Source organism: Aquarana catesbeiana, linkage group LG02 (genome assembly GCF_042186555.1).
Source record: "Aquarana catesbeiana isolate 2022-GZ linkage group LG02, ASM4218655v1, whole genome shotgun sequence".
Classification (NCBI taxonomy): domain Eukaryota; kingdom Metazoa; phylum Chordata; class Amphibia; order Anura; family Ranidae; genus Aquarana; species Aquarana catesbeiana.
The window spans coordinates 625,295,475-625,425,997 of NC_133325.1; the positions used below are offsets into that span (position 1 = coordinate 625,295,475).

Consider the following 130,523-nt stretch of genomic DNA (forward strand, 5'->3'; position numbering starts at 1 on the left):
CCTGCAGTAGATTGGATACATCACACAGATGCACCACTTAGACCCCTTTCACACTGGGGTGCTTTGCAGGCACTGCAGCGCTAAAAATAGCGCCTGCAAAGCGCCCTGAAAGAGCTGCTCCTCACACTCCAATGTGAAAGCCCCAAGGGCTTTCACACTGGAGCGGTTCGCTGGCAGGACAGTAAAAAAAGTCCTGCTAGTAGCATCTTTGGAGCAGTGAAGGAGCGGTGTATACACCGCTCCTTCACTGCTCCTGCCTATTGAAATGAATAGGACAGCGCAGCTATACCACCGGCATAGCACTGCTGCAGCGCTTTGCGGTGGTTTTAACCCTTTCTCGGCCGCTAGCAGGGGGGTAAAATCGCCCCGCTAGCGGCCGAATACCGCCGCTAAAACAACGGTAAAGTGGTGCTAAAAATATCGCCGTTTTACCGCTGGTGCCGCACCACCCGAGTGTGAAAGGAGCCTTACAGGCAAGGTCAGGGCATCTTCCAGGCATATTATTTAATGGAATTTTGCATTTTTGGATAAATTCACTGCTCCTCACCAAACTAAATTCTTTTAAACAAATTTTTGCTTTGGTACATGTTCCCCAGGGCAGTGCCTGGCCTCGTGTGCCATTTGTTTGACAACCCCCTTGCCTCTTAGCCTAGAAATGGCCATTACTTTTTGTTACACTCAGCTCCCATTGACTTCAATGGGGTTCGGATTCAGCATCCAAACATTAGTCAGGTTTGCTAAGCCCTGCTTGAACCAAACCCAGGTATGTTCAGCTTATCACGAGTCCTCTTCTGGGTTGAATGATGGTCAAAACTTATGCCTCGTACACATGGTCGGATTTTCCGACGGAAAATGTTTGATAGGAGCCTTTTGTTGGAAATTACGACCGTGTGTAGGCTCCATCGGACATTTTCCATCGGAATTTCCGTCACACAAAATTTGAGATCTGGATCTCAAATTTTCCGACAACAAAATCCGTTGTTGGAAATTCAGATCGTGTGTACACAATTTCGATGTACAAAGTTCCACGCATGTTTGAAATCAAGCAGAAGAGCCGCACTGGCTATTGAACTTCATTTTTCTCGGCTCGTCGTACGTCAATGCGTTCTTGCCGTTTGCAATTGCCGACCAACTTTGTGTGACCATGTCTATACAAGACAAGTTTGAGCCAACATCTGTCGGAAAAAAAACATGGATTTTGTTGTCGGAATGTCCAATCGTGTGTACGAGGCATAAGACTTCCACTTTAACTATAACACTTGCAATTTGTATTCTTTTTCAGGAATGTCATGGACACTTTGCCATTTCTACTTTACTTTCTCCTTATTTGTTCATATCCTACAAATGGTCACAAGCCCAACATTTTATTGATCATGGCCGATGATCTTGGAATTGGCGACATAGGATGCTTTGGGAATAACACAATAAGGTAACAGTTAATTGACCATTTATTAGGATCGTGATGTTGTTTTGTCTTACATGAAAGGAAATACAGTTTTTCTGTCTCTTCTACCACATTTCAATTCTTTTGCCTGAAAATTCTTTGGTACATTTTTAAATTTATGAGGTTATAGGCACAGTTTTAAAGTGGTCCTAAAGGCATGGTTTTCTCTGTGTTAAGGTAATAAAAAACTTCTATAATCATATGATTAGCTCCCTAACCCCTTAAATACTTACCTGGCTCCTCTTTTGATCCAGCGTTGTGCCTGTCTGCAACAGCGCTGCTCTCTCTCCCTGTATTCACGGGGCACAGAGGCAGCTGAGGGAGCACTGCTGTCAATCAAATCCTGTAAAGTTTGAGCAGGGGACTGGGCCGAGCTGTGCTGTGTGTGTCTATAGACGCACACAGCCCAGGTTGGACGCGCGACTGCACAAGTTCCCCCATAGCACCCAGCTTGCTGTGGGGGCACTCAGAGAAGAGGAGGAGCAGACAGCGCTGGCCAGAAGGGGAGGTAGGAGGCCGCTCTGTGAAATACTATTACATAGAGCAGGTAAGTTGAACATGATTGTTATTATTTAAATGAAATAAAAAATATGCCTTTACAACCAAATTAACCTTCAGAAAATGAATTGTGCAGTAAATATAGAATCCTGATCTGTACACCTGTAGCGGTACCCCCGTAAGTGCTGCTGACTGACTCTATATCCCACTGGCTACCCCGACTCCTCAGATCCTCTCTTACCTCTGACACCTCGGGTTCCATGTTGTTATTCAATGCTACCAATAAAGATCATACACAAACTGTAAATTAACCACATAAACAGTTTACTAGGAGAACTTGGTTAAATACGTTAATCACAGCGGTAATTCTAATATAAGAAAATGGCACTGATAACAATCAGGGTGTATGTGAAATCCCAACGTCAATGGTCACTCCAAAGCGTATGCAGACAGGCTAAAAGTGGAATCTGTACTCAACATGGTAGATTCTTTATACTGAACACACTCCACTTCCTCCTCAGAGCATACACACATTAAACCTGCAGTGTACTATGAAACACTTTGCAGTAATATAATACAGTACATATACTCAAGGGCTCCCCCTGGGTGGTAATGCAGTCCTCAGAGTGTGTATAAAGAAAAGTAAAAGCACTTTATAGTGAGTAGTAAAGTCTTTGGTCTTCTTTCTTCAGCTAGCTTATTATACTGCAGTATTTGTGATCCAGGAACTGAGTAAATAATAATTACGGCAACAATGTATTGGTATCTGTGTGCTTTGTTATATAGAATCCTTGGGAAACCTCTTTCTTCTGAAGGATGCAACACTGCACTCACTTGTAGTAAAAGAAGGACAACTCTTAGGCCTCACTGTGCTACAGGTTTCACAAGCCTTCTGGGACCTATTTGCACAGTAACAAAGTATTAAATCAAAGTGGGCAATTGCCCGCTCACCACACAGGGCCCAGATGCTTGTACTGTTCTGCTTCTGATATTTCGGTCCCGCTCCAAGCTGGCGCCGTCACTCCATACCACTCCGTCTGATGACCGGCAAACTGTAATGCAGGAACCCTCGGGTTATCTCGAATCCTCCAATCCGTCCACAAGCTGAACCAGCTCACAGTGTTCCGGAGCTCCTTGGAGACCGCATGATTCTGTTCCGCGCCACACAAGCAGCAGTCACCCGATCACACACCCACAGCTCAATGCAGGCAGGTCTTTAATGGCGTCGAAGGAAGAAGAGAGCGAAGCATGGCCGCACTGTCCCTTTTATTTCCCTACCCAGCAGGCCATGCTGTTCCCTGGCATTGTGGGTAGGCAAACAGGCATTGTGGGTAGGTAGTTCCCAGCCTGGGTTAAACATATGAGTCACTTCCTCATTAAACTACACAGTCTAATGCATAATTGTAGCGGCCACTAGAGGGAGTCATTCCCTTACTTAAGGAATAACATATCACCCAGTACAATTACTTGATAAACCCCTGCGTTACATACATACAGAATTTAGTACAGCATGGCTACACACCCATCTCAGTGTTATGGTCTGCCCATCTCTGGTCAGTGTTAAAGTGGATGTAAACCCAATGTCATCCTTTCTAAACTACTGCCATAGGGGTTATCTATAAGGATATACATGCCTCCTGCATGTATCTTTACCTGTCAAATGTCTCCCCTCTGTCTGTTATGAGACCCGAAAAACTGCATATTCTGTGGGTGGGTCTGTTGTCTGGAGCTCGGTGGGTGGAGTCGTGATGTCAGTAGACTCCCCGCCCACCACTACACTCCCCTTGTCAATATGCATTTTCTCTGTGTATTTCTAACACTGAACTTCTGCTGAACTTCTGCTATGATGTCTAACATCCAGTGAAAAGACAGGAAAGTAACCACATGACTTCAGCATGCCAAATCATGGTGAGGTGTGGAACAGCCAATCCTTGCAGAGCTGCTGAAGAAAGGAGTGGGAGGGAATTTAAAAATACTGCATGTCTTAGGCTAGTGCACGAGATGTAAATCACCTGTCACTCACAGCAAGGGGGAGTATTTGACAAAGTTTTTCTCAGTTTGTCAAGAATTGTCTCACTGAACAATAAAAGAGGATTGCTCAGAGATGGATTAACTCTGTGTGGCAAGACTGGGCTCAAATGATAGCAAATCTTATACTCTACAGTATGATATAAAAAAAAAAAAAAAAAATTTCGGGTTTACATCCACTTTAAGCTTGCAACTCTGTGCTTCTGCTTTCAGATGCTGCATATTTGAATGGGGCAAGCACTGGTTTATTTTACATTTCTTATTTTATTTGTTCCTATTTCAGGTATGAGTTACTAACTTAGGCATTGTAATTTTCAGGACTCCTAACATTGACAGATTAGCAAAGGAAGGTGTGAAACTTACACATCATATTGCTGCAGCCTCTGTATGCACCCCAAGTAGATCAGCCTTTCTGACTGGTCGATATCCTATAAGAACAGGTAATATACTGTATTGGTAAATGTAACAGAATATTTGGCATTTGAAACATTTGCATATATATATAAAATAAACCATGCATTTTTCTTATTCTAACAAGAATACGTATTAGGGCAAATGATCAGACAGAGGGTAACTTTAAAATGAACTTTACTAAGTAGCAATACAAGCAGGGTCAGAAAGGCAAAAGGAGTATGCATTCAGTATAGAACCATGTTACACAGCCCATGTAGCAAATAGGAGCTCCTAAGCAATTCCTCTCTTAGACCCCTTTCACACTGATAGTGGGCCGCATTGGCGGTAAAGCGCTGCTAGTTTTAGAGCAAATGTTTTAGCGGCGCTTTACCGGCGTTTTAACGGCGCTTTTCGGCCGCCAAAGAAAGGGTAAATGCGCCCGAAAAACGCTACAGCCGAAGCACTTTGCAGGAGCTTCGGCAGCGGTGCCCATTCATTTCAGTTGTCAGGGGCCGTGGAGGAGTGGTGTATACACTGCTCCTAAATCGCTCCAAAGATGCTGGTTGCAGGACTTTTTCTGATGTCCCGCAAGCTCACCACTCCAGTGTGCAAGCACTCCGGCTCTCACACTGGGGCTGCAGGGGATGTGTTTTTCTGGCGCTTTACAGGCGCTACTTTTAGCCCTTTAGCGCCTGAAAAACGCCACCAGTGTGAAAGGGGTCTAACTGAATAAGGACACTAGGTAGCAGTCCCTGTGAAACTCTATATCACAGTCTTTGTGAAACTCTACAAGGACAGAATATAGAGAGGAGCTGCTACAGAAATGAACTGTACAGTAAAGTGCAAAAACATCTACTTGCATATATTTTCACAGGGCTACTGCCTGGCTGGGACTGGCTACACTAGGACAACCAATGTAGCACTGCACACCTGGCTGCAATTTACATGTCCAGCCACCTCTGCCTCATCAGGTGTGGTCTCTCTGAGCTGCTTATGGCAGAAAACAGGGACACTTAAGCCTAGTACACGCCACTAGTTTTTTTTTGCATTCAACCCAGCGGTTTGAACGAAAAAAAACTGACAGCTCCGGGGCGGAGCCGCTGTACTAACATGGGATTGTTAGTGAGTTCTCCCCTGCTGTTCTATTGTGTTTTGACAGGAGGTCAGCCTCCCCACCAGAACATTTCGGTCAGCGCTCTCAGCCATTGGCTATGAGCGCTAATTGAGAGCTGGTCGCCTGCTGTTTTTTCAGCATGCTCATCCGACAGAAGCTGGCCAACAGCTGGCTTCTTTTCGGACTGGTAGCCATACGCACAGGCCAAATGTTGGCCGTTTTTTATTGAACCGGCTGAATAATCCACCAGTGTAATGGTGGTCAACTTGCTAAATATAGGGTGCCTTAAGTGCAGCTCCCGACATGTCCAGAGCGTTTAGTTTTTAAGTTTGCTATTATTATTTATTAGGATGGTATCTAGCTTACTAGATATTAAAATTAAAATCATTTTACACTTATTTTGGGAAAACTGGTGCTCTTTTAGAATACTTTTTGAAACCTTCTGTCCCCAAATCCTTCTCTGGTGAAAAAGTGATAAAGCAGAAGTTTTTTAATTCAGGGGATTTTTTCCCCCTATGGATGTCGCATTGTGATGCACACAGGAAAGAAATGTGCTAAAGTCATTACATCTCTCAGTTTTGTCTTCTAATTGTTTAAAGTGGCGTTCCACCCAAAATAAAAAAAATTTCATTTATATGCATAAAAAATAAAAAAAAAAACATTTGGAGAAATTTTTTTTTCACTCACCTCTAAATGCCTGTTGCTAGGGGGTGCCTCATAGTCTGCCTCCTTCAGCACCTGGGCTCTTCACGTCACTTCCCTCGGCGCAGGAAGGGAGATCAGCTCTGCCCCCTCCCTCTTTGCAATCATCTGGGACACATCACAGGTCCCACATTGCACGGCAAATCACGGCGCGCGGCGCAGCTCACGCATTCGCACAGCCAGGCCCACAGTTACAATGGCGGCGCCACCGAGCGGAGGGGGAGATGAGCGGGGCTTCGTTCCCCCGCATCGCTGGACCCTGGGACAGGTAAGTGTCTGATTTATTAAAAGTCAGCAGCTGCAGTATTTGTAGCTTCTGACTTTTATTTATTTCTTTTTTTTAAGCAGAACTCAGCTTTAATTACCAACATTCTTTTCCTATTATTACTTCCCTTCCTTGTTCCATTTGTCCTGTCTGTAGGCATGTCAGGTCACAGTGGTTCTAAGGTTTTGTTGTGGATTGCTGCATCTGGTGGTCTTCCCAGTAATGAAACAACATTTGCAAAGATATTAAAGCAACAAGGTTATTCTACAGGAATTATTGGTGAGTATGCTGAGAAGTATCCATATTTTATGTATTTAATATTTCAGAGTGTCCAGCTTACTTAATCCAACCTCTGTGGAAATTCACTGTCTGCCTTTTTAAAGTATTATGCCCTGTACACACGGTCGGACTTTGTTCGGACATTCGGACAACAAAATCCTAGGATTTTTTCCGATGGATGTTGGCTCAAACTTGTCTTGCATACACATGGTCACACAAAGTTGTCGGAAAATCCGATCGTTTTAAACGCGGTGACGTAAAACACGTACGTCGGGACTATAAACGGGGCAGTGGCCAATAGCTTTCATCTCTTTATTTATTCTGAGCATGCGTGGCACTTTGTCCGTCGGATTTGTGTACACACGATCGGAATTTCCGACAACGGATTTTGTTGTCGGAAAATTTTATCTCCTGCTCTCAAACTTTGTGTGTCGGAAAATCCGATGGAAAATGTCCGATGGAGCCTACACACGGTCGGAATATCCGACAACACGCTCCGATCGGACATTTTCCATCGGAAAATCCGACCGTGTGTACGGGGCATTAGTCTACACAAAAATATTATTTTAGTTTTGAATATATGCTAGCAGGCTGAATTGTATACTAGCTTTTTTATATTTCTCTTGGTTTTTGCATAGGCCTAAATTATCCCTTCCAACCAGCAATCCAAAAATAATATTGCAATAATAACAAACAGTAATCAACACATTGTGGGAAAGTACATTGGTAGAGGGTTATCTAAGCTAATCTAAGTTTAGGATTTTGGTAGACTCGGGCAGCCTAATTAATTCTGTCAAGTTTTTATTGCTTATAAACTGAATTCACCAAAAGAAAATTATGGATGAAATAGTGGCACTAATCCCCAGGTGGGGAGATGCCAGACACTCTTATCCAGCCAGTGAGCTGAATACAGACGTGAAAAAAAAAAAAAAACATATATTGCTAAATATCCCAAAAAGTAAAAATTAATATTAAATAAAATAAATTATTCAATAAATTCAATATGAGCTAATATAAATTATAACACTCAGTGAAAGTGATATACAAATATATAAATCCAAGACAAAATATAAGATACAAATTGAACACAGTGAATGTCTATAAAGTCCAGAAACCAATCAATCGTGAAAAATAATTGTGAAAATATTTGAAGAAAGTCCAAAAAAAGAGTGAGGGTGACTCCAAAACTGCTCAGCTGTGTTTTCAAACATCCACCACACCTCTGTGACGTAAATCCACTCCCTGCTGAAATTCAAACTCACCAGCTGTAAAGGCCTCCCACTCTCGTGTTTGGCCTGACAGAGCCTCTAACCCACTTACATGGGGGTTAACATGCAAGCATACACCTCCACTGCTCCATAGGAACACCGCTTTTCTCAGGTTGGTAGTATGACATAAAAATAAAAGAAGCTCCAATAGTATGACATAAAAATAAAAGAAGCTCCAACCGACCTAAGGGTCGGTTCACACTGGGACGACTTGGGATCCGACTTGTACGCCCTCAAGTCGCCCCAGAAAGAGATTCACATTTAAGTGAATGGGAGCGTCTTAATAGACACTACTGAAGTCGCTCCGACTTCAGAGCGTACTCCCTGTACTACTTTGATCCGACTTTGATCCGACTTCAGCCTATTGACTATCATTGAAGTCGGATCGCCGTCTCGCATGATCCGACTTCGGCATGCGACTTGTGCTCAGATGATCTTGAGGGGGAACTCCGCGCCAAATTTTAAATAAAAATCCGGCATGGGTTCCCCCTCCAAGAGCATACCAGGCCCTTGGGTCTGGTATGGACCTTGAGGAGAACCCCCTATGCCGAAAAGGCGGCGTGGGGGGTCCCCCAATCCATACCAGACCCTTATCCGAGCACGCAGCCCGGCCGGACAGGAATGGGGGTGGGGGACGAGCCAGCGCCCCCCCCCATCCTGAACCGTACCAGGCCGCATGCCCTCAACATGGGGGGGTTGGTGCCTTGGGGAAGGGGGGCGCGCTGCGGCCCCCCCACCCCAAAGCACCTTGTCCCCATGTTGATGAGGACAAGGGCCTCTTCCCGACAACCCTGGCCGTTGGTTGTCGGGGTCTGTGGGCTTATCGGAATCCGGGAGCCCCCTTTAATAAGAGGGCCCCCAGATCCCGGCCCCCCACCCTATGTGAATGAGTATGGGGTACATCGAACCCCTACCCATTCACCTAGGGAAAGTGTCAATTAAAAAAAAAACACTACACAGATTTTTAAAGTAATTTATTAGACAGCTCCGGGGGTCTTCTTCCGACTTCGGGGTCTCTCCGGTTCTTCTCCGCGCTCTCCGGGTCTTCTGCCGGGCTCCTCCGCTATTTTCTGCTCTTTTGCCGCTCTTTTGCTATAGCGGAGGAGCCCGGTCTTCAATCTTCTGCCTTCTGCCCTCTTCTCCTGATGTTGACACGACGCTCTCTGGGGCTGGAATGCACTCTGAGCGCTCCGCTCTGACTTATATAGGTGGTGACCACGCCCCCTTATGCCGTCACAGTCCCTGGGCATGCTGGGACTGTGACGTTTTAGGGGGCGTGGCCAACACCCAATGACCACGCCCCCTTATGCAGTCATAGTCCCAGCATGCCCAGGGACTGTGACGGCATAAGGGGGCGGGGTCACCGCCTATATAAGTCAGAGCAGAGCGCACAGAGAGCATTCTAGCCGGAGAGAGCGTCGTGTCAACATCAGAAGAAGAGGAGAGGGCAGAAGACGGAAGACCGGGCTCCTCCGCTTTAGCAAAAGAGCGGCAGAAGAGAGCGGAGGAGCCCGGAGGAAGATCCGGAGAGCGTGGAGAAGAACCGGAGAGACCCCCGAAGTCGGAAGAAGACCCCCGGAGCTGTCTAATAAAATACTTTAAAAATCTATGTAGTGTTTTTTTTTAAATTGACACTTTTTCCCTAGGTGAATGGGTAGGGGTACGATGTACCCCATACTCATTCACATAGGGTGGGGGGCCGGGATCTGGGGGCCCCCTTATTAAAGGGGGCTCCCGGATTCTGATAAGCCCTCCGCCCGCAGACCCCGACAACCAACGGCCAGGGTTGTCGGGAAGAGGCCCTTGTCCTCATCAACATGGGGACTAGGTGCTTTGGGGGGGGGCCCGCAACGCGCCCCCTCCCCCAAGGCACCAACCCCCCATGTTGAGGGCATGCGGCCTGGTACGGTTCAGGAGGGGGGGGGCGCTCGCTCATCCCCACTCCCATTCCTGTCCGGCCGGGCTGCGTGCCCGGATAAGGGTCTGGTATGGATTGGGGGGACCCCCCACGCCGTTTTTTTCGGCGTAGGGGGTTCCCCTCAAGGTCCATACCAGACCCAAGGGCCTGGTATGCTACTGGAGGGGGAACCCATGCCGGTTTTTTATTTAAAATTTGGCGCAGAGTTCCCCCTAAAGATTCATACCAAACACAGTGGCGGGGATCCAAGTCGGATCCCCGTTCATTGAAAGTCGGACACATGTCGCAGGGCAAAGTCGGATCCACAAGTCGCGTTGAAGTCGCGTTGAAGTCGTGTTGCAAAGTCGCGTTGAAGTCGTGTTGCCCCTGTGTGAATCGAGCCTAAATCTTTTCTGACACTTGTTGCTTACAAGTAAAAATCCTGTATTTTCTGCTAGAAAATCACTTAGAACCCCCAAACATTATAAATATTTTTTTTAGCAGAGACCCTAGGGAATAAAATAGCGGTTGTTGCAATATTTTATGTCACACGGCATTTGCGCAGCGGTCTTTCAAACGCAATTTTTTTTTTACAAATACACTAATGAAATAAAAAAAAAAAAAAAGCAGTAAAGTTAGCCCATTTTTTTTCGTCCAAAAGTTTTGATTACCTGTTTTTGTGTATTTAATATTTAAGATATAGTTTTTTTTTTTAGCTAAATTCTACATACAAGTGAACTGATTGGAGGTTTGTTTTGTTTAATAAATGTTTAAATATAAAAAATTTTCTGTATCACTTATTACTTAAGGCTGCTTTCACACTGGAGCGGGCATGCGTTGACGGTAAACCGCTGTTAATTTTAGCGGCGCTATTCGGCTGCTAGCGGGGCGCTTATAACCCAGCTAGCGGCCGAAGAAGGGGTTAAATGCACCCCTGAAGCGCTGCTGCCGAAACGCTTTGCAGGCGCTTCGGCAGTGGTGCGCATTCATTTCAATGGGCAGGAGTGGTGGAGGAGCGGTATACACCGCTCCAAAGATGCTGCTTGCAGGATTTTTTTTAACATCCTGCCAGCGCATCGCCTCAGTGTGAAAGCACTCGAGCTTTCACACAGACTGCAGGGGAGCTGTTTTACAGGCGCTATTTTTAGCACAAAAGCGCCTGAAAAACGCCCCAGTGTGAAAGGGGTCTAACTGTTAGATTTTATGAGATGAAGGGAAAAAAAAAAAAATCGGCCTAATATATCGGCCCAAAAAAATCGGCATCATATATCGGCCATCGGCCACCGCGATTTCTAAATATCGGCTTTGGCATCGGCCAGAGAAAAACCCATATCGGTCGACCTCCACCTGGGGATTAGCACCACTATTTCATCCATAATTTTCTTTTGGTGAATTCGGTTTATATACATTTTGTTTTTAAGTGGCAGCTTTGGTAGGGTTTTGACATTTATTAACATAGCGCGGAGGTGGTAATACAGGTCAGGGGTGGCGTAATTTGCACCTGGTTATCTCCGGTTTTCAACAAGTTTTTATTGCTGTCTGTGACCTCTATAGCCCTTTCACACCGAGCCGCCTATAGCGTCGGCGGTAAAACGCCGCCACTTTTAGCTGCGTTTTACCGTCGGATTATCGGCGTTAAAACCGCCCGCAATTCGCCACAATAGCGGCGTTTTGTCGGCGGTATCCCAGCGCTGCCCCATTGATTTCAATGGGGAGCAGCGGTGGAGGAGCGGTAAACACACTGCTCCTTCACCGCTCCAAAGAATCTCCTGACGTCCTGCCAGTGCAGCGCTCCGGTGTGAAAGCCCGAGACAATGCTGCAGCTGTTTGAGGGCGGATTACAGGCGCTATTTTTAACGCTATAGCGCCTGCAAAATGCCCTCGGTGTGAAAGGGGTCTTAGGCTCCATGCACACTAGCTTCACCACTTCAGCCCCGGAAGAATTTACCCCCTTCCTGACCAGAGCACTTTTTGCGATTTGGCACTGCGTCGCTTTAACTGACAATTGCGCGGTCGTGCGACATGGCTCCCAAACAAAATTTACGTCCTTTTTTTTACCACAAATAGAGCTTTCTTTTGGTGGTATTTGATCACCTCTGCGGTTTTTATTTTTTGCACTATAAACAAAAAAATAGTGACAATTTTGAAAAAAAAACACATTTTTTACTTTTTGCTATAATAAATATCCCCAACAAATATTTAAAAAAAAAATGTTTTCCTCAGTTTAGGCCGATACATATTCTTCTACATATTTTTGGTAAAAAAAAAAATCGCAATAAGCGTTTATTGATTGGTTTGCGCAAAAGGTATAGAGTTTACAAAATAGGGGATAGTTTTATGGCATTTTTATTAATAATTTTTTTTTTACTAGTAATAGCGGTGATCATTTTTGGGACCATTGTCATTTATACAGCAATCAGTGCTATACAAATGCACTGATTCCTGTGTAAATGACACTGGCAGTTAACCACTAGGGGGCAGTGTAGGGGTTAGGTATGTCCTGGGGAGTGTTTCTAACTGTGGGGGGAGCGTGGCTACGTGTGACACATCACTGATCTCTGCTCCCGATCACAGGGAGCAGAGATCAGTGACACTGTCACTAGGCACAACGGGGAGATGCTTGTTTACATTAGCATCTCCCCTTTCTTCCTCTCCATGAGGCGATCGCGGTTATCCCCGTGGCGATCATGTCCACGGGACCCGCGACCCAACTCGCAGGGCTCCCAGCCGGCGCACGCTGCCGGTGTCGCATACACAATGGCACGGCGGCAAATTTACAGGGACGTACGGGTACGCCCATTTGCCCAGCCGTGCCATTCTGCCGACGTACATCGGCGTGCGCCGGTCAGGAACTGGTTAAAAAACGTTGCTTCTACAGTAGTTTTTTGTTCTGCCTGTAGAAGCAGCTCAATGTTATCCTATGTGTCCATGCACATTAGGACGTTAAGAGGCATATTTTGAGTTTAACATTTAGAGGCAGAAAAAAAAACCCTTCTGGTTTGTGTTTCTGATTGGAGCTTGGAGGCAGAAAAAATGTAAAACTCTCCTAAACTCGTCTAAACTTTGTACAAATAATGCTCTATATGAGCATTTTTTACTCCCGAGAGAACAGACTTTTTTTTAAGTCCAGTGTGCATGGGGCCTTAGCAGGATGACAAATGAGAAAAGCAGTGGTGTTTGGGATAGGAAGATGTGACAGACCTAGCCGGGAGAGAGACTTTTGGAGGGGACTATATGCTAGCCTCTTGCCGATCGATCGGGGGCCCTTGCATTTGGGGGAACGGTGCTCTTTGTGAGCTGTATGCCTGGGGACCCTTGAGGTGGTATTACTGTGGATTCGGGTCCTGGTCCCCCAGGACACACAGACTCTGGGGACCCTGGATTTGCCATATTGGAATAGTGGCTGATTCATAATGCTGGGACAGATACTGTTAGGAGATGCTGATGTAAATTCCAACACCTGTCTGTCTATTGTCTGCTAAAATGTGTATTGTAAATAAGTCTACTATGGGATCTAAGAGTCATTAGATCCCCATTGTTATTTGTGTTAATTAACTCTGCTATTGTGTGAAGAAGAGTCTATGTTGATTGTGATAATGTTGAATGGATTTTCTGAACTACAAGACGGCCAGTCTGGCCTAACGGTCATGTCTGAGTCATCTAGGCTGTCTAAAGGGATTAGTTAATTAGCTCATGTTAATTAGGTTAATTAGGTTACAGCTGTATTGTTAGAGTAATATGAGCAGGAGGTCTGCACCTCCACTTTGAGTGTATAAAAGCTGGTATTTTGCAATAAAAGAGATTCCTGTTTGAACTTACATACAGCCTGCCTGGTGTTTGTTCTGAGCTATCACAACTGGACTAGAACGGCACAGAGCTGTAGTTCTAGTCCCGGAGCATCGGATGATCGAACCGTCAGACGTTACAATCTGATTCAATAGCTTCAGAGGAGTGTCGGGAGAGTGGAACCGAGCGAGCAATAGGCTCGTTACAGAAGAATCAGCCAATTATAATACCCTGACAGAGGTTCTTCTAATGCTTTAATATTTTACTGAAAATAAATGTTTTGGTGCAGTCTGTGTCCCTACAGACACAGACTGATTTCTCATCACTTCCTGTCCCTAAAAAAGTTTAAAAAAAATTTCCCCCACCCGTTGAATAAATAGATATAATATGTAATTGAGGGGGAAGGTCCTTCACGCTACCAAGTGAACTGATACTAAAAACTTGAATAAATTAACAAAACTGTGATAATCCGAAACTCAAAACTGGCTGCAAAACTTATTTGTGTTCACAATACACAGATAAAAAATGAATAAACAAGTGATCTTGCACAGTAATAAAAAATATCACAAACATTAATGTAATATAAATGTGCAAAAATGGTGTATTAAATCAAGTCCCAAAAGCATCTAATCCATATGGTTCTTCATGCTAGGGATATCTCTAACATGTTTTCTTTTTGTGCCTTCACACACCTGTTATGTGCTCACAGAACTCTCACCTTAAAACCGTGAATATCCATTTTGATGACTCTTGCATCAAAATAAGCATTAAAATTGCATTAGAGTAAAAACACAGCATTTGAGCGCCTTCTCACTTCACTTCCGGTCGCCCTACGAAATACGTCACAACGTGTGACTTCATCAGGGAAACTGAATCAGCTGTTAAGAGATTATATTTATATGCTCCAGACAGGAAGTGATGCCGTGGCCATTTTCTTGTAGTTCATTTCTAAAACAAGCATCATGGCCATTTTCTTAGTGCTATGTCTGTATAATCAATGCATCTAGCAACCATTTTCTTGTGGTCAATCTCAAAATGTATTATGGTCAGTCTCAAAGTATACTTTCCCGACCTGCTTATAAAAAATGCAAAGATAATGCACGAACTTCAAATACAAAACTAAAATATGTAAATAAAAAATAGAGAAAAAAGTTCTGCAATGATTAGGCCAATCTAAGTGAGGTCATCATATAATCGCAGTACGTTCTCCATATGTCAGCCATATTCTTGTAGTATTATGATAAAGAAAAACCTTATTAGAACCAGATTTAAGAACAAGAGGTATGATCAATCATCCATACAGAAACAAATAGATTACGTTAATGGAATGGATTAAACATCAATGTTACAAACTCATAGTAAAAGATCATACCATCCAGAAGCACCATGTCTGATATTGGACTATAACATTCAACATAAAGAGGTGGAAAGACTAGTGAAACGACACTGGCACATCCTGAGAAATGATAAACATCTGAAAAGTATGCTCCCAGATAAACCCAATATCATTTACAAAAGAACACCAATATTTAGGGATATGATTGTAAAAACAGTAGTCGAGCCACCCCCAAAGTGGGCTATACATTTTTTGCAGGGAAGGGATTCTATCCCTGTAAAAATTGTTATACTTTTCGTCATTCACAGAAACCACGGAAGAAAAGAATGGAGTTTGTAGCCATTACAACAGGGCAAACCTACCCATTTAAGGACTTTATTTGTTGCCACACTGAGGGAGTTGTCTATGTTCTCCAGTGTAGTTGTAATCTACAATATGTTGGAAGAACGAAAAAAGCATTAAAAGTAAAGATACAGGAACACATCCAAAACATAGTAAATGGTTTCCCCAAAAACAATATATCGAGGCACTTTGCAGCAGTTCATAATAAAGACCCTACACAATTACAATTTTTTCATATAAAAATATAATAAATCATGGAGAGGGAGTCATAAGGTGAGAACAATCAGCCAGAAAGAGTCTAAATGGATACACACAGTGTGGACTTTCACCCCTGAAGGTTTGAATGTAGAGTTCGACCTTAACTGTTTTTTAAGTAACTTTTAAGATACTTTGTTGTTCATTTGATTTCATGTTACGATTCGCACTTCGTTTCCCGTTGTGCAACATTTTAGTAATTTTTTCTACAAAATTTCTGTGCAATAGTAGCTCCACAATAGGAATAGGATTTTTATTTTTATTTTTATTTATTTTTATTTTCATTTTATTTATTTATTTTTATTTTATTTTTCTTTATCAAAATACTACAATATTATGGCCGACGTATGGAGAACGTGCTGTGATTATAAGATGACCTCATTTAAATTGGCCTAATCATTGCAGCCACAATCTGAACTTTTTTCTCTATTTTTTATTTACATATTTTTTTATATATTTTATTTATTTTAACTCTGTTTTGTATTTGAAGTTCGTGCATCATCTTCGTATTTTTTAGAAGCTGGTCGGGAAATTATACTTTGAGACTGACCATAATACATTTTGAGATTGACCACAAGAAAATGGTCGCTGGACATTGATTATACAGACATATCACTAAGAAAATGTCCGGGATGCCTTGTTTTAGAAATGGACGACAAGAAAATGGCCGCGGCATCAGCCCTCTCAACTGTTACTATTACCCTTGTTAAGGGATTGCATGGATGACCTATCTGTGATGCCGCGGCCATTTTCTTGTAGTCCATTTCTATCTGTTAGTTCAGAGGTCTATTCATTAAGGTGAGTGGCCTGTACCTTTGGTGGTGGACAACACTGAAGTGGATGCACAGTGGTTAATACTGTTTTCTGGTACAATGTTTTTATTGGAAAAAAAAAGAAGGGAAAAACCCCAGATAACGAATTCCCACGCAGGGGATATGTACAAAAACATAAGAAAGAGGTTTACATAAAAGTACATAATGAAACATATTTTAAGAGTGTATTATATCAACTGACATTGACCTACCAGTTAGGGCCGTAGGTCAGTGCGCTATGTCCAGGCCATGGGGCTCAGGGGCTGAGGCAGACAAAGGTGAGCAGAGTTGTCCGCAAAACAGGGAAGAGGGTGACAGACAAACACGAGGAGAGAAAAAAGAAAAAAGAGAAGGGGGGAAATAAATAAGTATGTAGCTAGTTTCTGTTGATGAGAGAAAAGGCCCGGGAGCGGGCAATGAAGTAATGCAAATTTGGGGTCTTTGCGGAAGTGAACATGAAATAGGGAGGAAAGTAGGCCAAAGACCCTTGACCAGAAGCCTACAAGACGGGGGCAAGACCACCATGTGTGCAGTTCATCTCCTCTTTGACCACAACTTCGGAAGCATCTATCATTGCATGATGGGTTTGATTTGGCGATGCGGGCTGGAACCCAGTACCAGCGCAGGAGGACCTTATAGGCCGCTTCCAACGTGGCTGTGTTAAAGGAGCATTTTGCTATGCTGGACCAGGCTTTACTCCAATCCGCTAGATCTATGGGGGATAGGTCGCGTTCCCATTTAAGCACATAGGAAAGGGTAGTGGAAGTGTTGCCAGCAGTTAGTAAGGAGTATATCATGGAAATGGTGCCGCGAGCACCCGGGCATTGTTGGCAGAAGTGCTCAAAGGCAGTCATTTGATACGGGAAGGAGCCTAGGCGCCGGAGGGAAGTTATCCAGTGTCGCAGTTGAATGTAGCGGAAAAGTTCAACAGGTGGAGCATCATGGGTCTCTTGAAACGAGGACCACGCAGGGAAGGCGCGGGTACGAAGAAAGTGACGAACCAGGGAGAACCCATGGGCGGGCCACCACGAAAAAATATGGGGTTGTTCCAGGCCCGGTGGGAACATAGGGTTATTCAAGAGGGGAAGCAGCGGTAAGAATGGGGACATAAGTTTGCCTGAGTATCGAATCGAGTCCCACAATTTCAGACTGTGCGTCATGAGGGGGCTAGCAGAAGGCGGTCGCATTTTAGGGGGTAGCCACAATAAGGCCGAGATAGGGACAGGCGCGCAATTGGGTATCTCCAGGAGAACCCATAGGGGGGTATCAGAGGTCGCGTGGAGCATGGTGAGTTGGGAAATTTGGGCTGCTTGGTAGTACTTTGCAACGTCCGGAACGCCTAGTCCACCCCGTAACCTATGGGCATAGAGAGTGGAGCGGGAAACTCTGGGGCGTTTATGTGCCCAGATAAAGGAGAGAAGTCTGTTCTGGAGTAGCCGCAGATAGAAGGCAGGGACCCGGACAGGAAGGGTTCGAAAGAAGTAAAGAATCTTTGGGAGAATGGTCATCTTGACCGCATGGATACGACCGATCCAGGATAAAGTGGGAAATCGCCAAGAAGTCATGAGGGCCGTGATTGTGCGTAAGAGTGGGTAATAGTTGGCGGAGAAAAGGGAGGCGTAAGAAGGGGTCAACTTAACGCCCAAGTAGTCCAGAGAGGGACTTGCCCATCGGTAAGGGAAGGAAGATTGGAGATGTAAGACTAGGGGGCCTGGGAGAGTGACATTCAGGGCGGTAGTTTTGTGTGGGTTGATACGGAGGCCAGAGATAGATGAAAATCGGGTTAGAAGGGCCTGGAGATTTGGTAGGGTGACGATGGGGTTGGTGAGGGTTAGGAGGGCATCGTCAGCGAATATATTCAGTTTATAGTTGTCACCTGCGTAAGGGATGCCCGTGATATTAGGGTCTGCCCTGAGGGCAGTAGCTAGCGGCTCAAGGGCAAGAACAAAAAGGACCGGAGATAGAGGGCAGCCTTGCCTCGTTCCTCTAGAGATAGGAAAAGAGGACGAAAGGCAACCAGCATAGCGGACCGAGGCAGAGGGGGTTGAGTAAAGGGCCGTCAGCCACGATAGAATCGAGTCGCCAAAGCCCCAACGTTGTAGCACGTAACGAAGATAGTCCCATGAGAGGGTATCGAAAGCTTTATAAACGTCAAGAGAGAGGAGAAAGCCTGGGATTTTGCGTTGCTGCAGTAGGGTGATCAAGTGAACAACTTTCCGGACATTGTCCCCCGCCTGACGGCCAGGTACAAAGCCCACCTGGTCTCTATGAACCAAGGAGCGCAAGTATTTGTTAATGCGAAAGCATAGGATTTTCCCCAAGAGTTTCACATCCTCATTTAATAGAGAGATTGGGCGAAACGCCTGGGGTTCGTGAGCCTCCTCTGTGGTCTTAGGAATCATGGAAATGTGAGCTCGTAATGAGTCCGGGGAGGGCAGCGCACCTTGTTTCATGCAGTTGAAATAGGCCGTCAGATGGGGGAGCAAGAGGGGAGAAAGCTTACGGTAGTATAGTCCGGTGAAGCCATCTGGGCCCGGGGCCTTCGAAACACGAATACCCTTGATGGCCTGAGTCACCTCCAGTTCGGTAATGTCAGCATTAAGAGTCGCACAGGCTTCTGAGGAGAGAGGCGGAAGATGAAGATCACGGAAGAAATCGTCCGCGAGATTAAGAGGGAAGGGGGAGGGTTTGCTATAAAGTGAGGCTAGGAAATCTGCCAGGGCTGCAGTGACTTTGCTCGGATCTGAAGTGAGGTCTCCATTAGCAGTACGGAGGCGGATAGGTTTATGGCTGCGAGATGTAGCATTGAGTTTCTTAGCCAGCATTGCGCCCGGTTTATTCGCGCAAGAATAAAATTTATGTTTAGCCCACCACAGGGCCCTCTCGGTTTGGTCGGAGGCCAACAAGTCTAATTCGGCTGCAAGGGTGTCCCTAGCTTTCTTATTTGCTAGCGTGGGGTGGGATTTCCACTCTGCATCAGCGGAGGCCAAAAGAACTGTGGTTAATACTGTTTTCAAGCACCCTGTTCACTATCAAGGAGTCTTCTTTCTTTCTGCTGGTTTATCAGTTGATGACACCTTTCTGCTTCAAGAAACTTCACACTCTGAGACTTTCTGTGGTTCTGTGTTTTAGTAGTAGTTTCATCTGAGCACTGCACTGCTTTTTTATCTATGTTTGACTGAAGTATTGTTTTATATTGACTTTCAGTGTTCAGCTGCATACTGTTAGTATTGGTTTTGCGCTGTCTGATTTTTTTTTTTTTTTTTTTTTAATGTAATTGAGCAAAAATGTTAAAATGTTTGAAGACATCTTTTAAAAAGTAAATCATAGATTATCCATAATATAGTTTGTTATTTGACATGGTTACTTAATTAGTTAGCTAGTTAGAATTTGTGTGAAATTATATATATATATATATATATATTTATATATATATATATATATATATATATATATATATATATATATATATATATATATATATATATATATATATACATACATACATACATACATACATACACACAGTGGGGACGGAAAGTATTCAGACCCCCTTAAATTTTTCACTCTTTGTTATATTGCAGCCATTTGCTAAAATCATTTAAGTAAATTTTTTTCCTCATTAATGTACACACAGCACCCTATATTGACAGAAAAACACAGAATTGTTGACATTTTTGCAGATTTATTAAAAAAGAAAAACTGAAATATCACATGGTCCTAAGTATTCAGACCCTTTGCTGTGACACTCATATATTTAACTCAGGTGCTGTCCATTTCTTCTGATCATCCTTGAGATGGTTCTACACCTTCATTTGAGTCCAGCTGTGTTTGATTATACTGATTGGACTTGATTAGGAAAGCCACACACCTGTCTATATAAGACCTTACAACTCACAGTGCATGTCAGAGCAAATGAGAATCATGAGGTCAAAGGAACTGCCTGAAGAGCTCAGAGATATAATTGTGGCAAGGCACAGATCTGGCCAAGGTTACAAAAAATTTCTGCTGCACTTAAGGTTCCTAAGAGCACAGTGGCCTCCATATTCCTTAAATGGAAGACGTTTGGGACGACCAGAACCCTTCCTAGAGCTAAACTGAGCTATCGGGGGAGAAGAGCCTTGATGAGAGAGGTAAAGAAGAACCCAAAGATCACTGTGGCTGAGCTCCAGAGATGCAGTCGGGAGATGGGAGAAAGTTGTAGAAAGTGAACCATCACTGCAGCCCTCCACCAGTTGGGGCTTTATGGCAGAGTGGCCCGACAGAAGCCTCTCTTCAGTGCAAGACACATGAAAGCCCGCATGGAGTTTGCTAAAAAAACACCTGAAGGACTCCAAGATGGTGAGAAATAAGATTCTCTGGTCTGGTGAGACCAAGATAAAACTTTTTGGCCTTAATTCTAAGCAGTATGTGTGGAGAAAACCAGGCACTGCTCATCACCTGTCCAATACAGTCCCAACAGTGAAGCATGGTGGTGGCAGCATCATGCTGCGGGGGTGTTTTTCAGCTGCAGGGACAGGACGACTGGTTGCAATCGAGGGAAAGATGAATGCGGCCAAGTACAGGGATATCCTGGACGAAAACCTTCTCCAGAGTGCTCAGGACCTCAGACTGGGCCGAAGGTTTACCTTCCAACAAGACAATGACCCTAAGCACACAGCTAGAATAACGAAGGAGTGGCTTCACAACAACTCCATGACTGTTCTTGAATGGCCCAGCCAGAGCTCTGACTTAAACCCAATTGAGCATCTCTGGAGAGACCTAAAAATGGCTGTCCACCAACATTTACCATCCAACCTGACAGAACTGGAGAGGATCTGCAAGGAGGAATGGCAGAGGATCCCCAAATCCAGGTGTGAAAAACTTGTTGCATCTTTCCCAAAAAGACTCATGGCTGTATTAGATCAAAAGGGTGCTTCTACTAAATACTGAGCAAAGGGTCTGAATACTTAGGACCATGTGATATTTCAGTTTTTCTTTTTTAATAAATCTGCAAAAATGTCATCAATTCTGTGTTTTTCTGTCAATACTTAAATGATTTTAGCAAATGGCTGCAATATAACAAAGAGTGAAAAATGTAAGGGTGTCTGAATACTTTCTGTCCCCACTATATATATATCAAAGAAGTTTAAAAGACTTGCCAGCTATTAGCAAAGTGAACATTTAGCACCACTAATACAATCACTTCACCTCTAGCTCAAGCTATATATAGTTATAGCTACAGTTTGCTGATTTGTAGATTTGAAATAGTATAAAAACAGTAGTACACAAGGCTTGAGGACTCTTCCACACTCACACTTCTACTCACACACTTCAAGACACTCCACCTTCACGCACACACAGAAGGAGACACTTCTTCACACACACAGAAGGAGACGCTTACATTTTACACTGAAGAAGACATCTTGCTTACTTTAGGCCTATATACAGCCTAACTCCTAACAGCTGTTCTAACAAGAAACCTCTCTGACAATAGAGAAAGCAAGAACCTAATTATCTTCCTGTATTGTCTACTACAGTTTTTGTTCATAATATCCTTTGCTTTTCTTCAACAAGCTGTATAAAGTTTTAACTCTGTATTTATTTTCAAGTTGATGCCAAGTGTGATCAAATAAACTTACACTTTGTTTTAAGACAGCCTGGCTATTGAACTATTGAACAAAACGCCTACAAAGACACTGTTGACATTACACGTGTCTGTGAGAAGTTTTATCCTACATTTTACACCTTGTAAAAAGCACTCCATAGCTAATCATTATTCAGTGATTTTTTTTTCCCAGGGATATTTTGCCCAAGCTACTTAAAAAATATTTTTTTTCTACAAAATAATACCAATAGCAAGATTGGTTTGACCAGTTTGGCCAAAATCACTCCGCTCATCCCAAATAGCAACATATTGTTCTTAGTTTGGTGCTTTTAACCCTGACATGAAAATACTGTATCTTGTTTTTAAATGTTACACTCCAGCGGTATTTTAAGGTATTGTACATTGGGTGTCTGGGATCTATCATTTTCCTTTTTAATAATTCTTTTTATTTTGTCTTGTTCTAACAAATCTGAAATGTTTTTTTCAAATGTTTTTTTTATTTGTTTTAAAACAGGAAAGTGGCACTTGGGTGTAAATTGTGAATCAAGGAATGACTTTTGTCACCACCCATTAAATCATGGCTTTGATTATTTTTTTGGTACACCTTTTACTCTTATAAATGACTGTGAAGCCTCAAGACCAAGTGAAATGCTTTTGAATAAGAAAAAAATGACGTTTTATGCACAGATTTTCACCATCACTGTGCTTACATTACTAGTTATCAAACTTTTACATCTAATCATTATTCCATGGAAGCTTTTTATTTTTGCATTTTTTGGTTCAATTTTTTTCCTATATTGGTATGTAGCCCTTGCATTTCTACCACACTGGAACTGCATATTAATGAGAAACTTTGACATTGTGGAACAACCAATGGATCTGGAGTTAAAAGTTAGCCAGATAGTTGAGGAGGCCAAAGCATTTATTACCAGGTAAGAATAAACTTATTATTGTTACAATAAAGCACCAGTATAGGTTTATAGATTTTAGAGTTTTAAATTTAAAGTGGACTGGTGCTTTGTCTATGAAGTGCAAAGCAACAGGTTCACTTTAATGATGATGCCTTAAGCTATGAATCCTTCCTTTGTTTTTTCTTTTCCTCTCCTGCTCCATTCAGCTGTCATGAGTGAGGAAGCATTTGCCCTGTATAAGCTCTATTCTGGAGCTTGCACAAGCCAGAGAAGTCTCCCTCCTCCTATGTGACAGCCCTAGCCTATCGTTCGTCACATGCTTCCCAATACCTGGAAATGATGGGTAGATTTCATCACCGTCAATCAAGAGAGGTTGAGTATATACTGCTAGTGTGGCTGTCCTCCATGGACAAAACAGTGTCTTTTAAGTCCACCTAAAATATTTGTCTCCGGCAGAATGGCCTGAAGAAAATTATAGAAGGTAAGAAAGGTACCAAATGAGTTTCTCGCTTTCAGACTTAAACACCTGAATTCGGCCTGTATTCAACAATTTAAAGGGCTCTTAATTACATTGAAATCTCACCCTCAAAAGTAAACCTGTGCTTCTCCATGCAAAGAAAAGCAACTGTTTCATTTAAATGGCAGCCTCCCCAACTTACTGTCCTTTTTTCTCTGCCACTGCTCAGTTTACCTGCAGGAGTGAAGAGAAGTCATGTGCAAGTTCCAAGTCGCTCTGGTCAGAGCTTAGACCAGACTAAGGTTTCTGTTCACACTCATTTGACTGTACTAGGGCCTGGAAATTGCCACGTACGCAACCTATCTTGGGAGGAAAGGGAGAGAGTCACATTCCCTAAACATAGCAAATAAAAATATGTGTACAAATTATATACATGCCTTTCAAGGTGCTTTGTCAGGAAGTACTATGACAGTAGATGATATCCTACCAAAAGGACACTGGCTCGTTACCCAGTGTTGACCAGTAGAAATAGGCTTGACGCATTTCGTGGACTTCTATCCACTCATCAAGAGCCAGGTGCATCCATGTTCTATAGAGAAATGTGGGTAACCCATATGGTCTGGTTAGTATACCCTTATGTGGAAACATGGAAAAGAGTGGTCATGCCAAATTGTACTCACATAAAACCACAGCTGGAAATGTGCAAAACCACATGCCGGGGGTCCATCATTGAGCCTGGCCCGGGAGCTGTGACAATGTAAGTCAGTAAGATAGTCTTAAACTAAACAGGGCCATGACCCTTTATTCCGCACCAATTGGGTGCAGGGGTTTGGGTGGGCGTCCCCACCGTGCATCAGCGCCACGCCCCTGACGCTGTGCGTATGATGCCCTATTGGGCAGCTGGTCACGCACGCGTCTGTTATATCACCGGGTTTTACATGTGGGGAGTCACTCCGGCATCCTGCCGTGGTGCCTCTCCTTCTGTGCCGTACCAGCGTGACGCTGGGGGGAACCATCTGGCATGATGCGTTCGCATTCCATCCCCCTTTCTACCATCTCTCCATTGTTGACCCAGTACAGAGCCTGTACTTTTAGATCCCTGTCCCTTCTCCACCTGGCTTTCCATCCTATTTGGACTCCTCAAGGTAAACCCATGGTACTTACCCCACTATCAGGGTCATGGTCCTGTTTAGTTTAAGACTATCTTACTCACTTACATTGTCACAAATATACATTATTTCTACTTTGTACACCCTAGAAGTCCTATTTATACATGGGGAATGGCGTGCGTTTCCCTATTTCCGGGTGTTTTCCCTCCTTGTTTACTATATACTTCGATTGATAAATTTTCAAAATTTATGTATGCTATACTGTTCTTTATGCTGTGTCGATCATTGGTCTCAATAAACATACATATGTTTGGGCTTAAAGAGAAAAAGATTCACCCATGGGACTTTGAATGAGGTGTCTATGATGATCACAAGTAATTGAATAGAATAGTATAAAAAATATATCAGATTTATTAGAATCATTGTCATACAATACAGGTCATGCATCTGGATGGCAATTCATAAGAACGGCAACATAACATAATGGTCCTAAAAACATAACCAAAATAACATTGATCAGAGTAAAATGAATACAGATATACATAATACATCTCTAACCCGACGCGTTTATGATTCTAATAAATATGATATATTTTTTATACTATTCTATTCAATTACTTGTGATCATCATAGACACCTCATTCAAAGTCCCAAGGGCGAATCTTTTTCTCTTTATGTGCAAATTAGGGATGGAGGTGCCTCATGTTAGGGAGCAGTCTTCAGCCTCTTCTCTTTTTCTATGTTTGGACTTATGTGAATTTGATTGGTCCCATCATGCACACCTCATTCAAGGTCCCAACCTCCCCCCTCTTATATACGCAATAGGGATGGGGACGTGAGCTTTTCCTCAAGTTCCATTTAAAATCCCAGGTTCGACCTTTCCCCCATTTTTTCTACCAGTAGAAATAGTAGCATGGATACAGTTACAGTGCATCTGGAAAGTATTCACAGCGCTTTACTTTTTCCACATTTTGTTATGTTACAGCCTTATTCCAAAAGTGGAATTTCCACTCATTTGTTTCCTCCCCCCCCTCCGGTGCCACAACTGGCACCTTTCGGGGGGGGGGGGACAGGATCTTCCGGGTGCCGCGGATATTTACGTCTAGGCTTCCTCCTCTTCCCCCTGTCACCTGGTCAGTGGGAGCGAGGAGCGGAGCCTCGCGCATGCGCAGTAGGGTTCCCAACGTGAAGCCGTAAGGCTACACTGCTAGGTTCCCTTACCTGCAATGGCAGGAGTAGCACCCGACAACCAATGGAAAAGTCAGCTGCGGTGCCGACATCGCTGGACTCCAGGACAGGTAAGTGTCCTATTATTAACAGCCAGCAGCTGCAGTATGTGTAGCTGCTGGGTTTTTAGTTTTTGCAGTGGTGGGCGGAACACCGCTGTGAATTCATTATTTTCCTAAAAATTCTACAAACAATACTCCATAGACCCCTTTAAGGCGCTTTACAGGCATTTTAGCGCTAAAGATAGTGCCTGTAAAGTGCGTGTAAACCGCCTCCCCTGTCTCCCCAGTGTGAAAGCCTGAGTGCTTTAACACTGGGGTGGTGCACTTGCAGGACGGGAAAAAAAAGTCCTGCAAGCAACATCTTTGGGGCGGTGCAGGAGCGGCGTATACACTGCTCCTAAACTGCCCCTGCCATTGAAATCAATGGGCAGTGCTGTCGAAGCGCCTGCAAAGCACTTCAGCAGCGGCGCTTTTCAGGTGCTATTAACCCCTACTTTGGGGTTAAAAGTGCCCTGCTCCCGCCCGCACAGTGCCGCTAACGCAGCCTGTGCCCCAGTGTGAAAGGGCTCATAATGACAACATGAAAAAAGTTTGAAATCTTTCCAAATTTATTAAGAAAAGAAAACGAAAAAATCCCATGTACATAAGTATTCACACCCTTTGCCATGCCACTCAAAATTTAGTTCAGGTGCATCCTTTTTCCACTGATCATCCTTGAGATGTTTCTACAACTTGATTGGAGTCCACCTGTGGTAAATTCAGTTGATTGGACATGATTTGGAACATGTCTATGTCTATTTAAGGTCTCACAGTTAACAGTGCATGTCAGAACACAAACGAAGCCATGAAGTCCAAGGAATTGTCTGTAGACCTCAGAGACAGGATTGTACCGGGCACAGATCTGGGGAAGGGTATAGAAACATTTCTGCAGCATTGAAGATCCCAATGAGTACAGTGGCCTCCATCATCTGTAAATGGAAGAAGTTTGGAACCACCAGGACTCTTCCTAGAGCAGGCTGCCTGGCAAAACGGAGCGATCGGGGGAGAAGGGCCTTAGTCAAAGAGTTGACCAAGAACCCGATGAACAGAGCTCCAGCGTTTTTCTGTGGAGAGAGGAGAACCTTCCAGAAGAACAACCATCTCTGCAGCACTCCACCAATCAGTCCTGTATGGTAGAATGGCCAGAGGGAAGCCACTCCTCAGTAAAAAAGGAAAATAACAGCCCACCTGGAGTTTGCCAAAAGGAACCCGAAGGACTCTCAGACCATGAGAAACAAAATTCTCTGGCCTGATGAAACAAAGATTGAACTCTTTGGCCTGAATAGCAAGTGTCAGATCTGGAGGCAACCAGGCATCGCTCAACATCTGGCCAATATCATACAGTGATAAAAAGTGATTAATGCGCTACCTTCAACTGATTCAGGAAAAGAGCTGCTACAAACAATGTGACAAACATAAATAAATGGAATAGATAAATTGTAGCGCTTAAAGCAGAACAACATAAACACTGTATGTGATATAAAGTAAATGTCTCTACAAACATATGTAAATACCCCACTGGAGGGGTGTAATCAAGAATGAAGAAAAGTCAGTGACAAAAAGATAATTAAGTGAAGTCAGGACTGGGGTTCCATCAACATTCCAGGTATCCAATCAGAAGTCATCAAAACAGTAAGTAGATGTAAATACGCTTACCAGAACTGTTGGACTCTACTGCCATCAACATAGAGTCAATCGAGCAGTGTACCACCACGGGCGGATGCACGGATAGCCAAGGACCGATGGAACACCTGCAGGCCGGGATGTCACCGCTGAATCACCAGGATAGAAGCAAGGACCAGTTCCAAGGTTCAAACATTTTCTCATATCCAGGAAGTATGTGGAAAAAAAGGGGAATGCCTCCACATAGTGCAAATCAGGGTTGTTTATTGCTAAAAAAACGTTGTACATAAAAGTGATCACAAGTATAAAAACAGAGTGGCAATGTAGAAAGTTAAAGCCGCCCTACGCGTTTCGATCAATAGACCTTCAACAGGGGCATAAAAAACTTCTACTACACTGCCTAAATATATAGAATATCCTTGAAATTACAATAATACTACTAGACCAATCAGCTGTGAGAAAACTAAGAAAATGAATATCATTGGATGAATGATGGTCATGTGATTAGACGTGGCCAACCTCGTCTCAAGATCCAATCACTAAATGGATGGTTGGATACATATACATGAATTTCCCAATGAAAAGGGCATGCGTCACCAAGGCCAGGTGGTCAGCTGACAAGTCCCAAGTCAATGTCTCGTGCAAAAGCCCGCGAAAAGGCAGGGCAAAGCATGTGACACTGTCGTCTCCCAGAAGTACACACACTGCACAATGGGACAGCCAGACAACAGTGAACGCCGTGTCAAAAAGCCCACGAATATGTGGGTGTGTCCGTACGGCGGTCACCTGACACGTGACCGATCCTCATGTGACGCCGACGTCAGCCGGGGGCGTATACCAGGTCACTGAACGATCGGCAGCGTGCGTCACGCTGAAAGGCCCACGTGAACGTGGAACTGCTCATGTGACCCTCACGTGATAAAGTAAATACATGACAAATATCAAATGACGTCACATGAATCAATGTAAATAAGACAAATAAATGTAAAAAACGGAAAATGGGACGGGCAAGGCAGGCCACCCCGCTTGAAATAAACTTCCCGTGGGGTCCCTATTGTGGTGTAATAGGTAATGACGGGGTACCGTGTGTTTGCTTTTGCCACTCTTTATGCCCGCAATATGTTCGTTCACACGTACAGTGAACTTTCTGATGGTCCGACCCACATATTGCTTCTTGCATGGGCAAGTAAGCAAATATACCACATATTGGGTGGCACAAGTGGCAAATTGTCTCATACAGTAGGTACGTAAGGTCATAGTGGAACTAAAGGTATCGATTTTGCGTCTCTCTGCAACATTGTGCACACACACATTACACCTTCGACACGGGTAGAAGCCTTTACATTGTTGAAAAAAATTAGACTTTTTTTGGGGGGTCTATAATATTAGGAGCAATTTGTCCTTGTATAGAGCGGTCACCTCTAAAAATAACACCAGTGTGCTCTGGGAGCACAGGGCCCAGGAATCTATCGCTCCTAAGTACCTTCCAATGTTTCCTAAAAATCTTTTATTTGTCTGGACTGCGTGGAATACGTGGTGAAAAAAAGACCATCTAAATTTGGAATCAGAAGAAACGGTAGGACGTTCAACCAAGGTAGAGTTCCTATCAATCAATGAAACTCTATTGATTTCTACATCCAATTCTTTCGGATCATACCCCTTAGCAACAAATCTATCTCGAAGTACTTGAGACTGTGTAAAGTAATCTGAAATCCTTGAACAGTTACGGCGCAGTCGTAAGAACTGGCTGCGTGGAACCGACTTTAGCCATTGGGCATGGTGACAACTATTCGACGGGATATATCCATTTCAGTCGGTAGGTTTAAAATAAGTTCTAAACTCTAAATGTTGATCTACCATCATAATTTCGAAATCCAAAAAATGGATCGAACTCGAACTGGCTTCATAGCTCAAGGAGATACCGCGGTCGTTAAGATTGAGAGTGGCCATAAAACAATCCAAGGACTCGCGGTTCCCATGCCATAGGAGGAGGATGTCGTCAATGTACCTAACCCAGAGGACCAATTCTGGTCTCCGGGAGGCATAGACGACATCCTCCTCCCATTGTGCCATGAAAAGGTTGGCCAAACTGTGGGCAAATTTAGCCCCCATGGCCACCCCCTTCTGCTGTACATAGAACTGATTTTGGAACCAAAAATAATTGTGGCACGTGGCGAACCCCAATCCTGGCCAATATCATCCCTACAGTGAAGCATGGTGGTGGCAGCATCATGCTGTGGGGATGTGGATGTTATTCAGCAGCAAGAACTTGGAGACTAGTCAGGATCAAAGGAAAGATAAATGCATCAATGTACAGTGACATCCCTGATGAAAACCTACTTCAGAGCGCTCTGGGCCTCAGACTGGGGTGAAGGTTCATCTTTCAACAGGACAACGACCCTAAGCACCCAGCCAAGATATCAAGGGAGTGGCTACAGGACAACTTTGTGAATGTCCTTGAGTGGTCCAGCCAGAGCCCAGACTTGAACCCGATTAAACATCTCTGGAGAGATCTGAAAATGGCTGTGCACCGACACTCCCCATCCAACCTGATGAAGCTGTAGAAGTCCTGCAAAGAAGAGTGGGAGAAACTGGCCAAAAATAGGAGTGCCAAGCTTCATACTCAAAAATACTTGAGGCCAGTGGCGGCTGGTGACGTTTTAGGATGGGGGACAGACCCCTCCCTTCCTTTTTGACCCCTCGCACTTGGTGAAAATGGGCGTGGTTTCAGCGAAATAGTGGACGTGGCTCTAAGGTGCTGTAGTTAGCGTCTGAGATGAACGAGGGATGGAGGGAGAGGGAGAGAGAGATGGAGGGACAGCAGGCCCAGATCCTACACAACAATAGAAATATGTGTATTCTAGAAAGTTTAACAATCAGCAGATAAAGATATTCCAAACACCTGGTGTTAGCACTTCAATCATCCCGGCACCATGGTTGTTATGGTGTCAGGATGATTGAAGCGCATTATTTCTATTATTACATTGCAATATAAAATTATATCATTCAACTCAACATAATGCAGAGTCAGTGGGAGCCCTGAGCGTGTCACTAGCCACGTCGCCTGCCACCAGATGCCATCAGGTGTCCCCAGCGGAGTCCGTCCTTACATGGAGCCTGTGTCACACCAAATGCAGACTGTGTCCCCCAAATGCAGCCTGCTGTGTCCCCCAAATGCAGCCTGCTGTGTCCCCCAAATGCAGCCTGCTGTGTCCTCCCAAATGCAGCCTCCTGTGTCCCCCCAAATGCAGCCTCCTGTGTCTCCCAAATGCAGCCTCCTGTGTCCCCCAAATGCAGCATTGCCTGTACTACTTACCTTGCTGTGTGTTGTCCTCTCCTGTCCTGCGGTGTCCTCTTCCACAACGGCGATGGAGGGGTCCGTCCGTTCCTCTCATACTTCCTGTTTCCTTTCTCCCGGGCGCAATGGGAGAAAGAAAACAGGAAGTGACATCAAACTGAGATGTCAATCAAACCGCCCAGCCGTAGTAATATATACTACAAGCGCCGGGCGGAAGCTACTCGGCACTTTGGAAAGCGCCGCGAGGCGGGCTAAACGCCCGCAAATGAAGCGCCACGTCTGCAATCTTGTGATTGCATAGATGTGGTGCTTCCCATAAGTGCACTGTGTCCAGCATCTGAACACAGGGCACTTGTTTTTGTTTTTTGTTTTTAATTAAAGGGCCAGTGTTTTTTTTTGTGACTGCCTGGATGGGGGGCAGCGCCCATGCGCCCCCTACGGACGGTCCACCACAGCTTGAGGCTGTAATTGGTGCCAAAGGTGCTTCAACAAAGTATTGAGCAAAGGCTGTGAATACTTATGTACATGTGATTTGGGTTTTTTTTGTTTTTTTTTGTAAATTTGCAAATATTTCAAACAAACTTTTTTTCATATTGACAACAGTGTGAAAGATCCTGCGAGCCACACAAAACTTAACAAAGCACTACTCAGCTGCGTGCGTTAAACACGTCTCATACGTGTGCAAATGACAAATATAAAAAGGATTACGCTGCGCTAGCATGATAGAACAACTGCTTCTAAATAAACGCATGTGGATGTGGGAAACACAATAACTCTACAAGGTAAGTGGACCTAATAATAGATAAATACTCTGAATACAAATGTAAAAATTGACAAATGCATATAAACGCATCAAAGTATAAATGCAGATTCAAATGTGAAATATGACAGATTAATGCATCACTGTGCACTTTGATGCGTTAATCTGTCATATTTCACATTTGAATTTGCATTTATACTTTGATGCATTTATATGCATTTGTCAATTTTCACATTTGTATTCAGCGTATTTATCTATTGTTAGGTCCGCTTACCTTGTAGAGGTATTGTGTTTCCCACATCCACATGCGTTTTATTTAGATGCAGTTGTTCTATCATGCTATAATTTTAGTAGCATGTCTAACACACTCTAGCGCAGCGTAATCCTTTTTATAAACTTCTTTCAAGTTGTCATTATGGGGTTTTGTTTGTAGAATTTTGAGGAAAATTATTAATTGAATCTGTTTTGGAATACGGCTGTAACATAAGGAGGGGCGTGACCGGATGTGAAAGAAGCAGGACGTGTTCCCGGTGAGCTCCACATCTCTCCTGCAAATACATCCGTTTCTCTGGAGTAATATAGCCTGATTTTCGGTACATAAGTACCGGATAGTGTGGACTGCATCCTGGTCATAAAAAAAGGAGCTGCAAGGGCTGGGACGCAGGCTCAGAAGTGCCAACTCAGGACCCGTGCTGCACGAGGCTCTCATACGAGTCCCGCCGCCGCCATCTTGCCTCCTCCCTGCTGTACTAAGCAGGAGTATACACAAGCCGTGAGAATGGCGTCTCCAGCCGCTGCGGCTAAAGAATCGGGATCTGATGATTCTCCCTCGGTCTCCCTGGTCCCAGGGACAACACAGGATGCTATTACCAGACCTATTTTAGAAGCAATAGCAGCAAGAAAGGCGGCGGTCATGGTGAGCATAGACCATCTTACTACAGAGTGCACTTTGATCAGACATGACCTGGACAAGATAAGGGGCAGACCTACAGTTGCTGAAGACAGAATATCTGAGGTGGAGGATTTATCTCATTCTCAGGGGAATCAACTGACAGAATTGCACACCATGGTGAAGTCACTGCAAAGCAGACCCGACGACGCAGAAGACAGGCAGAGGAGGAATAATGTACAGGTGGTAGGCCTGCCAGAAGGGGCTGAGGGTTCCCAAACTACTTTATTTGCAGAACAGTTTTTCAAGCAATTGCTAGATCTTGGGGAGCTCCCCCCAACATATGTGGTAAAACGAGAGTATCGTGTGCCCACAGGCAGACGCCCGCCAGGGGAATACCCCCGACCATTTCTGTTACGGTTCTTGAATTAGAGACCGCGACAGGATTCCGGCTGCTTCAAGAAAACACCCTGAGTTAAAGTTTGAGAACGCCAAGGTGATGCTGTTTCCCGACTTTTCAGCAGAGACTCAGAGGAAAAGGCGCTCTTTCAATGATGTAAGGAAGAGGTTGAGAGAGAAAAATATTCAGTACAGTATGCTCTACCTCAGCAAGCTGCGGATTCAACATAATGGCGCAGTCAAGTTCTTTGATAATCCGAGTGAGGCCTGCGAATGGATGGATCGGAACCTGTGAGGACTGCTGCAGTCTGGCGAAGTACTGAATATACACTATACACCTGATGCACCGTAAAATGTTCACGATTTAATACGGGCAAAATGGGAGGTAAAGAGCAACTCCGGATTAAAGAACCTCTCTCCCCAGGTTTTATTTTTTCTTTTTCCTCAGGGTTTTTTTTTTCTTCCTCATTCTTGTGTTGGTACTGTCTAACATTTGAGTTAAATTGCATATTACAGAATGCTGGTGTCTCTGCTCTAATCTTTGATACATTAATCCTGAGGATTGTATATACAGTGCCATACAGAACTGGATGCTCCTACGTATACATTCATATGTGCTTAAATTTTTGTGTCTTTATTGTGTATTTTTTATCTTTTATTATTTTAATTTGTCTTTATCTGCTTCATGCTCCTTCTATTGTTTTATGATGCAGAGTTTGCAGAAACCATTGGAATTTATTACTAGTTCTGCTGGACACTCGCACAGACGGTTGACCTTCTAAACTGTTTTTCTTCCCTTTTTTTGGGAATTTTTTCAATTTGGGATTTAAAGCTACATACCGGACATAGTTTTTTTGTTTTAAGTTTTTGTGTTTTTTTTTTTTTCTGGTATAATGGCAGGGGGGGTATGGTATAGTCTAAGTTTTTATAAGGGGATTAATATTTGCTCAGTTCTCTGCTCTCGGTTCGTAATAATGGGGCTGCTAGCTTCACAGTTCACATATACTGGTTACTGCTGGGGATTGGTAGGCCTATATAATGCAAAAATATTGACAAGGTACTATGGCTAATCCAATTAAATCCTTATAAGTACATCTGTTCCCTGCACAGTTAATCAAGTGGTGTCAGATCCAGGGGGAAGATATGTGGCCTTGGTATTAGATATCTGCTCCAGTAAAGTGTTGCTGGTGAACGTATATTTGCCACCTCTATTCAATGTGCAATGTTTATATGATATGTTAGTCAAACTAGCGCCTCATGCTCATCTCCCGCTGTTAATCATGGGGAACTTCAACGCCATCTTGGGGGCGTTGGACTCCTCTAATATGGGATGGTTGTCTTCGGTGGATCTTACATCCTGGGTAAACATGGCAGGTTGGCTACGGAATGATCGGATAACTACTCTCTTTGGGGACTCGATTACAAATTATTGGAAATCAAATGAGGAATCCGCTGACCCTTCAATGGTTTGGGATGCATTTAAGGCGGTAACCAGGGGAGATTGTATTTCAGCCATAAAAAAGGAAAGGGTGGAACAAAATGCTGAGGTTAAATTGTTGCAAGACAGAGAAAGGGAATGCGCGGAGAGCAATGCCAGCTGTCCCTTCGGATTCCTCCTATGTGGCCCTGTTGGAGGCTCAGAGGTTGTTCAACCTGCACTTCAACAATCTGGCACATACAGAATCAAAGCATAGGACAGAATCACTGTTTGTGGAGGGAGACAAAAATGAGAAGCTCCTGGCCAGGCTGGTGGCAGATTCCCACCAACTAGCAAACATCCCAGTTGTCAAACATAGGGGCGGGAACTGGTTAGCAATCCAATAAACATAATGTCTGAGTTTCGGGACTATTTTTCGACCCTGTATGCACCCATTCCCCACTATATCCACTCGGCCCTGGAGGACTTGTTGGGAGGTCTCCCTCTTCCCAGACTATCTGACATGGACAGGGGGGCCTTAGAGGTGGACATCACTAACAAGGAGGTGATGTCAGCGATCTTTGCATTTCCTCCTAATAAAGCGCTGGGCCCAGATGGGTTTCCAGCGGACTTTTACAAGATCTATGCTGATCAGATAGCACCCAGACTCACAGCATTATTAGCTAATTGAAAGTAATGTCAGCAATTACCTGCGTATATGCTAGATGCTTATATGATTCTACTTCCCAAGCCTGGCAAGGACCCACTAGACTGTTCATCATATAGACTGATCGCCCTATTAAACATGGATTTGAAAATCCTAACGAAGGTTTTAGCAAAGAGACTGGCGGGAATCATTTCTTCCTTCGTGGATATTGACCAGATGGGGTTTATGCCCGGCAAGTCAACAGACACCAACCTAAGAAGGCTGTTCACTCACTTGCAGCTCCACAATTTCGACTCGCCCACTAGAGTTGTGGTGTCCATCGATATTGAAAAAGCTTTCGACTCTATCACCTGGCACTATATGTTGACGTGCTGGAGAAAATGGGTTTTGGTCCAACATTTAGAGGATCTCGATGCTCTATAGCAATCCCAGAACAGTAGTCTGCATGGGAGCACACGCTTCCCCATTTTTCCAAATTGGCAGGGGCACTAGGCAGGGATGTCCCCTGTCGCCTTTTTTGTTTGCTCTCATGATGGAACCTATCGCAGTAACATTGAGGGCTGCCGGGGAAGTTAAGGCGATTAGGGTGAGCAACATAGATGAAAGCCTGGCACTTTATGCGGACGATATGTTGCTGTTTCTGAGAGACCCAGGGGGGTCACTGATAGCTGCACTACACATTAAGAATGAGTTTTCTCAGTATTCTGGGTTAAAAGTCAACTGGTCTAAATCATCTATTCTACCGATTGATATGGGTGCGAAGGACATTGCAGACCCGGCTTTGCCTTTGAAGTGGGTATCACAGATCACTTATTTTGGGGTCAAAATTACAGCAGATGTGGCGGATTATATATCGCTTAATCTGACACCTCTTCTGATATTTCTTAAACAGAAAGCTCAAGCCTGGCAAAAACTCCCCTTGCCTCTTTTATAGGACGGATTAACCCTTTGAAAATGAAAATTCTCCCTGTCATACTATATTTTTTGTGAAACGCTCCCATTTGGATTCCCAAGTCCTTTTTTAAAAAATTAGATAGCCTCACTAGCTCCTTTCTTTGGGCTCCTAAACAGCCAAGAATAGGTCTGAAAGCATTACAAGAACCATGGGGTGGGGGTGGACTGGCCCTCCCGGACTGGCGAAAATATTATATAGCCGGACAAATGGTGGTGGTGGTACATAGATGGCTGACATCGGACGATGGGGACTCAGCAACGATCTTGGAAGCTGCACACCTGGGCTCCTATGAGTCCCTGCGGATGGCCATACATAGAGGAACCATAATGGATCTTCCTCTTACTGCTTCAATGAAGGCCATGATTAAGGCATGGGGGGAAGCAGTTGGAATGGCATGTCCTAGTTACCAAGGTCTCTCTCCATCCACTCCCCTGTGGATGAATCCCAGACTGTCACATTTCTATTAATTTCATGATCCCATGGGATGGGCAACAAGGGGAATCAAAACTCTTAAGGACATTACTATGGACAGGAAATTGCTGACGTTTGACCAGCTTAAAGCCAGACACGACTTACCTAACACTCAATACTTCTGGTATATCCAGCTGCGCCATGCGTTTCACTCGCAATTTAAAAATAAGACGATAGAATCATTTCCCTCAGACCTAGAAAACCTGTTATCCACAGAGGACCTTCCCAAGACGCTTTCAGTTTCCTATAAGGAGTTGTTTAAGACCAAGCCGAAGGCAGTAAACAAGTGTAGGGAGCATTGGGAAGCTGAGGTCCCAGATATTCAAGGAGAGGACTGGGATGATATGTGGACACACCCGTTTCAACATTTAATTGCTGCTAGAGATAGACTGATTCATTTTAAATTCTTACACAGGATTTATTATACGCCAGCTAGACTGGCTTCCATTTACCCAACAGTGCAGGCGGAGTGCTGGAGATGCTCTTTTGCTCCAGCGGCGGCTGAACGCATATTTTGGAGCTGCCCAGATCAAACAGTATTGGTCTGGGGTCACCTCCTGTATCTCGGAGGTTCTGATGACTCCGATCCCAATGACGGTCAAGGTGTGTCTCCTGGGATTGGTTGAGGAGGTGGTACCTTCGCGGGCCCATAGAACTCTCCTCGCCATCCTCTTGTTCTATGGAAGGAAGGCTATTCTGTTGCGGTGGTGTAGGCCGGGGGCTCCTGACCTGCGCTTGTGGAAGGGACTGGTTAATGTTATGATGCCCTATTACAAAGCAATGTATTTATCTAGAGATTGTGGAAAGAAATTCGATAGAGTTTGGCAGTCATGGTACAACTCTGAGCTAACGGTAGGCTAACACGAGTACATGGGGGTAGGCTGATATGAAGCCCTTTAAGATTACTAATCCTGTTAACAAGGTCCAAGGCCCCGCTCTGGAGTTCTGGTCATGGACTATGGTGGGGCACGGCTGCTGCAATCTGGTTGTTTCATGGGGAACGGAGGGAGAGAGAACTGAGCAACGGGGGTTGGTTAAGGGATGGGGGTGAAGCTTTTGTAACTACTAATAGGTAGTTAGAATACTGTTGTCAGTTAGACAGTCATGTAATTGAATATAAATGTACATGTTGGCCATGTTAGCCTATACTAACTCAGTAACGATGAGTTGGTTACACTTTTGTTTCGTTGTTGTGTTGTTGAAAAGAAAATAATAAAAATTAAAAAAAAAAAAAAAAGGCTGTAACATAACAAATTGTGGAAAAATTGAAGCGCAGTGAATACTTTCCGGATGCACTGTAAGTGGATCCATCCATAAAATGAGAAAACTAGGTAACCCTGATATTTTCTGTGTCAATTTCTCTAGAATATGTGCATTCAGCTTGCCGAATTGAAGACATTCATGTGGATTATAAATCCAGGTTATCAGGATTCATGAAACACATTACTCTGTTGATTGCGTAAATCAGTATATACATATTCAGAAGAATCAGAAAAAAGGCATCAGTTTTCCTATGAGGTTCATGTTTTTGAAGATTTGACAACACATACACACAAACATACAAAAATACCCTTGTGCCTTGTGTAATTTCAAAGGTTGACATAACTGTCTCGCTTCTAATGCCGCGTACACACAAGCGGACTTCTCATCGGACTGAACTCCGAAGGACTTTTCGGCGGAGTTCCGACGAAACAGACTTGCCTACACATGATCACTAGGGATGAGCTTCGTGTTCGAGTCGAACCCATGTTCGACTCGAACATCGGCTGTTCGATCGTTCATCGAATTGCGAACGATATAGGCCGTTCGCGCCAAATTCGTGTGGCGCGTCACGGCCCATAATTCACTGCGGCATCGCAGTGCATTGCTGGCTGATGATTGGCCAAGCATGCACTTGGCCAATCACAGCGCCGCCTGAACAGAGATCCATAATTGGCCAAAGCCAAGGAGGCTTTGGCCAATTATGGCTCAGGGGATTTAGTACACGCCCCACACTATATAAGGCCGCCTGCACAGCGGCCCTGTGTAGTGTGTGTTCCAGCGTTCATTGAGAGAGAGAGAGAGACAGACAGTGACATTTGATTTGAGTTAGATAGATTAGGCAGAACAGTCAGTCAGTTAGCTGCACTTACAGTGTATTGTGTATATATATGCATCCCAGGTGTTGCATATATATATATATATATATATATATATATATATATATATACACTGTATTCAGTTTAGCTAGATCCGTTCTTGTTATCTTCCTACTGACAGGCAGGCTTGTCTTGTTACAGTATTTACAGCTACCTGAAGAAAATTACTGGTGTTCCTTTGATCCTATTAGTACCACAGTCAGGCAGCTAGACTATTTACAGTTAGTGCAGTGCGTCCTGCTCACAGTGTTCAGCTAGATCTGTTCCTGTTATCTTCTTACTGACAGGCAGGCTTGTCTTGTTACAGTATGTACAGCTACCTGAAGAAAATTACTGGTGTTCTTTTGATCCTATTAGTACCACAGTCAGGCAGCTAGACTATTTACAGTTAGTGCAGTGCGTCCTGCTCACAGTGTTCAGCTAAACCTACAAGTTAGTGTGGTGCGTCCACCTCACAGTGTTCAGCTAGATCCGTTCCTGTTATCTTCTTACTGACAGGCAGGCTTGTCTTGTTACAGTATATACAGCTACCTGAAGAAAATTACTGGTGTTCTTTTGATCCTATTAGTACCACAGTCAGGCAGCTAGACTATTTACAGTTAGTGCAGTGCGTCCTGCTCACAGTGTTCAGCTAAACCTACAAAAGTTAGTGGGGTGCGTCCTGCTCAGTGTTCAGCTAAACCTTCAAGTTAGTGCGGTGCGTCCTGCTCACAGTGTTCAGCTAAACCTACAAGTTAGTGTGGTGCATCCATCTCACAGTGTTCAGCTAGATCCGTTCCTGTTATCTTCTTACTGACAGGCAGGCTTGTCTTGTTACAGTATATACAGCTACCTGAAGAAAATTACTGGTGTTCTTTTGATCCTATTAGTACCACAGTCAGGCAGCTAGACTATTTACAGTTAGTGCAGTGCGTCCTGCTCACAGTGTTCAGCTAAACCTACAAGTTAGTGGGGTGCGTCCTGCTCACAGTGTTCAGCTAAACCTACAAGTTAGTGTGGTGTGTCCACCTCACAGTGTTCAGCTAAACCTACAAGTTAGTGCAGTGCGTCCTGCTCACAGTGTTCAGCTAGATCCGTTCCTGTTATCTTCCTACTGACAGGCAGGCTTGTCTTGTTACAGTATATACAGCTACCTGAAGAAAATGAATGGTGTTCTTTTGATCCTATTAGTACCACAGTCAGGCAGCTAGACTATTTACAGTTAGTGCAGTGCGTCCTGCTCACAGTGTTCAGCTAAACCTACAAGTTAGTGGGGTACGTCCTGCTCACAGTGTTCAGCTAAACCTACAAGTTAGTGTGGTGCGTCCACCTCACAGTGTTCAGCTAAACCTACAAGTTAGTGCAGTGCGTCCTGCTCACAGTGTTCAGCTAGATCCGTTCCTGTTATCTTCTTACTGACAGGCAGGCTTGTCTTGTTACAGTATATACAGCTACCTGAAGAAAATGAATGGTGTTCTTTTGATCCTATTAGTACCACAGTCAGGCAGCTAGACTATTTACAGTTAGTGCAGTGCGTCCTGCTCACAGTGTTCAGCTAAACCTACAAGTTAGTGGGGTGCGTCCTGCTCACAGTGTTCAGCTAAACCTACAAGTTAGTGGGGTGCATCCTGCTCACAGTGTTCAGCTAAACCTACAAGTTAGTGTGGTGCGTCCACCTCACAGTGTTCAGCTAAACACACAAGTTAGTGGGGTGCATCCTGCTCACAATGTTCAGCTAAACCTACAAGTTAGTGTGGTGCGTCCACCTCACAGTGTTCAGCTAAACCTACAAGTTAGTGTGGTGCGTCCACCTCACAGTGTTCAGCTAAACCTACAAGTTAGTGGGGTGCGTCCTGCTCACAGTGTTCAGCTAAACCTACAAGTTAGTGGGGTGCGTCCACCTCACAGTGTTCAGCTAAAGCTACCTGTAGAAGGTTGGTGGTGTTCTCATACTACAGGCAGGCAGTTGATTTTGCTAGCTGCAGTATCAGTACATATATATATATATATATATATATATACACATCCCAGCTTAGTGCAGCTACAGGCCATTAGTATGTCTGGAAGGCCAAGAAGGAGAGGCAGACAGTCACAAGCCAATAAGAGAGGGCAAGCAGGCTCTGTGTCTAGTGCTGGTCATGGAGACGGTGCATCCTCATTAGCATGTGGCCGTGGGACACGCTTGGGCTTTTTTTCGGCAGCTGGCCGTGTTGAGCCACAACATGCGGAAGACTTGGTCGAGTGGATGACCAAGCCGTCCTCATCCTCCTCATCCTCTCTCACCCATGCCCAGGGTACTTTGTCTGGCAAAGCAGCGGCCTCTTCCCTCGGCTCAATGTCATCAGTGACTCCTTCCCTAGCCCCACCATGTCCTCCTGAGGAGTCCCTCGAACTGTTTGACCACAGTGTTGGGCACATGCTCCAGGAGGATGCCCAGCGTTTGGAAGGCTCTGATGATGATACTGAGCTCGATGAAGGCAGTAACATGAGTGCAGACAGAGGGGGTGCCCAAGAAGGACAGCAATCTGGCAGTCATGCTCCCCCTGCTGCAGCATACTGCCAGGTTTGCTCCAGTGATGAGGAGGGAGGGGATGATGAGGTCACTGACTCAACGTGAGTGCCTGATAGGAGAGAGGAGGAGGAGGAGGAGGAGGCGGCACATCACCAACGAGGCAGGATGCCCTCCAGGGGCCAGGCTAAGGGCAGCACATTGACTGCATCACACTCCAAAGCTCCACATGTGCAGGGCGCTGCAGTCTCTGCGCGTTATTCAAAAAGTTCTTTGGTGTGGGCCTTTTTTGAGACGAGTGCATCAGATCGCACCGCTGCTATTTGCAACATATGTCTCAAGCGTATCTCGCGTGGCCAAAACATCTCCCGCTTGGGTACCACATGCTTGACCAGACATATGTTGACCTGCCATGCAGTTCCTTGGCAAGCGTATCTAAAAGACCCACACCAAAGAACAAAGAGGACCTCTCCTTGCTCCTCATCAGCTGAGATCTCCAACCCCACTATACCTTCAGTCCTCTCTGAGACCTGCACTGAGAGGAATGAAGGTGTAGAATTAGGTGTGTCACAGCCAAGTACTTGTGGGCAATCTGCTTTTGGTACACCGACGTCAGATTGTACCAGGCAAATTTCCCTGCCCCAGCTGCTGCACCGCCGAAAGAAGTTTGCTCCCAGCCATCCACATGCGCAGCGGTTGAATGCTAGCTTGGCAAAATTGCTAGCACTTCAACTGCTGCCTTTTCAGTTGGTAGACTCTGCCCCCTTCCGTGAGTTTGTGGAATGTGCGGTTCCTCAGTGGCATGTACCTAAACGCCACTTTTTCTCACGGAAGGCGATTCCGGCTCTCTACCCGCATGTGGAAGGCAATGTCCATGCCTCGCTGGACAGGGCGGTCAGCGGTAAGGTGCATATTACCGCTGACTCATGGTCCAGCAGGCATGGACAGGGACGTTACTTAAGTTTCACGGTGCATTGGGTGACTCTGCTGGCAGCTGGGAAGGATGCAGGACAAGGTGCAGTAGTGTTGGAGGTTGTTCCGCCACCACACCTCCAAAATGCTAATGATTGTGACACACCTCTCTCCTCCACCCCCTCCTCTTCTTCTTCCTCCATGGCCTCTTCCTGTGCTTTGTCCTCGGAACCAGCGGTGCTCCGTAGCCATTCAAGGGGCTACGCAAGTACGCAGGTCAAAAGATGCCATGCGGTGCTTGAGCTGGTGTGCTTGGGGGACAGGAGCCACACTGGGGCAGAGGTTCTGTCAGCTCTGCAGGGGCAGGTTCAGAGGTGGTTGACGCCACGCCAACTTAAGGCAGGAATGGTGGTTTGCGACAATGGCACCAACCTCCTCTCTGCCCTCCGACAGGGACAAATGACCCAAGTGCCCTGTTTGGCTCACGTCCTTAACTTGGTGGTGCAGCGGTTCTTGGGCAGGTACCCGGGCTTACAGGATGTCCTGAGGCAGGCCAGGAAAGTCTGTGTGCATTTCCGCCGGTCATATAATGCCAGTGCTCGGCTGACGGACCTCCAAAAGGAGTTTAACCTGCCCAAGAACCGCCTAATCTGTGACATGCCCACCAGGTGGAACTCAACGTTGGCCATGCTGCAGCGGCTGCACGTGCAGCAGAGGGCCGTCAATGAGTACCTGTGCGACTATGGCACCAGGACAGGGTCAGGGGAGCTTGTTTTTTTTTCCCCACGCCAGTGGGCCATGATCAGGGATGCATGCACTGTCCTGTCACCATTTGAGGAGGCCACGAGGATGGTGAGTAGTGACAGTGCGTGCATCAGTGACACTGTCCCCCTTGTCACCTGTTGGAGCACACGCTGCGTGGAATAATGGACAGGGCACTTGAGGCAGAACAGAGGCAGGAAGAGGAGGACTTCCTTAGCTCTCAAGGCCCCCTTTATCCAGACAGTGTTTCTGCATGCCCGCCAATCACACAGGAAGAGGACGAGGAGGAGGAGGAGGAGGAGGAAGATTGTGTCAGTATGGAGGTGGAGCCTGGCACTCAGCATCAGCAGCAGTCTTTAAGGGATCAGTCCCAAGAAACACATGGACTTGTACGTGGCTGGGAGGAGGTGGCTGCGGACCATATCGTCCTTAGTGACCCAGAGGACTCCGGACCGAATGCCTCAGCAAACCTACGCTGCATGGCCTCCCTGATCCTGCAAAGCCTGCGTAACGATCCTCGTATTCGTGGTATCAAGGAGAAGGACCAATACTGGCTGGCAACCCTCCTTGATCCACGTTACAAGGGTAAGGTTGCGGACCTTATCTTGCCATAGCAGAGGGAGCAGAGGATGAAACATCTTCGGGAGGCCTTGCAGAAAGGTCTGTGCAACGCGTTCCCAGAGACTGGGAGGTTACAAACTCCTGTTTCTGGACAACGTGTTGCTGAGGCTTCGGTCAGTCGAAGAAGGAGTGGTGGAGAAGGTGGCCGTCTGACCGATGCGTTCAGACAATTTTTTGGTCCGCAGCCCCAAGGTATGATCGGTTCCAGAAACCATCGCCAGCGTCTGTTTTACATGGTGCAGGAATACCTAGGGGCAAGATCAGACTTGGACACCTTTCCCACCGAAAATCCTCTGGGTTACTGGGTCTTGAGGATGGATCACTGGCCAGAGCTTGCACAGTATGCAATTGAGCTACTGGCCTGTCCTGCATCCAGCGTTCTTTCGGAACGCACATTCAGTGCTGCTGGAGGCTTTGTAACCCATCACAGGGTGCGTCTGTCCACCGACTCGGTTGATCGACTGACCTTCATAAAAATGAATCAGTCTTGGATTACCACCAGCTACCAAGCACCTGATGCTGATGTAACCGAATAATTTTTTTTTAAATCTCAGATCCCTTCAAAGACTGCCTATGCTGATGCTGAGTGACTATCCCTGAGTAATTATCCTCTTCCTCCTCAATCATCACGCTGATAGCTTGAAAGAACATTTTTGGTTCTGGGCGCCACCACCAATGCCTAAGGTACAATTTTTCAGCCCCTGTTTAACAGGGGCGTGTGATTACAATTTTTGATGCAATACTTTGCAGCAGGGCTCGTTCCTGCGTTCCAACTAGAGTGTCTGGGAGGGGTTGCAGTGTTGTGGCACCAGCACCAGTGCCTAAGGCCCAATTTTTCTGCCCCTGTTTAACAGGGGCGTGTAATTAAAATTTTTGATGCAATACTTTGCAGCAGGGCTCGTTCCTGCATTCCAACTAGCGTGTCTGTGAGGGGTTGCAGTGTTGTAGCACCAGCACCAGTGCCTAAGGCCCAATTTTTCAGCCCCTGTTTAACAGGGGCGTGTAATTACAATTTTTGATGCAATACTTTGCAGCAGGGCTCGTTCCTGCATTCCAACTAGAGTGTCTGTGAGGGGTTGCAGTGTTGTGGCACCAGCACCAGTGCCTAAGGCCCAATTTTTCTGCCCCTGTTTAACAGGGGCGTGTAATTACAATTTTCGATGCAATACTTTGCAGCAGGGCTCGTTCCTGCGTTCCAACTAGAGTGTCTGTGAGGGGTTGCAGTGTTGTAGCACCAGCACCAGTGCCTAAGGCCCAATTTTTCTGCCCCTGTTTAACAGGGGCGTGTAATTACAATTTTTGATGCAATACTTTGCAGCAGGGCTCGTTCCTGCGTTCCAACTAGAGTGTCTGTGAGGGGTTGCAGTGTTGTGGCACCAGCACCACCACCACCACCACCAAAGGCCCAATTTTTCTGCCCCTGTTCAACAGGGGCATGTAATTACAATTCTTGATCTAATATTTCACAGCAGGGCCCATTTCTGCACCCACCAAGAGCGAGTGAGGACTTACAGTGTTGTGGCACCAGCACCACCACCACCACCACCAAAGGCCCAGTTTTTCTGCCCCTGTTCAACGGATGGACCACTGGCCAGAACTTGCCCAATATGCATTTGAGCTTACTGGCCTGTCCTGCATCCAGCATGCTTTCTGAATGCACATTCAGTGCTGCTGGAGGGTTTGTAATGGATCAAAGAGTGCGCCTGTCCACAGACTCCGTTGATAGGCTCACATTCATAAAAATGAATCAGTCTTGGATCAGCAGCTATTAAGCACCTAATGCTGATGTAACTGATTTGAATTTGCTATGGATGTGGGATCCCTTGAAGACCGCCTATGCTGACTATACTATTCCTCCTCAATCTTGATGATGCTAGCTTCCAACAATATTTTTGGTTTAGGTCACCACCAAGGCCCAATGTTTCTGCACCTTATTAACAGGGGCATGTAATTACAATTCTTGATCTAATATTTCACAGCAGGGCCCTGTGAGGGTTTACGTTGTTGTGGCCACAACAACACCTAAGGGCCAAATTTATGCTGAGTATATAGGGCAGGCCCCTACTTTCAAACATCTAACTTACAAACGACTCCTACTTGCAAACGGAAGGAGACAACAGGAAGTGAGATGAAATCTACCCCTAGGAAGGGAAATTCTCTCCTGTAAGAGTTAATATGGGAAAAACATTTCTCCTTTCCACTGATGCTTTCCAATCCTTGTTCCACAAAAAAACCCAAATTTTCAAAAAACATTTGTCATTGGGACAAAAAGTGAGGTGAAATCTTCTAAAGAGGAGGAAAGACAGCAAAACAAATGTCACAGGGGTGATAACCCTTCCCTATGTTTTCCAAAAAGCTTAAAAAAGATTTTTTGGCTGGAGCTAAACACGTTATGTACCCGTTCAAAATGACAAACAGATTCTACTTAACAACAAACCTACAGTCCCTGTCTTGTTTGCACCGCCTGTATACTGCTGTTCAGAGTATATAGAGCCTTGTGGCCCCACACCTTTCCTTATTTTAATTTGGGTGCGGGGTTCCCCTTAATATCCATACAAGACCCAAAGGGCCTGGTAATGGACTGGGGGGTACCCATGCCGTTTGTCTCACTGATTTTCATCCATATTGCCAGGACCCGACATTACATTAAACCCGCAAGCAGTTTTAAATGAGATTTTTTCCTTTAAAAATGACATTTGGTGCAGGGACTGTTCTAAACACGGGAAACACGCGCCACTTTACAGGCATACTATAGACACCCCCCAGGTACGATATTTAAAGGAATATTTCACTTTTTTTTTTTACTTTAACCATCATTAAAATCACTGCTCCCGAAAAAACGGCCGTTTTTAAAAGTTTTTTTTGCATTGATACATGTCCCCTGGGGTAGGACCCGGGTCCCCAAATCCTTTTTTAGGACAATACCATGCAAATTAGCCTTTAAAATGAGCACTTTTGATTTCGAACGTTCGAGTCCCATAGACGTCAATGGGGTTCTAACGTTCGTGCAAATTTTCGGTCCGTTCGCAGGTTCTGGTGCGAACCGAACCGGGGGGTGTTCGGCTCATCCCTAATGATCACACCAAAATCTGATCCTTTCGAACGTGATGACGTATGACCGGACTAGAAAAGGAAGTTCAATAGCCAGTAGCCAATAGCTGGCCTTGCGTAGTTTTCGGTCCGTCGGACTAGCATACAGACGAACTTTTTTTTTTTAATGGGAATCGAGTCCGTCGGAAAGATTTGAAACATGTTCTATTTCTAGGTCCGTCAGAATTTTCGACAGAAAAGGTCCGATGAAGGTCCGATAAAGCCCACACACGATGGGAATGTCTGACGGATTCGTTCCGTCTGACCTTTTCTGCCGGAAAGTCCGGTCGTGTGTACGCGGCATAAGAGTACATGCATGTGGCTGTAAAAAAAATGACTGATCATCTACGTAGGGTCTTTCTGGGAGAAAGATCCTGTTTAAAAAAAAAGCATAAAATGATATGTAGATGTGGAAAGTACTATTTTCATTACATTCGCCAAACACCTGAATTTGCAGAGTGTTCATCCCAACGAACACCCTGCAATGCACTGAGCGCCGCACAGTGCATTTTGCACCCTGATTGGGCAAAGCTTTACCCAATCAGGGCGCAATGTAAACTGGTTGTTAAAGTGGATGTAAAGCCGAATTTTTTTTTTTTATATCATACTGTAGAGTATAAGATTTCCTATCATTTGAGCCCAGTCTTGCCACACAGAGTTAATCCATCTCTGAGCAATCCTCTTTTATTGTTCAGTGAGAAAAATCTTGACAAACTGAGAAAAAGTTTGTCAAATACTCCCCCTTGCTGTGAGTGACAGCCTAAGACATGCATTATTTTTTAATTCCCTCCCCCACTCCTTTCTTCAGCAGCTCTGCAAGGATTGGCTGTTCCACACCTCAGCATGATTTGGCATGCTGAAGTCATGTGGTTACTTTCCTGTCTTTTCACTGGATGTTAGAGATCATAGCAGAAGTTCAGTGTAAGAAATACACAGGAGAAAATGCATATTGACAAGGGGAGTGTAGAGGTGGGCGAGGAGTCTACTGACATCACGACCCACCGAGCTCCAGACAACAGACCCACCCACAGAATATGCAGTTTTTCGGGTCTAATAACAGACAGAGGGGAGACATTTGACAGGTAAAGATACATGCAGGAGGCATGTATATCCTTATAGATAACCCTTATGGCAGTAGTTTAGAAAGGATGACATTGGATTTACATCTAATTTAAGGAGCGGGGCCGGGAAACCAGCTGCACCATCCTTAACAACCTATGAGTCATCAGCTATCGGTGGGTTTCCACGCTGACATCTGAATGATAAAAAAAACTTTAAAAAATAAAGAAGAAAGCAGCGCCCCCCCCCCCCCCAGTCCATACCAGGCTAAGGGTTTAGTATTGATTTGGTGGGGAACCCCAGCCAAAATATAAAAAAAAGGTGTGGTGTCCCCCTCAGAATCCATACCAGACCCTTATCTGGGCATGCAGCCTGGCTGGTCAGGAAAGGGGGGACGAGCAAGTGCCCCCCTCTCCTAAACCATACCAGGCCACATACCCTCAACATGGGGGGGGTGAGCCTTGGGGCAGAGGGCCCCCAGATCCTGGCCCCCTCTACGTCAATGAGCATGGGGTACATAGTATCACATTCACCAAAAAAGTGTACAAAAGTAATCAAACAAGGGACAAGTTTTTGACGAATCCTTAAAAAATTGAAAAATAGTGTCCCTCGATGTAAATGACCTGGGACGGCCTCCCGCTGAATGCCTCCTCTGACAGTTCTTATACAGGTAAGGGGCAGGGCCACCTGGCAACATCACCTGGTGGCCCTGTCCCCTTGTGACATCACATGCCCAGCATGCACCAGTCTGTGATGTCAGAAGGGCCACAGGGTGCAGGTGCCGTAGCCAGGTGGTCCCGCCCCTTACCTATATAAGAGAAGTCAAAGCACAGAGCAGGCATTCGGTGGGAGGACATCCCAGGAGGTGGAGAATTCTTGTTTTTCCGGTCAGCGATGGATTTACTTCGAGAGACACTATTTTTTTTTTATTTTTTAGTAAAGGAATTGTCAAAAAACTTGTCTCTTGTTTTTATTACTTTTTGACATTTTTTGGTGAATGGGTAGGGGTACGATGTACCGATATTCATTCACATGGAGGGGGCATCTGGGAACCCCCTTGTTCTAGATACTGATAGGGATAAGCTTGATGTTCTGGTCGAACATAAGTTCGACTCGAACATAAAGTGTTTGGCGTTCGTGGCAAATTCGAGTGCCACAGAACGCCCCATAATGCACTGCGAGATCGCAGTGCATTGCTGTATGATGATTGGCCAAACCATGCAGGGTGCCTTTGGCCAATCATGGCTCAGGGGGACTAAGTCCACGCCCCACACTATATAAGGCTGTTTGCATGGCGGCCATGTGTAGTGTTGTTGGTGTGGACAGAGAGAGAGCTTGATTTGGATTAAGCAGGCAGATTATTCAGTTAGTGGCAGTGTATTTGATATATACAGTATCTCACAAAAGTGAGTACACGCCTCCCATTTTTGTAAATATTTTATTATATCTTTTCATGTGACAACACTGAAGAAATGACACTTTGCTACAATGTAAAGTAGTGAGTAGTAGTAAATTTGCTGTCCCCTCAAAATAACTCAACACACAGCCATTAATGTCTAAACCGCTGGCAACAAAAGTGAGTACACCCTAAGTGAAAATGTCCAAATTGGGCCCAATTAGCCATTTTCCCTCTCAGGCGTCATGTGACCCGTTAGTGTCTTAGGTGTGAATGGGGAGCAGGTGTGATAAATTTGGTGTTATCGCTCTCACTCCCTCATACCTGTCACTGGAAGTTCAACATGGTACCTCATGGCAAAGAACTCTCCGAGGATCTGAAAAAAAGAATTGTTACTCTACATAAAGATGGCATAGGCCATAAGAAGATTGCCAAGACCCTGAAACTGATCTGCAGCATGGTGGCCAAGATCATACAGTGATTTAACAGGACAGGTTCCACTCAGAACAGGCCTTGCCTTGGTCGACCAAAGAAGTTGAGTGCACGTGCTCAGCATCATATCCTGAGGTTGTCTTTGGGAAATAGATGAGTGCTGCCAGCATTGCTGCAGAGGTTGAAGGGGTGGGGGTCAGCCTACCAGTGCTCAGACCATACTCCGCACATTGCATCAAATTGGTCTGCATGGCTGTCATCCCAGAAGGAAGCCTCTTCTAAAGATGATGCACAAGAAAGCCCGCAAACAGTTTGCTGAAGACAAGCAGACTAAGGACATGGATTACAGGAACCATGTCCTGTGGTCTGATGAGACCAAGATAAACTTTTTCGGTTCAGATGGTGTCAAGCGTGTGTGGCGGCAACCAGGTGAGAAGTACAAAGACAAGTGGGCCCTGGCTACAGTCAAGCATGGTGGTGGGAGTGTCATAGTGTGGGGCTGCATGAGTGCTGCCGACACTGGGGAGCTACAGTTCATTGAGGGAACCATGAATGCAAACGTGTACTGTGACATACTGAAGCAGAGCATGATCCCCTCCCTTCGGAGAGAGGGTCGCAGGGCAGTATTCCAACATAATGACCCCAAACCCACCTCCAAGACGACCACTGCCTTGCTAAAAAAGCCGAGGGTAAAGGTGATCGACTGGCCAAGCATGTCTCCAGACCTAAACCCTATTGAGCATCTGTGGGGCATCCTCAAATGGAAGGTGGAGGAGCACAAGATCTCTAACATCCACCAGCTCCATGATGTCATCATGGAGGAGTGGAAAAGGACTCCAGTGGCAACCTGTAAAGCTCTGGCAAACTCCATGGGCAGGAGGGTTAAGGCAGTGCTGGAAAATAATGGTGGCCACAAAAATATTGACACTTTGGGCCCAATTTGAACATTTTCACTTACTGGTATACTTACTTTTGTTGCCAGCGGTTTAGACATTAATGGCTGTGTGTTGAGTTATTTTGAGGAGAGAGACAATTTACACTGTTATACAAGCTGTACACTCACTACATTGTAGCAAAGTGTCATTTCTTCAGTTTTGTCACATGAAAAGATATAATAAAATATTTACAAAAATGTGAGATACTGTATATATACAGTCAGTCTAGTGTGTGTGTATATATATATATATATATATGTGTGTGTGTGTATACAGTATATATATATATATATATATATATATATATATATATATATATATATATATATATATATAAAAATATACTCCTGCATTTAGCATAGACTATATATTCAGTGTTTACTCTATATTCAGTCAGTGCAGGCAGTGTTTTATATATATATATATATAGATATATATATATCTATATAGATATATAGATATATATCTATATATCTATATAGATATATATCTATATCTATATAGATATAGATATATAGATATATCTATATCTATATAGATATAGATATATATATACTCTGCGTCCAGTGTAGCCTATATCTACAGTGCATTCCGTGGTGTACTGTTTCTCTTTCAAAATATTTTATTTTCATATGATAGAACAAAGTAACTTTTACAACATAAAACTAGCAAGGTATTGCAATGGTACAAAAAGTTAGGCATGTTACAGACTTAGTTGGTATAAATCATTGATCTGATATGGAGAAATGAATACAAGCCAAACCACGTATTATTTTTCTTTTAAAGTCTCTTGCTGGTGGAGATGGTCTAAACAGGTAACCTCCTCCCAGCCTAACGTTTTTCTCCTATGTTTGAGATCCAGAGCTCATCAAGAAGGCCCCCTCAACCCGTATGGGGAAGGGTGAAGAGAGCTCCACTGCCCCGGTACCCCTGATGGGAGCATACTGTGCCACCCCGGGGGGAAACCTCTGATTAAGACTTTCAGTGACTAGAGCAATGCCCTGGTGAGGTACCATTCGTATTGGTCAGGAACCCTGAGATAGAAAAGGGACAGACCCCTAGAAGAAGGAAGTAGAAGAGGACAGAGGGTGAAAGAGGGGAGGGGAGTATGGTTCATGCATCTCAATTTTGGTCCTCCTGGCTTTGGTTGGGGAGAATTCCTGGGGTGATTGCTATACCCATGAATTGAGCCCAAGGTTCCCAGATCATCTCGAATTTATGTTTTGCATCGTTGAGGATGCTCGCCAGTTTTTCCTGGGCCATTATCCAGGACATTTTCCTGATGACTGACCTTGTTGAGACTGTGGGCTGCTTCCAGGCCTTAGCCAGTGTTATTTTAGCTCCTAAAAATATGAAGTGGATCAGTTTGCGATTGTATTTGGAGATGCTTGGGAAATGTGCATTCAGTAGAGCGATTTCTGGCGACCCGGGAACCTCGCATACTGTAACTCTTTTGATGAGGTTAAATATTTTTTTCCAGAAAGGCCTGATTCTGGGGCATTCCCACCACACATGAGTGATTGTGCCTATAAGTTGTCATTCCCTCAAACATAGGGGTTCGGCTGATGGAAAAATTTTTGCCAGTCTAGCTGGTGTCATGTACCACCTGGTCATAATTTTTATATTAGCTTCTATAAGGGAGGTGTTGATAATTCCTTTGTATGCAGATAGGGGGTCTATTTTAGGGTCCAGAGTAGAAAATCTAGGGTGTATTGAGGTACAGCTTGGCATTCTATCTGTATCCAGTCTGGTTTTTCCCTGTTAGAGTAAATCACAGAGAATTGGGCTAGTCTGGAGGCAAGATAGTATCTATGCAGATGTGGGAGGCTTAGCCCGCCTTGTTTTAGTGAAAGGTAGAGGGTCTGTTGTTTTATCCTATAACCTGAGCCCCCCCAGAGTAGCCTGGGCATCAGAGTCATCTTAACTGCATTTACCCTTCCTAGCCATGATAGATTTTGTTTGGACCAGGATTTTATGTCTTGTTCTAGTTTATGGTATATGGGAGGGAAATTTTTAGTGTAAAGAGATTCAAATTTGGGAGTCACGGAGATGCCTAGGTATTTGATAGCTGAGTCATTCCAGTCGAATTGAAAGTTTAGTTTAAGCAGGGAGACCGTCTCAGGGGTGAGAGATATGTTGAGGGCTTGGGACTTGGGAGTAGTTTACTTGAAGGCCAGAGATGTTCACGAAGGAGGATAATGTCTTGCACAGGTTGGGGAGGGATGTAAGGGGAGAGGTGATAGAGTATTAGGTCGTCAGCAAACGGACAACATTTGTGCTCCTGGGCTCCACAGGATACCCCCTTAATGTCGGGATTCTCTCGGATCGCTACCGCTAGCGTCTCTATGGCTATGGTGAATATTAGGGGGGATAAAGGGCAACCCTGCCTCGTGCCTCTAGCAATGTGGATCGGGGAGGAGTGGTATCCTTGTAATCTGATAAGTGCTGTTGGTGTAGAGTAGAGAGATTTTATGATTCCTACAAAGCGATTACCAAACCCCCAGCATTCGAAGAGGAAGAATATATACTGCCAGGATACTGAGTCAAACGCTTTTTGTATATCTAGGGAAAGCAGCATTCCCTGTTTAGTGCCCCCTGGCCAGTTAGACTGTAAGATCAATGGTTCGTCTGGTTTGGTCAGGTCCCTGTCTGCCTGGAATAAATCCCACCTGATCTTTGTGGCTATAGGTGCAGATAAAGTAGTTTAGCCTGTTTGCAAGGCTTTTAGTGAGGATTTTGAAGTCATTGTTTATTAATGAAATTGGTCTGTAATTCCCTACCTCTGCTGGATTTTTATCTGGTTTTGGGATAACGGTGATGAAAGCCGTGTTTAGGTCAGAATTGAGGGGAGTGCCATTCACTTTTTCGTTGAAGAATTTAGTCAGATAGGGGGCTAGGGTCTCTGAAAATGATTTATAGTAGGGTACTGATAACCCATCGGGTCCTGGAGCCGATCCCTTCTTTAGATTTTTAATAACCTCTAGACTTTCCTCTACTGAATTTTGGTCCTCCATGATAGTTTTGTGTTTTTCAGAGTGTGGGGATGGGGAGGGTGTCAAGGAATTGTGAGATGGAGCTACTAGTGCCCTGCTGGTTGTCACTATAGAGTTTATTGTAGAAGTTCCAAAATGCTGAGAGGATTTTGGTGGGGTCGGAGGTTGTATTCTGGTTATGAATCCGGATCTTAGGGATTGCTCTAAACCTCATCCTGGGGGATAGTTTGTTGGCTAGCATTGTGCCTAATTTATCCTTTTGAGAATAAAATTTTGCGCCGCTCCATCGTAACAGTTTCTCCGCCCGTGCTGTGAGAGCTAGATTCAGTTCTAGTCTGGCGGTATCCAGTTGTGACGTAGTGACTCCGTATGGGTCCTGGTGTACTGTTTCTAATGCACTTCAGGCGGTGTATATGTGTATGTATGTATATATGTATATGTGTGTGTGTGTGTGTGTGTGTGTGTGTGTGTATATATAGTCTTGTGTATGTTTGTGTATGTGAGTGTACGTATGTGTGTGTATATATATATATATATATATATATATATATATATTCTGCATCCAGTGTAGCCTATATCTACAGTGCATTCCGTGATGTACTGTTTCTAATACACTTCAGGCTGTGTACACAGTATCTAATACAGTGTGTACAGTGTCTACTACACTTCTGGTGGTGTACACAGCATAAAATACAGTGAAGCCCTTGTACAGTTTCTAATACAGTGCAGATGGTGTACACAGTATCTAATACCATGTGTACAGTTTCTACTACACTTCTGGTGGTGTACACAATACAGTGCAGCTGTAGTACAGTTACTAATACAGTGCAGGCAGTGTACACAGTATCTAATACAGTGTGTACAGTTTCCACTACACTTTTGGTGGTGTACACAATTCAGTGCAGCCATAGTACAGTTGCTAATACAGTGCAGGCTGTGTACACAGTATTTAATACAGTGTGTACAGTTTCTACTACACTTCTGGTGGTGTACACAGCAGTGGCATAGCGTGGGTTGTCAGCACCCGGGGCAAGGCAAGTCATTTGCGCCCCCCCCCCCCCCCAACCTGCAGACTTTTATCACTCCCCGAGTCCCTTCAAATACAATAGTACTGACCTACCTGATTCCTATACTGACCATTACACACTACACTGACCACTATAATATACTGTCCACTACACTAAGAACTACACTGACCACTACACTACACTGACCACTATACTGTCCACTACACTGACCACTACACTATACTGTTCACTACACTAAGAACTACACTGACCACTATACTGTCCACTACACTGACCACTATACTGTCCACTACACTACACTGACCACTATACTGTCCACTATACTGACCACTACACTGAGAACTACACTGTCCACTACACTATACTATACTGACCACTATACTACACTGAGAACTACACTACAGTGACTATTAAACTGTCCACTACACTACACTGACCACTACACTACACTGACCACTACACTAACCACTATACTGTCCACTATACTGACCACTACACTATACTGTCCACTATACTGACCACTACACTGAGAACTACACTACACTGACCACTATACTGTCCACTACACTACACTGACCACTATACTACACTGTCTACTACACTACACTGACCACTACACTGACCACTACACTATACAGACCACAATACTACACTGTCCACTACACTACACTGTCCACTATACTACACTGACCACTACATTATACTGACCACTACACTATACTGACCACAATACTACACTGTCCACTACACTACACTGACCACTACACTGTCCACTACACTACACTGACCACTACACTATACTGACTACAATACTACACTGACCTCTACACTACACTGTCCACTACACTATACTGACCACTACACTGTCCATTATACTACACTGACCACTACACTATACAGACCACAATACTACACTGACCACTACACTACACTGTCCACTACACTATACAGACTACAATACTACACTACACTGTCCACTACACTACATTGACCACTACACTACACTGTCCACTACACTATACAGACTACAATACTACACTGTCCACTACACTACACTGTCCACTACACTGTCCACTACACTACACTGTCCACTACACTACACTGTCCACTACACTACACTGACCACTACACTATACACTATACTGACCACTACACTGAGAACTACACTACACCGACCACTATACTGTCCACTACACTACACTGTCCACTATACTACACTGTCTACTACACTACACTGACCACTACACTATACAGACCACAATACTACACTGTCCAATACAGTACACTGACCACTACACTACACTGACCACTACACTACACTGTCCCCTACATTACACTGACCACTACACTATACTGACCACAATACTACACTGTCCACTACACTACACTGACAACTACACTGTCCACTACACTACACTATACTGACTACAATACTACACTGACCACTACACTACACTGTCCACTATACTACACTGACCACTACACTGACCACTACACTATACAGACCACAATACTACACTGACCACTACACTACACTGTCCACTACACTATACAGACTACAATACTACACTGTCCACTACACTACACTGTCCACTACACTATACAGACTACAATACTACACTGTCCACTACACTACACTGACCACAATACTACACTGACCACTATACTACACTGTCCACTACACTATACTGACCACAATACTACACTGACCACTACACTACACTGTCCTCTACACTGTACTGACCACTATACTACACTGTCCACTACACTGTACTGACCACAATACTACGCTGTCCACTACACTACACTGTCCACTATACTACACTGTCCACTACACTGTACTGACCACTATACTATACTGTCCACTACACTACACTGTCCACTACACTACACTGACCACTACACTACACTGTCCACTACACTGTACTGACCACTATACTACACTGTCCACTACACTACACTGTCCACTACACTGTCCACAATACTACACTGACCACTATACTACACTGTCCACTACACTATACTGACCACAATACTACACTGTCCACTACACTACACTGTCCACTATACTACACTATACTGACCACTACACTACACTGTCCACTACACTATACTGACCACAATACTACACTATCCACTACACTACACTGTCCACTACACTACACTGACCACTATACTACACTGTCCACTACACTACACTGTCCACTACACTATACTGACCACAATACTACACTGACCACTATACTACACTGTCCACTATACTACACTGTCCACTACACTATACTGACCACTACACTACACTGTCCACTACACTGTCCACTACACTATACTGACCACTATACTACACTGTACACTTTACTGTCCTGCCTAGTCTTTCTATACTGACACTACATATACGGCGCCTGTCTCTTCTCCCCCTCCCCCCCAGTGTTTATCTATTTCTCACCTTATTGTCTTGCATCGGTCTGGAGGATAGGAGGAGGAGAAGACAGCTGCCCCAGCGGCTCACACTCTCCAGTGCTCGTCTCCCCTGCGCTCCGGCCGCCATATTCATTTTTCCCGGCGCACTGTGATTGGGCGTATGGGGGTCATGTGCGGAGGCGGGACTTCAGGAGCAACTGTGATCGCGGATAGGCCAGCCCCACAGGGCGCCAAACACTAGACATGGCGGCGGAGCGCAGGGGACACAGGAAAATAAATTAGGAGGAGGCAGCCAGTAGTGACACTACTGGCACGAAATTGCGCCCCCCTAAATGTCGCGCCCGGGGCCACGGCACCCCCCGCACCCCCCACGCTATGCCACTGGTACACAGTATACAATACAGTGCAGCTGTAGTACAGTTGCTAATACAGTGCAGGTGGTGTACACAGTATCTAACACAGTGTATACAGTTTCTACTGCACTTCTGGTGGTGTAGACAGTATCTAATACAGTGTAGTGTGGTGTTGCAAAACAAAATATACATCATGTCTGGAAGGCCACCAAGGAGAGGCAGACGTTCACATGCCACGAAAAGAGGGCAAGCAGCCTCTGTGTCTACAGTCTACAGTGTTGGTTGTGGACATGGTGCATCCTTTGCAGGTGGCCGTGGGGCTTGTCCTTTTTTTCTGCTGCTGGCCATGTTACTGAGCCAGAACATGCAGAAGAGTTGGTGGAATGGATAACAAAGCCGTCCTCATCCTCCTCATCCTCTGTCACCCAGGTTTAGAGTAGTTTGCCTTCCAATGCAGCTGCCAAAGCAGCCTATTCCACCGGCTCCTTGTCCACAGTCACTCCTTCTGTAGCCCCATCATCATGCACGGAGGGGTCCCCAGAATTATTCGACCACATTGTCTGGTACATGCTGTTGGAGAATGTGCAGCGATTTGAAGGTTCCGATGTTGGTTCCCAGGTTGAGGAAGGGAGTAACGTGACCCTAGAGAGAGGGGGTTCCCAAGAAGTACAAGAAACTGGCAGTCATGTTCCCCCAGCTGCAGCATACTGCCAAGTTTGCTCCAGTGACGAGGAGGGAGGGGATGATGAGGTCACTGATTGTACTTGGGTGCCTGAGAGAAGAGAGGAGGAGACACAGCTCCAACGAGGCAGGATGTCCTCTAGGGGGCAGCTTAAGGGCAGCCACCCTATTGCATCATACCGCAGAGTTCCTTGGTTTGGGCCTTTTTTTCGAAACGTGTGCAGCAGATCGCACCATTGCTGTTTTCAACCTATGTCTGAAGCGGATCAAGCGTGGCCAGAACAGCAGCCGCTTGGGCACCACATGCTTGACCAGACATATGACAACCTGCCATGCAGTCAGTTGGCAACAGCACTTGAAAGACCCACATCAAAGAAAAAGGCGGACTTCTCCTTGCTCCTCATCTGGGATCTCCAACTCTACTATACTTCCAGTCCTCTCAAAAACCTGTACTGAGAGGAATGAAGGTATAGCAATAGGTGTCCCAAGTACTTGCAGCCAATCTGCTAGCAGTACACCACCATCTGATTTTAGAAGGTAAATTTCCCTACCCCAGTTGCTGAACCATAAAAAGAAATTTGGTCCCAGTCATCCACATGCTCAGCGTCTAAATGATAGCTTGGCCAAATTGCTAGCACTGCAACTGCTGCCTTTTCAGCTGGTAGACTCTGCCCCCTTTCGTGAATTTGTGGAATGAGCTGTACCTCAGTGGCAGGTTCCAAAATACCATTTCTTTTCACGGAAGGCCATTCCGGTTCTCTACCGGCATGTGAAAGACAATGTTTTGGCCTCGTTGGACAGGGCAGTCAGCAGTAAGATGCATATTACCACTGACTCATGGTCCAGCAGGCATGGGCTTGGACGTTACCTTTCCTTCACGGTGCACTGGGTAACTCTGCTGGCAGCTGGGAAGGATGCAGGACAGGGTTCAGTGTTGTTGGAGCTTGTTCTGCCACCACGCCTCCAAAATGCTAGTGATGATTCTGCCACAGCTCTCTCCTCCACCCCCTCTTTTTCCTCTTTGGCCTCTTCTGCAGATTTTCCCTCTGAACCAGCGGTGCTCCATAAGCATTCAAGGGGCTACGCAAGAAGTCAAGCTAAAAGATGCCATGCAGTGCTTGAGTTGGTCTGCCTAGGGGACAGGAGCCAAACTGGGGCAAAGATTCTGTCAGCTCTGCAGGGGCAGACTCAGATGTGGTTGACGCCACTCCAGCTTCAGCCAGGAATGGTTGTATGCGACAATGGTACAACCTTCTCTCCACCCTCCGACAGGGACACATGATCCATGTTCCATGTTTGGCACACGTCCTGAATTTGGTGGTGCAGCGGTTCTTGAGCAGGTACCCAGGCTTACAGGATCTCCTGAGACAGGCCAGAAAAGTCTGTGGTCATTTCCACCGGTCATACAATGCCAGTGCTGGGAATGCAACCTGCCCACCAACTGCCTCATTTGTGACATGCCCACCAGGTGGACCTCAACAATGGCAATGCTGCAGCGGCTGCACACACAGCAGAGGGCCATCAATGAGTACCTGTGCGAGTATGGCACCAGGACATGGTCAGAGGAGCTTGGCTTCTTTTCTCCACTCCAGTGGCTACTGATCAAGGGTGCGTGCACTGTCCTGTTACCATTTGAGGAGGCCACAAGGATGGTGAGCAGCGACAATGCATACATCAGTGACACTGTCCCTCTAGTCTTCCTGTTGGAGCACACGCTTCGTGGAATCATGGACAGGGCACTTGAGGCAGAACAGCGGGCTCTCAAGGCCCCCTTTATCCAGATAGCATTCCTGCGGGCCCGCCAAACACACAGGAAGAAGAGGAGGAAGAGGAGAAGGTGGATTGTGTCAGCATGGATGTAGAGGATGACACTCAGCAGCAGTCTTCAAAGGATGGTTTTCAGTCCCAAGAAACTCAAGGAGTTGTACTTGGCTGGGAGGAGGTAGTTATGGATCATGTGATCCTTAGTGACCCAGAGGTCTCAGAATCGAATGCCTCTGCAAGCTTATGCTGCATGGCCTCCCTGATTCTGCAAAGCCCGCGAAAGGACCCTAGGATTTGTGGTATCAAGGAGAGGGGTCATTACTGGCTGGCAACCCTTCTTGATCCACGTTACAAGGGTAAGGTTGCAGAACTCATCCTGCCTTCGCAGAGGGAGCAGAGGATGAAACATCTTCAGGAGGCCCTGAAGAAAGGTTTGTGCAACGCATTTCCAGACCCTGTGAGGTTACAATTTCCTGGTGCTGGACAATGTGTTGCTGAGGCTTCGTTCAGTCAGAGGAAGAGTGGTGGAGAAGGTGGCCAGCTGACCGATGCCTTTAAACTATTTTTCAGTCCTCAGCGCCAACGTCTGATAGGTTCAAGCAACCATCGCCAGCATCTGCATTACATGGTGCAGGAATATCTAAGGGCAAGAGCAGACTTGGAGACCTTTCCAACAGAGCACCCACAGGGTTACTGGGTCCTGAGGATGGACCACTGGCCAGAACTTGCCCAATATGCATTTGAGCTTACTGGCCTGTCCTGCATCCAGCATGCTTTCTGAATGCACATTCAGTGCTGCTGGAGGGTTTGTAATGGATCAAAGAGTGCGCCTGTCCACAGACTCCGTTGATAGGCTCACATTCATAAAAATGAATCAGTCTTGGATCAGCAGCTATTAAGCACCTAATGCTGATGTAACTGATTTGAATTTGCTATGGATGTGGGATCCCTTGAAGACCGCCTATGCTGACTATACTATTCCTCCTCAATCTTGATGATGCTAGCTTCCAACAATATTTTTGGTTTAGGTCACCACCAAGGCCCAATGTTTCTGCACCTTATTAACAGGGGCATGTAATTACAATTCTTGATATAATATTTCACAGCAGGGCCCGTTCCTGTGCCCATCAAGAGTAACTGTGAGGGCTTACAGTGTTCTGGTACCAACAACACCTAAGGCCCAATTTTCTGCAGAGTATATAGGGCAGGCCGTATAGTATATATACTGCTGTTTAGAGTATATAGTGCCTGGAGGACCCCCACGCCATTTTTTTTTTAAATTTGGGTGCGGGGTTCCCTTTAATATCCATACCAGACCCAAAGGGCCTGGTAATGGACTGGGGGGGGCCCATGCCGTTTTTTTCAATGATTTTCATCTATATTGCCAGGACCCGACAATACATTACAGCCACAAGTAGTTTTAAATTAAATGTTTTTCCTTTAGAAATGTCATTTTGCTGTGGCATTGTTCTAAACATGGAGAAAATGCACTACTTTACAGGCATACTAAGGACACACCCCAGGCATGATATTTAAAGGAATATTTCATTTTTATTGTTTCACTTTAAGCATTATTAAAATCATGGCTCCCGAAAAATGTCAGTTTTTAAAACTTTTTTTTGCATTGATACATGTCCCCTGGGGCAGGACTCGGGTCCCCAAACACTTTTTATGGCAATAAAAGTAATTTAAAATGGGAATCGACTCTTTTTTTTTCTATAGAAATGTCTTTGCTGCAGCATGTTTTATGCATGCTACAGGCACGCCACTTTACAGGCACATTAATGGGACCCCCAGGCACTATATTTAAAGAAATTTCTCATTTTTATTGTTGCACTTTAACAACTTGCTGACCAGCTGCAGTTGGACGAAACAACGTTACCTTACGTCGCTTTGCCCTGTGGCCACTAGGGGCGTGTGAACGCCGGCTGCTCGCCCCCGAGCCATTGCGAATGCGACCACCGGGCTCCCGCGATCGCTCGCGACACGGCGAGAACCAGAATCTCTGTGTGTAAACACAGAGATCCTGGTTCTCTGAGGGGAGAAGAGACAGATCGTGTGCTCATACAAAGTATGAACACCGATCTATCTCTTCCCCTAGCAAGTCCTATCCCCCCTTCAGTTAGAACACGTAGCAGGGAACGCAGTTAACCTCTTGATCGCCCCCTAGTGTTAACCCCTTCACTGCCAGTGACATTTTTACAGTAATCAGTGCATTTTTATAGCACTGATCGCTGTATTAATGCCAATAGTCCCAAAAATGTGTCAAGTGTCTGATGTGTCGCCATAATGTTGCAGTCACAATAAAAATTGCAGATCGCCGCCATTACTAGTAAAAAAAAATAATAATAAAAACGCTATAAATATATCCTCTATTTTGTAGACGCTATAACTTTTGCCCAATCAATATACGCTTATTGCAATTTTTATTACCAAAAAATATGTAGAAGAATACATATCGGCCTAAACTGAGAAAAGATTAGCTTTTCTTTATCGTACATCATAGGACACAGGGCCTCAAGTAATTACTTGGTGGATTATGGGCCTACCTTCAGGTGTTGACACTGGTATAACCAATACAGGAAGTTGACTCCCCTATATAACCCCTCCTCCTTCCAGGAGTCCTCAGTTTTTTCGCCAGTGTCTAAGGTGTTGGTCACGAGTGAAGATGTGCTCTGAGGAGCTCCAGGGAGGATTTAAAAAACCTCCACAACCGGATCCATCCTCGCCACTGAGGCCATAGGATGGTACCTGGGCCTCGCATTGAAGAACGAGGTTTTGCCTGTAAGCTTCTCTTTGAGAGCTGGACCCTAGGAACCAGGACTCTTTTTGGTTTTTCATATTACCTAAAGTTGTTCCTGAGGGGTGCTATACAGGTCCAAAGGAGCGGAAACCCTATTAAAAAGGGCCCCAGTCTTTGAAGGTTTAACTACGCTGCCCGCCGTGATGGGTGAAAGTTGGATCTGTCTGTTAAATCAGCAGTATCCTGCAGTGAGGATAAGGTAAGGGAAGAAGCCTAGGAACTGTAAAAAAAAGTGCATTCTCCTCTACCCTGTTGGGCTTAGAAGGAAGATTAGCGGCTTTAATTGCATTCTCCATACAAGAGGATAGGAAGCATGCTAGATCCCCCTCCCCCACTTCAAACCCCTTTCTCCAAGGGAACAGTGGGCACAAGATGAGGTGTTATCCTCAGGTGATCACGGGGAAAAACAAGCCAAATTTTCCTCTGCGGAGGAAACAACAGTTGATGAACCTCACAATCTGACAGATTGATGGTACAAACTCTTACAGAGATGGTTCATTCCACTTTTTATACTACTCCTAACAGAGTAAGCTGAAAGTCTAGGTCCATTCTTTAGTTTTTAAAAAAAAAAAAAAAACCTTTTTACAGCGCTTATTTATGCTGAATGGGATCATCTGGATAAGCATTTTTTTTCCCTCCAAAGAGTTTCTCAGTTCTCTATCATGGAGGAAAAATTCATAAAGGTTGGAAAGTACCAGCAGTAGACGCTGCGATTTCCAGCATAAAGATGCATAATTGATTAAGCATCCAACAGATAAGGAGTTGGAATTTTTTTGTTAAAATTCTCCTACCAATGGCGCTATGTTTCGCCATAGATGCCATAAAAGACCCTATCCACCAGGCGTCTCGCCTTGCACTTGTGCTAAAACACATGCTTAGGACCCTGTGGTTAAAAGGGTTGGTCAGCCGAAGCATCTTGCAAAAAAGGGTGTCTGACTAGTTTCCCTTTTCATTGGGGAAGGTTTGGTGAAATACATCCAAATGATTTCTAGCAGTAAAGCTCTTTTGTCCAGTAGAAGGTATAAATGTCCTTTTATTTAAAGTGAAGCCACAACAGCTCACAGGTTAAGTACGCTGACGGCCAGTGCAGCCATGGGAGACTTCCCGACAGACATGGGTTCAGATCCACATGTCGGCGTTCACTAGTGAAGGAGCCACTCCTCACAGGTTAACTACTCTGATGGCCAGCATAGCCATGGGAAAAGATGTGGGACCTCGTCCTCACGTTGGCTCCTTGTGACCTTGGACAAGTCACTTAAACAGATTCCTTCCCCTGCGCAGGGGCAGCTGCCTCTAGGCAGCGGTGACGGCCTCCAATGTCAGACTCTAGGGTATGATTTCCAAGAAATACTGTTCAGATCTGTGCGACTTCAAGGTAGTCCCTGCACTACTTTGGTACCACTTTGATGCGTCTTGAGGTCCATAAACCTCTAGAATACGCAGGGATTGTTTCCTGTCGCATCAAAATCGCACCCCGACGTATTCTTGGCAGCAAAGGATCACAGTAAAATCACGCAACTTTGGGGTTGCAATAGTGGAAACTGAGCCTAAGAGGAGAAAATATTCAGCCCCTGTATACATGATTGAAGATGCGTTTTCCTCCTCCCTGCAGGGCCTAGAAGGAAAATTAGCAATTTTAATCGCATCCGCTATGCAAGGATGAGAAGCGTGTTAGATCCCCCTCCCCCATCTGAGATCCCTTATCAAGGGAACAGTGGGTAGAGGATGAAGGATTACCCTCAGGTAATCAGGAAGAAAGGCTAACCGAGTACTCCTCTGCAGAGGAGACAACTAGAGTTGAACTTTTTTTCAGCCTCGCAATCTGAGAAATTGCTGGTACAAACCTCTTACAGAGATGATTTGTGCCTCTTTCAAGCTACCTCTAGTAGTGTCAGCTGATAGTTCTGTTTTTTCTTAGGTTCCTTGGAACCTTCACTGCCTTTTTCATGCGTTTCCTGTACATGTACAGAGCCACGCAGAAATTCAACAGATCCATTCTAGATCTAAAAGAATTTAAATCAGTTCCTGAAGATCCGCTCCTTTCTATGGAGTTGTAATGGAAATTTGTAAGTTCTGTATATAATTTTATTGTATTCTGTATGTATTGCACATTGCCTTCACTGTGCAACAGCACTAATAATGTTTTCTGTAAATGTTTACATTCTTTCGAGTCCTGATTAGAATAAGCCTGCCTATGTAACGCCCCTTGTTACCATAAACGTACAATTGTAATATTAATGTGATACCTACGTAATCATGTGCATAAAAACCTTCAATTGCGTCATAATAAAGCAGAACAGTAATTTGGAAAGATGCAGAGCGTATCTTTTGTGTCTGTTCCCTACTGCAGTAGTTATTATTAATTTGGAACCACTAATCAATATGAGGATAGGAGTTGCCTATCATCAATTTAACTGAGTCAGCATGGCGAGCTTTGCCTTAGGAGGGGATTCCAGGTCACCCTGAGTATCCGAAACGAGGAGCTTGAGACGATCCGGGAATTTCTGATAATCAGCCGGCTGAGGTAAGCCTTTTGCTTACATTTGAGTTATCAGACTTCCTTGATCGGTAAGGCATTTTCGGGACAAAGGGTACCTATTTTACTCCCCTTAATCGAACTGTATTGATTGGTGGTTATATGTTATGTTGTCCCTGTCTATTGTCCATCGGAGTGTTATAGATAAGAAAGGGAAGAATAGTGCTGTTCACAGGTATATGTAGTACATCTGCTAGATAAAGTAGTTTAGAGGCAAGAGGGTATAGGCACACGTAGAGAAGAGAGAAGACTGGCCAGTCATTATGGGCATTGAATTAAGTAAGGGAATGAAGGGTAAGAGACCCTCAAAAATGCCAAGCGCAAGAGGAGCACTATATGTGAACCGAAGGTGCAGTTCCGCCTATACTGAGCCCCTAGATTAATGGTTAAAGTGGACAGTGATCCACATTGGGTAACTGGGTTACCAAAGTCCACAGGGACTAAGAATCATGCAGAGTAAACAGCTAGAGGAACAGCTATCTATGTGAGCAGGATGGATCAAGGGTGACATTAACACTAGACAGAAAGGGACATTTTCATGTTAAGTTGTGGGATGAATTTGGGGTCAGGCACTACAACTATTAGAGTCAGAAACAGAGAAATGAGAGGTAAAACAGAATAATTTATATGTTGTCAGAGAGGGAAGATGGGATGAGTACTCTGGCTGCCCGTCTGATCATAGAAGCTAGATATAAAAGATATCTGAACAAAATAAGGAAAGCAGAATTTAGGCAGGTAAATATTAAAGAGTTAAAAGAATGTGAGAGAATGATATGCATGTGTTGTGTACAAATGGGAAAATGTAAGCGATTTTAGAGAGATATTGGTGTATGTGTGTGCGAATGCTGGGACCTTTAGTTCTATTGCTTGTGTGTGTCATGTACGCAGATGTGACCCCCTCCTTTGTGCTCTCCTGAAAGAATGTCCCTGAGGAGGTCAGTGATAAGCTGGAAGGACACCATGCCAATTCCAGTTTTTTAGACAAAACATGTACCGAGTTAACGAATCTAATGGTAAACAATGTGATCACAATTATTTTGAATCTGTTTTCCAAACATGGTAAAATGAAGGTTACATTTAACCGTGTATTGCACACATTGAATATCCTTTGATAGTGGAAACACTGCATGTAAAAAAGGGAAATTAAGTAAAATTAAGTAATAATGAGTATTCATTTCTAATACGAGTTTAACAATTTTATTAATAATATAGATATATTGAAACTGGTTTAGACAACCTTTGGTTGGAAATGAAATTCAGGTTAATGGGGAAATTTGTAATGAATGAGATTAGTTTAGATTAAGATAACAATTTTGTAATTTTACATTTATACAATAAGCCCTTATTGAGAGAAAAAAAAGATTAAGATGAGGTTGTTATTTTGAATAAAGTTGCCATAATATTTAACAAAGCCAAGATGGATGGAATACATAAGAAGTTCTTCTACAAAAATGAAATTTTAAGGTTTTTGATAATAACTTGATGTGCGGTCCACGATGTAAGAGTAATAATAAATAAAATTTAAATATAACAGACCCATCACATCAAGTCCACACACACTGTTAGGATAGATGCCACCTGCAGCCAGTTGTTTTATAGTTTTTGATGCTTTCTGGTCCATCATACAGATTGTTGATCCTTTTGTTTTATTTATTTTTATTTTTGAAATCCAAAGCAGAATGTGTGGATTGTGAAATGATGTGTCCCTTTTTCTTGTAAGTTCAGTGGTATAAGCAGAAGCATATTTTGGATTTATGGGCATCTCTGCATGACCGCAGGGTATTGTTATCATTTATTATAATATTGCCAGGAAGAAGTTGTCTTTTGAAACATGAAACTGGAGTTCTTACACAAATAGCATGATAGAAAACAAGCCATTGTAATATATTTATGGAAGCTGGACCCAGTAATGAAGGGTTCATCCCGATATATCAGAGCTGTAGCTTTTATGCAAAAGTGCTATTAGACAAAGTTAGATATTGTTTCGGTCAAACATTTAATTTTTAATGGTCCGACATTCTGTGCAGCAAATATACAGATAACTAAATGTTTGTCTAATGAAAGGTTTAAAATATGAGTTTGTTTATGTACATATCTAACAATGAAAAATGCGTACATTTGAATCCAGCCACCTTATTGCCTCTATTGGAGGAGGCTGGAGACAAAGGAAGACACGTGTGTTAAATTGATGTAGAAATCAGCTGCTGTGAGCCCAGTGCAGGACACACTCCCTGAAGACCCAGATATTACATTTTTTGTAGATTTGAGTATGCAGTTTATCACCCAGAAGGATACTCTGTATTTAAAGTCATTGGATCCTTTTTGCCCAGCTCAAGAAGCAGAGCTCCATGTTTTAGCAAAGCCTGTGAGCTATAAAAAGAGTGTATATTTATATAGATAGTCGAGATATAGAGAGCTTTTGGTTCCATTTGAAGGGCCAGAAGTTTGTTTTTACTTCGGCAGGTAAACCAATTAAGCATGCCAAGTTAATTTGATTGGCTGTTTTCAGCCTTCCAGGTTCTTGCTGAGGTAGCCATATTAACTTTCACACATGGAAGCAGACCAGGCGACTAAGGATGCTGCATTTACAGCCCCGGACACTTGATGGGTCTGTGCAACTCACAGATTCCACCCTAGTTCTGGCCCAGTATAGCTGGGATTAATAATTCAACTTTAAGGACCCCAGGACGAGAAGAACAAGTGGTCCACAGGGGGCAACTTCTTATGAAACAGGACTTTGGAAAAGGTGATCATTTATGTCTGCCAGCCACTCTTTTCCCTTCAGCTTGACACATGAACCGAGTCATCAGTCACAAGAAGTTATGGCTGCCTTAGTAAATGAGCGTGGGATAGAGCCAGGGTTCTCCACAGTTGTTTTTATAACATACCACTTCTTGTTTTACCTGTTACCAAAGGTGTTACCAAAAGCTGAACATCCCTCCCAGAGATTACAAAAAGATATATCCAGATGCCCAAGTTAGGATCTTACGAGTATGCATTCTGTCTGTATGGACATGTTTTTTGGATGTCCAGTGGCAAATGCTACTGCAAAGGCCACAGTAAAAAGTGTTATCAGAAGTAGTTTGTAAATATAGAGTGCAGAAAGTACAGAGAGTAACAGAGAAAATCATTTTTTATAGGAGAGTCCTTAATAGAAGTTTTGAGGTTTTATTTTTACACCCCTTACTGTCTACAATGTAGCAGACAAAGTAGAGTAAGAACCTAGAAAACTTTTGCCTGAATGTTTTCTTATATTTTATCAAGCCCCTAAGGGGGATGTTGGACTCTCTCCCTATGGGATTTGGTTTGGGAGTGTGTTACTCACTTGCATATATTTTGTCTCAGCAGCTGAAGTCCTCCATTTGGATCTCACAGAGAAAGTTGCTGATCTTTTAAGGTTTTTTGACAAACTAATTTATGTGTTTTCTCCCCAGTTCCAGATCCTAAACGTTTGGAAGGATCTAAAACTAAAGCCAGGTGACTTGTGGATTGTTAAGAGACATTTATATATAAGGAAATGTTTGGAGACTCAATACAGCATCTATTTCATGTACAGTTTTTGCAAAACTTGAAGGAAAAGTCACCTGGATCCACACCAGACACTGCAAAAATGACTAAATTAAAGAAATCTCTGTGTTTGATTTGTTTCCCTCTTGTGATCACAGTCTAGGGCAGTGTTTCTCAACTCCAGTCCTCAAGGCGCACCAACAGGTCATGTTTTCAGGATTTCCCTCAGATGAAACGACTGTGGTCATTACTAAGGTGGTGAAACTGATCAAATCACCTGTGCAAAATAGTGGAAATCCTGAAAACATGACCTGTTGGTGCGCCTTGAGGACTGGAGTTGAGAAACACTGGTCTAGGGTACTTTTTGATTCAATTACTTTAATTGTAAGGGATATATATATATATTTGAAAAGTAGTTCAGCCATGTTGAAGTCATATTTGTCTTTTGTACGTCTTCCATTTTATGTAGAATTGTCTGTGTTTACATATGCTGATAAGTCAGCATGTCCACAATTCAGCTAGAAGGCCATTCTGGCCACAGGAGTGTACAGCCAGTACTCTGTAAATATGTCTTATCAATCATTTGTTTTTCACAATGAAAAGTCATTTTGTAATGAAAAAGTTGCTCAGCTATTATTTTCTCCACAATGGAGTTTTTTTGCCTCTTTGGCCAGGACTACCTCCACCTAAGCGTGTGGAGGTTCCAGGTTAAAGATGATAGCAGGTATGGTTAGTGATCAAAATATTGATCAAAAGAGGGGAGACTGTAATGGAAATTTGTAAGTTCTGTATATAATTTTATTGTATTTTGTATGTATTGCACATTGCCTTCACTGTGCAACAGCACTAATAATGTTTTCAGTAAATGTTTACATTCTTTCGAGTCCTGATTAGAATAAGCCTGCCTATGTAACGCCCCTTGTTACCATAAACGTACAATTGTAATATTAATGTGATACCTACGTAATCATGTGCATAAAAACCTTCAATTGCGTCATAATAAAGCAGAACAGTAATTTGGAAAGATGCAGAGCGTATCTTTTGTGTCTGTTCCCTACTGCAGTAGTTATTATTAATTTGGAACCACTAATCAATATGAGGATAGGAGTTGCCTATCATCAATTTAACTGAGTCAGAGTCGATCAAGTCAGTAGTTTCTATCCTGCAAGGAGGAAAACTTCTGGCGCCTATCGGCATCAGGGATGCATATCTGCATGTCCATATATTTCCCACTCACCAAAGGTTTCTGCGGTTCGAAGTAGAACAGCAGCATTTCAGTTTATAGCCTTGCTCTTCGGGCTAGCTACAGCACCTCGAGTGTTCACAAAGGTGCTAGCCCCACCTGTAGCCAGGTCAAGGGCACAGGGCTTAAACAGTCTTGGCATACCTAGACGATCTATTGCTAATAGACCAATCGCTGTTCGGAGTAAGGTGTACGCATTACAACCAGTTACCTGGAAAAGTCTGGGTTGCATTCTCAACCTAGTAAAGTCTCCATTAAAATCGCTAAAAAAAGGGCTGCAGTATTTGGGTCTGATGATAGATACAGCCCAGAAAAAGGGTCTTCTTGCCCAGGAAAAAAAAACATAAAAAAATACCACTCTAAAAAAGAGTTGGTGCGGATGGTCAGGTCAAAAGGAGGTCCCTCCATTCACCTTTGCATGAGGTTGTTAGAAAGGATGGTGGCTTCATTCGAAGCAGTTCCCTTTGCCCAGTTCCATCTGAGACTGTTGCAAAACAGTATTCTATTTTCTTGGAACAAAACGATCCAAGCTTTGGACTTGCCAATGCAGCTGTCCCCAAGGGTGTCCCAAAGCCTCAATTGGTGGTTACTAAAGAATGTCCTAAAGGGTAAATACTTCAAACCACTTTTCTGGAAAGTGGTAATGACAGAGAAGACAACTGTCCAAGGACAGTGTTCAAGAACCAAAAGAGCCTTGCCCATCAACATCCTAGAGATTCAGGCAGTGCATCTGGCTCTAAAAGCCTGGACTTCCAGGTTAAGGGATTGTCCCGACAGGATCCAATCCGTCAATGCCACGGCTGTGGCCTATATCAATCACCAAAAGGGACACCAAGAATCTCTCAGTGCAGAGAGAAGTGAACCATATTCTAACTTGGGCAGAAAGAAATATTCTGTGCCCATCTGCAGTCTTCATTCTGGGAATAGAGAATTGGCACGTGCACTACATGTCCCGCCAGCAGATTATTCCCAGGGGAATGGTCTATTCCCCCCCGACATGTTTTGGGCTGTTTGTCAAGGATGGGGGACTCCGGATGTAGATCTTGTAGCATCCAGTGCAACATAGAGTTAGTCAACTTTGTGTCCACAACAAAGGATCCATCCACATGCAGAACAGATGCGTTGATGATACTGTGGGATCAGCTTTTACTGATCTATGCATTTCCCCCTATTCAGTCGCTGCCTTGACTTCTTTGCAGGATCAAGCTGGAAAGAAAACTGGTAATTCTGGCAGCACCAGCATGGCCCAGAAGGTCATGGTATGCAGAGGTCGTAAAGATGGCAGTGGAGGATCTGTGGTCCCTTCCACTAAGGCCAGACCTGCTCTCACAGGGGCCGATATTTCATCCTACTTTACGAATGCTAAATTTAACGGCCTGGCTATTGAGACCCACATTCTGAAAAGACGTGGGCTTTCCAGGGCAGTTATTTCTACTTTAATTAATGCTAGGAAGCCAGCTTCTAGAGCTATATATTATAGAGTCTGGAAAGTTTATGTTTCCTGGTATGAATCCAAGGGTTGGCACCCTCCGAGATATATTAGAGGCAGAATTCTTGCCTTTCTACACGTAGGCGTAGAGATGAAGTTGGCCCTGAGTACTATTAAGGGCCAAGTCTCAGCCTTATCAATTTTATTTCAAAGACCACTTGCTACGCATTCTTTAGTCCGGGGTTTCATGCAAGGAGTGATGCAGATTAATCCGCCAGTTAAATCACCCTTAAGCCCTTGGGACTTGAATTTAGTTTTGTCAGTGTTACAAAAACCGCCATTCGAACCATTACAGCATGTTCCCTTAGTCCTTCTGACTAGGAAGCTGATATTTTTGGTTGCTATATCCTCAGCAAGGAGGGTTTCAGAATTGGCTGCTCTATCCTGTAAAGAGCCATATTTGATTATTCATGAGGACAGAGTGGTGTTGCGTCCTCGTCCAGACTTTTTGCCAAAAGTGGTTTCAGAATTTCATCTGAATGAAGATATTGTCCTGCCATCGTTTTTTCCAAAACCATGTTCCAAGGAAGAAAAGTCACTACATTGTCTTGATGTGGTGAGAGCAGTGAAGATCTATTTAAAGAAGACTGACGTCTTATTTATTCTGCCAGAGGGTCCTCAAAAAGGACAGGCAGCGTCAAAAACCAGTGTGGCTAAGTTATAATTCGAACTTATGATTTAAAGGGAAAGATTGCCCCTTTTCAAGTTAAGCCGCACTCTACCAGAGCGGTTGGTGTTTCTTGGGCAGTGCGTCACCAGGCCTCCATGTCTCAGATCTGCAAGGCCGCAACTTGGTCTTCAGTGCATACATTTACAAAATTTTATCAAGTAGATGTAAAATGGAATGAGGATATCGCCTTCGGGCGCAGTGTGCTGCAAGCAGCAGTATAATTCCTCAAGGTCTGGGGGTGCCCTACGGGTTGTGTCTGCCTCCCCTAAGTAGCATTGCTATGGGACATCCCACCAAGTAATTACTTGAGGCTCTGTGTCCTATGATGTACGATAAAGAAAATAGGATTTTTAAAACAGCTTACCTGTAAAATCCTTTTCTTGGAGTACATCATAGGACACAGAGCTCCCGTCCCTCTGTTTTATGGGGTGAGTATATTGCTTATATTGCTTGGCTACAAAAACTAAGGACTCCTGGAAGGAGGAGGGGTTATATAGGGGATTCAACTTCCTGTATTGGTTATACCAGTGTCAACACCTGAAGGTAGGCCCATAACCCACCAAGTAATTACTTGAGGCTCTGTGTCCTATGATGTACTCCAAGAAAAGGATTTTACAGGTAAGCTGTTTTAAAAATCCTATTTTTTATGAAAAAAAAAGGGATATTTATTATAGCAAAAAGTACAAAATGTGTTTTTTTTCAAAATTGACGCTCTTTTTTTGTTTATAGCAAAAAAAATAAAAACCACAGAGATGATCAAATACCACCAAAAGAAAGCTCTATTTGTGGGGAAAAAAAGGACATCAATTTTGTTTGGGTACAACATCGCACGACCACGCAATTGTCAGTTAAAGCGACGCAGTGCCGAATCGCAAACAATGGCCTGGTCATTCAGCAGCCAAATCTTCCAGGGTTGAAGCGGTTAAGCATAATTAAAATCAGTGCTCCTGAAAAAAACAATTAAAAAAAAAAAATGTTTGCATTGATACATGTTCCCAAGGGCAGTATCCAGATGCCCATACCCCTTTTATGGCCAATTTCTTGCATATAAGCCTTCAAAATGGGCACTTTTGATTTTTCCTGTTCGACTCCCATAGACTTCAATGGGATTCACTGCTCGGGTTAGAATATTTCCCCTGTTCGGGAGATCTGCTGCAAACCGAATAGGGGGATGTTCATCCCATCTCTAGTATGCATGTACAATACTGAACTTTTTTTTTTTTTTTTTTTTAATCAAGTCATTTTTATTACGTTTTTCCAATTTACAACAAAACTCAAAACATACAAAACATTTCCACCAAACAACCCCACAAAACAACAACAAAAACAATTTAAATGTCCCTTTCAGATTATATTAACAATTTTAAACTAACCAATATAATCAGTTGAATTGCTATGCCTTAACGGCATATATATACATTACAGTTATCTCCCTCATGTAATCTGTCTTTTTATTAAATTTCCTCAACATCATTGGCATGTTTAACAGATTGTTCAGACAAGTTGGAGACTAACCACCAAGACCATCTTTTAAAACATTTTTTAGCGCTTCTCCTATGTTTATATGCCAATTCCTCCCATCCTAAATTAAGATTAATCGCTTCGGACCATTGAGCTATTGTTGGCAGAAAGTTTGATATCCATTTTTGTAGTATAAGTTTGTGGGCAGTATACATATACCTTAGCCACATCACATGCATTTCAACCGGGAGAATGTCTTCTGATACAATCCCTAGCAAGGCTATTTTGGGATCCAAATAAACATGTTTGGAACATAAGGTATTTAAAGTATCAAATACATACTTCCACTATCGATGCAATTTGGGGCATCGCCACAGCATATGCATAATTGTACATTACGCCGCTTGAAGGCAGATTTTTCTATTTTTAATCTATCATTGATTAATATAAGCATGTGTTCATATAAGGGGAGTGATGTCCCTAGCATCCTGCCTCTTATACCCACTCACTGCTCTATCCCCAAAAGAAAAAAGTTTTGGCATCAGATGCACTTTAAGTCCAAAAAGTAAAATTGACAATTTTTTGTCTTTTAGGAATAAAAATGGGCCCTTTCTACTGTTTGTATCTTTCTTGCATACACACACTCCTTATTATACCACTAAGAGGTTTAGAGGAAGAAGTAAACATGATTTGTATGGAGACAATATAGAGGAAATGGACTTTATGATTGGTAAGTTTATTTCTGCTCTGTTTAAAAGAAATGTATATTCTTTTAATGTTTTTTAGAAATAGGAAAAGTAATTTAAATAGTCTTATAAATATATGTAATTTAGTTTTTTTTTTAAACTTTGCTTCTATGTGTAATTTTTGTATTTTATATGTACATGAGGGTAGTCATATTTACTCATTAAAATGCAGTTTCTACTGGAATGGTTGTGCTTTACTGTTCCATCTTACAATGCACCAAAAAGTTGGTCCCCTCATAGCTGAAAACTGTGGAGGACTGGGCTGCGGGGCAGTAGTAAAAAGGTATTTGGGCCAGAGAGATCTTTTCATTAAGGCCAGGTTCACATATGTGCCAGTTCACCTGTTTAGGTGCTATTCAGGCCTGAATGTGTGAACCCAGCCTAAGTGAAAACAAAAGTGATATGCTAGTAAACTAATGCAGCCACCACATCTCGTAAGGACTGGTAAAATGTATTACATTTTTGTTTTGTGGCTTTATTAGCTAACTTGATACAAAAGTTATAAAAGTTTTTTGACATTTAAGGGGAAATCCTAGAAGCCATTGATAAAGAAGGCATAGTGAATAATACGTTTACCTACTTTACGTCAGACCATGGGGCATATTTGGAAGGAATGGAAGGAAGTCCTCATCTGAAAGGCCATAATGGAATTTACAGAGGTAATGATTCATTCGCCATAATGAATCCTTATTTTCATTTTTTTTTATTAAAAAGATGCGCTGTACTGAAGCTACTGTAGTGATGATATGAGTGCTTGCTGGTGATGCGCCAGGCTGAGGTGTAGGGCCCTGTTGGCACTCAGGATAGAAGGGATGCCAGCCTAAGAAAAACTCCAGAGAGCAATGGACATTTAGGCATAAGACTGCCGCTGACCATAGCCAATCCAGTTATGGATGTATACATGTGAAAGCCTCAGTCAATGCCACTCTCCGGTTCATGCCCCCTGCCATGTTTTGCCCCACCCACGGGGTTCCCCTGTTTTCATATGTATACATCCATACCAGGATCGACCAAGGTGAGCAGTGGTCTTATACTGTAGTGATGTGATCATTGCTCTGTCTGTTTATTTAGTATGTGTATCCAATGACCTCTGATGAAGTGTGTTTATTTTGCCCTTTTCAATTTTGGCCCTTTGGTCTGAGGTCATCAAGTGTGACCTGCCTATTACAAGGTTTTATTGGGTAAGCCCTTTGGAAGAGCACATGGAAAGGGAGATGGAGGGAAGTGGATCTCTATTCATGGGGCACAGAATGTATGTTAATGTATCATCCTACCATTGAGACATGTTCTAAGGACTGTAGAATGTATTAATGTTCCTGTTTGGAAAATATATAAAGTTTGATGGTTCACTGGATGGTACTTATTCCTAACATTTAATATATAGGCTTTTGATTACACTACCATGTGGATTATTTTCTGTGGTATTGACATATTTTCTCTATTGGAACTGCATTTATTATACACACGACCCAGTTGATTGGAGGTACAGGCTTCTATTGGAGATTTAGTAAACTATTGAATAAAAATTGACTACTTGCTCTCTAGGTGTTATTTACTAAATGCTGTAGAGCATTACAAAATCTTTGTTGTACCAAATATAAAAACACAAACAAAATGCACTAACATCTGACAGCTGCTCTCATTATCTAGTAAACATCATACCATGACCATCAAAGGTCCTTACTCATTATATACAGTATATATCCTGGATATGGATGTAGTCCGAAGTTAAAAAGTATACAGATGTGGGACTTCTCCAATGTAGGAGTTATCTTCAAATGAAATACAAGTGATGTCCATAAAGTAATGTGTTTACTTGTTTTTCTTTCTTTCCAATATGGTGGCCCCGCTGTGCGTGTGACGTCATGCCACTGAGCATGCTCAGCGCCATAGGTGCTTTGTGATGTCATCATACACGACGCACGTGGACATCCGCTCTTAGCGGGCCATCTTTAAATTGCATTGCAGCACATGGTCAAGCTTATACTTGTCTTTTACCTCTGTTCAGCCAGTTGGAGCCGGCGAAACCTGTCCGGCAGTTTTTATAGGCCAATTTGCCCTCTGGTCGCCCAGTGTATGGAGCCCTAATGTGCATATTACAATATGTACCCAGGGGACTCATAAGTATACCTTTTATGCCTTGCACTGGTAACTTGCATTCCACAAGAGCCAGTACTGATGATATTAATTTATAAACAGTATGTCTTTTTTCTTCACCTTTGGCTGGAATTGAATGTGAGAGGGAGGCTAGATATGGCTGCCTACTTTAATATTATCACAAGTGAGAGACTTAAATTGGTCTTGGATTGAATAACTACAGTCCAACCGCCTCCTCGGACCACAGAGACTTGGTGAATTGATCAATGGCTCTATGGTTTAGATGCAGCTACATCTTATATCTTCCAAGTGTGATTTCATATTTCAAGTGCGGGAAGGAGTTTGATTTAAGCTATCATAATATCACGTTATGTGAATGGACTTGATATCTAGGTTTATCCATGACAACAGCTATATCGCCTCCTCTTGACCCCATGGGTTATTCTTGAAGTTCAACACCTTATCAGTCATTTTACAACAGTGAAATATTTTGAGTATATGATATACATTATCTCTTTATGGTTACATAGTGAGTTATTTGGGAACTATATGGACATCACCTGTATTTAATTTGAGGATAACCTCTACATTGGAGAAGTACCCTATCTGTATACTTCTCAACCTGGGGGTACATCCATTTTCAGGATATAGATATATATCTATATATATAGATATATATATGTATAGATATATATATATATATATATCTATATATATATATATATATAGATATATATATATATATATATGTATATGTATGTGTGTGTGTGTGTGTGTGTGTGTGTGTGTGTGTGTGTGTGTGTGTGTGTGTGTGTGTGTAAGAACTAGCATCAAATGTAGAGCTTTAAGGACACCGCCACTCTGTTTCTTCTTTTTAAGGGCTTGTTTGCCCATTTTTACTAAAAGAAAGTTCAGCAAACACAAAAACATGAGTTTCCATGGATCGAACTAATTTTTCCAGCACATCCCACAGATGCTCGATTAGATTGAAATATGGTGAATTTAGAAGTCAATACCTCAAACTCTTGTGTTCTTCATACCATTCTTGAATTCATCGGACCAGCCCACCTTCTTCCATCGATCCTTAGTTTACTTCAGGTCAGTTCATGCTCATGTGCCCATTGTAGGTGCTTTTGGGTGCAGGCACAGGTCAGTATGGGTACCTTGACAGTTCTGCAGCTAGGCAGCCCCATACACAACAAACTGGGATGCAGTTTTGACACCTTTCTATGGGAACCAGCATTACATTTTTCAGCAATTTGAGCTACAATAGCTCTTCTATTGGATAGGACTACTTAGGCCAGCCCTGCTCCCCATGTGTGAATCAAGCTTATTACTGCACAACATCAATCTGAGATATCTAAAGCCAAAGTAATGCAAATAATGAAATGTTATACGTTTAATAGTTTCTATTTTTTTAAGACAGCTTTATTTACAGCTATATTTGTATTGGTCATGTATAATTTATGCTTGTTGTTTTGATCTGTACATTCCAGGTGGTAAAGGTATGGGTGGGTTGGAAGGTGGAATACGAGTACCAGGAATACTTCGCTGGCCGGGTATTCTTCCTACAAATACCTCTGTTGATAAGCCGACAAGTCTAATGGATATATTCACCACTGTAACTAAGCTTGGTGGAGGCACTCTGCCCCAAGACAGGTATGATATTTTAATAAACCATTATACTACTATTACATTTTAGTAAAATGTATGCATATGTATATGTGACAACAGTAGTTAAGTGCAGCATGTTTTAAAAGCTGCAAGTACCTGTGTTATTCTTTAAATTATTCCCTTTGTCCCTGTAGAGCATACTGTACCCTGTTTCTGTCATTCAACTGTAAAATGTCAGACTCTCTACTTCCCACTAAAGTTCTAGCACTTAACAAGTGAATGATGGGAATGGAGCTTAGCACTGGATGGCAGGGCTAATTTCAATTTAGGTGGACATTGAGGTTCTGTGTACAGCCTCAGCCTACCATCCTAAGGGTTCCTCAGAAGCACAGTGAACAGTCCATGACTTTGTTATTTATTGAGGGTTAAAAACTTGGATAGGGATGGGAGGTTATGGGATAACCACTTGACTTTAGCAAAACTTCAACAATAACTTCAGGGACATCTTCCTATATACAGTCTACTTCACTTGCCTCTTGCACACACTTGCTTGTTCCAGCTGAATCACTGTAGAGTAATCTGACAGGCTCCCAGTCAGAATTGTAGCAATAGCCCTTTACAGACAGGAACTCATAGCCCCTTGTTGTGTAGCAAAAAAAATGTAGTGAAACAGCTTGTCACTCCTCTTCTGTGGCCACTGCTTCCTGCACCACCTCTTCCGGAACTGCCAACCCACCTGGCTGCAGCTGCCCCTTTCACTAGCCCTCCAGGCTAACTCTCACACCAGTCTGCCTGACTGACTGTTCACCAGCCCACCCGGCTGATCACGCCAGATCACGTACCTAGTATGTAGACAGCACCCCCACTGCCCCGGCTGTGCTGCGATTGGCTGCAGCACCAACTGCCGGCCACTGATTGGTCACTGGCACCTGATGATCGGCTCCGGACATTACCTGTGTAGGTAAACAAACACAGGGCTCTCTTTTGAGATGTGCTGTTTTTTTCTTCCTGCAAAGCTGGAAAGATGTTAACCTCTTCCCTGCCGGTGTCATTAGTACAGTGACAGTGCATATTTTTAGCCCTGATCATTGTATTTGTGTCACTGGTTCCCAAAAAAGTGTCAAAAGTGTCAGTTAGGTGTCCGCCATAATATTGCAGTCCCGCAGTTGCTGATTACCGCCATTACTAGTAAAAAATAAATAAAAATTCCATATTTATTCCATAGTTTGTAGATGCTATAACTTTTGCTCAAACCAATCAATATATGCTTATTAGGATTTTTTTTTACTAAAAATATGTAGCAGAATACATTTTGGCCTAAATTGATGAAGAAATTCAATTTTTTTTTTTTGTTTATTGGATGTGTTTTGTAGCAGAAAGTAAAAAATATTGTTTTTTTTTTTTTTTTTCCAAAATTGTCGGTCTTTTTTTGTTTATAGCACAAAAAATAAAAAACACAGAGGTAGTCAAATACCACCAAAATAAAGCTCTAGTTGTGGGAAAAAAGGACATAAATTTTATTTGGTTAGTGTCTCACAACCGCACAATTGTCAGTTAAAGTAACAAAGTGCCATATCACAAAAAATTGCCGGTCATGAAGAGGGGTAAATCTTCCGCAGCTGAAGTGGTTAATGTGGTTTTAAGGCTCAAGGAAAAAAACTTTCTATGTGCAGCAGCCCCCCCCCCCCCCCCGCCCCCCAGCTCCACCTAAGGCCTCATGCACATTGCTGCTGGTAAACGGATGTTTAGGAGCATTTGGGCATTTTTTTCAGCTGCCTCTGAACTCTCCTCTGCTATCTTATCAGTACATGTACACAGGGTTGTTTATAGTCAGTTGAGTTTAGAAGCTTTTTTGGAACGCAAAAAAATGGGTTCAGATGGATGTTCAGAGACATTTGAAACGCCAAATGCCTATAACAGCTTGTAAACGCTGCTAAACGTGGTAACTCACATTTAGCAGCATTTCGTTTACAGACATTTTTCATTTTAACAAAAAATAAAAAAATACATAATTTTTTTTTTACAAACGCTTCTAGACGCAAACATGGCTAAACGCGGCATGTAAACGCAGCTAAACGGATGTTTTTAGACAGCGGTTTGATCATTCAGGAGAGGTTGAACAACGTCCGTGTGCATAAAGCCAATACTTAACTAAGCCCCATCTCGATCCAGCAAAGTGCACAAGAGCAGTGGCTCTCCCAGGGGCAGTCAGTTACAGCCAGAGAGTCAATGAGGAGAGAGTGAGGGTGGAGCCAAGCCATGCTCACGTGTAAATGGATACACAGAGCAGTGGCTTGGGAGCGGGGCACTTGGCAGGAGGGAGGGGCCAGAGAACCGACAGGGGACCCAAAAAGATGAGGATTGGGGCTGCTTTGTGTAAGGTATGATGTGTTTGTTGTTTTAAAAAATAAAATCTGCCCTTAATATCACTTTAAGTTCATGTTCTCGTTTACGACAGTGCATGCTAATTTTGGTAGTAGTGAGTTATTATTTTCTTGGTTCTAGGATCATTGATGGAAAGGATCTAATGCCTCTCGTGCAAGGAACTGTTCCTAATTCTGAACATGAATTTATGTTTCATTATTGTGATGACTACTTGCATTCAGTACGATGGCACGACACAAGCAGTAAGTAAAATACAAAATCTAATTTGCAAGAAAATTAACTTCTTATCATTAATTCAAACTTATACACTGGAGGATTTAATTGTTGCCCCTTCCTCTTATATCAAGTAGAGGGAGCTTCAAGTACCATCTATGGCAGGGGTAGGCAACCTTGGCACTCCAGCTGTGATGAAACTACAAATAAATGTCATGTAAACGCATGCAGGATCAGCTCTGAGTTCCTTAGCTGGAACACATAACATTTCAGCATCCACAAACAGGAACTTCTGTAAGCCTTTTTTCATGAGATGTGCAGATGGTATTACAGGACGCACCCCCGGGTAGAAGTCTGGCCATAATAGGGAGGTTGAAGATAGGAAAAAAGGTGTGTGGTACAATAACAGACCTTTGAGAGCTGCCTGTCAGTGATGGTAGGTTCACTGGAAAGGGTATAGAGGATGTCAAGAGCAGGATCAAAATTCCTTTTTGAAACCAAAAAAAATCTGTAATTGTTTGGAGGTTACGTATTGCCCTAAGAAACTGAAGAGAGAGGAATATGCTTAATGTTGCTTTACCTAATGCAGAACTTCCCAACTCCATTAAAGGGGAAGTCCAGCCTGAGCTTGTTTAGCTGGGCTTCTCCTATGGATCACAGGAGTGCAATTCATTTTGCACTACTGTGAACCGTTTTCAGCAAAGAGTGGACTGAAGTCTGCTCTTTGCTGATGTCACACAGATCTGTACAGGCACTGCCTCATCCCGACTCTGGGAGTCTGGATCCACCAGGTGCCTGGACTGATGCCTGTCTCAGCCTCTCAGCTAGCCGCTGAGAGGCTGAGACGACAGCTTCCCGCCCCCTCCACAGCTCAGCGCTCCAATGAGCATGGAGGAGCAGAGCTGCTGCCTGACAGGCAGCAGCTTACCGCTCAGGGAGCTGAGAGAACCGACCAATCAGCGGTGTTCGATCGCTCGGTTCTCAGTGCAGAGGCGCCGGGGGACAGATGCAGCATCCATCTAGGTAAGTATGATTATGGGAAAACATTTTTTCCCATACTTCTCTTTTAAGAACCTTATGTCAGGTACTTACCAAGGCCGAGTTGCTGAGAGAGGCTCCCCTTGCAGCTGGGCGCACGATACCCTCTAGGAATGGCACAGCGGGTATTGGGCACGAAGGAGCACGGGTCGCCAGCAGGTAGTAGAGAAGCTGAGCGATTCTTCAGGTAGAGAAGAGATCCGTGCAGGGTGGCTGAGCCGGATACTGAGGGTCAACCACAAGGCAGAAGTCCAGAAACAGGCCAGGGGTCAAACACGGGTATTCAAACAGGCAGATAGTCCAACACTGGGGTGAAGCAGAGACAAAGTCCAAGAGCAGGCCGGGGGTCAAACACAGGTAGTCAGGCAGGCAGATGATCCACACTAGGATGAGGCAAGTCCAGGAGCAGGCCGAGGGTCAAACAAAGGTAGTCAAGCAGGTAGAGAAGTCCAGAAGGCAGCCGAGGGTCAAGCACAAGAGAGGTTCAAGCAAGGTCGAGGTCGATCCGGGTCACAATGGGCAGTCACAGGTACACAGATTAAGGAACAGATCACAGGAGCTGAAAAGACAAACCAGCAACAAACACAGAACATAGCTGCCTTTATATAGGCCCGCCAAGGGAACGTCGCAATGTGCGTGCACGCGTTCGTATTGATGCGCTGCGTCGTGCACCCACGTGAGCTGATCCGTCCGGGACACGCGCTCGTACCCGCTGACTGTGAAACGGTACGCGCCGATGTGCAATTCTACTATGCAGGCGCATGGGGAAATGCCTATACTGACAGGCCCTGATTCTGACATTCCCCTGACAGTGCCCCCCCCAAGGGGCAACCTCCGGGTGCCCAACCTAGCTCGGATACCAGGATGTCTTCTGTGAAACTCTCGCACTAAACGAGGGGCATGGATATTGCTAGCGGGCTCCCAAGAATTGTCCTCTGGGGGATACCCTTTCCATTTAACTAGGTACTGATCCTGCCCCCCCCTCCATTTGTAATCTACTATTGCCTCCACTTCGAATTCTTCTTCCCCTTCAATCTGGATTGGTGGGGGAGGTAGTTCTTCCCTTCCTGGAAAAGAGTTAGGAGTGACTGGCTTTAGTAAAGAGGCATGGAACACCGGATGTATCCTATAGGAATTAGGCAAGGTCAGTTCAAAGGCCACAGGGTTTACAACCCTCTTAATCTCAAAAGGACCAATGAATTTTGGGCCTAGTTTGCGTGATGGGCAAGGTAATTTGAGGTTGATGGCTGATAGCCATACTTTATCTCCAACCTTGAAACTTGGGTTACTTCTTCTTCCCCTGTTATAGAACTCTACATAACTCTTTTGAGCTTTCTTCATTGTTTCCTGAATTTGCAAAAAGTTTGTTTGGATAACATATATACGGTCTTGTACTGCAGGAGTTGTGACTTCGGGAATAGAATCCGAGAGACAGGAAGGGTGGACACCATAGTTTGCCCAGAAAGGTGTTTGGTTGATGGCGGAATGTATAGAATTGTTGTAGGCGAACTCTGCGCACGGTAAGAGGGAAGACCAGTTGTCCTGGGACCAGGAGCAGAAACATCGAAGGTATTGCTCTAGAGATTGATTCGTTCTTTCTGTCTGCCCATTGCTTTGTGGGTGATAGGCGGAAGAGAGGGATGTCTTGATTTCTAAGGACTTGCAGATATCTTTCCAGAATCTTGACGTGAACTGAATCCCCCTATCGGATACAATGTTGTGGGGAACGCCATGGAGTCTTACTACTTCTTTTATAAAGACTTCTGCAGTTGTGGAAGCAGAAGGGGTGCCTACTAAGGGCAGGAAGTGGGCCATCTTCGAAAGGCGGTCAACAACCACCAAGATGGTAGTAAACTTCTCGGAAGGAGGCAGATCAACAATAAAGTCCATAGAGACCTCTGTCCAGGGACGTTCAGGTACAGATAAAGATTTTAAGAGTCCCCACGACTTGGCATTGGATCCCTTATTGCGTTGGCAAGTAATGCAAGATTGTATATATCTTCTGCAGTCTTGTCTCCAACCCGGCCACCAGAACGAGCGATGAATTAGTTCGGAGGTCTTCTGTATACCAAAATGTCCTGCCAACTTGTGATTGTGAAAGGTCTGTAGAATCTGAAGTCTTACCGGGAGTGGCACTAATACCTTGTCCTGGGCCCATAACAGACCATCTCTCTTTTCTAGGGAGGATACTTCAGGTTCTGTACATTGACTGGAGGCTTGTATAATAACTGACCTAAGATTGGGCTGAACAAGGCTAAGAAAGTTGTGAGGAGCTAGAATGGTTCCAGGTTCTTCTGATCCACTGGTTTCTGGGAACATACGGGAAAGCGCATCCGCCTTCCCGTTCTTAGAGCCAGGTCGGTAGGTAATATGAAAGTTAAACCTGGAGAAGAACAAGGCCTGATGGGCCTGACGAGGTCGGAGGTGTTTAGCTGTTCGAAGATACTCTAGGTTACGGTGGTCAGTGAAGATCATGATGGGTTGAGATGCCACTTCCAGCAGATATCTCCATTCTTCTAAGGCGAATTTTATAGCAAGTAACTCTCGATCCCCGAGAGTTACATTTTTCTCCGGAGGGTTGAGTTTACGAGAGGCAAAGGCCAGCGGATGGAGCAGGGCTTTTTGGCCACTTCTCTGAGACAGGATTGCCCCTATTGCTGACTCCGAAGCATCCACTTCAAGCACATAGGGCAAGACTGGATTGGGATGTTGGAGAATAGGAGCCGATATAAACAGTCTTTTGAGTTCATCGAAAGCTTCTTGAGCTTCCGGGGACCATTGGAATCTAGTCTGCTGGCGAGTTAGTTGAGTAATAGGGGAGATGATAGAGGAGAAACCTTTAATAAATCTGTGATAAAAATTGGCGAAGCCAACGAATCGCTGAATTCCCTTCTTATCTACGGGAGCTGGCCATTCCTGGATGGCCCTAACTTTCTGAGGATCCATTGCGACCCCTCCTACTGAGATAATGAATCCAAGGAACTGGATGGTGTCTTTCTCGAAGTCACATTTTTCCCCCTGTAAATATAGACCATGTTTTCTGAGGATCGAGAGTACTTTCTTCACATGGGTGCGATGTGCTTCTAAAGTGGTAGAAAAGATCAGGATGTCATCGAGATAAACAATTACAAAGTTGTCTAGATACTCATAGAAGATGTCGTTGACTAAATGTTGAAACGTAGCCGGGGCATTGCAAAGGCCAAAGGGCATCACCAAATATCCGAAGTGCCCGAATCTGGACCGGAAAGCTGTCTTCCATTCATCTCCTTCTCGTATCCGAACCAAATTGTACGCTCCCCGGAGATCTAATTTGGTAAAGATCTGAGCGGCTCGGAGACGCTGGAAAAGTTCAGGAATAAGAGGGAGCGGGTACCTGTTCTTGATGGTAATTTTGTTAAGCTCCCTATAGTCCACACAAGGCCTCAAGGATCCATCCTTTTTCTCTACGAAAAAGATTCCCGCTCCAGCTGGAGAAGAAGAAGAACGGATGAATCCCTTTTCAAGATTTTCATCGATGTAGGAGCGAAGGGCTTCTAGCTCGATCTCTGATAGAGGAAAAATGCGGCCGAAAGGGATTTCGGACCCGGGTAGGAGGTTGATGGGGCAATCATAGGGTCGATGAGGTGGTAGACTGTCAGCTTTCTTCTTATCAAACATGTCCAGGAATTCATGGCATGCTGCGGGGACATGTTGAAGATTATCCGGTGCTGGTTGTAGAGTTAGACATGGAGCCGTTCTGTCATATCTTGATGAAAGGCAATGCTGAGAGCAGTACGTAGAAGAGAAGAGGACTTCTTTCTTGCTCCAACTTATCTGAGGATCATGGGCCTGCAACCATGGAAACCCCAGAATGATGGGAAACATAGGTGAGTTTATAATGTCAAAGCAAAGAAATTCAGAATGATCAGAGTCTGTGTGGGTGAGGATAGGCTTAGTTTCCTGTGTGACAGGCCCAGAGCAGGGTAGGGACCCATCTGCCAGATGAATTTGTAGCTGTTGCTCCTTAACTTGTAGAGGGATGTGCAGGTTTTGGGCTAAAGATGCATCCAAGAAGCAACTGCAGGCTCCTGAGTCAATGATGGCTGGCAACCAGACCTTCTCTTCCGCCACCTGTAATGAGATCATGAGGACAAGGTGAGACTGGCTTGAACTAGCGAGTTGAAAGTTCGTGGCAGACCTTGGGTGGTACTTACTGGGTCTAACAGGGCAGTTGTTTAAGAAATGACCGGACCCTCCACAATATAGACAAAGGTTAGCCTGTCGCCGGCGGAGCTTTTCGCCAGGAGAGAGTGGGGGTCGAACTAAACCCAGTTGCATGGGCTCACCATGGGAGGATGACGAAGAAGCTGTAGAAGGTGCAGGAACAGGTGGTACCCGCGGCATCATCCAAGTGGGTCTTGGAGACTGGAAACGCTCGCTGCGACGTTCCCGTAGGCATCTGTCAAGTTTAATAGCAAGCTGGATCAGGTCTTCTAGGGAGACCGGGGTATCTACTCGAGCCAGTTCATCCTTTAGGGTCTCTGAGAGTCCCTGGCGATACTGATATTTTAATGCGGCCTCGTTCCAGTTGGTGTCCCCTGACCATTTTCAAAATTCCACAGTGTAATCTTCCACCGGTCTTTTTCCCTGGGTCATGGTATGCAGGATGGACTCAGCCGTGGCGGTACGCTGTGGATCGTCATATAGCTGTGCCATGGAGTCAAAAAATGTATCTGCAGAGTCAAGGAGGGGGCTCTTTTGCTCAAGAAGGTTGTGAGCCCAGGATTGCGGTTCATCAGAAAGCAAAGAGATAATAAACACCACTTTCACAGTCTCAGAATAAAAAGTCCTGGGTTGAAGGGCAAAGTATAGTAAGCAAGCATTTCTAAATGCCCTGTACTTCTTCCGGTTCCCGGAGAATTGTTCCGGAATGGGAACCCTGGGTTCAGGTAAGACCATTACTGCTGCAGGAGCTGGGTTAGCTTGATCCCGAGAGGAAGATGTCCCACTGGCAGATGCTGACGCGGTGTCCGAGGGGTTAGGAAACGTGGTTAGATGTTGCAGACGACCCTCAATCTGGAAATAGCCATCTTGGAGTATCTGGACAGCCTGGGTGAGGGCTGTAACCTGCTGGCAGAGTGCCTCAAGGGGAGAGCCAGCTCTGTCAGCCTCACTCATGGCTGGTTTGTATTGTCAGGTACTCACCAAGGCCGAGTTGCTGAGAGAGGCTCCCCTTGCAGCTGGGCGCACGATACCCTCTGGGAATGGCACAGCGGGTATTGGGCACGAAGGAGCACGGGTCGCCAGCAGGTAGTAGGGAAGCTGGGCGATTCTTCAGGTAAAGAAGAGATCCGTGCAGGGTGGCTGAGCCGAATACTGAGGGTCAACCACAGGCAGAAGTCCAGAAACAAGCCAGGGGTCAAACACGGATATTCAAACAGGCAGATAGTCCAACACTGGGGTGAAGCAGAGACAAAGTCCAAGAGCAGGCTGGGGGTCAAACACAGGTAGTCAGGCAGGCAGATGATCCACACTAGGATGAGGCAGAAGCAAGTCCAGGAGCAGGCCGAGGGTCAAACACAGGTAGTCAAGCAGGTAGAGAAGTCCAGAAGACAGCCGAGGGTCAAGCACAAGAGAGGTTCAAGCAAGGTTGAGGTCGATCCGAGTCACAACGGGCAGGCACAGGTACACAGATTCAGGAACAGATCACAGGAGCTGAAAAGACAAACCAGCAACAAACACTGGACATAGCTGTCTTTATATAGGTCCGCCAGAGGAACGTCCCAATGTGCGTGCACGCGTTCGTATTGATGCGCTGCGTCGTGCACCCACGTGAGCTGATCCATTCGGGACACGTGCTCGTACCCGCTGACTGTGAAACGGTACGCGCCGATGTGCAATTCTACCATGCAGGCGCATGGGGAAATGCCTATACTGACAGGCCCTGATTCTGACATTCCCCTGACACCTTAAAGTGCAACTAAAGGCAAAACTTTTTTTTAGTTTTGGATAGAGCGGAGAGGGATTAGAACCCCTGTCAGTTTTTATTGCTGTCTGTGTCCCTGTTGGGGAGATTCACCCTCTCAATGTGTTTTGTTTATCATTAAAAGTAAAAGAAAATCTCAAATGTTGGGTTTTCCAGAGAAAAGTAATAGAGGGGAAATCTTCCAATGGGGACACTAGTTCTGGTGACGTAGGAGTCCCCCAAGGGATTCCCTTTATTTATAAGAATTTCCTCTCATTTCCTGTTTTGACTATGGGACAGAAAGTGAAGGGTAATCTCCCCAATGTGACACAGATGGCAAAAAAATAAACCCTCTTACTCTATCCAAAATGGGGAAAAAAAAGTTTCACCCATAGTTTTACTTCAATAATTTTTTACATAAGAAATGGTCTCTAGGAGAATTGGTTATTTAAAAATATCATTGGTCATGGGACAGCAGGCGGGAAATGTTTCATGAAACTTAAGTAAATAAATACTAGCAGACAAGCATTAGATAATAAAGGCCGCGGTTGTTTATTATTGGTTTCAAAGGCTTTATTTTTTATAAATAAATTAATTCAAACATTTACATATCATATATAAGCTTTAAGCTAACCTAGCCACTACGGCTCAGGCTGCAAAACACAATTCCCAACTTTTAATAACTTATAAACTTTTTATTCAATCAAAAACATATCAATAACTAGTCCCCCTTTGTTGTGTGTGTTTTTTTTTTTTTTTTTTAACAAAGGTGACCTTACCACATAACAACAGCCCCGACAAATAAAGTAATAAAAAGGGTGGGTGGGGGGGGACACCACAGCTCCTTTTCTGAGGCGAATGAGCCTGCTAGCGACGGAACCCCTTTTTATATCCCTAACTAGCCTGGTTCCATCCAGTTTAAACTGGGTTTTCCCTGGCTTTTACACGGGACTCAGGAGAGGTCGCCTGTACCCCTCTCCAAGCCACGTGAGCTTACTATGTTCCCCCTTAGAGCAGCAGGCTCCACAGGGGGAACTTGAAACTGCCATTCCCGTCGCTCTCCCACGAGGAAAAGGGGTGGAAAGAAACTGCCTTCCCCTTTTCCTATCATGGGACAGCAGGCGGGAAATGTTCCATAAAACTTAAGTAAATAAATACTAGCAGACAAGCATTGGATAATAAAGGCCGCAGTTGTTTTTTATTGGTTTCAAACGTTTTATTTTTTATAAATAAATTAATTCAAACATTCACATATCATATATAAGCTTTAAGCTAACTTAACCACTACGGCTCAGGCTGCAAAATACAATTCCCAAAAGGCAGGTGGCCCTAAGATCACCTGACCACAGAACCCCAACCCGCGGCCATTTCTGCACAAGAGCTTAAATCTGCGTTAAAAATGTCCAATCCTATTTCAGATAAGTGTACTCTGTCCTTCCTATAAAGACTCTCTATACCCCCTTCTAGTTCCGTATGCCTAAAAGAGAACATACCTAGGTTTGACAGGAGTTTTGACACCACCCTATTAACCCGTTTTCTGATCTTTTCAAAGGGGCGCACAGAGGGAGGATAAAGCCAACCCAGTCTTTGCACAATCTCAGAAAAAATCACCCTAATGTTAGAAAAAGTTAACTGAATTTTTTGCAAGTCATCCCTAATTTGAAAAATAATATTCAAAGTTTTTTGCTTGCCAATATCATTTCCCCCAAGATGTATGATTAAAACATCTGGTGGGGGAAAATGAAGAAGAAGCTGCGAAATTTCTGAGTTTAAATCAGACCATAACATACCTCTTTTCCCGCTCCAAAAAACCTTAAATTCATTAACATCTGAACCTAAATTAACAGTATAAATTCTGTGCTGAGCTCTGCGCTGCGCCCAATAGATGAACGAGTGTCCAACAATCCAAACAATGCGGATTTTACCTGAAATAAATCAAAAATTTTTGTTAGGGAGAATATATAACAAGTATCTATCTGATTTCCATCTACCTTCTTTATTGAATTAACATCTAAGCCTAATCTTGCAGCTTCAGTCGCCGCTCCAATCCTAAACGAGTGAGACGTAAGCTGATCTCGATCTAAATTTAAAACTTTTAAACATTTCTTAAAAACACATATGAATTGATATTTAGTAAGAGGCAAACCCGATTCATGTATGAAAAAATTTAAAAACCCCGAAGGCCTAACCAAAAAATATTGGTTTACTAAATAAACTGGACAAATGCGAGGATTCACGCAGTTGTCTAACTGTATCCAAGTACCCCTGCCCCACTGGTCTGTTTTTGATTTACTAATCAATATCCTAATTGAACTTTTAGAAATAAAAACATCTGATGGTTTTCATAGAAAACAGCTCAGACACTCTAAGCGCAGCAAAAAATATAACTGAAAAAACGGCTTGAAATAACATTGATTCAAACACCGAAAAACAAACCTTATCCGTAACTGAGCAAAGTTCGCCCAAAACTTTTGGAGTAATGGGTTTGCGTGGATCACTCCTAAAATTATCTTTTTTGTAACCTTTTAGAGCCTGCTTAACAGAAAAAATATTGCATGCAGGAAAGCAGATTATTAAGTTTTAAGAAAAAAGAAATACCCGACAAGGTCTTTTGCACATAAGACCATGAGTAATGTTGAGCAAATAAGAAACTAATAAAATGTAATATTAAACTTTCGGAAAAAGAACCTAACGGTTCATTAATCAAACTTAAACATTTTAAATATAGAAACCAGGCCGATTGGTACCCAGCCCAGGTCGAAGGTGCTAATGAATTAATGATGTAGTCAGATACAAGCCTCGAACCAGGTCCCATAAATTGGGTGGACATGACAGTCCTACTCGGTCTGCCTCTGCCTAACTGGAAGAAACAATCCATCTGCAGGCGAGATAATGCATCTGCCAAATCATTGTCCTTACCTGGAATGTGAACATTTTTAACCAAATGTTTAGACTTAAACATTTAAAAATCATATGCCTTAAAAGGGTGATGACTGGTGGAGACTTAGATGTCAAACAGTTGATGGCAGACATAACTCCTTTATTATCCGTTCTTATCAGAATCCTCTTATTTTTGAAAAAAGATCCCCAAATCTGGATGGCTACAACAATGGCAAATGATTCCAATAGAACTATGTTTTTTAAATATCCTTTAACTTGCCAAATTGGATTCCAACTCTCTGCACACCAATTGTTCCGCCAAATAGCGGCAAAACCAACAGATCCTGCGGAATCCGTAAATTAGAAAGAAATTTTTATCCAAAATGAATTCTTCCTGCCACATAGCTTTACCATTGAAGTGATAAAGGAACTGCAGCCAAACTATTAGGTCTTCTTTCATATCATGCGACAATCGGATATGAGAAAATGGTGATTTTAAACCAGAGATTAAAAGATATAGCCTTCTGGAAAAAAATTTTCCCACCGGCATAATTCTGGTAGCAAATGCTAAAAGACCCAAAAGAGACTGCATATCCTTTAGACAGACTTTCTTTTTTCTAATTAAAACCAACAGTAACGTTCTAAGTTTTTCAACTTTAGAATCAGGAAGCCTAAATTCCATCAAATTTGTATCAATGATGATACCTAGAAACTCCAAACAAGTTGAAGGCCAGATCGTTTTCTCTTTTGCCAAAGGGATACCAAAGTGACTACAAATTTGAAAAAAATTATTTAATAAATTAAAACAATCAGGGGAACTAGGAGGACCTAAAAATAAAAAATTGCCTGAATAATGTATGAAAAATTCTGAACTGGATATAAAAGAAACCACTCATTCTATAAAGGAAGAAAAAGATTCAAAATAAGAACAAGACAAAGAGCAACCCATTGGTAGACATTTATCAAAATAAAATTTGTCGTTAAAGAAAAGACCTAGGGAATTAAAGCATGCTGGGTTAATTGGAAGGAGGCGAAAAGCTGATTTAACATCCGCTTTTGCCATCATAGCACCTTTACCCAAGCATCTAAGCTTTGTAAGGGCATCCTCAAAAGAAGCATAGGAAACTGATGACAAACTATCATCAATTTGATCATTGAGAGAATCACCTTTGGGAAATGATAAATGATGGATTAATCTAGAGGATTTTTTTTCCTTTTTGGGGACAATACCTAAAGGAGAAATCCTAAAATCCTTAAAATGGGGGAACTAAACGGACCTTCTACTCTACCTTCTAAAATTTCAGTATTCATTTTTGATAAAACTATGTTGGGAAATTAATCTACTGATTTTAAACTAATAACTAGTCTACAGCCCTGTCCCGAAAAACCCGGTAATAAAAAAACATCCCTAAAGCCTTCAATGAGAAGTTGAGCCTTCAACTGATCTGGAAACAATTTGAGCCATGGGAGCATATTTTGAAGCATCACTGGTGTTGCTGCTTTTTTGAAAATTCCCCGACTCTTGATTTGCTGCAGACATTTTTTTAAAACATTTGGATACTGAATGGGTACCGGCGCAGAAAGCACACTCATGTCTGTACTTGCATGAGTTTGGCCATCTACACTGGCTGTCATTAAAATTGAAGCATATTCCTTTTTTATAACCGGAATTGCTTGCAATTTGTGTGTTTGTGATTTGCTTAGAATAAATTGGTCTTTGGGGTAGAAAAAGATTCAGCCAAAGGCCTATGTCATTCACTCCCCATTTTAGATTGGGATGAACGGATAATTTTTGACGAAACGCTTCGTCGTAACTATACCACGAGATTCCACCAAAATTTCTGAAAGCTTCAATAATAATATCTAGGTGTTGAAATAAACCAGTACTTTTATCAGGGGATTTTTCACACAAAACTCCTGAAAAAATACAAAATGCCTGTAACCAATTATTAAAAGATTTTTGTACAGGTCTACGCCTATCATCATCATCTTTTTTATCTGTTTTACCAATAAAATCTTTAGCGGATGGAAGTAAAGACAAAATGTCAATAAATTCCCCCCTGCCAAATTTTCTCCTTAGTTAAAAACGACAAATGATAACCCAGAGGGGTAACCTCGCAGGACATTGGTTCTTTTAGACAAGTTTCAGGCAAATTCTGAGATTTAGCAGACTGATAAGAAGAAAAACCTACATCTGTATTATTTTGATGAGTTTGATCGCAATTAGCAGATAAACCACTAGATGGCGACCAAACACCAACAGCTGACAAATCATTATTTAATACAGAACAATTTTTTTCAGTCTGAGTGTTACTATTAACAGAATGTAATTCCTTTGCTAATTTAGATAACGTTTCAGCTACTCACTCATACCTTGCTGATAAGGACCCAATGAAGTGGCTGACAACTGGCCATCCCTACCATCTGGAGATTCATTCACAGAAGATACTGAAGCAGGCCTGTGTGACGGCCCTGCTTCGCTTGCTGTTACAGCTGATTGTTGCCATGGAGACGGCTGAGTTTTCTGAGAAGAAACCCGATCCATTGATTCGATGCTGCCGTTCATCCTGCCTCCAGATCTGCTTCCTGACATGCCCACCGAACTGCCTCTCGACGCTCCATCTCTTTGTTGAGATCGCCTGTGCCTATTGGTGGACATACCCCTAACGCCGCCCATCGCTCCTCTGCCGCGATCGTGAGAAGGACCAGCTCTTCTAGCAGCAGCAGAGCGAGGCGGGGAGTAGCCACGGCGTGGGATACGCCGTCTCTTTGCTGCCTCACTCACGAAGGTGTTGCCTCCTCTTCGGAGCCGCCCCGGATCTTCTTCCACGACCTCCTGCCGAACTTCTTCCTGGTGCTGTGCAGGCTCCCGGACTACTTCAGCTTGCCGCTTTTCCGCGGCCGATGCCAGCCCAGGTCCAGCGCTGGATGTTGCGGCTTCCACCGGAGCCTCTTGACTCGAAGAGCGAGGTAGGTCTAAGCACTGGCGAATCTAGGCTTCCCCGCCATCCTCGCCTGCCCGCTCAATCAGCTGCTGCAGGAGAATCATTTTCCGGCCTCAGAAGATGCTGTTTGTTCAGGGAGATAACCCCCAGGGAGAACACCACAGCTCCCCTTCTGAGGCGAATGAGCCCGCTAGCGATGGAACCCCTATTTTATATCCCTAACTAGCCTGGTTCCATCCAGTTTAAACTGGGTTTTCTCAGGCTTTTACACGGGACTCAGGAGAGGTCACCTGTACCCCTCTCCAAGCCACGTGAGCTTACCATGTTCCCCCTTAGAGCAATCAAGGGGTTAATATGGTGCACAATGGATATAGCCGGGTATACAAAACCAATAAGGGTGGGGGGAAGGGGGTGGGTTGGGGATTCCTGAGAGGGGGAACTTGGTGATGGTAGTTAATATTTCACAAGTTCAGGTATTAGTCCATGTGAGGATAAAATGATGCTGAGTAAATGGAAGGCAGCCTGTCTATAAAAGCTAGAAGACGCTCTGGAACAATAAAAAAGAAAGGAGGACGACGCCCTCTAAGTGCAGCATGTATGTTAAAAATATTTATTACAATAGATAAAAACACTCACTTTTTGAGTTGCTAACAACCAGCATATAAAGTAGTATCATCCGCGTGCTCCCGGGGGATGTGGGTGTCACGGGCCAGTGGGGGGGGTCCTGGGATGTGAGTCCTGTGACCTGGGTCCTGGTAGCTGTTCCGGTGGTGCCGAGGGTCCTCAGAGCCTCCGGGTGGCTAGGTTGTGGGTCATGGATCCTCCGTGGAGCACCGTGCTGACCTGCGTCTTCACTTCCGGGAGCGGGGTGAGGCGGGCGGTGCTTCGCGTTCGGAGCATGCGTGCTCCTTCATCAGGCTATGCTGGTGGCCATGTACAGTGTGGGAACTTATACCGTAGGCACGAGGAGGAGAGGTGATTGGGTGGAAGGCGGGACTATGTGTGATAACTGGGCGCATAGGTAACCATGGAGATGGGGTGTATACAATATGGAAAGAGAGTGAAGGGGGACGGGGAGAGGACGGGGAGAGGGCGGGGGGGGGGGGGGGGGGGTTGGAGGAAATTTAAGTGGTACAGAATGTGATGTGAATGAGTATGTTATGTTAAAGAATATAGAATATGGGGTGAGGAGAAGGCGGTCTGTATAAAGAGAAATGATATATTGATCATGGTGGACCGGAACTGAATATATATATATATATATATATATATATATATATATATATATATATATATATATACACACATATACATACACGTAAATATATGAGAAGGGAATACAACGATACACTAAAATGCACAAGAGAACGTATATAACTATAGGGAGAGATGGGTGATATATATAAGAGGAGAAATGACGTAATGATGGAAATGGAAGGGAACATATAAAGATGTAATATATATATATATATATATATATATATATATATATATGTGTAACCAAATGTGAATATAAAAAATAAGGAATTATTTTTATAGAATCCTTTGACGTGTATATACACATATACACAAATTATATAATTAAAGAGACGCATAAGATTGGGGAATGAGGGGATGTGTGTATCCAGACGGGTATTGGGAAGAAGAGGAATACTGTGGGGAATACTGGGAAATAGAATGAAAATAAAAATAAGAAGAAAAGGAAAGAGAAAAATAAAAATAAATATAAAAATAAAATCAAAATAAGAATAAAAATACAGATAGAAATGAAGATCAAAATATGAAAAAAATAATAATAATAAATATAAAATAAAAATAATAATAAAAATAATAATATATAAATAAATGTAAAAATAAATGTAAGAATGAAAAAGAAAATTAGAAATAAAAATATTAATAAAAATATATGTAAAAATATTTTTATAGAATAATAAAAAAATATAAAAAAAAAGAATAATAAAAAATAAAAAATAAATAAAAAATAATAATGTGAAAAAATTAATAAAGATAAATAAATGATAGGGGAAGAGAAAGTTGTAAGCATATATATTGTGGATGGGATGGCGGATGCCGGTCTGTGTCTCTTTAAGGGTAACCGGTATAGAAGGGATAGAGGTAAGGGTGCCAGTGTGAGGTTTCTTCTTTATACTCTTGGAGGTTTTGGGTATACTAGAGGAAGAAACTGGCACGGGGGGTGGTGGATGATGATGGTCCCCTTTTGGTGTGGGTGTAGGCTGTGGTCGTCAGGAAGATGCCGGTGGCCTATGTGGTTTATATGGTATGGTGGAGGGGCGTAAACTATCCGCATCTAAAACCCACCATAAGTGATAAACCACTGGTCACCTACAGACGGGCTAAGAATATAAAGGCCCAAATAGCACCCAGCAAAGTGAAAACAGCACGCCCCACCGGCAGTGCCCCGTTAACCTTCTTTAACATCAAAGGCATGTATCAATGTAGGAAGTCCCTCTGCCTCACATGCGCTCACGTTACACATAGACAAAAAGACTTCCATCATAAGGGTAAACTATATGTCATCCCCAACTTTTTCAATTGTGGTTCAGATTATGTGGTCTATTGCCTCACATGCCCCAGTGGCCTGCTATACGTAGGCCGCACTATACGCCCGCTCCGCAAAAGGTTTGGTGAGCACCGTAACCTTGTAGAGAAGGGCATTGATAAACATAGCGTACTGAGACATTTTAAAGAACATCATGGACAAACATCTTCAGGGCTACGCGTATGGGTTATTGAGTCTATTCCACCCACCCTCCCTACTGCTGAATGCTACAAAAGGTTGTGTGAAAGAGAAAACTACTGGATATACACACTGGACACTTTATCGCCAGGAGGCCTCAATGAAGGCATCGAAATTAACATTCTGTTGTGATCCCCACCACATCCCTGCCCCATCACATCATCTTCTCCCAATTTACCATGTATTGTGTCATCCATTGTCTTATCCGTTGTCTTATTCATTGTTCCATCCATCATTTAGTCACTGCCTTGTCTACTCACTGTCTATGTGGAATACGTGCGTGGGTATACTTGTATACTAGTGTGAGTATATACTTGTATCCCACCCATTACCCCTATCCACATAGCCCCAGTGTATAACACATACGCACCCCCTGGCCCTTTCTGATATACCTCTAGTATCATGGCCAGCCAGCCCCATGCCACTTCACCATTCCCCCCCCCCCCACCTCTTCCTCCGCCATCCCATCCACAATATATATGCTTACAACTTTCTCTTCCCCTATCATTTATTTATCTTTATTATTTTTTCACATTATTATTATTATTTTTTTTTTTTTTTATTCTTATATTTTTTATTATCCTTTTTTTTATATTTTTTATTATTCTATAAACATTCAATCTATATACTTATGACACGCTTTTGTACAATCCCTCATACAAGTAAAGAGAAAGAGTCCAGTGAAGTGGTTTCAGGTGAATGAATCAAATTTTCTTATAGGTGATGAAAGTTCATAAATTCATACACCACACACCCAGGCTTGTCACCACGTGAGAAGAAACTTGCCCCTTTGGGGTTAAACTCACCAGAAATCTGGTAAAATCAAGCATCACAAGTATATCTTTTTGTTGCCACTTTTCAGGAATATCCACTGACTATGCTAGTATTCCTATTGGGTATGCGCAGCTCCAATGAACCAGGATCCAGATACTGCCTGCAATACCAGACAGTGAGAATAATAGAAAGGAAGGAAGCCGAGAAATTAAATGTGTCGTCATGCAGCCATCACATCTAAGAATTGGAGTTTGGAGCTGAAGAGATTGGGGGGAAAAAGTGCAACCCTTAAAGAGAGACATATTTAATTTCTCGCCTTCCTTCCTTTCGACCTGCCCACCAACCACCTCATTTGTGACATGCCCACCACGTGGGAACTCAAATTTGGCAATGCTGCAGCGGCTGCGCACACAGCAGAGGACCATCAATGAGTACCTGTGCGAGTATGGCACCAGGACAGGGTCGGGGAGCTTGGCTTCTTTTCACCACGCCAGTGGCTACTGATCAAGGATGCATGCACTATCCTGTCAACATTTGAGGAGGCCACAAGGATGGTGAGGTGCGACAAAGCATGCATCAGTGACACTGTCCCTCTAGTCTTCCTGTTGGAGCACACACTTTGTGGAATCATGTACAGGGCACTTGAGGCAGAACAGCAGGAGGAAGAGGAGGAGGACTTCCTTACCTCTCAAGGCCCCCTTTATCCAGATAGCATTCCTGCGGGCCCACCAAACACACAGGAAAAAGAGGAGGAGGAGGATTGTGTCAGCATGGATGTAGAGGATAACACTCAGCAGCAGTCTTCAAGGGATTTTTTTCAGTCTCCATAAACCCAAGGAGTTGTACGTGGCTGGGAGGAGGTAGTTATGGATAATGTGATCCTTAGTGACCCAGAGGACTCAGAATCGAATGCCTCTGCAAACCTACGCTGCATGGCCTCCCTGATTCTGCAAAACCTGCAAAAGGACCCTAGGATTCGTGGTATCAAGGAGAGGAATCATTACTGGCTGGCAACCCTTCTTGATCCATGTTACAAGGGTAAGATTGCAGAACTGCCTTTGCAGAGGGAGCAGAGGATAAAACATATTCAGGAGATCTTGAAGAAAGGTTTGTGCAATGCATTTCCAGACCCTGGGAGGTTACAGTTTCCTCGTGCTGGACAACATGTTGCTGAGGCTTCGTTCAGTCAGAGGAAGAGCGGTGGAGAAGGTGGCCAGCTGACCGATGCCTCTAAACAATTTTCAGTCCCCAGCGCCAAGGTCTGATCGATTCAAGTAACCATCGCCAGCATCTGCAGGAATATCTAGGGGCAAGAGCAGACTTGGAGACCTTTCCAACAGAGCATCCACTGGGTTATTGGGTCCTGAGGATGGCCCACTGGCCAGTACTTGCTCAGTATGCAATTGAGCTACTGGCCTGTCCTGCATCCAGCGTGCTTTCTGAATGCACATTCAGTGCTGCTGGAGGGTTTGTAACAGATCAAAGAGTGCGCCTGTCCAGACTCCGTTGAAAGGCTCACATTCATAAAAATGAATCAGTCTTGGATCAGCAGCTATCAAGCACCTGATGCTGATGTAACTGATTGAATTTGCTATGGATGTGGGATCTCTTGAAGACTGCCTATGCTGACTATCCTATTCCTCCTCAATCTTGATGATGCTAGCTTCCAACAATATTTTTGGTTTAGGGCACCACCCCCACCACCCAAGGCCTGATTTTTCTGCCCCTGTTTAGCAGGGGCATGTATTTACAATTTTTTATCAAATATTTCACAGCAGGGCCCGTTCCTGCACCCAACAAGAGTATATGTGAGGGGTAACAGTGTTGTGGCACCACCACCACTCAAGGCCCAATTTTTCTGCCCCTGTTGAACAGAGGCATGTAATTACAATTTTTGATCTAATATTTCACAGCAGGGCCTGTTCCTGCACCCAACAAGAGTAACTGTGAGGGCTTACCATGTTCTAGTACCACCAACACCAAAGGCCCAATGTTTCTGCCCCTGTGTAACAGGGGCATGTAATTACAGTTTTTGATATAATATTTCACAGCAGGGCCCGTTCCTGTGCTCACCAAGAGTAACTGTGAGGGCTTACAGTGTTCTGGTACCACCAACACCTAAGGCCCAATTTTCTGCAGAGCATATAGGGCAGGCCGTATAGTATATATACACTGCTGTTCAGAGTTATAGTGCCTGGGGGACCCCCACACCATTTTTTTTTAAATTTGGGTGCAGGTTTCCCTTTAATATCCATACCAGACCCAAAGGGCCTGGTAATGGACTGGGGGGAACCCATGCCATTTTTTTTCAATGATTTTCATCTATATTGACGGGACCCGACAATATATTACAGCCGCAAGTAGTTTTAAATGGCATTTTTTCCTTTAGAAATTTCATTTTGCTGTGGTATTGTTCTAAACACGGGAAATGCGCTACTTTACAGGCATACTAAGGACACCCCCCAGGCAGGATATTTAAAGGAATATTTCATTTTTATTGTTTCACTTTAAGCATTATTAAAATCACTGCTCCCGAAAAAACTGCCGTTTTTAAAATTTTTGTTTGTATTGATACATATCCCCTGGGGCAGGGCCCAGTCCCCAAACAGTTTTTATGGCAATAACTTGCATATAAGCCTTTAAAATTAGCACTTTTGATTTTTCACGTTCATGTCCCATTGACTTTAATGGTGTTCGTGTGTTCGAACAAATTTTTTGCCTGTTCGCTTGTTCTGCTGTGAACCGAACCGGCGGGTGTTCGGCTCATCCCTAGTGGAGACATAGTTTTTATTGCAGGCTACAATTTTGACTAAGCAAATGTTTCCTAACCACTTGGTTAAAGGGAGCCATGAGCTTGGTACTATAACAAAATGGGACCCGTCCCCACATTGCCTCGTCATATAGTGAGCTACACTTAGTAAAAAAAAAAGCTTCAGCTTGGTCTCCTTCCCATGGGAGAACTCCTCTAATGTGTTTCATCCAGTAGGGTTTACGATCTATGATTAATTCCCTACTGTGTCTAGTCCTCAATGTGTTTGATGAACCAGTATTCTACCTGACCAGCACCTGCAAACATTGTGGCCAGTCCAACAGACTGGAGCATTTGAACGGTATCAATGTTATTTCGTTTTTGGAGAGCTTGATACTGTTTTGTTCTGTCGGCTAATGCCCTGTACACACGATCGGACTTTCCGACGGAAAATGTGCGATCGGAGCTTGTTGTCGGAAATTCCGACCGTGTGTAGGCTCCATCGGACTTTTTCCATCGGAAATTCCGACACACAATGTTTGAGAGCTGGATCTAAAATTTTCCCACAACAAAATCCGTTTGCATAAATTCCGATAGTGTGTAGACAATTCCGACACACAAAGTGCCACACATGCTCAGAATAAATTACGAGACGGAAGTGCTCGGTCTGGTAAAACTAGCGTTCGTAATGGATATAGCACATTCGTCACGCTGCAATGTTTTAAATTGTTTAATGCAGCGCTTTCTCTTTTTCTTTATAAACCTAGAATAATGAAGTTGTTTTGCTGCTGATATTCACACAGAGTTCTGACAAACTGATTTCTTTAGTATTTCTCGTTAACTCATGAATAATATTAAATTTGTTTTTCGTCACATCTCCATAATAATGTTTTTTTTTTTCTTTTTTTTTTTTATCAAGATCTACATTTGTTTATTTTTCTAGTGCTCTCCATGATATTTCTCGTTTTGTGTGTCAAGTTACCACAACACCATTATTATCTTGTATTTTTTTTACCTCAAGGAGATGGTTGGTGTTGGTGTCCCTTGTTAATTTCACATTGTATTTTGGAAATGTACCTGCCTACTCACAAACAAACTGTCCTTTTTGAAGTAAAACACATAGGCAAGTATTTGTGAAAAATAAATAGCCATTTATTCTGGGTCATACCAAAATAAAGAGGAAGGCAACTCTGGAGAAACTGGTGAAATTTGCGAAGCCTTTGTACCTCAGGGCAGACATCAATAATTTTACAGTCAAAATTGGTGGCCTGAGGAGTCCTTATAATAGGGAGCACAATCCGGTTCAGGACTACAAGAGATCAGGAACAGCAGCAGATGACATATATGTCCCCAGTCTGTGGTCATAAAACAGCCTGCATCTTTTGTCAGACCCAGGCCATCACTCTCTGGTCTTCCTTAGATGCTTCCTTCCAGGCTGTAGCTTTGGTGTTGGAGTTGTGGCAGGAGGTGGAGGTAGAGGAGGAGGACCATGGTTGAACTCACAAATGTGGCTTTGGCTTGTGAGTTCGTCCCTCAACCCCTTATTTAGGGCTTGTAAGATCACTTCCTCACATAAGAGGCGTTGGCCCTCCTCCATTTCCAGCATTTTGCAGGCTGTCAAGTAGGCATAGTCCTCTTGAAGACTGGGGGGGGTTTCTGTGGGCCGCAGTAGCCTTCAGAAATAGGCCAATTGCTGCCTCCTTCAGGTTACTCCTCTTCCTGGCACTTTTTTTTTGGAAGGCAGAGGGGAGGGACCTGGGATTCTGGCAGGTTACTGGGCCCTGCCACCTCCTGGCTGCCACTTACCCCCGCCACCTCCTGGGTGCCACTTTCCACGGCCTCCTCCTGGCTGAGACTTTCCTGTGTATGAAAAAGGGACATAGTTTTAGTTTTTGGTTCATCAATCACACACAATTTTCAGCTCATGACTGTTGCAAATTGAATGTTGATAAATAGAAAAGACTATCATTTTGACCCCAGCATTTTTCATTCTTGTCCCAATCATTTGTGGCCACTACTGTCTATTGATATATAAAACACTTTGTGAAATCAGAAATTAGTTATCAAAACTAACATATATTTAACATCATTAATTTGACAAACAGAAATATTTAGAAGAATGCTATACCTGACTCAAGCTGGGCTCCTCCACATGTGGCTGCCTGAAAGGCCCAAGTTGGTCGTTGGAAGCCTCAGCTTAGGGGGAAGGAAGCTTTGAAGGAAGACTGGAGAATGCTGGCCTGGGTTCAGTCTGGCCTGCCAGAAAATGGAGTCTGTCATGGTACCACAGCCTGGGTACATAAATGTCGTCTGCTGAAGCTCCTGATCTCCTGCACCTTCTTGCGCTCCCTATTATAAGTGCTCCTCATGCCACCAATTAGGGCCTTCAAATAGGGGATGTCTGCCGTGGGGATCACCGGCTTCACAAATTCCAGCAATTGATCCAGCGCTGCCTTCCTCTTTGTTTTATTGTTATAAAATAGGTGGTTTACCTGCCACAGACAGGGCAGCTCCCTGTACATATCAATGAATATGGGGATAAAGTCCTCATTGTTGAATAGATCAATTTTCTCTGCAAGACACAATACAAGACAAACCTAATGTGAGGCGAAACTCTCCTAATCTTGACATAATATAGGCCTCAATCTATAAGCAGTATAGGCCACTGATGCACCAACTTAAATCTGTACCTTCGTTATAACGTTCGTCGCTTCCATTACTTCGTCCTCCGCTCCCAGATTGTATGCACGCGTGTTACGCTTTATATACACTGTGCATGCATGAAACTCTGCACGCCCCTGACGTTCTTTGTAGTCTATTCCCTGCCCCTTCTTTTTTGGCGCAGTGGGAGAGAACATGGCAGCGAGACAACATGTACATGTAGAGGAGAGCAGCAGCAACAACGAAAATGCCGGAGCCCCGAACCTCACGATCCCGGAGAAGATTGAAGGCCTCAAATATGGCCTTTGTAGTCATGGTGGAGATGGTGGACATCTTGAAGAGGGCCGACTATGACGGTTAGCATGGACCTTACCCAAACCCAAATGTGAGAAAGGCCAAGATCATGCCTAAAGTTGTGAAGAGTCTGCAGAGGAATTTTGGGGTACGGCGATCCAAGGATCAACTGAGGAAACGCTGGTCAGACCTGAAATTGAGGGAGCACGATCAGTACAGAAGATTCAAGAGAGTGCTGCAAAAAAGTAAGTATTTTGTCGTGTGTTCCTATTCTTCTTCTTAACGTTCGTGCTGCTCCACGTGCTTTTCTTTACTGTTGTATATTTTAAAATGGCTACTTTTATGTTCATGGGCACAGTAATCAGTCGTAGGAAACATTGTTTGTTCGCCCACTTTAAGATGTTTTTGGCAGATACAGGTTTACTACATTTGTTCAGGCCTATTTTAATTAAAATAAGTTTGTTGTCTAGATGGGTTTGTAACTACAATGAAATTTAAACTTGATTCAGTGTAAGGAGAGGACACTCAGCAGCTGGTTTCACATCTGGACGCAGGAGCACTAGTGTGGGACACCAGAACAAACTTTTTAGGGTGTCCCACACAGGTGCTCCAGTGGATACTAGGGGTGTCTCCATGTGTGATATTTTAACAAAAAAGGGAAGTATTCCAGCTTGGGAAAGTAAATAAAATGTTCTTCAGCTTGGAACTCTGCCAAAACAGACAATTGGACGACACTTCCAAGCAATGTTTCATATTCCTATTTCTGGCCTCAAATATCTGTGTGCTAAGTATACCTTTATTTTATTCACATAGGGGAGAAAAGACTCGGGACATCTGAGGACACCAGGGACCCCCCACCTCCGAAAAAAGGGGAAGTCACCAGAACACAAGCAGAGGATGTGGAGGGAGACGTTTATGAAGTGGGCGAAATAGTGACCACAACAGGTGAGTGTCGGAGACCACAACTTCAAGTAATAGATGTATGCCTGCATATTTGTAATACATGGTGTGTTTTTTTTATTTTAGGTGATGTGGATGTTGTGGAAGAAGAATCTCATTTCACAAGTGAAAGTGCCCAGATCCTCATCGGGGACATAATGGGGTGCAATTGTGATTTAGAAAATATAAAGGAAAACATCAATGCTGTTCAACAAAAAATGAAGAACATCATTGATGATTTAGGCAGAATATAAAAAAATAACAAAATTGTAACGTTTTATTGTGTATTTTTTAATTTAAAAAAAGTTGTAAAGTATTTGAAAAGCCAAATTTTGAAGATGCACACAGTGTGTCAACATGTGCTATCTGCCATCAGGGGATATCAATGTACGAGTTTTGTGGGTGCAACCCCTTCCTCCCAACTCAATTAGGTGAGAGGAAGGGGTTGCACCCCCAAAACACGTCCATTGATCCCCCATGATGGGAGCTAGCACATGTTGACATTAGGCATGGGATCAGGAGGGAAATCCCCATTTTGACTCTCAATTTGTGTGCATCTTCAAAATGTGGCTTTTACAGGGGTGACATCACCCCATCTGATGAAGGCAAGATCAACACAGTTTGGACATACTCATGTCTAGTGATGGGATTTATGTTCAGGTCAAACATGAGTCGAACATTGGCTGTTCGCCGAACAGCGGACAATTTGGGTTGTTCGCGGCAAATTCGAAAGCCGCGGAACACCCTTTAAAAGTCTATGGGATAAATCAAAAGTGCTAATTTTAAAGGCTTATGTGCATGGTACTGTCATAAAAAGTGTTTTGGGACCTGGGTCCTGTCCCAGGGGACATTTTTCAATGCAAAAAGAAGTTTTAAAAACGGCCGTTTTTTCGGGAGCAGTGATTTTAATAATGCTTAAAGTGAAACAATAAAAGTGTAATATTCCTTTAAATATCATACCTGGGGGGTGTCTATAGTATGCCTTGAATTGTCGGTCCGACAATACACATAAAAGTTCATTGATAAAAACGGCATGGGATTTCCCCACAGGGGAACCCCGAACCAAAATTAAAAAAAAAAAAATGCGTGGGGGTCCCCCTAAATTCCATACCAGGCCCTTCAAGTCTGGTATGGATATTAAGGGGAACCCTGCGCCAAAATTAAAAAAAAATGGCCTGGGGTCCCCCCAGAAATCCATACCAGACCCTTATCCAAGCACGCAACCTGGCAGGCCGCAGGAAAAGAGGGGGGGGGAAGAGATAGTGCCCCCCCTCCTGAACCGTACCAGGCCACATGCCCTCAACATTGGGAGGGTGCTTTGAGGTAGCCCCCCAAAGTACCTTGTCCCCATGTTGATGGGGAGAAGGGCCTCATCCCCACAACCCTTGGCCGGTGGTTGTGGGGATCTGCGGGCTTATCGGAATCTGGAAGCCCCCTTTAACAAAAGGGACCCCCAGATACTGCCCCCCCGTGTGAATTGGTAATGGGGTACAAATGTACCCCTACCATTTCACAAAAAAAGTGTCAAAAATGTTAAAACACAAGAGATGGTTTTTGACAAGTCCTTTATTAATTTCTTCATCTTTCATCTTCTTTCGGTGTTCTTTTTCTTCCACCATCTTATTCATCTTCTTCCTCTCCATCTTCTTCTTCGTCCACTCTTCTCGTCCCGCATCTTCCTCCAGGCGTCTTCTCCGATCTGTCCGTACGATCCGCCTCAGTGGGAGTCTTCCGCCGTGTGACGCTTCGGTTCTTCTGACATTTCTTATATAATGGAGGGCGGGGCCACCCGGTGACCCCTGTGGCCCTCCTCTGACGCACTGGGAATTTCCTGTGGCTTTCCCCGTGTTGTCAGAGGGGGGCGGGGTCACCTGTTTACGTACCCAGGTGACCCCGCCCCCTCTGACAACACGGGGTAAGCAACAGGGAAGTATCCGTGCGTCAGAGGAAGGCGGGGTCACCGAGTCAACTGAGGCAACATAGTTCATTGAATTTCTCCTTAAAGAGTTGTGTAGAATGCAGCATGCAAGGATTATCTGGTTAGGTTTATATTCCACCATGCGTAAGGAATAGGCGGAACAGGCTGGCCATTATCCCGAAAACGTTCTCCACCACTCTTCTGGCTCTGGCCAGACGATAGTGTTATAATATGTTGGTAGATTTATGTGGGATTTTATATATATATATATATATATATATATATATATATATATATATATATATATATATATATACATACATACATACATACATACATACACACACACACATACAGTACAAGATTGACCAGGCCAGGAAGGGGTGAGTGAAACAGGCTACGTTGGTATCTGTTAATCTAATTACACATAACAAAGGGGACTTGTTGATGTTAATATGCAAGAATGCAAATTAGGGCAGTTTATGACTGCAGCTGTTCATGGCTAGGGGTCATTGTCTGTCTGAAAGGCAGAAGCATATCAAAGGCCTAAATGGAAACAGCCAATCAAATTGCTCAGCCATTCAGTGTTTAGTGAATATAACATGGCGTTCAGTCTATAGTTTAGTCTTGTCTGTGTGTGACTATGAAGGCGCAAATCTAGGAAAAATGGGACTCTAAATTACATTTACTCTGTCGGATTTTTGTCATCTGTGGACTTTGGACTTTGTTCTGTGTTTGAAGTCAATGAAGTGCATCTCTCTGGAAGAATTGGGTTGCTGCGGAAGAGTACTTGCATCATCATTATAATAACTACTAATTAATTATCTACACCCACTATAATATATCACTACAGGTAGTTATAAACCCTCTGGTCCACGGTGAGGGTCCTCATGGCTTCAAAACGGTCAGCTGGTCAGAACGAACTAGCAGAAAGCACTGAATAACAGAAAGGCCAGCACAAACCGAAGAGCAGTAACGATCGGAAAAGCAGGAGGCTGAAAAGCGTGAATCGTCTGTCACCAAACTTCTACTAACACAAGATTAGTGGAAGAAGCCCAAAGGCACTTGGTATTGAACTTCCTCTTTCTAGTGCCGTCATACGTGTTGTACGTCACCGCGTTCTTGACGTTCGGAATTTCCGACAGCTTTGTGCGACCATGTGTATGTAAGACAAGTTTGACCCAACATCCGTAGGAAAAAATCTGATGGATTTTGTTGTCGGAATGACCAATCGTGTGTACAGGGCATAACAGTTATCCAGTAAAAATGATGTGGGTGGTTATAGTACCGTGAAGGTGCCAGTAAAATAACAAATTTCATTTTTGGCTCTTCAGATTAAAGAGTTTAAAAATCCCTGGTCTAATCCTATGTTGGTAAACACAATAAAAATGATAGCATCGTATACTCTGACTTGCCATAGTATGAAGAACTGTAAAAAAAAAAAAAAAAACTATCTGCAGCAGTTATTTACCAGTCACAGGCAAATCAGAGACCAATTATCACTCACCCTAAAACCAGCTAGTCTGGTTATGGCATTTTTACATACTTACGGTAATTAGATAAAAATTGTTTAAGTCCTCGCTTACATTAATATCAAGTTGAAAAAAAGCAGTGTGCCTTCAACTTGAATAATAGCACAGTAAGCTCTTAACTTGCATAGCTTTCAGAAAGAATAAATTTGATTTGATGATTTTGGATTAATTATACAATCTAATATTTCTTTGTATTTGTCAATAGGTAATACCACTTGGAAAGTCCACTATATTTCTCCAAAATTCCCAGCAGGAGCAAATGCATGCTATGGTTCAAAGCATTGTTCTTGCAGTGGAGAAAATGCTGCATACCACATTCCCCCATTACTTTTCAACGTTTCCAATGATCCTTTTGAGGCGAATCCTCTGCCCAATGACTCTGTGTTCTATAAGGAAGTGCTACAGAAAACACAACTGGCTACAGCACATCATAACTCAACGTTGCATTCAGTGCCTCAACAGATCTATGGGCTAAAAAACATTTGGGACCCCAGACTGCAGCTGTGCTGTGGAACATTTCCATTCTGTTGGTGCAACGACAAAAGCAGAAGCTAGATCGAGCTATACACATTATTTCATCTGCTATGACAATAATCTACTCACTGAAATTTACAGAACTGGTGTAATGATAGCCAAAACTGTGATATGTACTGTACCTGTTTTATTACTATCACCTGCTGTTATTTTAAGTTCTGTTGTGAAGGGGAAACATATTAAAGTGGAAGAAAACCCTAATTATAACTATTCCTAATAATGATCTCTCCCCCCTCTTCCTACCTATCCTGTCTAACCTGTGAAAAAAAACAAAAGGCTATTTTGAAACTGCTCCAGTCGGGTTACATGATCCTGCAGCTCTGTGTAAAGCCTAGTACACACATTTAGAAAATCGGAAAGAATATAAAATGCATTAGGAGCAATAATCTGATCGTTGGTACACAGCTTCTGATGTCCGATCATGACAGTTTTTGAAATTTTTGGCCTCCTCCAACCATTCTTCAGGGTTTCTTAGAAACTGCAAAGAAATACATGACCAATGTAGCCCAGATGTCCCCAACCTTCTTTATACTGCCTAACCACTCATACAACACCTTCCCCCTTACCATTATCTAAATTAACGAGACCACACCTGAATTTGGCATATAAATGGCCATAGCAGCCTTTTTATTAACAAAATATTAATATTTAAAAACTTAACATTTAAACATCTATAAACAACAACTATTAATCACTCAGTCTGTTGGTCTTTGACGGCACCCCGATCTTAACACATATTCCACCACTACACTGCGGGACCTTTCTCCATGATAGGCCTCCAGCCGCACCAAACCAGCTCGGAGACAACCCCATTCCCGCAGTGCAACCATTACCGTATTCCAGCTAACTGTTCTAACTGGAATACACCAGAGGGGCCCATACTACCGATGAGTCCCCAACACATCAATCTCGTATGTTTTTCTGACACCATCAAAGACCAAAACACTGCCACATCCCGCAAGGATAACACCTTACCCTTAAGGGCCCCTCCACACTCGCAGGGCCCACTGAATCCTGTCCTGTAGACCCAGCGCCCATAAATCAATCCCCACTGCAGACAGGTGAACCCCATCTCCTCTGAGGTACAAGTCGGTATTGGATTCCAACTCCATGTGGCAGATGACCATGCCCCCATTCCAAGTAATAAATCTTCCCGCCACCTTGTTTACCTTTATGCGAGCCTTATTGAGCCTCACCACTGACCATGCCAGGTGCCAAGTTTTCCGAGCAACAATGTCGGACCACAACACCAGCATGTCAGTAAAGGCCGTGTGGAGCCTCAAGAAATCAGACTTGACGTCCATAATTAGCTCTAGAATAGACTGAACCCCCAAATCGTTCCCGCCAACATGAAGTACCAAAATGTCAGGTGGCCGGACCAGACGTGCAAAACCGGCATGATAAACCTCTGGCATGACGCTACTCCACATCATCCCAGGTATCCCCAACCAGTGAATACATGCCTCCCTCCTAGAAATCCCCTGCTGCCTGCCAACGTCTGCTCGCTTGGCCCCCCAAAAAACATATGTATGGCCAATAATCCAGACGAGGCGTAGGTGCACTCCATCTGAAAGAAAAGAATGAACAAACACCACAGGATAGCACCAATAAAAAAAAACACTAAACACTCACCACGAATGAAAAAGAAAACAACATAATGACATACACCCCACTACTATCCCTCCCTCTCCTTCAACAGCTAATCCACCAACAACTGCGGGCGAATGTAAGTACGGAATCTCTTGGATTCCCATCTACCAATCTGTTTTACGGTCGCCTCATCCAACCCACATCGGGCGGCCTCTGTGGCTGCCTGATGCGGGAGTGCGAGCCGTATTGTGTGTGATCCAAACCCGCTCCCCTAAGACTTTTTCAGAAAACTGACACAAACTGAAATCCCCATGTAACAATAACAGCCCCTCCCTGACTGGGCAAACTGCGAAGAACTCCCTTACTGCCCCCACCGGGCAAACTGGGGAACCCAGCAGTGGAAACAGCTGCAACTGCACTCCCTTACCTACCCCCCTGGTGCGTCTTTGATCTGCGCAGCAATAACAGAACTCTGTCATCACTACAAATCATGCCCTGTGCCATAAACCCACCCGCAACCGGAGGGGCTGACAAATTCCCCAATCCGAAATGCACCAAAAAACACTAAAGAAAACGCTGTCTTAAATAGGTAGACCTCGTAACTCGATGTACACAAAGACCCCGGTTGACCAAAAATGGCCTGCAGATTCGCAAAGGATATGGGCCGCCCAGTATCCTTGCGCTTGTGTAGCTTCCAATACCCCTTAACTGCCTGCTGGACTCAAAAATCCTTTGTCAAATCCGCCATGCCCCGTAGTTTGAAGAAAAAGGCCAAGCCAGCCAGTTTCCACTCGATGGCAGACATTGACCCACCTCACTCCATGTTCCTGAAAATAAAATAAAGAACCGGAGCCTCACCTCCAGACTTTCCTGTTCCACCCCGGCTTGCCGACCCATCCCCAACCATTCCTGTCATACCTTGGCGTAGACCGCACACAAGGACTCAATCACCGACCGTCTGATCCATCCAGCAACAACTCCAAGGCAATCTCCCACAGCCATCAGGGACAAGGAACCCCTAACTTCTCTGCCGCTGGAGCCAGCTCTCTGAACCTGTCCCACTGAAACCGAGCTAAGGAGTCGGCCAAAGTATTGTCGGCTCCCGGAAGGTGGACGGCATATAGAAAAATGTTCAACTGCAAGCAACGTAGCACCATTTGGTGCAGCAGCCGTATTACTGGTTGTGATGATGCTGAGATGCGGTTGATGACTTGCACCACTCCCATGTTTTCACAGTTCAGCCGTATCTTCAAGTTCCAACAAGACTCACCCCATATCTCCATAGCCAGTACCACCGGAAAAAGTTCCAGGGGCACCAGGTTACGAAGAAAACCCGCGTCCACCCAGGAGTAGGGATGAGGGTCGTGTTCGAGTCGAACCCAGGTTCGACTCGAACATCGTGTGTTCGGTCGTTCGGCGAATTACGAACGATATGGGCCATTCGCGCCAAATTTGAGTGGCGCTTCACGGCCCATAATTCACTGCGGCATCGCAGTGCATTGCTGGCTAATGATTGGCCAAGAATGCACTATGACCCGCATGCTTGGCCAATCACAGTGCCGTCTGTACAGAGAGCCGTAATTGGCCAAAGCAAGGGTGGCTTTGACCAATTATGGCTCAGGGGGTTTAGTACACGCCCCACACTATATAAGGCCAACTGCACGGCAGCCCTGTGTAGTGTGTTCCGGCGTTGAGAGAGAGAGGGATAGACAGAGAGACAGTGTCATTTGATTTACGTTAGATAGAGTAGGCAGGCGAGTCAGTTAGCTGCACTTAGTGTAGTGTGTGTATGTGTGTATGTATATATATATATATATATATATATATATATATATATATATATATATATATACACACATACATACATACTAAATTCAGTTTAGCTAGATCCGTTCCTGTTATTCTCTTCCTACTGATAGGCAGGCAGGTGGTTTTACAGTATTTACAGCTACCTGAAGAAAATTGCTGGTGTTCTTCTGATCCTATTAGTCCTATTAGCTACAGTATTTACAGTTAGTGTAGTGCGTCCTCTACACAGTGTGCACCTAAAGCTACCTGAAGAAAATGAGTGGTGTTCTTCTGATCCTATTAGTACAGTACCGCAAGCAACTGCAGTATTTACAAGTTAGTGTAGTGCGTCCTCTGCACAGTGTGCACCTAAAGCTACCTGAAGAAAATTAGTGGTATTCTTCTGATCCTATTAGTACAGTACAGCAGGCAGCTGCAGTATTTACAAGTTAGTGTAGTGCGTCCTCTGCACAGTGTGCACCTAAAGCTACCTGAAGAAAATTATTGATGTTCTTCTGATCCCATTAGTACAGTACTGCAGGCAGCTGCAGTATTTACAAGTTAGTGTAGTGCGTCCTCTGCACAGTGTGCACCTAAAGCTACCTGAAGAAAATTAGTGGTGTTCTTCTGATCCTATTAGTACAGTACCGCAGGCAGCTGCAGTAATTACAAGTTAGTGTAGTGTGTCCTCTGCACAGTGTGCACCTAAAGCTACCTGAAGAAAATTGGTTGTGTTCTTCTGATCCTACTAGTATCGCAGGCAGCTGTAGTATTTACAAGTTAATGTAGTGCGTCCTCTGCACAGTGTGCGCCTAAAGCTACCTGAATAAAATTGGTGGTGTTCTTCTGGTCCTATTAATACCACAGGCAGGCAGCTACAGTATTTAAAGTTAGTGTTCTCTTCCTACTGACAGGCAGGCAGGTGTTTTTACAGTATTTACAGCTACCTGAAGAAAATTGCTGGTGTTCTTTTGATTCTATTAGCTACAGTATTTACAGTTACTGTAGTGCGTCCTCTGCACAGTGTGCACCTAAAGCTACCTTAAGAAAATTAGTGGTGTTCTTCTGATCCTATTAGTACCACAGACAGGCAGTTGCAGTATTTACAGTTAGTGTACTGTGTCCTCTGCACAGTGTGCACCTAAAGCTACCTGAAGAAAATTGGTGGTGTTCTTCTGATCCTATTAGTACAGTACCGCATGCAGCTGCAGTATTTACAAGTTAGTGTAGTGCGTCCACAGTGTGCACCTAAAGCTACCTGAAGAAAATTAGTGGTGTTCTTCTGATCCTATTAGTACAGTACCGCAGGCAGCTGCAGTATTTACAAGTTAGTGTAGTGCGTCCTCTGCACAGTGTGCACCTAAAGCTACCTGAAGAAAATTGGTGGTGTTCTTCTGATCCTACTAGTATCGCAGGCAGCTGTAATATTTACAAGTTAGTGTAGTGCGTCCTCTGCACAGTGTGCGCCTAAAGCTACCTGAATAAAATTGGTGGTGTTCTTCTGATCCTATTAATACCACAGGCAGGCAGCTACAGTATTTACAGTTAGTGTACTGCGTCCTCTGCACAGTGTGCACCTAAAGCTACCTGAAGACAATTGCTGTTGTTCTGCTCCTATTAATACCACAGGCAGGCAGCTACAGTATTTACAGTTAGTGTACTGCGTCCTCTGCACAGTGTGCACCTAAAGCTACCTGAAGACAATTGCTGGTGTTCTCATACTAATAATACTACAGGCAGGCAGTTGATTCTGCTAGCTGCAGTATCAGTATATATATACACATCCCAGCTTTGTGCAGCTACATCTCACTGCAGGCCATTAGTATGTCTTGAAGGCCAACAAGGAGAGGCAGACAGTCACAAGCCAATAAAAGAGGGCAAGCAGGCTCTGTGTCTAGAGGCAACAGTGCTGGTCATGGAGACAGTGCATCCTCATCAGCACGTGGCCGTGGGACTTTGTCTGGCAAAGCAGCTGCCAACGCGGCCTCTTCCCGTGGCTCAATGGCATCAGTCACTCCTTCCCTAGCCCCACCATGTCCTCCTGAGGAGTCCCCCGAACTGTTTGACCACAGTGTTGGGTACATGCTCCAGGAGGATGCCCAGCGTTTTGAAGGCTCCGATGATGGTACCCAGCTAGAGGAAGGCAGTAACCTGAGCCCAGAAAGAGGGGGTGCCCAAGAAGGACACCAATCTGGCAGTCATGTTCCCCCAGCTGCAGCATACTGCCAGCTTTGCTCCAGTGATGAGGAGGGAGGGGATGATGAGGTCACTGACTCCACGTGGGTGCCTGATAGGAGAGAGGAGGAGGAGGAAGAGGCACACCACCAACGAGGCAGGATGCCTTCCAGGGGCCAGCTTAAGGGCAGCACACCGACTGTATCACACTGCAGAGCTCCGCATGTGCAGGGCACTGCTGTCTCTGCACGTTATTCCAAAAGTTCTTTGGTGTGGACCTTTTTTGAGACAAGTGCATCAGATCCCACCGCTATTTGCAACATATGCCTCAAGCGTATCTCGCGTGGCCAAAACATCTCCCGCTTGGGCACCACATGCTTGACCAGACATATGTTGACCTGCCATGCAGTTCATTGGCAAGCGTACCTAAAAGACCCACACCAAAGAACAAAGAGGACCTCTCTTTGCTCCTCATCAGCTGGGATCTCCAACCCCACTATACCTTCAGTCCTCTCTGAGACCTACACTGAGAGGAATGAAGGTGTAGTATTAGGTGTGTCACAGCCAAGTACTTGGGAGCAATCTGCTATCGTTACACCAACGTCAGATTGTACCAGGCAAATTTCTCTGTCCCAGCTGCTGCACCGCCGAAAGAAGTTCGCTCCCAGCCATCCACATGCCCAGCGGTTGAATGCTAGCTTGGCTAAATTGCTAGCACTTCAACTGCTGCCTTTTCAGTTGGTAGACTCTGCCCCCTTCCATGAGTTTGTGGAATGTGCGGTTCCTCAGTGGCAGGTTCCCAAACGCCACTTTTTCTCCTGGAAGGCGATTTCGGCTCTCTACCGGCATGTGGAAGGCAATGTCTTGACCTCGCTGGACAGAGCGGTCAGCGGTAAGGTGCATATTACAGCTGACTCATGGTCCAGCAGGCATGGCCAGTTACCTATCTTTCACCGCACACTGGGTGACTCTTCTGGCAGCTGGGAAGGATGCAGGACAGGGTGCAGTAGTGTTGGAGGTTGTTCCGCCACAACGCCTCCAGAATACTACTAGTGGTGATTCTGCCACACCTCTCTCCTCCACCCCCTCCTCTTCTTCTTCCTCCATGGCCTCTTCCTGTGCTGATTTGTCTTCAGAACCAGCAGTGCTCCGTAGACGTTCAAGGGGCTACGCAAGCATGCAGGCCAAAAGATGCCATGCGGTGCTTGAGCTGGTGTGCTTGGGGGACAGGAGCCACACTGGGGCAGAGATTCTGTCAACTCTGCAGGGGCAGGTTCAGAGGTGGTTGACACCACGCCAGCTTAAGGCAGGTATAGTGGTTTGTGACAATGGCACCAACCTCCTCTCCGCCCTTCGACAGGGACAACTGACCCATGTGCCCTGTTTGGCTCACGTCCTTAACTTGGTGGTGCAGCAGTTCTTGGGCAGGTACCTGGGCTTACAGGATGTCCTGAGGCAGGCCAGGAAAGTCTGTGTGCATTTCCGCAGGTCATATATTGCCAGTGCTCGGCTGGCTGACCTCCAAAAGGAATTTAACCTGCCCAAGAACCGCCTAATCTGTGACATGTCCACCAGGTGGAACTCAACGTTGGCCGTGCTGCAGAGGCTGCACACGCAGCAGAGGGCCATCAATGAGTACCTGTGCGACTATGGCATCAGGACAGGGTCAGGGGAGCTTGTTTTTTTTTTCCCCACGCCAGTGGGCCATGATCAGGGATGCATGCACTGTCCTGTCACCATTTGAGGAGGCCACGAGGATGGGGAGCAGTGACAGTGCATGCATCAGTGACACTGTCCCCCTTGTCCACCTGTTAGAGCACACGCTGTGGGGAATAATGAATAGGGCACTTGAGGCAGAACAGAGGCAGGAAGAGGAGGACTTCCTTAGCTCTCAAGGCCCAATTTATCCGGACAGTGTCCCTGCGTGCCCGCCGATCACACAGGAAGAGGACAAGAATGAGGAGGAGGAAGAGGAGGATTGTGTCAGCATGGAGGTGGAGCCTGGCACTCAGCATCAGCAGCAGTCTTTAAGGGATCATTTACAGTCCCAAGAAACCCATGGACTTGTACATGGCTGGGAGGAGGTGGCTGCGGATCATGTTGTCCTTAGTGACCCAGAGGACTCTGGACCGAATGCCTCAGCAAACCTAGGCTGCATAGCCTCCCTGATCCTGCAAAGCATGCGGAAGGATCCTCGTATTTGTGGTATCAAGGAGAGGGATCAATACTGGCTGGCAACCCTCCTTGATCCACGTTACAAGGGTAAGGTTGCGGACCTTATCTTGCCGTCGCAGAGGGAGCAGAGGATGAAACATCTTCGGGAGGCCTTGCAGAAAGGTCTGTGCAACGCGTTCCCAGAGACTGGGAGGTTAAAAACTCCTGTTCCTGGCAACGTGTTGCTGAGGCTTTGGTCAGTCAAAGAAGGAGCGGTGGAGAAGGTGGCCGCCTAACCGATGCGTTCAGACAATTTTTTAGTCCGCAGCCCCAAGGTATGATCGGTTCCAGCAACCATCGCCAGCATCTGTTTTACATGGTGCAGGAATATCTAGGGGCAAGATCTGACTTGGACACCTTTCCCACCGAAAATCCTCTGGGTTACTGGGTCTTGAGAATGGATCACTGGCCAGAGCTTGCACAGTATGCAATTGAGCTACTGGCCTGTCCTGAATCCAGCGTTCTTTCGCAACGCACATTCAGTGCTGCTGGAGGCTTTGTAACCGATCACAGGGTGCGCCTGTTCACCGACTCTGTCGATCGACTGACCTTCATAAAAATGAATTAGTCTTGGATCACCACTAGCTACCAAGCACCTGATGCTGATGTAATCGAATAATTTTTTTTGAAACGGCAGATCCCTTCAAGACTGCCTATGCTGATGCTGAGTCACTATCCTGTTATGCTGAGTGACTATCCTCTTCCTCCTCAATGATCATGCTGATAGCTTGTAAGAATATTTTTGGTTCTGGGCGCCGCCACCAGTGGCTAAGGCCCAATTTTTCAGCCCCTGTTTAATTACAATTTTTGATGCAATACTTTGCAGCAGGGCTCATTCCTGTGCTCCAACTAGAGTATCTGTGAGGGGTTGCAGTGTTGTGGCACCAGCACCAGTGCCTAAGGCCCAATTTTTCAGCCCCTGTTTAACAGGGGCGTGTAATTACAATTTTTGATGCAATATTTTGCAAGAGGGCTCATTCCTGCGCTCCAACTAGAGTATCTGTGAGGGGTTGCAGTGTTGTGGCACCAGTGCCTAAGGCCCAATTTTTCAGCCCCTGTTTAACAGGGGCGTGTAATTACAATTTTTGATGCAATATTTTGCAAGAGGGCTCATTCCTGCGCTCCAACTAGAGTATCTGTGAGGGGTTGCAGTGTTGTGGCACCAGTGCCTAAGGCCCAATTTTTCTGCCCCTGTTCAACAGGGACATGTGATTACAATTCTTGATCTAATATTTCACAGCAGGGCCCGTTTCTGTGCCCACCAAGAGTAACTGTGAGGACTTACAGTGTTGTGGCACCAGCACCACCACCAAAGGCCCAATTTTTCTGACCCTGTTCAACAGGGGCATGTAATTTCAATTCTTGATCTAATATTTCACAGCAGGGCCCGTTTCTGCGCCCACCAAGAGTAACTGTGAGGACTTACAGTGTTGTGGCACCACCACCAAAGGCCCAATTTTTCTGACCCTGTTCAACAGGGGCATGTAATTACAATTCTTGATCTAATATTTCACAGCAGAGCCCGTTCCTGCGTCCACCAAGAGTAATTGCGAGGGCTTACAGTATTGTGGCAACACCAACACCTATGGCCGCAATTTCTGCAGAGTATATAGGGCAGGCCCCTACTTTCAAACACCCAACTTACAAACGACTCCTACTTGCAAACGGAAGGAGACAACAGGAAGTGAGATTAAATCTACCCCTAGGAAGGGAAATTCTCTCCTGTAAGAGTTAATATGGGAAAAACGTGTCTCCTCTCGACTGATGCTTTATCACCAATCCTTGTTTCACTAAAAACCCCAAATTGTCAAAAAACATTTGTCATTGGGACAGAACGCGAGGTGAAATCTTCTGAAGAGGTGCACAGACAGCAAAACAAATCTCACAGGGCTGATAACCCTTCCCTATGTTTTCCAAAAAGCTTAAAATTAGATTTTCTGGCTGGAGCTACACTTTAAAAATGTACCAGTTCAAAATTACAAACAGATTCTACTTAACAACAAACCTACAGTCCCTGTCTTGTTTACACCGCCTGTATACTGCTGTTCAGTGTATATAGGGCCTGGGGGCCCCACGCCTTTCCTTTTTTTAATTTGGGTGCGGGGTTCCCCTTAATATCTATACAAGACCCAAAGGGCCTGGTAATGGACTGGGGGGTGGGGGGTACCAATGCCGTTTGTCTCACTGATTTTCATCCATATTGCCGGGACCCGACATTACATTAAAGCCGCAAGCAGTTTTAAATGACTTTTATTCCTTTAAAAATGTCATTTTGTGCAGGGACTGTTCTAAGCACGGGAAACACGCACCATTTTACAGGCATACTATAGACACCCCCCAGGTACGATATTTAAAGGAATATTTAATTTCTTTTTCACTTTAAGCATCGTTAAAATCACTGCTCCCGAAAAAATGGCCGATTTTAAAACTTTTTTAACATTGATACGTGTCCCCTGGGGCAGGACCCGGGTCCCCAAACCCTTTTTAGGACAATATCATGCAAATTAGCCTTTAAATTTAGCACTTTTGATTTCGAACGTTCGAGTCCCATTGACTTCAATGGGGTTCTAAAGTTTGCGCAAATTTTCGGTCCGTTCGCAGGTTCTGGTGCGAACCGAACCAGTGGGTGTTCGGCTCATCCCTACCCAGGAGCATGGCCAAAGTTCCGCGCTCCAATGACCCTGATAGAAGGCCCCATACCCAGTGGCCCCGTCCGCATTCGTAAACAGCTCCAAGTCAAAGTTACTCACCGGGCCGGACATCCAGACCGATCGACCGTTATAAGATTCCAAAAACGAGTGCCACAACTTCAAGTCCTCTCGATGTTCCTTAGTGAGACGGATAAAATGAGTCGGGGCCTTAAAAAAAAAAAAAAATGAGTCGGCAAAAAACCCAACCATTAGGAATAATGCGACATGCAAAATTAAACTTACCCAGCAATGATTGTAGCTTCCGAAGCTGAACTTTGCGCTGTCCCAAAATCCCCCGAATCTCCATCTTCAATCTCAATTTATCCTCCGTCAGGCAGCACTCCATGGCGCTGGAGTCTAGAACTATGCCCAAGAAACTGATCATGGTAGTCGGGCCTTCCGTCGTATCTGCAGCCAACGGAATACCGAATCTAACCGCAATGTGTTGCAATGAGGACAGGAGAATCGCACACACAGAGGAAGGCGGCCCCAAAACCACCCCAGGATGCTGCAATGCAGACCGCAAATTCCGTGCCATAGGTGGGACAGTAGTCAGAGAACATGGGATCCTAAAATCCTCCAAGAATCCCGTGGCCAAGAGCTTTGCCACTTCCCGGTCTGGGTACCTATTTAGAAAAAGTTGCATCCTTTCCCTCCTCACCGGCATCATCCCTCTTGTTATGGGAGACCAGAAATGACAGCCACCAGGTCATGTCCACATTGTTCAATTGACTTTACATGGCTGTGTTGCATGCATGTAATGTTACACAGTGCTTCCTGTTATATACCATCCCCATAGCTTTCAACTGTCCCTGGTTTCGGGGGACTGCCCCTGATTTGGAACAAAGTCCTTCTGCCCCACTTTCCTCCTCATTGGTGCCTCATTTTGGTCTGATCTATATATAAATTTCAAAAGCCAGTATAAAGGAAATGTGCTAAAAATAAAAGCCACAAAAAATGTGTCCCAGTATGTGGCCAAAAACACAAATGTAAGTCTCTATGTAGAAGGTAATAATGAAGACAGTTCAAGGCTTTTATAGATGTAGAATCACTGATGTCCCAGCGTGCACCTTTCACCAGAAAGAAAACGTATTCCACCACATGATGCACACTCCCCCAGGGGGTCAAACTCAGCAGAAGTTCCCCCTTCAAAGTTTGGACTTACATTGGCGTGCGGCGGTCCGGAAGTGGTTAAGGGGGCGTGGCGGGGGGGGTGTCCTATGCCTACATACTTTTGCTAATAGGTTAATAGGTGTCCCTCGTTGCTATTAAAAAAGTTGGGAGGTATGTATACTATATACCAGGGCTCAAAATTTCAACTCCTGAGCTACTAGCCAGGCCCCAACCCCTACCATGACCGCCCTTAATGCCACCCCTAAACACGCCCTCATAAATGATCTCATGAAATTACATTGTTAAATGTTTTATGCAGAATTAAGTTACAAAAATAAATATTAACAGCAACTTTATCAGTGCTCATCAGCGCAGCCTCATCAGTGCGCATCGATGCAGCCTATCAATGCAGAATATTAGTGCCCATCACTGCAACATATCAATGTAGTTTATCAGTGCCCATCAGTACATCCTCATCAGTGCCCATTAATGCAGTCTCATTAGTGTCCATCAATGCAGCCTCACCAGTGCCCATCAATGCAGCCTCTACAGTGCCCATCAGCGCAGCCTCACCATTGCACTGGGATCAAAGAGAGGAGAGCCGTCCAGATCATCACACAGAGCGGGGATCTCCTGCTGTGACACATCTTTAATTTGAATTGCCTTTAGGTCGCTGTCAAAGTCCCGCTTCCTGGATTGGCTCCTATGATAGATGTCAAATGTCCTGGCATTGGACCCGTGTACTGTCTATCATAGGAGCCGTCCAGGAGGCAGGACATCATTTGATAGCAGCCGCCCAGCAATTCAAATCAAAGCTGTGTCACAGTGGGAGATCCCTACTCTGTGTAATGATCCGGCTGGCTCTACTCTCTCTTCCCCTGGCTGATTGCTGGGAGAATGGCTCCCATTCAGCCCCACCTGCTGGCAGAGCTCGCCTCCCCCCTCTGAGACCCACCCTCAAGTTTTTTCCACTCGCCAAATGCGAGCAGGCGAATGGAAATTTTGAGGGCTACTATATACTATTACTATTAGCTATGAGGACCGGTTCACACTACCATACATGCATATGCACATGCAATGCCTTTTGACAGCCTATTAATTTGAATGGAATTATAACAAACTGGGCCGTTGAAAATGTTGTGCTTGCACTACTTTGTGCCTAACATGTGCCTGTCCTGTGTTTGTGTGTGTACCCTGTGCTGCTTTTACTGTGGATCTAGCTGTTTTCATTCCCTGCTTAGCAGGGAGATCCCCTGTCATTGAACACAGATCTGTGCTGCTTACACTGACAGAGCTGTGATCCTTGAGACTCAGAGCCAATCAGCAGGTGCATCGGTCAATCACTGGCTGGCACCTGGTGATCAGCATGTGCACGATTCACAGCACAGCTGAGCAGGCGGGCGCCGGGAAATGCAGAATCACATATATTCATGATTCTGTGCAGAGTGGCCGCCCTGTAAAAGTAAAGCTGCAATGGACCAGTCGCTAAGTGATTAAAGAGGAGAAAAAAATAAACACATACTGAAGTTGCAATCCTGCATTGTACATTAGGAAGACAAGGAATTGATCACATTCAAGGTATGTCAAGGAGCGAAGAAGAGCCCTGATTACTGGGGGCATGAGGAATAAGATAGGTGCTTTAAGGCTGGGTTCACACTAGCTGCGGCCGTGACTCACAGTAGGGGTCCGGTACGTCCCTGTACACCATTACAGATGCGAACAGGTTCAAATTTTTTGCCGAATTCACACCTGAAACAGAGCCAAAGAAGCACAGGACCCTTTCCCAGTGCGCTCCGCGGCTTCCCCAGAGCTGTGTGAACCGGCTCCATTGAGAGCCAGTCACAGTCTCCTGTCATGCGAATTGGATGCAGGGAAACCCACATCCAATTTGCATCAGTGTTAACCCAGCCTAATAGTCAAATAAAATAAAAAAGTATTCTGCGCTTAGTGCTAAAAAGTGTGTGTTCAGACCTGCACCAATAATCATCCAAATACCAGATATCAAGCTTTCAATATATGCAAATAATAAATGCGCATCTCCACAGAACAAGTTAACAAAAACACTGCATATAATATGTGTAATATAATAAAAGCCCAAAAGTGAACTATTTTTTCATCAGACAATTGGTTGGTAGTGTCCCTTTAAATTAGAACTTGCACCATCCACTGATGAAGTGACTCAATCTTGAATAAGGATGGATAAACACCTGGTGCCAAACACTGCAAATAAAAATGGCCTCTTACCAAAAGGAGTAGGACTGGGCAAACGGTTTGGCCCGAGCATGAGTTTGGGCCGAACATTTGCCTGTTCGGCCGTTCGCCGAACACCCGAATTTTCAGGGTGTTCGCCCCAACAAACACCCTGCAATGCACTAAGCACTGCACAATGCATTCTGCGCCCTGATTGGGCAAAGCTTTGCCCAATCAGGGCGTAGTGTATGCTGGTTGTTAAGGAGCCGGGCTGGGAAGCCAGCCGTGGCGTCCTTAACAACCAATGAGTCATTAGCTGTTAATAGGTTTCCCCGCTGACAGCTGAATAATAATTTTAAAAAAGTGCTGGTTAAAAAAATTGAGAAACGATTAAAGCTCATTATCAGAATTTATTTGACCTATATACACTCTACTTGTAAAAAATATGTATAGTAGGTATAAATCATTTAAATACCTACAAAAGTAACTAAGGAAATGATATATATCTTTAATTTAGGTTTACGTGAACCCAATGTTTAATATTTGAAATTTCATGATATTTACCTATATAAACCCTACTGTAAAACAATGAGCTTACTTTATAGATCCTTGTAAACTTACTTTATGTATCTTTATAACATTGTATACTCAATAAACTTCTTTTGACAAGGAAAAAAATTGAGAAAAAACGCTGTGGGGTCCCCCTCATTTCATACCAGACCCTTCAAGTCTGGTATGAATTTGAAGGGGAACCCCTCGCCAAAATGTAAAAAAAATGGCGTGCCCCCCCCCCCCCAAATCTGTACCAGACCCCTATCTGGGCATGCAGCCTGGCAGGTCAGGAAAGGGGGGGACAAGTGAGCGCCCCCCCCTCCTGAACCATACCAGGCTTCATGCCCTCAAAATGGGGGGTGGGTGCTTTGGGGCAGATCCCGCCCCCCCATGTGAATGAGCATCAGGTATATAGTTCCCCTATCCATTCACCAAAAAAAGTGTACAAAAAGCAATGAAAACAAAGACAAGTTTTTGACAAATCCTTTATTTAAAAATAAAAAAAAGTGTCCCTCGATGTAAATCCATCATCAATCACGCCGCCCTGCTCCCTTGTGATGTCACAGGGCCAGCATGCACCGGTCTGTGATGTCAGCAGGGGGCGGTGCCACTGGGTGACGTAGTCAGGTAGCCCCATCCCTTACCTATGTAACAAATGTCAAAGCGCAGAGTAGGCATTCAGTGGGAGGCCTTCCTAGGAGGCGGAGATTTTTTTGTTTTCTTTTTTTTCGGGTCGGCTGGCGGCGTGACTGACCATGGATTTACATTGAGGGACACTATTTTTTTATTTTTTATTAAAGAAATTGTCACAAAACTTGGCTCTTGTTTTTATTACTTTTTTATACACTTTTTTAGTGAATGAGTAGGGGTACTATGTACCCGATACTCATTCGCATAGACAAGGGGGCTCCCTTGTTAAAGGGTGCTTCCAGATTACGATAAGCCCCTTGCCTGCAGACCCCCACAACCACCTGCCATGGTTGTTGGGATGAGCCTCTTGTTCCCATCAACATTGGAGATGAGGTGCTTTAGAGTTGGGGGGAGAGCCCCCCTTCCTCAAAGCACCCACCCCCCCATGTCGAGGGCATGTGGCCTGGTATGGTTCGGGGGGGTGCTCCCTTATCCCGCCCTTTTCTGACCTGCCAGGCTGCATGTTCGGTTAAGAGTCTGTTATGGGGTTCTTTTTTTTTTTTACGTTTTGGCATGGGGTTCTGCTCCAGATCCATACCAGACCCGAATGGCCTGGTATGGACTGGTTTGGGGCCCCCGCACCATTTTCTTCTTTATTTTTTTTAATAGCCGGGTGCCGGCAATTGTAACCACAAGTCATTTTAAATGGGATTTCACTCGTTTTTTTTTTTCCTTTAGAAATGTCATTTTTGCTGCAGCATGTTTTATGCATGCTACAAAATTTTTCATTTTTATTGTTGCACTTTAGGCATAATTAAAATCACTGCTCCTGAAAAAACAATTGTTTTTAAAAAAAATTTGCATTGATACATGTCCCCCAGGGCAGTACCCAGGCCCCCATATCCCTTTTATGGCCAATTACTTGCATATAAGCTTTCAAAATGGGCACTTTAGATTTTTCCTGTTTGGCTTCCAAAGACTTCAATGGGGTTCGATGTTCGGGTTAAAACATTTTCCCTGTTCGGGAGTTCTGCTGCAAACCGAACAGGGGGTGTTCGGGCCATGTTTAAAAGAAATCACACCAGCACGTTTGAACCAAAAACCTCCAGTAATTCAACAGTATCCACAGTAAACTTCCACTACCAGGATTCAGTGACCCCAGAGGTCAGTGAGCCAGGCTAGCACATGATGGTTTATAAAAAGGAACAAAATCCGCACATAGTGTGAAACCGCTTAAAACTACTTTATTAAAAATGTGACAGGTACTTACAGAGGTAATTCACAAACAGCACATACTGTAGGACAAACACCTCTCCACCATGCACTCAGTGGGTGTGATATCATCACTGGTTAGGCTCCACCCAATGCGTTTCTGATCAAACAGTGTTGTAAGGGGAGCAGGAGCACAAACAGGACCTTTAAGGAAAACTTCCATGCTTGGCTTGTTTCTACTCAACTTGATGTTAAACGCTTAAATCTTTTTCATGGCTCGGAAGGAACAGAACCAAGACGACTGTCTTGCCTAGATTATTATTCCACTTTCAAATTTTGCCAGTAGCCATCCCATGCCACTTTCTTAGTTCAGTCAGAGTGGAGTTCTTGAACTTCCTCTGGGGCTATAAATCTAAACGACTGTCCCATTGTCTCTTGACCTTATCGAAGGAGCGGGTGCTATAGGGTTCCCTGATCCATTTAAATTTTACTATGCAGTCCATTTATCGAGATTCGAGAACCTTGCATTGAATCAAGCATGCCTCAGGAAAAGAATGGGTTGGGGTGGACCAGGCCATGTCTTCATTTCCACTTCAAACATTGCCATGGCAGACACATGAAACAAGCAGTGCACATTTGTTTTGGTCATGTGACCTGCCCTATGCATAGCATAGTCCATAATCCCTAGTCCAATCTCAAGACCTAGCAAAAGAGGGTGGCTACATTCCAACTGTATATTGTGTGACCTGTGGGGCCATGAAAACTGAACGTAGCCATCCTCTCAAACAAAAAATAAAGGAATTTGGAGATTTGGAGGAGGCTAAAAATAATAGAAGATACTTTTTTAATTTAAAAATATATACTGGATTTTAGAGTCATTTTAGTTATATTCACACTTTGTTTTACAAAAACATACTGTATATAATACTTTGTTCAGCACAGCTCAAGATCATAAATTGAAGCCATGCTGTAGACTACTTTTAATCAAGCTGGGAGCTACTTATATACACAAATCAGCATATAGACAGGTGCTTACTGAAGGGGTACACACCTCACCATGTCCTAATGTTGCACTGTTTTAGTGATTAAAATATGTTTTACGGGAGTATTGTCTATTTGGCTGCATGGAAGTCAGGAGGGGGTTAATGTGCTGACTCCTGGGTGTTTATGTCTCTGCCCCCTTGCAGCAGGCTCTAAATACAAGGGGAGGTAACCTAAGTCCTTGGGTGGGTAGGGTAGCAGGTCAGAGGAAAAGGCGGAAGGTAATACAGAGGTAAGTCCAAATGACAGACCTGAGGGAACTGCTGGCACTGCTCAGTGACAGGAGGGAATATACATGCAGCACCTTCTAGTGTGCAACTAGGGTAGGTATATTTATTTTGTGGACTCGTGGTAGTTGTGTGAGTCTGTAATTGGGTCAGGTTACTCCAAGTCAGGTCTCTGGTACCTCCCCCTGGCTCTAGAAGCTTGGAGGTCCTGATCTGCATACTGGAGGGAATCTGGTCAATCCCCAGGCGGAAGGCACTGGAAGGTTGGCTGGGTCAGCCTTTGAATATGGTGGAGTCTGAGTCGGGTGGAAGATGAAGAGAGCTGAGGTTGCTGTCCTGTGGCCTGGGAGGGGACCCCGGGTCTGGGGGCTCTGCCTCCAGGGCAGAGCTGAGGGAAGGAAGGAGAGGAAGCCTAATGCTGTGTACACACATGCGGACTTTTCGGCATCAAAGGTTCGACAGAATGAATCATCCTGGCTGGCATGAGAGGATCTAGATGGTTGGAGGCCTGAACAGAAGTCTTGCCCAGTGCAGCAGGAAGCAAGGGACAGTGTGAGCACCTTAGCACACCCAGGGGCATACAAGGGGAGAGACTGCCAGGCGTAGCATACTTTCCATGGACAGCATTGTACTAAATCCCAATCCCTTGTCCTGGGACATTCTTCAGAGCAGCCAGGCGGGCTGGTAGTATCTACAAGCACCAGAACTGTATGAGATTCTACTGAGGAGACACTATACTCCTGCTTACAGTTTGGGACTTTGTGCTATTTCACTAAAGGGGACCAAGAGCTCCTGGTTCGTAAAGAACTTTGCCACTGATCCATATAGACTGCTATTGTTCCGAGGGAGTACAGTCCAGGATCTTCATTTCTTGTGTACATAAAGAAGGAAGTTTGTCCTCATCTGTTATTCTTCAAATCAAGTTGGGCATCCCATATTTCCTATACCCTATCCAAGTTTTTGTCCTCAATAAAACAACAAAAACAAGCCCAAGGACTGATTGATTTCTTGTGTCTGGATGCAAGTTGGAGATGCGTGTTGCCTGGCTGTGCAGCAATAGGGGGAATCAAGATCCAGCGGCTCCTGCAGGGGTAGCGCTACAAACAAGTAAAAGGTTACACTCTTTGGCCGGCACTTTTCCCACCAAAAGATTTGTCACCAATCAAATGCTCAGCAGACTGGAGATCTGCCCAGAGGTAAATCTTCCTAGCAACAGCAGGCAGCTTGTAATCTGAATCACAAAACAGAAGTAGCTCCAGCGAGACATGTACTTAAAGTGGAAGTTCACTCTCTCAATTAGCATTGACTATTTTTAATGGTCACACTGCTAGCATTAGTAAATAGATAGGAAGGTATATCATATATGCTTCTTTTCAACTTTATTTTTATTATATCTTCAGTTACTTCCTGGTTTCCAGGCCTAGGCAAATGATGTCATACATCCCAGGAGTCTTCAGGAGGGGAGGAGTGGTTTTCTCTGCTAAGCACATCCTCCTGCCTGCATGCCTGAGCTAAGGGCAGATGAATTCCAGGAAGTTAATGATACATGAATCATCTGCCCTTACTCAAGGGGGTGTTTTTCAATATTATTTCTCAGCAAAATAAAGCATGGAGACATGGATGGATGGGGGAGTTTGCTTTGAATATTAAAAATGAATGAAATAGCATTTTTGGTTTGTGGTGCTCAGATACAGTGTAGTTCTGCTTTAACAACCATTGTAGTCCTTTATAAAGAATATATGTAATTTAAAAACAAATAGGGATGGCATCTTTTTTGTGGGTGTTTAGCCTCTGTGCTTGAAATACGGACCAGCCCCGTAAATTCAATGAGAGGCTGAAAGCTGCTGCAGCTGGAGTGGTACTAACATTTAGGCCTCTTTCACATGGGCATACTAAGGCGTACACTCGAATGAAGAGCCATGGTTGCTCACATGGGATGCACAGGGATTTTGCGCATTTCCCATTCAGGCAATTGGCACTCGGCGGCTGCATGGAAACAGACGCTGCTCCCAGTTTGACATCCTTGCCGGTGCGTGTCCCCAAAAGCAGACGGTGTAGGTTCGGGTACACACACCAACACCGCCATGGATGTCAAATTGGGAACAGAGGCTGTGTCCATGCAGCTGCTTCATCCCAGTATACATGAAAGTGATTGCCTGCACAGAGAGGCACGGAAGACCTGTGCGGACAAACAGGGCACTTTGCATGGGTGCACCTTTAACTTTGCCCATGTGAATGAAGCCTTAGGGCGGTATGCATTCAGGGACGAATGCTCAGAACATGCCCCTGTGAACATACTGCATATACACTATATTACCAAAAGTATTGGGACGCCTGTCTTTACACGCACATGAGCTTTAGTAGCATCCCAGTCTTAGCCCTTTGAGTCCATAAAGACATGGATGAGCGAGTTTGGGGTGAAGGAACCTGACTGGCCTGACCTAAACCCGATAGAACACATTTGGGATGAATTGGGCTCCATGCACACTGGACATTAAAATAACTTTATAAAATGCCAGTAGTTTTGTAGTGAGTCTTTTTGAGGTTTTTTAACCGCTTCAGCCCCGGAAGATTTTACCCCCTTCCTGACCAGAGCACTTTTTGCGATTCGGCACTGCGTCGCTTTAACTGACAATTGCGCGGTCGTGCGACGTGGCTCTCAAACAAAATTGACGTCCTTTTTTTTTTTTTTTCCACAAATAAAGCTTTCTTTTGGTGGTATTTGATCACCTCTGCAATTTTTATTTTTTGCGCTATAAACAAAATAATTTTGAAAAAACCGCATTTATTTTTTACATTTTGCTATAATAAATATCCCCCAAAAATATATAAAAAAAAAATTTTTTTCCTCAGTTTAGGCCGATCGTATTCTTCTACATTGTTTTGGTTAAAAAAAAAAAAAAAAAAATCGCAATAATGACATAGTAATGGCGGCAATCAGCGATTTTTTTTTTTTTTTTTTTTTTTTTTTTTTTTTTTTTTTCTCTTTTTACTGCGACGTTATGGCGGACATGTCAGACATTTTTGACACATTTTTGGGACCATTGTCATTTATACAGCGATCAGTGCGATTAAAAATGCACTGATTACTGTGTAAATGACACTGGCAGTGAAGGGGTTAACCACTAGGGGGCGAGGAGGGGTTAAGTATGTCCTAGGGGAGTGATTACTAACTGTAGGGGGATGGGCTGTGTGTGTCAGTACACTGATCTCTGCTCCCGATGACAGGGAGCTGTGATCAGTGACACTGTCACTAGGCAGAACGGGGAGATGCTGTTTACATCAGCATCTCCCCGTTCGTCCTCTCCGTGAGGCAATCGCGGGTATCCCCGCGGCGATCGAGTCCGCGGGGCCCGCGATCTGGCTCCCGGAGCTCTCGGCCGGCGCGCACGCCATGGCACGGCGGGGAATTCAAATGGACGTACCTGTAAGTCCATTTGCCCAGCCGTGCCATTCTGCCGACGTACATCGGCGTGTGCCGGTCGGGAAGTGGTTAACATTTTTGCAATAGTGTTTATTAGCATTTTTCCGCGCTAGCGTTTTTTTTTTTTTTTTTATTTTATTTTTTTCAGTGGATCAAAAACGTTAAAAACCGTTGGTGAGCCACGTTTTTGAGCATTTATCAGCGTTTGGTGTTTTTTGTGGTCAGAAAAACTAGTCCTGAATGCGATTTTATGGCTTTCAGAAAACAGACCATAAACTCCGCTGCTGATAAACATCCAAAAGCGTCCATGTGTGCATGGACACATAGGTTAACTTAGAGGGGAGTTTATGGGCTGTTAAAAAAACACCCAAACTCCCAAAAACGGCCGTTTATGAGCTTCAGTGTGCATGGAGCCTTAGAGCGCAGACTGCGAGCCAGGCCTTCTCGTCCACATCAGTGCCTGACCTCACAAATGCGCTTCTGGAAGAATGGTGAAACATTTTCACACATGCTCCTAAACCTTGTAGACAGCCTTTCCAGAAGAGTTAAAGCTGTTATAGCTGCAAGGGGTGAGCCAACTTAATATTGAACCCTATGGACTATGACTGGGATGCCATTAAAGTTCATGTGCGTGTAAAGACAGGTGTCCCAATACTTTTGGTAATATAGTGTACGTTAGTACCGCTTGGTGAGCTTTCCAGCCACATCCAGCGGCGGGAGCACAGGCTGCTGGCAGCGAGGATGGGTGCTGCGCCTGTGCCTACCGCCTGCACTAAAATGCAGAAATATTGTGCATGGGAGCTAAACGTCCAGTGTCCATGAGGCCTATATGATGTAAATGGGGCACATAGTAAACATTTGTTCTATATGTGAAAAATATAAAGAAAACCCTGTGCTATGGCTAGATAATACCAGAATGAATATATATATATATATATATATATATATATATATATATATATATTATCTGCTCCCCTCAAAGTGCACTATATTGACTTTGTGCCGTATGGGTTGTATGTGAAATAAGGGGGCGCTAAATGAAAAAACATACTATGGTTAAATAGCATAAACATAAAGTGCAATGGTGTTGAGCAAACAACAATAGATAATAAAGTGCTTGGAAAACATCAAAGTGAACAAAACATCAAAGGGAATAAGTCTGTGACACTATATATATATATATATATATATATATATATATATATATATATGGCAGTTGGATCAGTAGTATCACAAAGAACATCCATAAACGATATAAAATGATTCAGATCCTTACCACTTCAATGCCAGACACTTTCGCCCCTTCCCGCCCAGGACAGCTTTCAGCACTGTAACACTTTGAATGACAATTGCGCGGTCATGCTACACTGTACCCAAACAAAATTTTTTATCATTTTGTTCCCACAAATAGAGCTTTCTTTTGGTGGTATTTGAATACCTCTACGTTTTTTTTTTTTTGTTTTTTTTTTGTTTTTGTTTTTTTTGCTAAACTAAAAAAGAACAAAATCTTTGGAAAAAAAAAAGTTTTTCTTTGTTTCGGTTATAAAATTTTGTTTTCTCCTTTCAATGACGGGCACTGATGAGTTGGCACTGATAAGGTGGCACTGATGGGCACTGATGAGGGTGCACTGATATGTAGAATTGATGGGCACTGATATGCGGCAATGATAAGCAGCACTGATGGGCACTGACTGGCGGCACTGATGGGCACTGACTGGCGGCACTGATGGGCACTGACTGGCGGCACTGGGCACTGACTGGCGGTACTGATTGGCACTGACAGGTGGCACTTATGTTGAGGTACTGACAGGTTTTACTGCTGGGCACTGTGGTGGGCACTGATTAGCACTGATATTTGCACTGATTGGCACTTTGATGGGCACTGTGAGCTGTGTTTTAATTGGGGCACTGACTAGCAGCTGAGGGGGCACATCTGAGGTGTTGTGGCACATCTGAGAGGGCTGGGCTGATAATCAATGTGCTGATTATCAGCACAGACCCCCCCCCCCCCCCCCCCGACAGGGAGAGCCGCCAATCGTCTCCGATCGTCTCTCCCTGTCAGCGCGAACCGAGGAGTGCCGTTTACCGGCACTTCCTGGTTCTTGCGATGATCAGCTGTGATTGGTCACGGCTGATTACGTGGTAAGAAGCCCCTGACAGACGTTCAGTCAGGATAACAGAACCACTTGTAAACCAGGTAGGTTGGTGCAACAACCTACCTGGTTAACAATACTATGCGGTTTTCCTTTAGTGCCGAGAGAAGGCACCACCTAAAGTAAGAGGCCATTTGGCTGTTCTGTTTTTGAACTTGATTTTTTTATTAAACGGAATTATACTATGGGCTTGTCCTTTTTCATCTTTTTATGATCAACCACATGGAGTGTTCCTCAGGCTTGTCCTATTGACTCCAGCATTCCAAACTAAAAACCAAGCTTCACCTGACCTGTCTTTTTAGTTAAAAGGGTCATGGTGATTCGGTGAATAGGCTACTTACCCTTATTCACCGGGTGTGTTCCTCCACAAATCAGTTTCCATGGTGATGATTTAAGGATCTGAATCATTTTACATCGTTTATGGATGTTCTTTGTGATACTACTGATCCAACTGCTATATATAGTCACGGACTTGTTCACTTTTGATGTTT

The 130,523-nt window shown here is 44.2% G+C and overlaps 1 protein-coding gene across 1 annotated transcript; it reads left to right on the forward strand.

The window, feature by feature from the left end:
• The first annotated feature begins 1,288 nt into the window (after nucleotides 1-1,288).
• LOC141128835 (arylsulfatase H-like) lies at nucleotides 1,289-107,219 on the forward strand. Its single transcript, XM_073616388.1, has 9 exons — nucleotides 1,289-1,429; nucleotides 4,289-4,410; nucleotides 6,601-6,723; nucleotides 22,521-22,938; nucleotides 73,606-73,742; nucleotides 74,283-74,417; nucleotides 77,352-77,514; nucleotides 79,975-80,096; nucleotides 106,705-107,219. Exons 1-9 carry the CDS (start codon nucleotides 1,290-1,292, stop codon nucleotides 107,052-107,054), a joined length of 1,710 nt encoding a protein of 569 aa, XP_073472489.1. The 5' UTR covers nucleotide 1,289; the 3' UTR covers nucleotides 107,055-107,219.
• Nucleotides 107,220-130,523: the final 23,304 nt, after the last annotated feature.

Bases quoted from the DNA above. Each gene is read 5' to 3' on its own strand.
- LOC141128835 (XM_073616388.1), top strand. From the start codon at position 1,290: ATGGACACTTTGCCATTTCTACTTTACTTTCTCCTTATTTGTTCATAT. The intron at 4,411-6,600 runs GTAATATACTGT...TCCTGTCTGTAG, and splicing joins TCGATATCCTATAAGAACAG to GCATGTCAGGTCACAGTGGT. The intron at 6,724-22,520 runs GTGAGTATGCTG...GTTTTAAAACAG, and splicing joins TTATTCTACAGGAATTATTG to GAAAGTGGCACTTGGGTGTA.